The following is a 122,621-nucleotide window of genomic DNA, read 5'->3' as shown; positions in this document are numbered from 1 at the left end:
GCCAACCCCAGGCCCACCGAGGCTGCTGGCTACAGCCATCCCCTGTGGCTCGCTCTCCGTGTGTCTACACTGGACCTGGGCGGGAGCCTCACACCTGGGTCGGCAGAGCGGTGCTAGCAGGGCTCGCTCTGGCATGCTAAAAAGAGCCGTGTGGCTATTGCTTTGGCACTGGGGCTGGGGCTGCACTCAGGCCTCTGGGCCCTGGAGGGGAATGGGGTTAGAACAGGGGGCTGGGAGTCAGGACTCCTGGGTCCTTTTCTTGGCTCTGCCAGATTCCCTGCTTGGCCCTGAATTGGATTATTCTGGGTTTTGCTTTCTAGATTCTGTCTGCGGCCATTGCCCGTGGGGCTGGGCCTGGTTCCAGGGAACCTGTTACCACTTTTCAGAGTCTACCAAAACCTGGCATGAGGCCAAGCAGTTCTGTTCGGATTACGGGCACACCTGGTGATCATTAACACCAAAGAGGAGCAGGTAAAGCCGCCTGCCACCCTCCTGGTGCACCCCAACCAGGCCAGGGAATTGCACAGCTACCCAGCAACAGCAGCAGGTTTACCCCGGGAATTCCTAGCGGGTGGGACCCAGGTGACCAGGGAGCAGGTGAGACCGACTGGGCCTGGCTCTTAAAACACGGCTCTTTTAAGGGTCACCAGGTTTTTCAAAAACCACCAGCGGGCCTGGGTCTCAAAGGGGAGCCCGGCACTCTGCAAATGTGCTGCGTGTTAACCAACCCACCGTGAGCTCCGAGGCCACCCTGGGCTCATATTCCCAGCACAGGAATATTGACACCTGAGCACACCAGAAAACAAAACAAAAGCCTAGTGTGGCAAAAACCTGCGAGAACCGGAAAATATAAGCAGGGGGCAGGGTTTGAACTGGAGGTTTGTAAGAACAGGCTGGACAAACGTATCAGGGACAGGCTCGGTTTCCTTGGTACTGGGGGAGGGGCTAGGTGACCTCCCGGGGTCCCTTCCAGCCCCACAGTTTTAGGAATCTCCATGGAGTTTTTGCCAGTTCTGTGGGGAAGGGAACTGCAGGGGTATTTTCAAGCAATCACCCAGACAAACCTTAACTGGCTCCATCCTGAACCTTTCCCCCACACCAGGTTATGTTTCCTCCATGCAGCCATCCCCCCACAAGCTCAGGCTGAGATCTAGACTGAGACCACACCCACTCCTTTCACCCACCACCCAGGAACAGCCCTCAGTTCCTGCTGGATTTGAGGTGGTGACACATCTATGACATTTAAGCTCCTTCCCCCTGTCCCCCATCATGTCACACTCTTCAATCTTGTTATCCTGCTAGCACCCTCAGGGGCAGCGCTATTGTTCAGTTGGGGGAAACTGAGGCATAGAGAGATGCAGGGACTTGGCCAGGGCCACACAGGGAGTCAGTAGCAGAGCTTGGACTTGACCCTGGGTTTCCTGAGTCCCAGGTCAGCACCCTGCTCACCAGGCCATCCTTCCTGGCATTGGCAGAGTACGTGGCCTGTCCCCCATCCATTCACCCCCTTAGTCTGTTCTTGTCTATTGCAGGAGTTCTTGGTGAAGAACCGTACAAAGTCCCGGGTATACTGGCTGGGGCTGAGTGACAAGAAAGTGGAAAATCAATGGCTCTGGGTGGATGGCTCCCCTCTGAAACTCAGGTACGTGGAGTGAAAGGCTCCATGCCCCCCTGCTCCACCCCTTGCTCCCCGCTGTGGTCTCCATGGGGCTTTACTCTTCTTCACAGCTTCTGGAGCACCGGGGAGCCCAATGACTCCAGCGACGAGGACTGTGGCACCATGGCGATCGACGGGCGCTGGAACGACATAAACTGCTACTGGACCGACTACTGGATCTGCGAAAAGGCCTGGCTCTGCTAGAGCCTGGCTCAGCCGCCAGCCCACGCCCTTCCTGAGCCACGGGCTGACTGGTGGGACCAGGCCCTGCCTCCTCCAGATTGATAGTCTCCCCAAGCTGTGTTCTCTTGGTGATGCGCCCCATTGCACAACTCTTGCTGGAAGCTAGGGGTTGTTCTGTATCCCTAGGGGGATGGTATTTCTGCAGTGTGTCCTAGTGGGTAGGGCATCAGGCTGGAACACAGCACACATGGGTTCTCTTCCCTGCTTCATCCTGGGACCTTGGACAACTCCCTTCCCCATGCCTCAGTTTCCTCTTGTAAGGGCTCAGGCTGTATCACTTCTGAATTTTGGATGATTGTATGACACTATACCATGAAATGACTGGGTCATGGAATGCCTACGTGTGTGTGGATGCCCCAGGAGGTAGCAGGGTCGGCATGTCTCTGCCAGGCCAGACACAATGGGGACGGACCAGCATGCAACATTACGTTAAACACCGTGGGACAATGCGTTTCTTCTGCCTGGGAGATGCTGCTTTCTGCTCTTGTCCAAGGTGAGGGAGGCTTGGAAGTAATGGAAAGTTACCACAAGGCAGAACAAAAGAAGCAGGAGTTTGGAAAGGGACACCCAGGGAGGAGCTTTCTCAGGGACAGAGCCACCTTGCACCAGATTAAGGGCTGGGCTACACTAGTGTGGAGGGCTCAATCGGTGGAATAATTCTTCCATTGATTTAGCGCTACCTGTCTCGGGGAGGTGGATTTCCTCTAGTGATGGGATAACTCCTCCTGGTGCTGTATTATATGGCTGCCCAGAAACTGGTAATACTGTTCAACCTTTCTGCCTGTAGTATATGATTACTTAAAAAGAACAGGAGGACTTGTGGCACCTTAGAGACTAACACATTTATTTGAGCATGAGCTTTCGTGGGCTACAGCCCACTTCATGGGATGCATAGAATGGAACATCTAGTGAGGAGATATATATACGCATACAGAGAGCATGAAAAGGTGGGAGTTGTCTTACCAACTCTGAGAAGCCAATTAACTCCCACCTTTTCATGCTCTCTGTCTGCGTATATATATCTCCTCACTAGATGTTCCATTCTATGCATCCCATGAAGTGGGCTGTAGCCCACGAAAGCTTATGCTCAAATAAATTTGTTAGGCCTTGGCTACACTGGCGCTTTACAGCGCTGCAACTTTCTCACTCAGGGTGTGAAAAAAACACCCCCTGAGCACTGGAAGATACAGCGCTGTAAAGCACCAGTGTAAACAGTGCCGCAGCGCTGGGAGCGCGGCTCGCAGCGCTGCAAGCTAATCCCCACGGGGAGGTGGAGTACATGCGCTGCGACCACACTCACACTTCAAAGCGCTGCCACAGCAGCGCTCCCGCGGCAGCACTTTGAAATTCCGAGTGTAGCCAAGCTCTAAGTCTCTAAGGTGCCACAAGGACTCCTGTTCTTTTTGTGGATACAGACTAACACGGCTGCTACTCTGAAACCCGTGATTGATTACTGGCTTTTAGCAATAAACTTGACTGGTATTGATTGTTTGGTCTCTTGAATATATTTCATAACAAGCCAAAGCGCGGGCAAGCCATTGACTATACTATTTAGCATCTGCTTTTAGGCTGTTTTATGTGTGTATTGTTCATTTTCGCCAATGAACTCACACAGACAAATGATCAAAGGCAAAACCACTGTCTCACCCGTGCGGGAACGCTTTTCTCAAAGCGATCGCTCCCTAGCTGACCTTCCCATACTTGTCCTCAAAGGCAAACGGCACAACGCTTTCAAACGGCGAGGCTGCTAGACACCAAAAGCCACGCGCTTACCAGGGACGCTGGTTTTATGGCTCATTACAACCGTTTGGTAACACACCGTGCTGCCCACCTCAAACCCTTTATGCATAACACTCTACCCCCCCAATTGCCCCCTTCATTTCCAGTGACCGCCCCCACCGCGTATGACCCCTTCTGCTTAACGGTCTGTGCCAGCTTGGATTTTGCTCGCTCTGCTTCCTTAGCCAGAGCTGAAGAAGGGCTCAGAGTTGCACAAAAGCTTGTACCAGAAGTTGGTCCAGTCAAAGATATTAACCTCGTCCCCCCCCGCATTTCTCGTTGCTTTGTGTGAGTTGTGCTCTGCTGGGCTTTACATGATTAAATATAACGAACATAAAGCTGATAGACTGAACAAAGAGCGTGTGTGTGTGTGTCTGTGTGTCTGTGAGCGTGTGTGCGTGTGTGTAACTGCTTCTCAACCGAGGCATGTCCCTGAGAGGGTTAAACTGTAGGTCAGAAGCGTGGCACCTTTTGGGCTGAGTTCTGGGGGAGGCTGGTTTAAGTACAGGGGAGTCTGAAGGGTCAGTGCTGTGGGCAGAGGGGGGTGGACAGCTGGGTCCAACGCTCGGAAGGGGGAGCTACAGGGAACGTCTGTGCCCTGAGAGTGAGCCTGGGCACCCCAGGCTTGGGGCAGTGGCTGGTGTCTGTTCAGATTTCCGGAGCTTGAAACCCTTCGGAGATCCAGGTGCTGAGGCTTGGATTCCCCTCAGAGCAGTCCCAGTGGGTGGCCCTTTCCTCGCACGTGGGTGACTTCCTCTCGCCCAGCCCTCGGGCAAGGGTGGACCCGGCTCCAAACGGATCCACCCACTTAAAAAACTTTGCTGCCTTCCACCCCTGCACCGTACACCTGGCAACCCATCGTTCAAGCTGTGCTCCGGGGGTGTGGGGTGAATGGGGCAGGATGGGGGAGGGGGAGCTGCACTCCATGGGTGAGTGAGGGAGGGGGAGCCATGCTCTGGGGGCCTGGGGGGGTGAGTGAGGCAGTACAGGGGAGGGGGAGCTGCACTCTGGGAGTGGGGAGGTGAGTGGAGGAGGAGGAGCGGGGGAGGGGGAACCATGCTCCGGGGGTTGGGGGGTGTAGTGGGGCAGGACAGGGTAGGAAGAGCCATGCTCCAGGGCCATGGGGTGGGGGGGGGTCAGTGGGGCAGCACGGGGCAAAGAGAGCACTGCTCCAGGGGTGGGGGGTGATTGGGACAGGATGGGGGAGGAGGAGCCATGCTCCAGGGGTCAAGAGGTGAGTCGGGCAAGATGGGGGAGGGGGAGCCTTGCCCCATGGTTGGGGGTGAGACGGGCAGGATGGGGAAAGTGGAGCTGCACTCTGGGGTTGGGGGATGAGTGGGAAGGACAGGGCAGGGGAAGCCATGCTTTGGGGATTGGGGGGTGAATGGGGCAGGATGAGGGAGAGGGAGCCACGCTCTGGGGGTCGGGGGCTGAGTGGGGTAGGGCCAGGTAGGGGGAGTTGCACTCTGGGGTTGGGGGTGAGTGGGTGGGGCAGGATAAGGGAGGGGGAGCCATGCTCTGGGGATTGGGGGCTGAGTGGGGTGGGGCAGGGGAGGGGGATCTGTGCTCTGGGGTTGGGGTGAGTGGGGCAGGATGGGGCAGGACGAGGGAGGGGAACCCGAGCTCCGATGGTCGAGTGTGAGTGGGGCAGGATGGGGAAGTGGGAGCCACGCTCTGGGGGTTGGGGGCTGAGTGGGGTAAGGTGGGGGAGGGGGAGCTGCATTCTGGGGTTGGGGGTGAGTAGGGCAGGGCGGGGCGGGGAAGTTGCGGTCAGGGAGTGAATGGGGCAGGACAGAGGAGCTGCCAGTACCCCGCTCCCCCGTTCCCATGTGCTCCTCCAGGTACCAGCAGCTTCTGCTCGTCCTGCCCCCGGTGGCGGAGGCTCCTTATTGCGATTAACTGGAGTGTCAGGGGCTAGTCAGCACCGCTGGCCGGACACTGCCAGGTTCCCTTTTCGACTGGACTTTCCGGTTGAAAACCAGACACCTGGAAACCCTTACTCAGAAAAACACGGTGTGATAGAACTGTGCCCTTCTGCAAGCTGGAGTCGGCAGCCACCAGGGCTGGGTTTAATATCCACAGCCCCCACCCAGTAATCTGGGAAAATCAAACCCTACAAGGCGCCTGTAAGAGGCAACACTTCCCCTTTCACGAGCACTGAGTCTGTGCGTGGCAGAGAACATTTAATAAAAAGGGGGAAGGAACCTGGCATTAATTGGGAGAAACACCCACAACCATGATTCAAACACATCTGACCATGAGCAAAACTCCCACCCCCGAGGACATTGGGCCGTGTCCTTTGCCTCCGTTTTTCACCACGGTGTGAAAATCCAACAAACAAATGTCCTTTTAACACACACTCCCCTCTCCCTCTGCCACACCCCACTCACAGCTGCTGTCCTTGGTCTGTGGAGACCCAGAGCCCAGCGGTGCCTTCACGTGCGTTCACACGGGGGGGAATTGAGTAACACCTTCACTGCCTGCTGCTGCTGCTGCTGCTGCGTGTCATTCACTCTGCTGCTGTTGTTCGTGTCACCGTTCACCACACTGTGCCATCTGCTCCGTCGCCGCTGGCCCTGTGCCATCCCCTTCTGCTGCCTCCTGCCTCTCTACTGTGACCTCAGCGGGGGAACCTCACCACTAGTGCAGGCCGAGCCACCTATTCCGCAGAAATGCTGCCCCACAACAGATCTAAGCAGCCCGTGGACCTGATGGAGTCTAGGTATCTCTATCTTTAAACTGGCCTGGCCCAGCCCTGGCCCTTCTCCCTCAACACTGGGCTCTGGCATCCAACCCCCTGCTTTGTGAGCTCAGTTCGGCGGAGGGGGACCCCGTCAGCCAGGGCCGGCTAAGCACAGTTCTGCTGCCCGTTCCTCCCACAATCAGGATAAAAACATTTCAGTCCCCTGCATTGAAAAGTGATTTGTAACCCAGCACCAGCCAAAACGGATGATGTGGGCAATGCAGCTCTGTCTGCTGGATACCCAGGCCGAGCAGGTGTGTCTATGTAAAGACCGTCTGGCCCTGAAACCTCCTCCCCACCCCCTGCAGCTCATCACTAGCTGCTTCAGGTCTTGCTTCCATAATTATTAACCAATCTAAGTTATTAACTTACCAGGATGCTTTTACTATGTAATTAACCAATTGTAGTTGATAAAATAGTGATACTTGGTCAGTCATTGTGCTGTGACAAATATATATAAAACTGACATACTGTTTAAATATGATTATAGGGTCCTATAGCAAATGAAACAATGAATTCACTCTACTGTGGCTTTCTTGGGTAATGCTGAGCGCTAATTTGGCGTCTGAGTATCGCTGCTACAGGTCTAGGGTTTGATCCTGACAACCCACCCGGTTATGTTATCTGTAAAACTAGCCTGGGGAGAACAGTCCTGCTCTGGGACGATGGACCAGATGGGACCTAGCAAGGCTCTTCCCTTTTTGAAGGCGTGACTCACTCAGGGTCACCACCGCCCCACGCAGGAGGTAGGGTGATGGGCGGTGCTCTGACATTGCCACGCAGGCCGCACCATGGGAGTACTTGAGTCATGCGTGTATAAGCCACCGCCTTATGGGGCAGGAAGCCCAGTGGGAGATAACAGCAGAGCACACGGGGCACCCACCCAGTCCTCTACCCTTGGCCCCAGAGGGGAAGATGCCTGCACGACTGAGAGATCCGAGGGGACCCAGAGCAGATGCCCAACCCACCTGGAGAACCTCAGTGGGACCAGGAGGACCCAGGAACATGGGCTGGGGTCTGTCCCCTCTCTGTGGTGAGACAAACCAGCTCCTTTGCTGGCTGATGAGGAACCTGCTGCTTCATGTGTTGCTCATTTCCTGGGGGTGGCAGTTGGGTTCCTTCCCTTTTTGCTCCTTTGTGGTGCTGGAAGAAAGTTCAAAAAGCAGTTTGTTTTTTTCCTCTTTTCAAAACCAGATCAGAAATGGGGGTCTCACCTACCCTACCATCCCTGGAAGCCCCAAGGGTTAGTGAGGAGCTGGCAGGACTGACAGGGTCACACCTAGGGAAACTTCACTGCCTGGCAAGTGACATGATTATTTTCCTCCAAAGGTTTGGAAACTATTTGACCCAACGTCTGCTCCCATTCACACCAGTGTAAATCCTGAGTCACACTGTTGCCTTCAGGCTAGATTTACACTGGTGTAACTGGGAGCAGAGTTTGTCCCTTTGGCTTCATCCTTTTCATTTTTGTGGGTGCACATTTAACTCAAATGCCTGAGACACAGTGGGGAGAAAAGCTCTTTTAGCTAAAGATGCTACACACCGATCCCTGCCTCTTTAATTATTGTCAGGCTTGATTGAAAGTGTGTCCCATTCAGTGCTGGGGGTGGGGTAAAATCTAGGGTGTGGCCAGGACAGGATTATCAGAGCCATTTCCCCCCTTTCCAGATCCCCCCTTCTCACGAACTGGCAGCTGGTGATCCCTACCCTGATCATCGTGGCCATCAAACTGCTCCTGATGACCCTGGTCCTCCTCTACCTCCTCTACCGTGAGTAGCCACCATGACCTGGACCCCCTACCCCCACCAGAGCTGGTCTGGTGAGAGCTAGGCACCTTCTGAGACAGCATGGACTAGTAGAGACAGAATGGGACTAAGCCCTAGAAGACCAGGGTTCTATTCCACCTGTGTGACCTTAGGCAAGTCACAGCAATGCCCTGTGCCTCAGTTTCCCCATCTGTAAAATGGTGCTCATGAGCCTGACCCCCTTCACAAAGTGCTTTGCATGCTCTACTGATGAGAAGGGGGAGGCATTATTATTATTAGGGTTTGAGATTCTCCCCTCCCCAAATCCTGCTCATCCCTGCCCCAAGGAGGTGAGAGCCCCAATGGGCTGGGGGAGCCCCTCGCTGGGATTTGACAGAGTTGACAGACCGGCCTGAGAAGCTGCCAACCCACCCACTGGGAGAGGTGGGTGATGTCCCTGAGGCTCACACTGGGTCTCTGCTCAGTTTCTTAGATGGTCCCATCTTCAGACATGGCCAGGGACCCCAGCCCCACAACCAAGGGGGGCCCGGCAGGTAAGGTCAGGGGTAAATGGGAGGAGCTCTCTGGGCTCCTCTTGAATGTTCTTAGTTTTCCTTTCCTTAATGTCTCAGCCTGTGCACTGAGAACAGGGATGGCACCACATGGGGCGTAGGGAGGGGGATGAGCACCCAGCAGGGACAGGGGTCAGGGTACTGCAGTGTCTCCTTCCAGTTTAGGAATGTAGGGATCAGGGGTGGTTCAGCCTGCAGATGAGGTGGGGGAGAAAGATGCTGGAAAGTCTTGATCTGGTTTAGGGATGCAGGGAGATGGGGATCAGGCACTAGGCAGGGTTGGGGTGCTGCAGCATCATCCCTGGAGTGCAGGGAGGTGCGGTGATCAGCACCCTGCGGGGGTGGGGGGGGTGTATCCTATCAATAGCCCTGAGACTAACACAGGCCGTGCTCAAGCAGCAAAGAATCCTGTGGCACCTTATAGACTAACAGACGTTTTGGAGCATGAGCTTTCATGGGTGAATACCCACTTGGTCGGATGCAAGTCAGGCCATGCTCAGTTTCACAGGCCACCCCTTCTCCCACCAAGCCAGGAGACCCTGGCCCCACAACCCAGAGGAGCACAGCAGGTGAGAGCAGAGTGGGGAGAATCCAAATGCAGTGTCACATTCTAGCTGGGGTGGGGGGTCCCCCCTAGTTGGGTTGTGGGGCTGCAGAATCCCCCATTAGTGCCAGGGGTGGGGGCTCGGACCTGGGAATGGGGACCTGCCACTCGCCCTATGAGAGCAGAGCCCATAAGGATGGATGGAGGGGCTGCCTGTGCCCCATGTCTCCACCTGTAGCTTCTGCTTTCACTTGTGGCTTAGGTTTCCTGTGGAATACCCACACCTGCTGTGGTCTGGCCTGTGCTCTGTGTCTGCGGGGGGAAGGATTGGCCCCTCAGCAGTGCGTGTGGGGAGAGGGATCGGTTGCTGGCCGGCACGTGGGGAGGGTGGGATCGGGCCCTCGTCGGCACATGGTGGGGGTTAGTCCCTCATTGGCACGTTGGGTGGGGGGATTGGCCCGTCATCGCCATGTGGTGGGGAGGGATGAGCCCCTCGTCGTCACCTGGCGTGGCAGGGTTCGGCCCCCCCATCGGCACATGAGGAGGAGGGATCTGCCATTCGTCAGTACATGGGGTCGGGGGATCGGCCCCTTGTTGGCACGTGAGATGAGGTGGATAGGCTCCTGATCGGCGCGTGTGAGGGATTGATCGGCCCCTCATGGCACATGGGGCGGAGGGATCAGCCCCTCATCGGCGTGTGAGAGAGGGGATTGGCCCCTCATTGGCGAGTAATGGGGGAGGGGTTCACAGCTGTGTTCTCTGCGGCAGGTGTTCCCTGGTGCCAGTCGGGCTGGGACCAGGACCAAGGGAGGTGCTACCTTTTCTCCTGGGCTAACCAGACCTGGGAGGCAGCGAGAAACTCCTGCTTAGCCCAGAATGCTGATCTGGTGGTGATCAACGACCAAAGGGAGCAGGTACGAACACTCAGCCCAACCTCTCCCTGGGGTGTAATGACCCCTGGGCAGAGGGCCGGCATGAGGCTTTGGCGCTGTTTGGGCCTGACGGGAAGAAAGGAACGGTGGGAGTTCCTGGTGCAGGGCTGGAGCAGGACTCCAGGTCTCCAGCAGTGACAAGGGCTAGCCCTGCCCCACCCCTGGGGTGAATTTTGCCCAGCGGGGGCAGGAGGGACTTGGGGCAGCAGCACAGAGAAGGGATGATGCGGAGGAAACGGTGGGGAGGTTTGAGGAGGGCTCAGAAAGCAGAGCTGCTCGGCAGATAAGAGAGGAGGTTTCCGGGCAGGGTAGTCAGACTCCCTGGGGCGCTGGGAACACGAAACTATCTTGCCAGAGGTGGATTCCCACCAGACTGCAGAGCCCAGGGGTGTCTGCTGGGAGAGAAGAGCCAGGACTCGACTGTAGTGCCACAGGTGATGATTTTAATTTTTCCAGGTGGGTGCCCCACCTCGGCCCTGCCTCAACTCCACCCCTTCCCCCAAGGCCCTGCCTTTCCCCCCGCCTATTCTCGCCCCTGCCCCACCCCTTCCCCCAAGACCCCGCCCTTGCCCCGCCTCATCCCACCCCTGCTCCGCCCCCTCCCCTAACCACCTCCCACTGGCTGCCAAACAGTTGATCAGCAGCAGGGTGGCCAAACAACTGATGGATGGGTGGCTGGTGGGTGCTTAGCACCCACTGTTTTTTCCCCATGGATGCTTCAGCCCCAGAGCACCCACAGAGTCGGCACCTGTAGTAGTGAATGTATTTCTTTGGTCAGTGATTTCCAGCGCCAGGAATGGGCCAGCACCTTGGCTGGTGCACAGCAGCTGTTATCCATGTGATCCCGGTTGACATCAGCTGGGGATCCAGCCCAAAGATCCTGCAACAGGAACTTGGGTGACAATTCTGCTGAGGCTTGAACCAGACCAGGCCCTGGCTGGCTCTGCTGGGCGTATGGGAGGGAAAAGCAGGAATGGCTTAGGTTAGTCCCTGCACCTCTGATACCCACAGGGATGAGGGAGGTCATCCCTGAGCAGGTTTTTTGCAGTCACTTTCAAAGTGTAACGGCCCTTTGGAAAGGGGAACTCGGACGGTGCATTCGTAACGCTCACCCTTATCTCCTGCTGCACCTGGTCTTAATAACTGGCCTGACAAATTTACCCTCACTGTGAACGCAGCTGTAAAAGTTTGTGAGCGTTCCTGAGATGGTACAATGACCGAGAGTAACCAGGGTTGATGGGAAAAGGTCCCAAACGGGAGACAGACGGAGTTAGTCCAAACGAAAGAGCCTCCTGCTGTAACTCACCGACTGGGTTCAGATCACGCCTGGCAAACAAGAAATGTGTGGAACCAGAAAGGAGTGAATCCAGTGCTGGAGATTAAACCTACTTGGTGGTCAAAGGAATGAGGGGATGGGCTGTTCCACCCATCGCTCCCTTTTGGGGACCTGAAAGAGACTTTGGGGAGAAAATTAGGCTTCTAGAACGAGCTTCACCATCATGGTTCTCCCCTCCCCCACATCTTTTGGGACCTGAGACCTTTGTCATCCTGAGCCTGAGACATCCTGACCAGATGGGGCTGGAGAGAAGGACCCAGATGATGTCGCCTCTACCGGCTCCAGCTAATCCCAACCACCAGCTGGGATGAAACAGGTCGGACTGTAACAACAGCCACTCCAGCCTGTCTCAGCAGCAGGATGGTTGTTACCAGCTCTGAGACCATCTAAGAGACAGTGCCGGGTTTACAATGGCGCCGGGCCCACACTTAGAAGGGGCCGTGGCACCCGGACTGTGGCCCTGCTGTCACGGACTCACAGGTTGTGCCCTCTCTTGGCCCCGTGGAGTCCCTGGGGGGAATCCCCTTCAGTGTGACAGCCCTTCTCGGGGGTCCAGTCTCTCTCAGGGATTAAATCTCTCCAGCTCCTGGAACTGCACCTCTCTGAGCCTCAGCACACCTGTTTCTCACCGTGGGCCACCTCAGGGAGTCCACGTGCTCTGGATCCCCAGGGCCTCCACTCCCAGAGGGAATAATGCAACCCTGTTCTCTAGACCGGAGCGACTCTCAGCCAGCGTAAAACAGGAGGGTTTATTGAGTGTCTGAACATGGCATAGGAAACACTCAGGGCCCTCGGGCCTGGCCTCCCTCAGCACAGCACATCCCAGTCTCCCCTGCATCCAGGTGGGCTCTCCCTGCTCTCTCTCTCCAGCCCAGAGCCCCCCTGCTTCCCAGCTGAGCATCCGATATCACCTCCCCCAAGCCCCGGCTCTGTCCATTGTCTTCTCTCCAGGTAAGCAGGGTTGCCTGGGCCTCCTCTCATCTCCTGTCCTCTGGCTGGAACCAGCTGGTCAGGTCACGGGGTCCTCTCTTCATAGCCCATTGTCCTCCCACTGGCCAGAACTGGCTGCGACTTCTGAGCTGGGCCTCCCGGTGACCACAACCCCAGGTCACCAGTCGCTGGGGTGTCCATTCTCCAGGCCATTGGCCGGGGTCCCAAGTTCAGTCGCCGGTCCTCTGTAACAACAAACTCCCTCTCCCCTCACCTCGTTAAACCAGTAACACCCAGGGAAACTGAGTCCCACTCGCTCTGCATGCAAACCATTGGAAAAAACAAGAAACCTCCCACTTCATCACACCTGCCCCCTGTGTTCCGCCCACACTTTGCGCCAACGCCCCATCCCCACCCGGCCTCTCACCGAGGCCCTGCCTGCCGCTGACTCCGCTCCCTCCCAACCGTGCGAGCGGTGGGTGGGGCCTTGGAGAGGAAGAGGCTGAGCAGGGGTGGGGCCTTGCGGCCAAGCATGGGCGGAGCAGGGGGCAGGGCCACAGTCCGGGTGCCAGGGCTCACAAATGTTTAATCTGGGCCAGGGGGTAAGAGCCTGTCACACAAGGAGGGCGGGTTTCTTGTAAAAACTCTGCAGCTCAAGGGGATGGGCCCAAGGGAGGCTGGCGGACTGAAAGCCTGGCTCGGTGCTTTACCGTTCAAAGGCTTTCCCTGGTTTTTCCCTCTTCCCTTTGTCTTTGATCAAAGGTTAAAAGGGTTTTTAAGGGAAGCGAGCAGGCCGGGTTAGCGCTGTTTAATGTCGGCCAACGGCTGAGTTCTGCTAACACCTTAGGCCTGTATATTCCAGCTAAATGAATACAACAGGCCCTCCTGTGCATTACCCTCCCCTGCTGGGTTGTGCCCGAGTTTGACTGCAGGGTTGGGATCTGTTTGGTGCGGTGTGTGGGTGATCTATACCACAGCCCCCTCTGTCCCACTGCAGGACCCAATACCCTCCCCCCTGGTTCCAACACCATCCATCCCCCAGGCTCGGGGCCTCCTCTCCCCACAGCAGGCCGAGACCATCGCCAACCCCTGCTCCTCCACTGACGTCTCTCCACCCCCCACACCCTTCCCTGGAGGGAGAGGAGAATCGGGCTCCTTGCCTCCTCCTCTGGCATATGCAGCACTGAGTGCCCAGGTCATCCCTTGGGGTAAGTTCCTGCCATGGGAGATGCCTCAGGATCTGGCCTCAGTTCTAACCACCCAATTCTCTGTGTCATCCTCTCTAGGATTACTTGGATATTAAAGCTCGTTCCATTCGGCACTGGATCGGCTTCACTGACCAAGGGACTGAAGGCACCTGGCGCTGGGTGGACAACACTTCTGCGGTATTTACGTAAGCATGGGGCGATCCTCTGCTCTCCCATTCCTGCCCTGGCCTTCCCCAGCTGCCCCTGCAGGTGTTTTCTACCTCAGTAGCTCCAAGGCTGAGGCCAGGGATGGAGCCACTCAGGTTTGATTTCATGCCCTGAGGACTGAACGACTCGAGGCTTTATCAGTCCCCGCAGGTCACTGTTTGCAATCTGGCCCAGGTCTCTAGTGACCAAATGGCATTGCTGCTGGGTGCCCTCTGTATGAAATGAGCTTGGGTGCTTGTTGGCCATCACAGCCAATGTACGGAGGACGGAATGGGTCACAGGGACATAGCACCCCTCTCAGCCTACAGAGGGGTCTCTCCAAGGCTGGTCTGGTCTGAGACATTGTGGTGAGGGGAAGCTTGTGCTGCCATGGCGTGTGTGGGTAGCAGCCTCTACCCCTGCAGCAGGGCCTTCAACAGCGCAGCCCTCCCCCACTTATGCCATTAACTAGTAGTAGGTTGTTATCCTCTAGTGGTCCAATCATGATGCCTGCCCTGTGAGCAGGTAATGCTGTCTCTGTCCCCACATTCATTTGGATACTTCAGAATAAAAGATCTGTCTCCTCTAGGGGGAATGTCACAAACCCTTGAGACTGGGATGCAAATTTTTCAACCCCCCCACTCACCATGCAGAGAGTATTCAGCCTGGCATCATAGAATCATAGACTTTAAGGTCAGAAGGGACCATTATGATCATCTAGTCTGACCTCCTGCACAATGCAGGCCACAGAATCTCACCCCCCACTCCTGTAACAAACCCCTAACCTGTGTCTGAGCTATTGAAGTCCTCAAATCATGGTTTAAAGACCTCAAGGTGCAGAGAACCTTCCAGCAAGTGACCTGTGCCCCACGCTGCAGAGGAAGGTGAAAAACCTCTAGGGCCTCTGCCAATCTGCCCTGGAGGAAAATTCCTTCCCAACCCCAAATATGGCGATTAGTTAAACCCTGAGCATGTGGGCAAGACTCACCAGCCAGACACCCAGGAAAGAATTCTCTGTAGTAACTCAGATCCCACCCCATCTAACATCCCATCACTGGCCATTGGGCATATTTACCGCTAGTAGTCAAAGGACCATCATGGGCAGCCATATTGGTCCCTCTACTTGCTTTAATCCCCGCTAGCACTGGATTAAAGTAATGGAATGGGTGTGACAGGTTTGGTCACAGAAACCCCCTTGGGACTGTCACCTGATGTGCTGAGACTACCTCTGAGCCCATTTTCTCTGTAAGGCTGGGCCTCCAGAACCCTGCATTGTTCAGCCAGACATGCCAGTCTGCTCCAACACAGGCCCAGGGTCTGAACCACACGCCACAAAAATGAAGACTTAACTGAAAACAGTTTAAGAAGAGCCCCTGTCTCCAGCACCCAGACATCCAGCTCCCAATGGGATCCAAACCCCAGATGAATCCATTTTACTCTGTATAAAGTGTATACAGGGTAAACTCATAAATTGTCCACCTTTATAACTCTGATTGTGAGATATGCACAGCTGTTTGCTCCCTCAGGTATGAATTAATAAGCAAAAGTGATTTTCTTAAGTATAAAAAGTAGGATTTAAGTGGTTCCAAGTAATAACCGACAGAACAAAGGAAGTTACCAAGCAAAATAAAACAAAACACGCAAGTCTAAGCCTAAGACAAAAAGAAACCGAGTACAGATAAAATCTCACCCTCAGAGATGTTCCAATAAGTTTCTTTCACAGACTGGACTCCTTCCTAGTCTGGGCTAATCCTTACCCCTAGTACAGTTCTTGTTAGCTCCAGCTCAGGTGGTAACTAGGCGATTTCTCATGACTGGAAACTCCTTTGTTCCATTCCACTCCCTTATATAGCTTTGGCACATGGCAGGAATCTTTTGTCTCTCTGGGCTGGTCTACACTAGGGGGGGTATCGATCTAAGATACGCAACTTCAGCTACGTGAATAGCGTAGCTGAAGTCGAAGTATCTTAGATCAATTTACCTCGGGTCCTCACAGCGCAGGATCGACGTCCGCGGCTCCCCATGTTGACTCCGCTACCGCCGCTCGTTCCGGTGGAGTTCCGGAGTCGACGGGAGTGCGTTCGGGGATCGATATATTGTGTCTAGATAAGACGCAATATATCGATCCCTGAAAAATCAATCGCTACCTGCCGATACGGCGGGTAGTCTGGACGTACCCTCTGGGACCCTAGCCCTCCTTCCAAATGGAAAAGCCCCAGGGTTAAGATGGATGCCAGTACCAGGTGACATGGACACATGTCCTGTGAGACCCCAAGCCTTCATTCTGCCTGGCCTGACTCACAGGAAGGCTTGGAAGTAAACAGAGCCAATTGTCCTAGTCAATGGAAGCCATCAAGATTCCAAACCACCATTAATGGCCCACACTTTGCATAATTACAATAGGACCTCAGAGTTATATTTCATATTTCTAGTTTCAGGTACAAGAATGATACATTTATACAAATAGGATGACCACACTCAGTAGGTTATAAGCTTTGTAATGATACCTTACAAGAGACATTTTGCATGAAGCATATTCCAGTTACATTATATTCACGCTCATTAGCATATTTTCATTAAATCATATGGGTGCAATGTCACAATGGGCCCAATATTCCGTTGCTTTAGGGCCATTTACACTGCTCTGGCAGCATCAAGGGATTTTGAAGGAGCCTTAATCTCCTCCCTGACCCTCGCCCAGGATATAACCTTCATAAAGAGGCTGGAGAAGAGCTGGCAGAACAGCCCCTGGTGCAGGGGCTGGAGCCCTGCTGGGCTCTGGCTGTTCTAAGCTTCCCAGCTTCTAAGCTTCTAAGCTTGTTAAACTTGGGGAACATGGGTGGGTGTGTGGGGCAGCTGAAAGTGCTGCTCAACACAGCCCATTGACTACAGGAACACATGAGGGGATCAGCTGGAGAGTGCTGATTGACCTGGTCCTCTCAGACTTGCTCTGCTAGTGTGTGTGTGCACATGTTCATCTAGTTCTAGGGCTGGAGGAACCCAGCCCTGGGGAACCGAGGTCTTGCAGGAGAGCTCCATTGGGAGGGGACTTGCAGAAGGAAGGAGTAGAGCTCCAATATGAACACACAAGTGACTTTCACAGCACGTTAATAGAATTACAGAAGCCCCTCCCCCAGAAGAGTAACCCTGATGAATGAGCCTACCCCCAAAGTAATGGGCACATCTGGGAACAGCCTGCAAAAAGCCCTTTTCCTTCCTCAGGAAAGTTGGATCCCAGGCATGTTGGTTAATGCTGCTAGGAGATTGCTTTAGGTAAAAAACTGCTGTAATAATTGATTTTAGACTCTAAGGAGCATGTTATGATTTTCATTTTATATGTAACCAGTTCTGTTTCCATGATCTTGACTCAGTACCTCTTAAATCTTAATCTTTGATAATGAATTTAGGATTATTCCACTATACATATGTCTCAGTGGTGCGAGGTTATAAAGATCTGATCCTGAGCTGTACCAATCAAGCTGTTTAGATTCTGTTCCCTGGTAATTTCTGTGAGTGGCCTGTGACAGTAACCTGATGCTACTGGGGGACACTTTCAGAGGGACTTGGGGGCTATGGTGCAACTACTGTTACCGTGCAAGGCAGAGCAAGGGCTGGCAGAGCCCTGTGGAGATTGGTAGGCTGGCTAACAGACAGGTGGTGTTATGCTTGACTAGATATCAGCTCCCTGAGAAAATCTTCCTCTCGCCGGATGGGTAACAAGATGACTCAGAGCCGGGGCACCCCAAGAAAGCTGCACACATACCCCTGTAACCTGCTTTCCCTCCTCCAGGTGCCTCTTTATCTTAGCCAACCCTCAAATATGTTCAAACCGTGTTCAAATATGTTAAGGACTGTTATAAAGAGGACCCCGATCAACTGTTCTCCATGTGCACTGGATGTAGGAGAAGTAGGAATCAGCTTAATCTGCAGCAAGGGAGATTTAGGTTAGATATTAGGAAAAACTTTCTCACTATAAAGATAGTTAAAATTCTGGAATAGGCTTCAAATGGAGGTTGTGGAATCCCCATGATTGGAGGTTTTAAAGAACCCATTGGACAAAGAGCTGTCAGGGCCGGTCTAAGTATAGTGCTGGACGGGGTGATATTTCTAGGACCCTCCCAGCCCTACATTTCTAGGATTCTCTGAACTGTGGAGTTTAACTAGTGAGCCCCTCAGTGAACTGCCCCATCAGCCTTCACCCAGCTCTAGTCCAATGTGAATTATTAACAAAATGAGCTGCTCCCTGAGAAGCCACAAGACCAGTGAGCGCAGCAGGACATACCCTGTCAGAGATACCCAATGACAGTCGTTCCCTTGTAGTGCAATGGGGGAAGCTAGGGAATCCAATGGTTCCTCTCGGATAAAGTCTTGCAGTACACAAAAAGGGACTTGGCTTAGGAAAGCAGAGATGCCTTCCCTCACACACTATTAGAGGCACTGAGCCTAAGGGCTAGTCTACACTTACCGCGCGGGTCGACGCGGTGAGTTCGACTTTCCGGAGTTCGAACTATCGCGTCTGATCTAGACGCGATAGTTCGAACTCCGGAAGCGCTAGTTCGAACTCCGGTACTCCACCTCGGCAGCTGGAGTTAGCAGAGTCGACCTTGGAGCCGCGGAGTTCGGTTCCGCGGCGTCTGGACGGGTACGTAGTTCGAACTAGGGTAGTTCGAATTCAGCTACGCTATTCACGTAGCTGAATTTGCGTACCCTAGTTCGACCCCCATTCTTAGTGTAGACCAGGCCCCAGTCTGTAAGTAAACAGATGCTGTTCACAGATAGCCTTCTGACCCACAAATAGGCTAGACAGGAGGGAGGATAACTCACCAGAACACAGTCCATCCCACTTACAACCCAGAATTCATCAGCAACACTGAATTCCCAGAGAAACAAAGATGAGAATATGATTAAGAACCAGACCCCAGGTCACTAACTACAGGGATTAGATCTAGCTTTGTGGGGACTGCGGAAGAGTGGTTAGAGACCCTAGAGAGGCGCTGAGCTGAGGTCTTCGTCCAGCTCCATGGAGAAAGGGCAAGGGAGGAAGCCCCCACATCATGGTTACAGAGGACATTGAAGAAGCCCCAATTTCTCTGAAAGACGAAATCAGGCCTCTGAGCAATTGAAGCAGATACTTCAAACAGTTTAATAGGAAATGTGTGCACAGTATATACAAAATCCGGAGCTGGGTTATTTACATATGATCTTGTTTGTAAGATACATGGCCAGCACCTGAAAAAGAAATGTGAAGAGTCATCAGTATTTGTCCAGTGCCCCTTAATACACATAAACAGAGTGCAGAATACTAGGGAATAACAGTATGAAAACATGGACAGGGAATAAGCTGCTGGATACGGTATAGAAAACAATCACCAAAACAGGAAACACTACAAGATTAGGGGAACCCATATTACTTAATATAGTCACTTTTGAATTAGCAGAATGTGTCAATTCAACAGGGCTCTCTATTGATTTCCTTCCAATATTCAACTGTTACAGGAACATTGTCTCCCCATTGAGAAGTATAAGCAATAACATCCCAGACTCCCTCTGCCTTTCGCCCTCCTATGCTAACTGCTGCCTGGTGAATCCTCACAAGCCCTGCACCCAAGGGGACAGTAAACTGGGGAATGAGGTGGTGATGGAGACTAGAAACCTGACCATTCAGTGACCTTTTGATATGAGGTGAAGGATCATAGTAGCTAACTTTGGAGGATGAGTTATATCTGCTGAGCGCCTTCTCTGAAGGGCAGAGCATCCTTATCTCCCAATAACATCAGTGGGAGTTTGAGAACACTCAGCAACTCATAGGCTTGGGCAAGACAAATACAAAGGCCTTGGGTGACTAAAGTTAAGCACTAAAATCTGCAGGTAGAAGCCTAAATACCCATTATAGCCACCTGCAGAGGTGCTGATTAGGGCACTTAAATCTCTATCAGCTTTGTGGTGTTTCAAATAGATATTTGAAAAACAAGGGGACTGATGTTTAAAGGCATATTTGGCCTTTGGTTGCCATTAGACAACTTTATGCCAGGGGAGTGGGTTTTCCAAACCCGGATTCCTGAACTCAGACTCCTAACAACCACGGGTAGGTGCATCAATAGGGGTGGGGTTAGTTGTAAAGTCACCCTTTTGCTGCCCTATGTTGCAGTGGAGCAGGGCAAAGTAGCCATAAAGCTGCCCTAAGAGGCAGCTAGGAATTCCCCAGCATGTGCAAATCCCTAACACCCAGAGAACCAGCACAGAGAGTTCACAGCCCGTGTAGCTGGCTGTATGTCACCAACTCCTAGCTTCCTACCCAAGTATATGGGGTGTGAGCTGGGAACAGAAGATGGCACACACAGTGTGCGTTGTGCTACAGCTATCTCCAGTGTAGCAATGGCTGTTACAAGACAGCGTAATTTAGAACAGCCCAGAGTCTAGAGCTCAGGTGTATTTGAGGATCTGGGCCAGTACTTGGCTGTTACTATAGCAATGACCCCTGAGCAAGCAGTATAATGTACATGCTTATCAATGAGCTTGTCCAGAGGCTGCATGTCCATCAGAATGACTAGATGTCCTGATGTGTAATAAAAACGCTTTGAGTAATAAAAATCAACCCAGGCTACTTTACAGGGCCTGATCCTTCTCTCACTTACAGCATCTGAGCAGTAGGACAACGGCGAATACTGCCCAGGATTATAGTTGTCTCTGTCTTCTTCCAATTTTGGGTAGCGGGAGCGAGGAGTATAAGGGCCCTACTGTCAATCAAAACTTAACCCCACCTCTTGACCCAATAAGCCCTGCCCACTGGTCATCAGAAGCCTCACCGCATGGGGGTATTACTTCTGGGCGTCAAGGCGGACACATGACCGGAAGCAAGGTGTGTCATGTGACCCCTCTAAGAACTCCTTCCACTATACCAATCAGGATAGATTTTGCCCCGATAGGAACGCCCCGAGAGAAGATTTAACCAACCAGGGGGAGTTCCGGGGTTTGTGTGACCCCTCTAAGAACTTCTCCCACTGCCCTCTACCAATCAGGAGGGGCTTCAGCCACTAGAGAGCACCCTGAGAGGAGATTAGACCAATTGGGGGGAATTCTGGGGCTGGGTGACCATCCAGAAGTGGTTCGTGTGACCCCTCTAAGAACTCGTCCCACCACCCTCTACCAGTCGCGATGGGTTTCGGCTGCAGAGGACTGCCCTGAAAGGAGATTTGACCAAAACAGGGCAGGTTCTGGGATGGGGTGACCACCCAGAAGAGGGTTGTGTGACCCCTCTAAGAACTCCTCCCAATGCCCTCTGCCAATCAGAGTGCCGCACCATCACCGCACAAGTCCCAGAGCTGGACAGAGGAGGCTCTCTCTTACCAAGACGACATGTTTCAGAAATTGTGGAAAGGCTGAGAGGAAACGTGGACTCCTTTACCACCCCCCTGAGAACTTCAGACTTTGTTTTAGCCCCGCGAACCTTTGGACTTGTGTGGAGAAAGTGCTACAGCAGCAACAGTTCCGAAGAGGATGAGGGAACAGCCAAGGGGATTCCTTTGGCCCAGCCATTGATGGATACGCCAGAACCTGAACCCAAAGCCCAACCATTCATGAGACACACCAATGAGCATGGTGGCCTCTCGTTGTCCACCACCCTGGAGGAGGAAGGCGATCATTGCTTGGGGGAGTTACCGGCGGACAAGCTGAATGGAAAAGACATCGCTCAGGTAAATGAATGATTAAGAAGCGACAGTTGATGATGAGGTGTAATGAGGTTAGGAACCTGGGGTTGTGTAAATGTAAAAAACAAGCAGTGAGAACTTACACTTGTTTCTTGTCTGAGACAGCTCGATGATGCCTTTCTAGAGGACCCGGAGGCCCTGGACAACGTTGCATCAAGCAGCAAAGATGAACCGGGCCCGCCTTGTTTTTGCTGAACGCCGCTAAAAATTGTTGAAGAGGACTTCGAGGATGAAGGTTATAAGGAGTTTAAGAGAAGGTTTGGCATGGAACTCGCTGAGCCAGTGCCACATTGTGAGTGTAAAAATTTATGTGGACTATTGTATGCATTGCTATTTATGCTGTTCTTAATAACTGTCTTAGGGAAAAGCTTTTTGAAGATTATGAGGGCTATGTCATAGATGCCCCAGCCCAACGGCACCATGACTGTGTGATTTAGACTTCAACTTTATATGTAAATTTGTCAATTTAAATATGTAAATTTAAAAACCATCTATTGAAAAGGGCTTTGTGACTATCTGCATTTCTGTTAGAAGGTCTCTGGCCCTTAAGTGAGCTAAAAGTTTTAATGGAGCCTCTTGGTTTGTTTTCAAGGAGCTGTATGTCTTTTAAATAAAAAAAATGGTTTGTGAGAATCTAACTTTTGTGGTTTTGTGTAAAAAAGACCCATTTACAGCAAAAAGCTGAAATGTATGTTGTGGGAGGAGAAAAATCCTAAAAATGTGTTTATAGTGTAACCATTCTGCCCATCAGAGTTGGCAGCAACAAGAGCTGCGTTCAGTTGCTAGGAACTCCATTCCAATAACACAATGCAAAACTGGCTCAAGCCCTCAGCCAGTGGGGCACTGAGGCTCCCCTACTACAAGCTAAAATCACCACTTACTGTGTTAAGTAGTAGGGAGGACTCAGTGCTGGTTCACCATTAGCCCAAAGTGAATTCAGCTCTGCAGTCTGTAATCAGACTCTGCATGGAATCAAAATTAGCACTAACATTTCACAGTGGAGACAGGAAGAAGAGATAGAATTAGTGTCTGGGGCTCACCAGGTACAAATACCTCTCCCCAGCCTTTCTCAATTTGCTGAGTTTTGGAACCCACGTCCCCTGCCTAGCGAGTGCTACTTAGTTGATGGCGAGTCCCTCTGCCATAAAAGGCCAAGTACAGGTCCACTGTCCTTGATTCACATAATCAGGATAACAACACTTTATTCTTTCTGCCTCAGTAACAGAGAAACTGGGGTTCCCACAGCAGCCAAAGTGATCATTTGGGCTACTGTGGGCTCATGCTAGGCGGGGTGGGTGTGCCTGTGCAAACGAGATCAACCCCTGACGTTCTTTTCCACAACTCACCACCAAATGTCAGGATAGATCTCATCCTGACTCTGCTTACAACAGTAAAACAAACAGGGATGGTTCAGACATGTGTTTGAGTACAATAGAGTTGACTAATCCTGTTGACCTGAATGGTTTTAACCACACCCCCACTGAATAGCGAAGCTAACTGTGACTACTTATCGTTGTTGTCATAGGGATAAATTTGATTGGTGTGCACCCATGGTAAGGGAGGTGGGTGGGTGAGTTCTGATTAATATGAAATGAAATAAAACTTCAGGAATTTGCAGATGCTATTGGACAGTTTAAATATGACTCGGGAGTTGGTTGGATGCTATGGGTCAATTCAAAGCCATTAAAAGTTTAAATTAATATATTTACAACAAACAAACCAAAGCCCCCCCCCCCCAAGGGTCTAAACCAAAACTGAAATGTTTCAAGGGGTCACAAACCTTCAACATGCTTTAGAAGAAGCATTTGCTCTAAAGACAATCAAACATTTAAAAGCTCTGGAGGGCTTATTATGGTTGTGATACAACCATTTTATTTCAACCCCCACCCCAAATAATATGCATGAAAGAAATGTTTTAAAAAACAAGCCCCAAAGAGATGTATTGATATCTGCAAAAGGTCCCCACTTGGGACTGAGGGGGGGACAGTTACATTAAGGATTGGGGATTTACTGTTTAATACTGTACTGTAAGAAGGCCCTGCAGAAAAATGGATTTTAACTAAAAGAAAAAATGTAGCCAAAAGCAGCTGAGTTGTGCAGCCAGCTTAATTCCCCCACCCCAGCTCCCAAAAGGGAATGTTAGGAAGGGGCCTAAAGTCCTTAAGTCTCTAGTATTTCAGAGCTGTAGCCATCAAATCAACCTGCTCGCTACTGTTTTGAAGTCCTTTTGAAACAAAGGGTTAGGATGGTATGAACGTCTCCAAAATACCTGAGGTTGTTTTTTTCAACAGAATCTCTTGAATGGCTGCTGGGCTGCAAGAGGAGGTATGCTCCCTGTTTTCAACTCTGAAAATATATATTGTATAATATCACTCGTTGGCCGTGCTGTCTTAGTAAATAATGGTGACTATGTTTATTGCAGTGTGATCTGTTTAGCATGGAACTAGTAACTTTAAATTGCATTTCATCACCAGGCCAAGGTAAAAACCATTGTAACTGTAGTTTTGCTTAATAACGTCAGGTACTACACAGGTTGTATAGAGATTTGGGACTAATACTAACTAACAGTTTTTGCTTGTTCTTTAATTCAAAGGCCCAAACACACATTGAGGGGGACAGAACAAGCATGTTCCTGCAACACTTTATCCTGTAGTAGAAGGTAACTTTCTGCAATTGGCTATTAAATGCGTGTGGGATTATTGAAAACTATTTTGTTGCAAACTGTATTTTAAACTCTCTCTCTCTCTGTAAAACATAGGTGGGATTTTTTTTAAGTATATGGCTGCAAACTGATGGTAATGGTGTGTTTCAAACTAAGAGGGTGTTGGTTTTTTAGTGTGCAAAATGTGTTTTAACCTGGATTTTAAAAGTTGATTTTAAAAGCCGTTTGGTTTTTATTTTGCAAAATGAGGTGTATTTAAAAAAAAGTTTGTGGGTTTGTTGTTTTAAATGGTAGAAACAAACTCAAAACTCCTGTTCGTTATACAGACTGAAATGGATTATTTTGTTTTAAAGCTATGACTTTTTAAATAAAATATTCATTAGGGTATTTTTCTATTTTTAAGTTTACAAGACAGTTTCATGTGATTTATAATAAATAATAATAATGATAATATCATCTGCTCCACAAACCTACCCAATACCAGCAGTGTGAGAGACCCTGACGAACTCTCTCAGTACCTGTTTTCCCCCAACTATAAGGTTCCATCCTGCAAGTTTATCGACGATGAAACAGCATGAGTGTCTTGAAAGGACCCAAAAGACCAGTACTCTGTCTCTGGAAATACCAGTGTTTTCATAGCCTGTTTCACCACTGCTTATGCCCGCATAGAACTATACAAACTGCTAGACAGATTTCAAAAGCAGTGCCTGTACCATGACACTGACTTGGTGATATGTGTGAAAAGGGAGGGTGACTGGAATCCTCCTCTGCGGAATTATTTAGGCAAGACACCGCCAGATCAACACATCACCGAGTTTGTGTCAGCAGGACCGAAAACATACAGATAAAAGCTATCGGGAAGAAAGGCCTGCATGAAAGTCAAAAGGTATTACCCTGAACGTAGCAAATTGTGAAAAGATCAACTTGGACAGTTTGAAAGATCTAGTTCTGGACTATTGCATGGGCCTGTGAGAAAACACCTCCAAAAAGATAGAGGTTCAGCAGCCCTCTATCATAAGGAACAAAAATCAGTGGCAAATAAAGACAAAAACCCTTAAGAAAAACACAGAAAATTGTTTCCACCAAGAAGGTCCTAGGAGAAGGGTTTAAAACCCTGCCCTATGGCTTTAAAAATGGATCTGAGGTGGAAACACCCCTTTTCTGCAATTCTTGCGGGGCCTAGCAACTATGGGAAAATGTGTTGGATAATGCCAAACAAACATTGTCTGTTATGCCTGAGAGTATTGGATAACATAGCTATAAAAATCATTGCAAGATACACATGTCTGGGCTTGCCGAAACATGTTTTAAGCAAGGCTAGATATGCCCAAGAATTTAAATTAGGTTTTACAAAATTCATCACCATCCGGTCGTTTAGCACTAAGTCGTTAGAATACAATTTAAGATAAACCCTTGCTACGATGATGTAAGAAAAACATGCAGTGATAGCTGCAGGCGACAGAGTGGGGGTCTTATAATTGTCTATTGTGAAACACATTATCTGTGGCATTTTTGTTTAAAAATTTCATAATGCTTTTAGGAAACAACACGCTATTCGCTCTCCACAGTTACACTTCACCAGATACAAGGTGAGCCAATGTTCACCGGGTTGGTTATGTGGATGCGTGTTGACCACCAAACCTAAGGGTTTCTGAGACAACTTGCTGCCAGGGAGCCAATCATAAGGGAATTCTTTTTTGTGTAAGGGGCCATTGATGAGACACGTGAGAGCTGCACGGTGTCCATGTTCACATATAGTCAAGCAGAACATTTCTCCTCTGATTTATCACTATGATGTTGTCAAAAACCCCATACACGATCATATTGACGGTGATGGTTAGAGCCATCCCAAAATGTATTTCTGCTCTCAGGTTCCCGGTTTTAAACAGGGAACAGTGATTGGTGCATTCCTGGTTGGGAGACAGGTCAAAGGCAAACAAGGTGTAACCTCACGGTTGATTAACAGAGAACGATCTTTCACGTGTTTACCAGCTGTCTGTACCAGATTCATGTATCCTCTCATGCAGTGTTCTGCCTCGAAGTCTGGTTGCAGAGGCTTGGTTATGGAATATTCCACCTACGCCAGCCTCGTACATCCAGGAAGGGCATATCCCACCTGGGCTTTGTAATAGTTCCTGTAGATGGTGGGGTCGCTGTAATTTTTTAGGATCGCCAATGTTTTGCTTTTTAGAAACCTCGCTCTCTCCGGGGACACAGGTGCACCTTGATGATCACCTTGCCAAAGCAATACAAGACGTGTCTGTTCTGATCTGTCTTTATTTCAATGGTAATGGTATCGATGTGGTGTTTTCTGACAGGAACGTAATGAGGTTTATCGTAGGTGATGGTGACAAACTCATTGTTCCTTCCTCGGACAGAGAGACAATGTAACAGGGGAACAGAAAAGTCCCCCACAAACTCATGTTCTACAATATCTGTGAACAGACGCAAGAAATTAAAAGCCGTGTGATGTCTGCTGAGAAGGGGAATTTTTGGACTCTATGCTTCGGGCCCAAACCTAGAATGTTAGCTGATAGAAAACATACAAGTAAAATTGGCAGATTTAAGACTAACTTTTCTACCCCCAGGGTCGTAGTTCATGACCACCTCAGGCGGTGTGGGATGACGAACCACAGTACTGTTCATATGATCCAATAATTCAGGTATGGACGAGTAATAACCTCGTTGTAGGATAAACTCCATGCCACACCTGCAAAGGTGATTTCAAAAGGGGTGTCTTCATTGATAGTGTTCCGGCTGTGCGGGTATTGTATTTCCACTAACCCACCTCCCAGGCTCTCTGGATATCCCAGGGCTTAATTAGCCATATTATAAAGCTCAAGCTGGTGTTCTGAGGAAAAACTGCAGAGCTGGCATTGCTGGGCAACGTAATGTAGAACCCGCTGTCGCTCATTTTTCTCTCTCTCTGTCTTTGCAGGAGGAATCTTTTTGTTTGTTTGTTTTGTTCACGTCTAAATGTCACAGAGTTGAGAAGCTTCCACCCAGCTGTTAAACTTATCGCCTCCTCAAACCATTTCATCAGTAGCTGTTTTCTCCCTTTTCCTTTATCCGCTAGAACTTTTTCAATCCTGTAAATCCTGTCTTGTTTAGGATTTACTTTTTGTAATTCTTCAGGGCAAAAAGATCCAGTAACTGTCTCACCCTCGTAATCTTTTAATCAGTATACAGGTCTCTGGCTCCTGGTTAAGGCTTCATCCACTATAAATAGCTCATCAGTAAACGTCTGTTCATAACCTTTTTCAAAGGCTCCTTTGACTTTAGATAGTCTCACGTGGTCGCCTTTTCTAAAAGGGGCAACAACTGGTTTTATTTTAAAACCATCTCTATAAACTGTTTTCCATATCTTCAGAGAATGTGAAGGATTAACATCAGCAGGACTGGTACGTATAGTTCTGTGAAAGCTCCGGTTGTCACTCTTTATAAAGTCAGATAATACGTCTTAAAGCCTCTGTTGTGTTTGGAGAACCGGTGCACATCTACCAGATCTTCCTGCCATTGCGCGTCCACATCTGAAACAATGGTCTTGTTTCTTTTAAAATGTATTTGAGCCAGTTTGTGTAAAGTGTAAGCATCTGATCTGAAAGCTAAGCTGTTACCTGTCTTCTATTTAAAAAGTTTTACTGTGCTTTTTGGCCACTCAAAAAGAGGATTCCCCCACCAAAGCTCCCAGCATCCCTGGGGATGTAATCTATTTTCATTAACAGAGCTGTCTGTGGAGACAGGACTGTTCCTGGTACCGTCTTTTACTAACGCAAGTATGGAGGGGATACAGTCATAGGGACACATTTAAATAAGTTTAATTAATTGCCTGGTTTAACACAACCTTTGACAGCCACCTGTAAAAATGGACGCCATGACCCCTACAACGAAAGACTCTGAGCTGGTTCATTCTTCTATTTTGTCCTTTTCCGGATTTTCCTCTTGAGATCCGCATCTCAGACAGGAGCAAAAACAGCTGATGCACAACAGGGCTACCGATGTGTAAGTTCTCAAAGGCCTCTTGAAAGGCATCGTCGAACTGTTGAGAGATTTTCAGACAAAAAACAGTGTAAGCAACCCTCTGCTTGTTCTTAGATTTATGCAATGCCAAGTTGATTCCTAACCCCATTATACCCCCATGATCGACCATCGCTTCTTAATCATTCATTTACCTGAGCAACGTCTTTCCCGTTCACCTTGTCCACCAGTGACTCCCCCAAGCCATGATCATCTTCCCACTTTGGGGGGGGGGGTCGTCACACTCATCGGGGTTCTTCACGAGGGTTCGGGGTCGGGTCCTGAGGTATCTATCAATGGTCGAGTCAAAGGGCCCTCCTCGGAACTGTAACTGCTATAGCGCTTTATCCATACAAGCCCAAAGGTCCTCGGGGCTAAAACAAAGTCTGAAGTTCTCAGGGGAGTGGTAAAGGAGTCCATGTCTCCTCTCAGCCTTTCCACAATTCATAAAACACGTCTTCTTGGTAAGAGATGGCCTCCTCTGCCCAGCGCTGGGACTTATGAGGTGATGTGCTGCACTCTGATTGGCAGAGGGCATTGGAAGGAGTTCTTAGAGGGGTCACACAACCCTCTTCTGGGAGGTTCACCCCTTCCGAGAACCTACCTTGTTTTGGTCAACTCTCCTCTTGGGGCAGTCCTCTGTAGCTGAAACCCATCGCAACTGGTAAAGGGTGGTGAGAGGAGTTCCTAGAAGGGTCACATGAAGCACTTCCGGATGGGTCACCCCACCCCAGAATTCCCCCCAGTTGGTCAAATCTCCTCTTGGAGTGATCCCCAGTGGCTGAAACCCACCCTGATCGGTAGATGGCAGTGGGAGGAGTTCTTAGAGGGGTCACACAAAGGACAGGTCACCTGCCCCGGAACTCCCCTTGATTGGTCAAGTCTTCCCTCGGGGCATTCCTATTGGGGCGAAACCCACCCTGATCGGTAGATGGCAGTGGGAGGAGTCCTTAGAGGGGTCACATGACACATCTTGCTGCCGGGGTCAAGGGGTGGGATTAACATTTGATTGATGGTAGGGCCCTTATACCACTGGAGTGCCTTGTTCTGTTTGTCTCCGTTCTGCTTCATTCGCCAAGCGCTCGGCCAGGACAGATGTCACTTATGAGCTCAGTTGCCACCAGCTGGACAGTGGGACTTGGGTCTTTCTCTAGGACCCGGAGAGCTGAAATTACAGAGGACATCACGTTAGTGAACAGACTGTCAAATCACAGCTAAGCGTGATCACAGAACCTTGAAGTACCTGAGCAGAATGATCACATGGAAAAATGTGAAACTGGGCTCAGTCCTTCTATTGGGGTGGAAAATACATGAGAGATGAATAGGCCTCACTTTTCATATAGTCACCTGTGCCTGAAATAGCTGGAGACTTATTACTTCTGAATACCACAAGACAGCAGCTCTCCAATACAAACAAAGCTTTAGGGTCCCTCATTAGGTCCCTTCCATGCTCCCAACTGTGGGGAGACCCTGACTCTACCAGAAAGTCATCCACTCCGCTGCAAATGGAAGGAAGTCCATTGTTTCAATAGCTTCCACTTTTCAGTTATTTTCCAGCTCTATTCAGGAGCCACTGCCTGAGCTCAACTCAACGTGGAATTTAACACAGGCCAGGTCCAAGCTGGTTTGCGCATGATACAGGGCACCTACTGGAAGCAAAATTGCTGGTGGGAAATTTGGGGTAGCAGAAAGTGGCTACTTCTCACTTGGGGAGTCCACAGAAAGCCAATAAAGCCCAAAGTGTGGAGAGCACTGGCTGGGAAGGGGGCATTGCCAGGACAACCAGGAGATGCACTGACTCATATCACACCTTCTGCAGCTTCCTCCTTCAGGGGAAATTAAGGCTGACTTTCTACTGGGCAAGAGTGAATTTGTCCTTTGATGTGTGGCTGATGCACTTTGCACCAGTGGTATCGGTTACTGCTGCTTGTCAGCTAAATTCCTTTATAACTCATTAATGAGCAGGACTTCAGCTGTATTTATCACTTACACATCAGCAGATGTTCCAGGTCCAGCCATTTCATACGCTGAGTGTCTGTGTGTTCCAGGATGATGCCTAAATACACAATGTCAAATAAATAACAACAATAACAATAAAACCTTCCCTTGTTGAGTGCAAAGTGATATTAGCAGCCCTTAGACAGGTCTTTGGGGTCTCCTACTGTGGGCCTAAGGGTGAGCTGTGGGCAAGAGGATGCTAGAGCAGTTTAGAGTCCACACTGAAGAGAATGAGAGAGACATTTTTTAAAAAGAATGTTTACATAAAACCCATTTGCTTGATGAAACAGTCTGTGCTCCTCTTGCCACTGCAGTCAGTTATTGGAGACATACTACGATAGTGTTTGGTCTAGTGGTCTGAGCAAAGGACTGGGGCCAGGAATAAGCGAGTTCTAAGCAGGGATCTCACAAGGTGACTGATAGGTGAGCCCCAATGCCTGCCTGTCTCACATGGGTGTGCTAGGGAGAAGAGGCCACAGGGCCAAACAGGAGGAACCTAATGCTTCCTTGACAAGGTGCTGTGGCCAGGAAGGTGAAACAGCAGGCGCTATGGGGAGGTGGGCTGCTTGCCTCCCAGTGATGAAGTCACAGTGAGGAGCACTGAACAGCACTGGGTAGGTCTGCACTTTGAGCTAGAGGTATCACACCCAGTTCAATGGGACAGGCCCACACTAGCTCTGACAGCGCTAGCATTAGAATGTAGCTAAGGCAGCACAAGCCGTGGGAGGAGCAGCCACTGTGAGAATAGACTTTGGGGTTTGGATGGGATCATACTTGGGGTGGTTAAACCTCCTGCTGCTCCTGCCGCCGCAGCTACTCTCTATTTTTAGCACAAAGGGCTAGTGCGGGTGTGTCTCATCAAGATGGGAATTATACCCCCAGCTCAAAGTGTAACCATGCCCTACGTGACAGTGTCCCAGGCACTACTACGAAATGACTGCACCGTGCTTCCCCTGCAACAATCCCGAAGCACTTTATAGCAACTAATGAATTCCTCCGACCACCATCCTGGAGAGGTAGGGACATTAACATCTCCATCTATGGGTGGGAAGCTGAGGCACAGAGAGATTAATGGCAGCTCAGTGCTGCACAGTGGGATTTTTTCTGTCTCCCTCAATGGGAATATCAAAAGGGACACTGGGCATCATCTCTCACCAGCTAAGTTGGCGGCACCTGCCCGGATCCCTTCCCAGCTGCTACTGAAGGACGCGATGGTTGTGCTATACAAGTTCTCCAGCAGTTCTGCATTTTCTTTGGCCTAGAGGAAATCAGGGACACATGAGCTCTCTCTGGCTAGAAGTGCCCTTTGACTGCCAGCACATGCTTTTATGAACCACAGGTAAATAAGAGCAAGAACAGGTGGCTGGGTAGAAGTGGAAAAAATGGGAATCTGGGGCAGATTTACATTTCCCATCACCCTCCAGTCAATAATCTCCTACAGTTCAACAGCTCACTCACAAGGTGTCTGCAAATGTCCACCTGGAGCTCTTCAGGCTTCAGCTCGGCTCTGCCACCAAGGTGCTTATTGATCGCATGTTGGAGTCTCTTCAGTCCCAAAAACGGGAAACAGAGGTGAAATGTAGCTCTGCATGCCTGAAAAAGAGCGTCACACCATTGACTTGTTCCCTACCGAGTGCTGTGTTCAATCAAAGGGAACTCATCTGCGTGACTGCTCATCTATTCCAGGACAAAAAGGGATTCATCTGGATGTGACTGGCAGAAACATGCAGGAATGACTAATAGAGGGGAGAGCTTCCACTGAAACCTGGAGGTAGCATCAATGTCTTTTGGGAACAGATATACCGATGAAAGCTGCTTCACCAGGCACAGCTGTGGTCTCTCCTCTGTTCTGGGGAGGCAGGGGCCTGGGGTGAAGAGTCAGACAGGAACAGAGACCTGTAGGGGTCAGACCCATGACCTATCCTGGATTCTGGTGAGGCAGCCATGGACCAACCTGGCTGGAAGTGACTCAGCAGGAGGGCAATGAACTGAGGGGAGAATTTGGGCCTCCACAACAAGCAGGAATAGCAGTGCTCCCCTGGCACTGGGAGGAAGATTCCTTTGGCTTAGTAAATAAGTCACTGTTGGTCTTACCATTGAAACCTCGGGGCTTGGGTCTTGCAGGTGCAGCAGAAGTATGACCCAGCTCTTTCGAACCTGCTCAGCGAAATAGGCCTTCCATTTTTTCTTTGTCAACTGAGCCAGGATGCCAAATAGGACAAAGGCCACTGAGCGAAGACCATCATTCTCCTACAGCCAAGAAAGCCCCACAACTTGGTAAGTAAGGGACAATCCCATCACGCACCTCACACAGCCGTCTCTTCTACGCTAAAGTAGAGTGATTGCAACTACAGCTAGTCAGATAAACTTTAATTAACCAATTTTTTATTCAAATTTTCTGATTCATGAAAGTATTTTAGAGACAGTTCAATTTTGATGAAATTCCTCCAGAAGCCAGGCAGGGTCCTTAGAAACCTGCCTGGTGTCTTGCCAGTACAACCATCCAGCTCCTTGGCAGCCAATCTAGCAGGCTGACTGGGATCATAGGCTTCCAGGCTCCCAGCTTTGGGGGGGAAGGATAGCTCAGTGGTTTGAGCATTGGCCTGCTAAACCCAGGTTTGTAAGTTCAGTCCCTGGGGGGCCATTTTGGGAACTGGGATAAAAAGCTGAGGATTGGTCCTGCTTTGAGCAGAGGGTTGGACTAGATGACCTCCTGAGGTCCCTTCCAATTCTATGACCCTGGGGGTCCTAGCTCTCAAATTTGCAACTCCCTGGCACCTCTAGCTCCCAGAGTTTCCTGGGTTCCCAGCACCAGGATAGTCTGAGAGCAGACTGCCCCGGGCCAAGGCTTCCAACAGAGCTAGGTTGAGAATAGTAATTCTGTTTCACAAGGAGTTCTGAAGTTTGGGGGAGGGGTTCCCACAAATAGGAACAAAACCAAAATTTGAAATCTCAAAAATTCTCTGCAAAACAGAATTATCATTCCAACCCTCTCACATAAAAACGGTATAGAGCAGGCCCAACACTTTCTATTGCACTCTGTAACCCCCTTTTCATGGTTATCTAGCTACCTAATCTAGTATTCAGACTTTCTTTGAGGTTCTCAGTGGCAATCAAGAACAGAAGGGTGAGACTGTGGGAGCAGGGATGTCATCCCCATCCTCCTAATGTTCTCCTCCTCCGTAAAACACCTCCCTTCCCTGGGGCCTAAAATCTCTGCACTCTGACATGAGCAATGCCCAGGGAGTCCACATCACACATCGTAAATCGAGTCTAATCAAGATCGGTTGAACTGGGGTTGGAGAGTTCTGTTCACATACATCGTCAAAGTAGGCCCGGATCTGTTCGGTGAGGTTTTTGAAGGAAGAACCAATGTCCTTCTCTTTCAGCTCCTTCAGGACTTTGGCCAGTGCTTTCATGCTCTCACCAATCACTTCAGAACTGAAAACGTCATGTAAGGCCCCGATCAGTATGTCCAGAAGAAACTTCTTGTATTTTTTCACCTGTACAAACATACGACATTAAAGAAAACGTATCACTGATCACACTTCTAAGAACTTTTCTTTAGCAGTTATGAAGCTGTGGGAATTTCATCAACCCTCTCTCCCTCCTGAGATCTATAGCTATATTTCAGACCAGGTGCTAGCTACAATGAGCCAAACTCGGTAACATAATACACGTGCATAATCCTATTATTAGATTTCTAGTTACTTAGATTCCAAGGCCAAAAGGGTTCATTGTGATTATCCGGTCTGACCTCCTGCATAACATAGAACTTCTCCGAAATAGTCTCTGAACTAGAGTACATCTTTTAGAAAAACATCCAATCTTGATTTTAAAATTGCTAGTGACCGAAAATCCACCACAACAACTTTTGGTAAATTGTTCCAATGATTAATTAAAATTACTATTAAAAATGTACGCCTTATTACCAGTCTGAATTAATCTAGCTTCCTTTTTCTCCATTGAATCTTGTTATACCATTGTTTGCTAATGTGAAGAACCCATTATCAAAATTTGTTCCCCATGTGAGTAGTTATAGACTGTCCTCAAGTCACTCCTTAACCTTCTCTTTGTAAAGCTAAATAGATTGAGCTCCTTGAGTCTATCACTAAAGGTATATTTTCCAATCCTTTGATAGTTCTTGTGACTTTTCTCTGAATCCCCTCTAATTTATCAGCATCCTTCTTGAATTGTGGACATCTGATCTGGACACAGCATTCCAGCAGCACTCACATGAGTGCCATATTCAGAGGGAAAATAACTTCTTTACTCTTCTTCAAGATTCCTCTATTTATGCCTCCAAGGATCATTTCAGCCCTTTTGGCCACAACTTGGCATTGGGAGCTTATGTTCAACTGATTATCTGCCATGGCTCAAGTTTTTTCTCAGCATCATTGTTCCCTGGGATAGAGTCTCCCGTCCTGTAAGTATGGCCTGCATTTTTTGTTCCTAGATGTATACATTTACATATGGTTACATTAAAGTGCACATTGTTTGCTTATGCCCAGTTTACCAAAGGATCCAGCTTGCTCTGTATTGACTGCAAAAAGGTGACTAGGGTATGGGAGAGAGCAGAATTTGGCCTAGTGCATTGTGTGCAGCCTCTGTAAACTCTGAGCAATTATTTCCCTTGGATTCTCTACTTATGTTGCATCCTATTCAGTATTCTCTCATACCTTCACAGGCGCCCCATCGACTATATTTCCCAGGCCTCTTACAGCCATCTGACGGACAATGCTGTTCCTATCCTGTGACCTTTCTTCCAAGATGCGCAAGACACTCTTAAGCAACTTCTTCTCCCTGAGCATGGGATCAGTCATTAGCTGAAATAAAATCAACATGTCCATTAGCACCAATATGATCCTTAAGATTGGGAATAGAATTTGAGCCGGCATAGAATACACTAAAAACAACAAGGAGTCCTCCTATAGCCACAGTCTTGTGGATACAGACTAATATGGCTACCCCTCTGATACGTGGCACATAACACACTAACTTTATCATTCCACACAAATGAGAAATGTCTTAAAAACATGCAGCTTTCCTTTTGGGCACTATAATAGGGATCCACTCACCTCTTGAGAGCCCCTTAGTGGCCAGGTCTGGTACCACAGTCCTTTTCTCACCCCTGGTGCACCCTGCCAGCTGACCTCAGTGAGTCTTCTGTGGCTCAGGCCTCTGGCTAAGTCCCAAAGTCCAAATGAACCCCTTCTGGGCTAGTCAAGAACAGTCCCATTGCCCTCACTAGGGTCTCCAGCCCCAACTCTGGGTCCTTGAAATTCTGCTCTTTGTTCAAGCTCTCCGTAAGCATTGTCCCCTTCCTGGGGCTTATGCCACTGTAAGTGGTAGGGGATCCAAGGCCTGCCCATAACTCTGGGTTCCAAACCATGGACCCTGTAAACAGTAGTTAGGCACCGCTTGATTTCAGTTCATTGTTGCTTTTTCCTACCAGCCACTTTTAGCTTCACCCTCACCTCAAGGTTCAAGTTCTTAAGGACTCTCTTCCTGCAAACCCAACTTAAGCAAATGCTGCCAGAATCAAACTCTGGCAATCCCTGGAATTTCTGTGGCCAGAGAGCAGCATCGTTTCTTGCCCCTCCAGTTCCTGGCAGGAACTGACCTGCTAAGGCCCTGCAGCTCCTTTTAGCTGAGCCTGATGGGCTCCGATTGGCTGCTCTCATGAGGCCTCTCTAGACAGACCCAGATTTGTGGCTCTTTTCCTGGGGCAGGGTGCAGTAGGACCATGGGGCCTCTTGTAAGGAGCCTCAAAGCCCAGGAACAGCCCATCCCAGGCACAGATCGATTGTTTTCCTTAGAACCAGATGAGCCCCTAAGATAGTTACTTAGCATAAGTGGAAATATGATGCAGATGTTAGAGGAGGGCTGTAGAAAGGGAGGATGGTCCAGCAGTTAACACACTTGTCTAGGACTTAGGAGACCCAGGTTCAAATTCCTGCTCCCTCAAAGACTTCCTGGGTGACCTTGGCAAATCACTTAGCCCTTCTGTGCATCAGCTCCCTGCCTGTAAAATAGGAATAATAGTGCTTCCCTACCTCCCAGGAGTGTTGTGGGGATACATACATACATTACAGAGTTTTGAGGTACTCAGATACAATCGTCATGAGAACCTAAGACAGATGTGAATGTATTTGTATGTTGCTTGTTTTATAGTATTAGGACACTAGGTTCATTCCGAAGATCTGCTGAGTGAAACCAAAACCAGGAGCTGTTGGTTAGTATCAGCACTGGGACTTGGCAGAAGAGGTCCAGTACTTCAAACTCTGTCTGTATCTCTCTCAGCCAGCACCTGTGGTTGTGTAGCTAGTATAGGCAATGGCAGCAATACAAATATCAGCGAGAGAATGACTCCGAAAGGTAGAATGAAGTTCCTTGTCAGGTTTCCATATAAAGGGGGACCCAGTCTACTATCTAAAATGACAGTTACTCCTATGAACTGAACTGTACAACTCCTTAAAAGAAAGGCAAACAGACAATGGTCTAATGGTGAAACTGCTCTTCGGAGCCCTGTGTCTTACCTGGGCAAGGAAAGCTGTGCCGGTGATTCGGAAGTTTTCCATTGGGGAATTCACCCAGGGGAGGAGGCTCTGGATGATCTCAAGTGTTATTAGTCCAAATCTTAGCAGACCACTGGAAGGCAAAAAACCACTAATGGGGTCGATTGCACACTTCAAAAACTCAGCTGCTCTGAGCAGACAGCTCTGATATCTACGGGTGGGAGCTGTGTGTTTCCACCCAGGGCACCCCCCACAAAGCTATAAACTGGAGGTTCCCTCTCAGCCACTCTATTTGCTACTGATTCCCAAGGATAAAATCATGCCTCTTAGATCTCTTACCTCACCAGCAGACACACTCCCTCATGGTGAGTCTGGGGGTTTTCAAGCAGAATCCATGTTTTCTGCGTCCTGAGCACTCTCACCAGTCTCTCATTCCCAACTTTGAAAAGCACAGATTCTAATGCTTGGACAGAAAACCTGGGGAAAGAGAGGCACAGAACTGCAGCAATCAGTAGGAAGGTGCAGCCTGAACAGAGTCAGGAAGCCCAGATTACTTGTCAGGTCTGCTGTTCATCGACAGTTCATCCACTGGCAATATCCTGGACACCAGTGTCCCTGGAAGGACTTGATGCCAGGAGGTATGTTTCTGTCTCATACATCTCGTATAACTAGTTTTGCTAGGGACAAAATTTTGCAGTCATTTTTCACTTTCTGCAAGGATTATGGATACTAGCAGAGTACAAGGATATAAAAAAGATACACGATCAGGACCCAAAAACTGGGGGGCATAGAGTGTGGTGATCACTAGTGGATATTTTGGGGTTGTATCTCCAGATATGATGTGACAGAGTGCTGAGGGTATGCACTTGAGTCAGCACTCTGGTCACTTTTAGTACTAATTCAGTTCCTTACAGAAAGCCTAATTGGACAGAGGTGTAGCTGATTACGAGGTCAGATTGGGGCTAGTGAGTCATGGAACCAATCATTCCATTAACAGGGAAACTGTATAAAAGGACATGGGCAGGAGCCCTTTGAGGGGAACAGACAGAGAAAGAAACTTGGGTGACCAGATATCCCGATATTTGGGGCTTTTTCTTATACAGGTGCCTATTACCACCCACCCCCTGTCCTGATTTTTCACACTTGCTGTCTGGTCACCCAAAGAGAAACAGAAAGACAAAAAGCTGGGAGAGCCTGACAAAGTGAGCTCTCTGAGTGGAAACACCTTCCCCCCATTTTGGAGAAGAGTTTAGAAAGTTGAGATACAAGATAAAGGTGCTATGTATTGGTAGGGGGATTAAATAGACTTCACGTTGGTGTTTACAAGCAAGAAAGTCTCAACGTGGTCTGTGTTTGTAGAAGATGTGGGGGTGCAACACCCCTCTCTGTCACAGCTGGGGGCTCATCAGGGATTTCCCTGTTATCTATGCAAATAGAGAGCCTGCTGGAGAAGCCGGGGTAGAGGTTTGGCAGTCCAGGTGATGGAGGGAACACACTGAAATGGGTGGTGAAGAAGCAAGGAGAAGTCTAGAACAGGGGTTCTCAACCTTTCTGTTTCTGAGCCTCCTCTCACCTCAACAAGCTATAAATACTCCATGGCCCACTCCCAGGCCTCTGCCCTGCCAGGCATCAGAGTTTGGGGCTCCTGGCTCTAGATTTTAACTCCACAGGGTGCAGGGGCTGGGGCTTTAGTGCAGGTGCTGGGCCTCAGGGCTCCAGCCTGGCTGGGCTCAGAGATTCAGCTTTCTGCCCTAAGCCCCAGCTAGTCTACTGCCAGCCCTGCTTGGCGGACCCCCTAAAACCAGCCCAGTTGAGAACTGCTGGTGTAGAAGACCCCACAGACCTTCTAACAATCCCACCAGGCAGAAAAACAGCCTTTGCTTTCCTGGTAGGTTTAACAGCAAAAGAGCCTTCAGGAATTTATACAGGAACAAGCCCAGGTCTGGCAACAACTCCTCCAAAGTCTGGCAAGTCCCGTGACAGGAAATGGAAACCAGGCACAGGAGATCAGACTCTGTAAAATGGGACCTGCGAACAACCCTGATCTGGTTTTGGTTACTCTTAAAGGAGCAGCGGTGAGACCTCACAAGGACAGAACAATGTGGGCCTTTCGACTGACACCCCATTTAACCGGGGAAGCACATATATGGCTCTTAGTGATTAGCGGGCAAGAGATTAGGACGTGATTAAGGCAGCCATGCTGGACGAGGTGGGGCCTGTCCACAGAAAAGTACTGCCAGAAATGGAGAGTTGAAAGATGGATTGAGGGATTAGGCCTCTGTGCATTTGCATAGAAATTGAAAGATTGGACCACTTACTGGTAAGGCCACATACTCAAACTGTGGGGGAGATCATGGACTGCATGATTCTGGAAGTTTCTTCAGAGTCACCCTGAGCATATCTGAGTATAGGTTACGTGGCACCAGCCAGTTAATCTGGACCCCGCAGTTAAAATTACAGAGGAATTTGCAGAGGCGGACATTCCCAGAGTGAGTCAGTGGTTTAAGGGGCTAAAAGATCACTAAAAGATTGCCATATGAGTCTCAAATAAAAGCTCATGTCACCAATATCATTGTGAAACACATCTACAGATGCTGTGTAAAGAGCCATGTCTATGCATTGAAAATTACATTCTTATGATCTGTGTCTAGGGACTAGTCACCAGGAAAGGTGAAAAAATGGTTTTCTTTAAGGCAAGAAATGTTTCTCCATCTGTTTGTTTACATGTAAATTAAGCATGTAGGGTTCACATTCAGTTCAGGACTGTGAGAACTTCAAAGAAAGAAAAGTAACAGGAAGGAGACAGGGAGTGGGGACCCAATTTTGGGGTACACCTCAAAGGTTTGCTCTAGTATATTTGGGGGACAAAGAAGACACCCTGGCATCTTTCACTTAGGAAGTAGATGGACAGCGAGACGGACAGCGGGGTCACTATCAGGCTTGGTTGAGAACGTTGGGTGAGAAACATCTTTAGACAGGAGGTTAACCTGTTGGGTAAGTTTAGTCTCTAGGACCATGTTATGATTTCATTTGACATGTAACCATTTTTTGCTTGCATTCTTTCTCACTGTCACTGGAAATTCTGTTCTTTGACCATCTCTGTTCTTGTTTGCCCTATAAATATATCTAAGTGCTGTGTGTTTTGCACTATAGAGTATAAGTAATAAAGTATAAAGTATAGAGTCTAAAGTATAAGAAGTAAACTGGTGTGTACTGTTCCATAGGGAACAGCACGCCCGGTAATTCTGTGGGTGTTCAGTGGATAAAGGTCTGGACACTATACGGAACGGTCAGAAGACTCGGGGGTTGGTGTGTGCCTATCACTAACCTGTACAAAGAGACTGGGGTCTGAGGCGGCCTGGATGGTAGTGCTTGTTTTGCCAGAGCCTGGTCATTTTAGGGAACTGACCCACAGCAGACACAGACAAGACTTCCTCACTCTAAGGGCAGGCAATGGTAAGGTGCCTCATAACCCTGGAAATTCCTGGGGAGTGTCACACAACTCTATTGGAATTCTTTGTTTCTCTCCCTTCCTTCTAATTACCGGCAAGGGTTGCCCTCAGTATGTTGTTGGTCTTTTTGGAATAGGCTCCAGCTGCTTATCCTTGGCAAAGGCATCTTTTGTCCTGAGGTTCGGCTGACCTGCTGCAGGAGAACAGGAAACAACTCTGGGAGCAGCTCCTGCACAGCTTTGCTCGACTGCTGTGCTGACACCACCTCAAAGATGGCACATGTTGCCTGAAAGGAGAGCATGGTAAAAAATGAGATCTCCTCCCAACACCATCACATCCTCTTCTCCCCTTCTGATATCAGCTGTACTGAATTTTCACTTCTGCCGGTAACTTGAATGACTGCAAGCAACTCCCTTAACTCATGGCTCAGTTTCCCACATCTGTAAAAATGTGTATGACCTACCAAGGCATGTTGTGAGTCCTAAAGAATATTTGCAAAGCACTGTGAGCAACCTGGTTCAAAGACTCTCTAATTGCCAGATGTTATTAAGTAAATCAGCCACATACTCTAAAACTGCGTATTTGTTCCACAGACAGCAGAGCTGGACTCAGGGAAACAGTACATCAGAGGAGAAGTGCCCACACAGCAATATTCTACCACACTTCTAGCTTTCCAGCAGCAGGATTGTCACAGGGCAGAGGAAAGCCTGAAAGGCGTGTCTGTCATCTAACTTACTGAGAGAGGTTCAGCAGCTGCCAAATGCCTGTCAGTTTCAGTCTCTGAGGTGATGCTTTCTTCTTGGCTTGTTGACGTCTTTATTTTTTCTATTAGGACCTGTAGGACCTGAGTGGCAAGCAAGGGGTCTCCCCCCAGAGATCTCCACAGCTCACTGGTGTAACTGCAATTTAACAGAAGGTACATGTGACCCCTGGACACTTTTGTGGCTCAGACTGAATGCGTCCTATTTAAGTAAAGACCAACTTTTCTCCTTGCCTGTGAGGAGAAAGTTAGGAGCACTGTCCTCCTTTAACGCTCCTCCTGTTTAAATATTGAGTTTCCAGTTACAGAACTAGGTTAAGTGACCTAGTCTTACTGCAGCCTAACCATTAATACTAGACTTCCGAGGACAGGACACAGAGCGCCAATCTCAGTTCCTGTTTTCCCACTTCCCAGTAAATATGGAATCCTGAGCATGTGGCTCCCAAAGATCCAGGGTTTGGAAGGCAAGTGGATGAAAGAAAAGCCACATTTCTACTAACTGGACATACAATTATGAGAACGAATATTCATGGCCATCCTAGTTCCCCTTCACAAAGGGTGTCCCTACCCTCTGTTTGCCAGAAGCTGGGACTGGGCAACAGGGGATGGATCATTTGACAGTTACCTGTTCTGTTCATTCCCTCTAGGACATGTGGCACTGGCCACTGTTGGAAGACAGGACACTGGGCTAGATGGACCTTTGGTCTGACCCAGTATGGCCGTTCTTATGGTCTTAGATTCCAGCACTGATAACTGATAACCCAGTTGGGGACCTTTAAATGAAATGATGGATCTGCTTCCAGTCCAGTTTTAAATCCCAAGGACAGCAACTCTATTCTAGCAGCCACACCCTGACCGATACCAAGCGGCGGTCTGATGACAATATTGGCCCTATTCTTTGTCATCAGCCAGGGATTGGACTTGAAGCTGTCATGCTGCCAGGAAATCAACAGCAATTGCTAATTTCCAAAGTGAGGTCAATTCAGGTGTCTAGAGAGCCAGGCCGGTTCCAGGCACCAGCCCAGCAAGCAGCTGCTTGGGGCAGGCAATGGTGAGGGGCAGCACATCTGGGTCTTCGGTGGCAATTCGGCGGCTGGTCCCTCACTCCTTCTCAGAGCGAAGGAGTAGAGCTGCACATCGCGATCGCAGGGTTTTTTTATTCCCCGCCCTTTTTTTGCTGCTTGGGGCAGCAAAAGCCCTCTAGCAGGGCTGGCTCCAGAAGTAGATGTTTCCAACAATACACTCCAGTTATACCAGTAAAGTTAGGTCTTTAGGATGTCAAAGCAGTTATGAATTAATGGAAACAGAATGACACTTAATTTCTCTCCACACCCCACCTTACCATGCTCTTGGACCTTCCTGGAGAAAGACCCAGGCTATTAACCATCAGGAATTATCCCAAAATGTCTGCTGCTTAAATAAAGCCCTACATCTCCCAGCAAAGCTGTGGGATCCATGTTTTACCAAGATGAATGCAATAGGTAGCGGTATATACCTGTCCATTGGCAGATGGTTGCTGAGTAGGCTGGAGATCACTGCCTCTAGGTGATGGTGAGCTAAAATAGACACTGCCTCCAGCAGGAATTGCCTCAAGCTGCCCTCCTGGATAGTAGCCATGTGGCTATATATTATATCCACAATAGCTGGCACCTGGAAGGAACAAAACCAGAAAGAAATGTCCCTTTTTCTTTCTCTCCATTCATTCTACAGAATCAAAACCTTTATTTAGACATTTGCTGATTTTTTAGAAATTCCTCAAGAAACAAACGTTCAAATATGTCTGTGTAACTTTAACCCACAACAATTGCCCACACTTGGCTGTAAAAATTAACACTGACACACACACATACAGCGAAACCCCGCTATAACACGATGATCAGGGTCCAAAAAATTGGATCGCGCTAAATGTGGGGTCGCGGTATAGCAGGGTTTACCATTTCAAGCTGGTCAGTTTCAAGCCGGTCGATTTCTCTTGGGCAGAAAACTACTTGCATTTGCGAACTGCCCACCACAGTAACTGAAAGGGTGGAGCTCCAGCAGCGGGGGCTCTCAGCCATGCGGTGAGAGAGGGAAACACTTGGGGAGAGCAGGGGAGATGTGCAACGGGCAGAGGAAGAGAGAGGAGCAGCTGGGGAGAGAGTGGCTCTTCTCACCAAAAGGGTAAGCGGGGGCAGGTGGGAAGAGGCAGTGGGGAAGGCACATTCCATTTTTTGCTTTTTTTTCCCCTTTGGGGGCACTCCAGCCCCTCTCCCTTCACAAAGCCTCTCTCTCTCTCTCTCTTTTTTCTCTCTCTCTTTTGCGCTTCCGCAGCGCTCCAGCTGCTTTTTTTTTTTTGGCCTGGGGCGGCCGGAGCCACCTTACAATCGTGTTATAGCCGAATTCGCATTATTACGGGGCGCATTATAGCAGGGTCAGGGGCGGCTCTAGCCATTTCGCCATACCAAGCACGGTGGCACCCGTGGCTCCGGTGGACCTCCCGCAGGCGACCGGCAGAGCACCCCCGCGGCGTGCCGCCCCAAGCACGCGCTTTGCGTGCTGGGGCCTGGAGCCGCCCCTGAGCGGGGTTTCCCTGTACATACCAGGTAATTTAATGTGGTGGTGCCCAGCTATGCATTAAATAAACCAGCTGGCATGCACAAAAGAAGGCTTTGCTTGCCCAGATTTTGCAGGTGTGATTTAAGCAGCCAAATGCAACCATTTGCCTCGAAGGATGCACAGTTCATAAACAACCACAAGCACAAAATATGCAAGTGCTTTAAACACAGTGTGCAAATGCCTGGGACTATGAACAGGTGACGACCTCTCATTCATTCCTAGCCCTTCACATCTTCGAAACACTGTGCAAACGTGGCAGTTCTGCTGCGAGGGTTCCCTGTCCTGAGGCCTTTCACCAGCCTTGATAGAAGATTTGTGGAGTGCTCCTTTCATCTAGCCCTAACGCACTGGGCTCCAGAATAAGGCATATAAATAGTGGATCCCAAAGACACTATAGTTTTCTCCCTCCCTCCTTCTATTCTTAAAGGGTACGTCTACACACCAAAAAAATCCCACAGCAGTGAGTTTCAGAGCTCAGGTCAACCTGGGCCTGAGGGGCTTGCACTATGTGGCTAAAAGTGTAGCTGTTCCTGCTCGGGCTGCAGCCCAGGCTCTGAAACCTGGCAAGAGCTCAGGCTCCAGACTCACTGGGAATGACTACAGGACTATTTTTATCCAGGTAGCCCTTAGCCATAGGCCTCCTAAGAACTGGATGCCTCCAAGTGCCAGTCATTCTGTCTTCTTGTCTTTTCCCCAGAGTCTGTTTTTTCAAGCCTTTCTTGGCTGAATACTGTGGCAACAAGCCAGACAAATAAATAACCAACCATCTTCCTTTTCCCTTGGATTCTCTCTGTCTATTGCTATTGATTCTGCCGTTGCCTAGTTTAGGGTGAGAACAGAGATGGAATCGACTCTACGTCCGAGGGGGAGAAACAGCAAGATTTTTGTTCATTACACATGAGGGCAAAGATCTAAAAGCCTCGAGTTTAGGCAGAAAACCTCTCCAGTTTCCCGTTTTACCTTATCGAGCATGGCATCTCCACACTCCTTCAGTATAACCTTCATCCACAGTCCAGCTGCCGTGGCACAGGTGGGGCTGGCAGACAGCATACTTTCCACTGTGGCCTCAATAAAGGCTGTGGCCTGTTCTGGGGGAAAGTACTCACTAACAACCTGGGAATAAATCAAAAACAGGAGAGACTGCAATGATGTTTGGCTCCAGCACTTGTAAAAATGGAGGCCTAATTTCTCTATGGAAAAAGATCTATGCATCAGCAAATTGCATCTGACGAAGTGGGTATTCACCCACGAAAGCTCATGCTCCAATACGTCTGTTAGTCTATAAGGTGCCACAGGACTCTTTGCTGCTTTTACAGATCCAGACTAACACAGCTACCCCTCTGATTAATTAACAATTTGTTAATTAGCCTCATGTCCAGCTAGCCATTTGGGATTAAAATTCTCTCCATAGTCTATATACTACATTTTTGTATTCTACACTAATGAGATCAGGTTCGAGGCAAAGCTTCCGTTGCGCAGTTAGCACAACATTGTACCGGCTATGCAGGAGGTAAATTTCCAGTTTGTATTCTCTTAGATACACTGCATCTTTTTACAACATATACAATGAAGTCAAGAGAGGCATGCTCACAAATATAGGCAAAGGCAAACCCACAAGGTGACAGAATGAAGACTGGATGGGTTCTCAGCTTGATGTTCCACTAATACAGTTTTTTCTCATGGATAGCTGGATAGGTACATGTGTGTGCATCTGCGTGTGCATTTTCATGGGCGTGCAACATTCTGTGGAATCTGGATTTTACATGGCATTCATAGCACACATCTATGAAAAGCATCTTGCTGGTTACTAGCAACGAATGCCCCACACCCACAGCTCGCTCCAAGTACAGAAAGGCATCATGAAAGTGTAAATGTAAAATGAAGGGTGCCTGGTCACTAGAACATCCGCACAAGTTTTTTGAGTCAGTTACCCTGGCCATTTTGGAAGATGCCTGAAACAGAGCCTCGGGGTCCGGAGCTGCTGTTAGTTCGTCACGGAGACATCTCAGCTCCTCCTCCGCTGACCCCAGGTTCATGGGCTGGCCTGGAGTGGAGAAAAGGAAAAAAAGTACTGTAACGACTAATGAAACTGAACCTCTACTGCATGGATATTCATACAGGAGGATCCATGTGCTAGGCTGTTATCAGCATAGTGTAAAATCTTGGCCCCATCAAAGTCAATGGCAAAACTCCTGTTGACTATAATGGAGTCGGGATTACACCCTAAATGTCTGAAAGTTAACAGTAGTGGTATGTTATTGTGACTGATACAGGATTGAACAAGCACCGTATTCAGCTTGGAGCAGCTTTCTGGGGGTGTCTGGTTTCAGTAGTGTCTCTGCTCTCACTATTTACATCTAATCTCATATTCAAGTACAACTCATGCAGGTAGCTGTGAGGTTCCAATGTAGAGGTGAATCCCTCCACCAAACTCTCAAGATGGGGCTGGACAAAACCTTCGGCAGGAAACCCATGCTCATCCGTCACTTCTAAACAATGCTGGGATTTCTATGTTGTACACTCAAAGACTGGAGTCCCTTATTCTGTTTCTGAATCACCAACACTGTTTTTAGGACTGATTAATAATAATTAGAAATAGGGTCACCAGATGTCCCAATTTTATAGGGACAGTCCCAATTTTGGGGTCTTTTTCTTATATAGACTCATATTATCCCCCACCCCCGTCCTGCATGAGTTTCACATTTGCTGTCTGGTCACCCTAATTGGAAATGGCCTTAAATAATAACCAAGATCTATCCCATTAGGTGAAAAGAACATCCTACTCCAGGGGTCGGCAACCTTTCAGAAGTGTTGTGCCGAGTCTTCATTTATTCACTCAAATTTAAGGTTTCGCGTGCCAGTAAGACATTTTAACGTTTTGAGAAGGTCTCTTTCTATAAGTCTATAATATATAACTAAATTGTGGTTGTATGTAAAGTAAATAAGGCTTTTAAAATGTTTCAGAAGCTTCATTTAAAATTAAATTAAAATGCGGAGCCCCCCGGACTGGTGGCCAGAACCTGGGCAGTGTGAGTGCCACTGAAAATCAGCTTGAGTGCCGCCTTCGGCACCCGTGCCATAGATTGCCTACCCCTGTCCCACTCTTTCACAAAGGGGAAAATGGCCTACACTTACTCCAATAGCTTTGAATGCTCATGACAGAGGGCTGCTGCAAGAACTTTTTGTTTAAACAATTATTCCAGGAAACCCCTCCAATACAGCCAGTGGCAGGGTAAAGAGAATGAAAATGTTTAGTACCAAGGGCTTGTTTACATGGAGATAGTCAAGAAAGCTAATCCAAATTCATTTTCAAACTGCATTAGTTAAACTTCATTAAACACCTCTGGGGACACACTTATTTAGAATTAAAGGGGCCTTTTTTCAGGATAGTTTAATTCATGTAATTCACTTAAATTAAGAAGGGCCATTTTCATTCAGAATCAGAGCATCCACACGTGTTTAATGACACTTTAAAATTTACACCTTTAGTTCATTTGGATTAACTCTCCTTAGTGTCCCTGTGTAGAGAAGCCCTAAGGAACTGAGCAGTTATCTACCTGGTGCAGACCATTTATTATTTGTACAGTTCCCAGAAGTGTGCCACACTCTTTACACATCATAATCATCTCTTCTAATGAGCTATTTACAAGATGCCCACCACTCTGTTATTTAAGTGCCAACAGACAGGACAGAAAGAACTAGACAGGCAGAAAAATGGACATTACAACAGTGAAAGAAGCTGAAGAATTACTTATACCTGCTAATGGTCTCCTCACCTTGTATACAGAGAAGGCAGCCGATACAGTCAACCACCCACTGACGAGACGTGGCCAGTGAATCACAGCTGTATGGTGCTATTGCTCCAATCAGAGATCCAAACTGATGAAAAGTTTCCTGAGTCTAATTAAAAAAGAATGAAGAATGAACGTTCTCCAGCTGTACTAGACGTCACTTGCCATCTTTATTGTTGATACCAGTCAGCTCTGTGTTTTTGGGGAACCAGGGCACAGTATCTAGCTTGTGTGACTCCTGAAGGACACCCCCAATTCCCATCTCTGTTTGAACCAAAACCGATCAGAGAAAAGGCTTGCAGAGAACAATGAAGGGTTTGGGGAGACACACCTAGACGCCTCCTGACAAGGGTGACAAGATTAAGACATCTCCATTTGCATACAGAATGAAGAACAGAGACAACTCTCTAGCCTCAACTGCATGAAAGATGGAATAGGGATTAGCATAAAGAATGAAGAACAGAGAACCGCACTGAACTCTGGGACCAGAAAAGCAGGGACGCATTGAATCATGGGAATCCCTGCTCCAGATGCTAATGAACCTACGCCTGCACACACTCAGCTCAGCAATTATCAGACCAATTCTAGTAATAAATCTTTGACTCATATCCCAAAATACTGAAGCAGCCTAGTTGCCTTGTGAGCTCCCCGGAAGAAAACAACACCCATAGCCAAGAATGATCAGCTCCTATTGACTAGCCTAAAGAAAACCCTTGAGCCATCAGTTTACCCATAAACAAATCTAGTGTTCTCCCTTGAACCATTGTATTTTCTCTACAAAACCCCTATCTATGCCCAGGTAAGGGTTCTGATGTATAGGCCCAAACTCTGCATCAGTTCCACTGGGATTCCATCTCCTGACTGATCGTGCTGGGGGCTCTGCCTGTCTCCAGCACTCAGGACCCTGAGCTACCACCATCACCTGGGAACCCCGACCAGTTCAAGCCTCATGGAGTGGGTGGGATCCATCTCTCTCTCTCTCTCTCTGTTTTCTTTCCTACCTCAGGTATTAACCTTTAAAATGTAGCTGTTATGTTTGTTTAGCCCTCCTGGTGTGGTTATCACTATGATTCAATCAATAACTGTTATGGGTCAGCTGGTTGCTTCTCTCTCTCTCTCAATTTTACTCTTTTGTGTTTTTAGCTTCCCCCATTTACTCTGCAGCGACGCTTCTTGTACCTAAGCTAAAGATCCCTGTAGTGCCCCAAAATACTGTGGGGTTTGTTCATCAAGTGGGTTACTACCAGTACAATTGTAATGTGAAAGTGTGATAGGAATGTGTTAAACTTGGGGCACATAAGTGGGTGCGGGGAGCAGTGGAAAGTGCTGCTGAACCCAGCCTGTTGAGACCAGGGACTCATGAGGGTACCAGCTTGAAAGTGCTGCTCAGCCCAGCCCACTGAACACAGGGACATATGAGGGGATCAGCTGGGGAGTGCTGATTGACTTGCTCTGCTAGTGTGTGTGCGCATGTTCGTCTAGTTCTACTTATTAGCCCTGGGGAACCTAGTCCTGCAGGAGAGCTCCATTGGGAGGGGACTTGTAGAAGGAAGGAGTAGAACACACAAGTGACATAAGCAACACAGTAATAGAATTACAAAACCGCCCCACCCCTCCCTTCCCCCACAGAAGAGTAACCCTAATTAATGAGCCTCCCCAAAGTAACGGGCACATCTGGTAACATTGTGCCTCTGATTCCTGTACTGAACTGGGTAACGCACATTGGAAAATATAATCCCAATTGTACATACAAACGGATGGGGTCTAAATTAGCTGTTATCACTCAAAGAAGAGACCTCAGAGTCATTGTGTACAGTTCTCTGAAAGCATCTGCTCCACATGCAGTCAAAAACGCTAACAACATGTTAGGAACCATTAGGAAGCGGATCGATAAGGCAGTAAATATCATTATGCCGCTATAGAAATCTACAGTACCCCCACACCTTGAATACTGCGTGCAGTTTTGCTCATCTCACCTCAAAAAAGATATGTTAGAACTGGAAGAAATACAGAGAAGAGTAACAAAAATTATTGGGCGTATGGGACAACTTCTCATATAAGGAGAGATTAAAAAGACAGGGACTTTTCAGCTAGGAAAAGAGACGACTAAGAGGGACTATGATAGAGATCTATAGACTCATGACTGGTGTAGAGAAAGTCAATAAGGAAGTGTTATTTAGCCCTTCGCATATCACAGGAACAAGGGGTCACCCAATGAAATTAATAGGCAGCAGGTTTAAAACAAAAAAAGGAAGCATTTCTTCACACAATGCAGTCAACCTGTGGAACTCATCGCCAGGGAGATGTTGTGAAGCCCAAAAGTATAACTGGGTTCAAAAAAGAATGAGATGAGTTCATGGAGGATAGGTCCATCTCTGGCTATTAGCTAACATGGTCAGGGATGCAACCCTATGATCTGGATGTATCTAAACCTCTGACTGCCAGACGCTGGGGCTGGGACTGTCCAACAGGGGATGGTTCACTTGACAATTGCCTTGTTCTGTTCATTCCCTCTGATGCATCTGGCACCCACCACTGTCAGAAGACAGGATACTGGGTAGATGAACCATTCTTCTGGGGGATCCAGGATAGCCACTCTTATGTTTTATGTTCTTAGCGGATTACATAGAAATTCAGCTTTAGCATCCTGGGAGCATAAGAACCAAGAATGCATTTGTGACACTGGCAGACCAGTCAACCTGTGTATGACCCATAATAACTTAACAAGAGACACTTCTACTGTATCAAGACAGTTCACGTGCATGTGAATTTCAAAGAGACGCATTAGACTAGCAATCATCAACTCATTCAAAAATGAACAATAGATGCTAAGTGTATTTGTCTGTGGTTATCTATACCGGGTTAGAAGTTTCACAATGTAAATAAATTAGCTTGTAGATGCTAATTCCCTTTCATGGCTTAATTGCCTTAATTATGTGTGCAAGGTGTTCAGTTAGCCTTAAAATCAAAGATGTAAGACACTTCAGGAAACCAATCATTTCTACATTATCTTCAGCTTAACTATCTGTGTTATAATGGAAGAACGGCTAATTACCTTATGTGAATGAATGTAACTAGTTTACTGTGTATGCACAGGAAATAGAAGATTATCTTCAAAGCAAAGTACAACAGGCCATCTGCATTGGGGGAAGGTCCTTCTGTGACAATTTCTGTGAGGTAGGCTTGTCAGCCTGGTAGAATAGCTATAAAAGAGAAGGCTCGGGCCTGATCCTATCATCTCTAGACCGTTTAAATGTTGAACAGGGACAGTGTAAGCCATAGGACAGAGATCTTCCAAATAATCATTTGGAAGAACCTGGAAAATGCCTGGAAAAACTAACAGACATTACATCTAAGCTGTCTTTGGATTCTGATCTGTTGGGATGATTCCAGAGAGACTTTTACAAACCAGCAGTTTATTCCATCACTGTTGTGATCCTGAACTATGAACATGGAAAGTCACTTGTCTGGATATTGATCTTTTAACCATTTGTAACTCTTCTTTCTTTTAACAATAAATCTTAGATTTAGTTAAGGATTGGCTGACAGCGTGATATTTGGGGAAGCCCTGAGATTCACATTGACCTGGGGATAAGCATCTGGGACTTTATGATCAGTGAACCCCACATATGGTGAATCAGGTTTCCAGTAACCCCTCACTATATTAGACATAGAATATCAGGGTTGGAAAGGACCTCAGGAGGTCATCTAGTCCAACCCCTGGCTCAAAGCAGGACCAATCCCCAGACAGATTTTTACCCCAGTTCCCTAAATGGTACCCTCAAGTATTGAACTCACAACCTGGGGTTTAGCAGACCAGTGCTCAAACCACTGAGCTATCCCTCCCCTCTCTTCCAAGACAGGGATGTTTAGATGGGAGCCAAAGTCTGGAATGCCAAAAGGGGACCGTGTTTGGCATCTTGTTAACTAGGGTGGAAGCTCTTTTGTTGTTGACTTGGTGAATCTAATGATAGAATAAGCCATCAGTTTGGCGGTTGTCTCCCTCTACTTCTTGCAGTCTGCCTGCAGTGTGGTCACTGCATTGTTGTGTAAACCTCTCTCTCACGGAAGCAGAGGGATGTTAGTCACCTTGAGATCCCAACTGCTGTCCTGGAAGAGTTTTTCATGCATTTGCGTTGAGTGTCAGATCTGATGTAAGCAGGGAAGTCAGCTCAAGGAAGAGTAAGGCTATACTCACTGTGCTATGAACTACCTCTTGATAGGCAGTCAGCAGCTGGGTGCTGGCCTGCAAGGCCCGTTCTCTCTCCCACTCCTTCCCCGAACTGAACCATGTCCTTAGGAGCTGTTGGTAGAGCAGGGGAATGGACAGAGTTAGTACCAGAAAATCCCTCCCAAAAGTTCCTCTGAAAACAGGTTTAATTGTCACTAAAATCCCTCTCCAAAGCATCTGACCTCCATGTAGCAAAGGAATTACATGTCTAATGGAAGAGCCCCTTAGATATACAAGTCCCAGGGACCAGATTCACCTCTGGTGATTGAAGCCAAAGGAGTTACATGAGAGATGAATCTGGAGTTACATGAGAGATGAATCTGGGCCCGTGTATGTGATGTCTGCTTATTAATTTGAATAAGAGCAGAGAAGTCCCCCCAGCCCAGCTCCTTTTATAACTTCATTTTTATACTGAACGTGCATCAAACTCCCCACCCCTCAGCCCTTCACAATATTCTGTTCATGTCTGAGGAACAGGAAGTTTCCTCTGAATGAGTTTCCATACACAGGGCTTAACTCAATATTCATGAATTCCTCTTAGAAGAAGTGATCAGTTTCAACTGGTTCTCTTGGATTTGGCTACTGCAGTGGTGATTTTCTTGCCGCTCCAAGTAGTGTCAATGACACTGTAAGAACTTGGTCCCAATCCAGCCCTGGCATAAAATGGCATAGCTTCTGTGGATTTCAGTGGGGCACATGCCCGCTTATCCCAGGAAGAATTGGGTGCTTTCTCCCTAAAATTCACTCCATTGTGGAAAATTCCTCCACAACTGAAGCTTGACCCCCTAAATCTCTGACTCTTCCCTGCTGTAACACAAGAAACAATCTCCACCACGGTTCAATGGTCTACTCACATCAAACATTTCCTGGAACCAGTCTGCGGTTGGTTCTTCCTCCAGCAAAGTCTCCACTAGCTTGCCAAGGGCTTCCAAGGACCTCACATAGAGTGACTGAAACCAGAAAAGGAGGAGTGAGGCTCAGCACAGATCATTTGTGTGTGTGGGCTGGGGAAAACTAACTATAACCTTGCAGGGGGGCCATGTGTGACTGCCATCACCCAGTGCCTGCTGGGCAGAAATACAGTGGATGGTGCCGGAGGAGAATTGTTGTCACGTACTTGTATATGTAGAGCATCCTTTGCTGTCCCGTCTTCCTCTTTCATCTTCTCCAAGGGAGGAAGGGGAAATAAACTTTTGAAGCACTGACCAAGGAGCTCACGGTTTTCCTCCAGGGTCAGAGATGGTTTGAGCTTGCTGGCAGAAGAAAGATAGAGAGAAAAGTCATGCATTAGACTCTGTACCACCTCCAAGTAAAAGAAATGGGTCCAATGACTAGAGATTGTCCCAATCTAGAACCCCAAGTGCAAACAACCCTTCACTTTGCACCTCTCTTAAGTATTGGCTCCTCTAGAAGTAAAGCTAAAACTTCAAATCTCCTTTTAGAGAAACCCACAAGCTTCCTCCCCCCTGCCAGCTAGCCAGACACCTCCCTCCCCATCTGAACTCTGCTCCATTGTACTGCATGCCCCACAACCTCCAATCTTGTGTCTTTCGAGCACAAACCCCCAAATGGACACATTCAAATCCTTAAGAACTAAAGTCCTGCTGGTGAGCAGCATGTGAGCCACAGGGCCACCCAGAGGATTCAGGGGGTCTGGGGTCTTTGGCGATGGGGAATTGCCGCCGAAGGCCCAGCACTTTGGCGGTGGGTCCCGGGGCGGAAGTTCCCCCCGTGGCCGAATTGCTGCTGAAGACCTGGGCCCCCGTGAGAGAGTTTTCCAGGGCCCCCGGAGTGAAGGACCCCACTCCAGGGGCCCTGAAAATTGCCCCATTTGCTCCCCCCGGGCGGCCCTGGTGAGCCAAACCCTGCAGGCTTTAGACTGCTCCCAACCTGACACTCATGAATTAACAAATAAGAAGGCATCACAGTGCCAAGAAATATGGCAGAAAATAGCCTACCTCAGATGTCCAATGGCAAGAACTGCCTGGTAGCGAACTGGAGATGCCAGGGAATCCAGTGGTTCCTGTTTAATGAAGTCCTGAAATGCATGAATGGGGACATCAAAAATGGGAAATGGATTTGAAAGGCAGAGAGGCCTTCCTCTCACACCCTGAAACAGGGCTATATGCCAGACCTGGAATAAACAGACACCGTGCCCAGCAGGCTCTCTGCCTCAGAAATGGGCTGTAGGGCCATCTGCAGGCTATACAGAGGACAGAAAGAGAACTCACAAGACACAAGCCATTCCTTCCAGTTACAGCCCACAATATATGTTAGCATCCCTGCCAAGCTCAGAGTGGACCCAGCATTCTGGGTGCCATGCAGGTAGCTCATGAGACTGCAGTAGTACAGTCACAGCCAATGGATAAAATATCATCTCCCCAGAAAACCAGTCTCATTACATTACAACAAACTCTCTTGTACTTCAGTCCTCAAAGCTCCTAATCACTCACCAACATGTAGCCAAGGAGCTCCAGTTTGTATGAGAATTCGAACTCTTGGGAGTCTCTGGTCTCCAAGATGGCACAGCTAATCTCCATGACATTCTGGATGAGGGTTAATTTTAGGTTCATGTCCTACATAATCCAGAAGGAGAAACAAGAGGATGTGGATGAGAAACTGAGAGAAGAACCAGAGTCCAGAAGATAAAGATCAGGAATTAAATCTAGCCTCGGGAGAGGAGAGAGGTGTCCCCAGACCCCAGAAGGTAGAGGACCCTGGCTCTGCACCCACCTCAGAAGAAGAGAAAACCCAGGTTCATCAAATAAATCCAGGCCTACTTACACCAGAGCAGCCAGGAGTCCTGCTTGATGTAGCAAGGAAACCAAACTATGTGCAATTTAAACAAGCAACTTGTGTACAGAAAATGCAAGAGCTGAGGGCAGATTATTTAGAATGTACCTTGTTCGCAACAGTGATGCCCAGCACCTGAAAAACGAAATGCAAAACAGCTATTAGCAATGTTGATAGTCCCACATAACACATCCTCAAAATGTCGTGGCTGGTGAATATGGAGCAGAGAGAAATCACTATTGTTAAATCTTCCAAAAGGCAGGAAAGGTATCCAGAGGGGGTGTTTTGCAGAGGTCATTATCAGGGGCCATCCTCTGTAGTATTTGCATTTGTGAACTACTGGAAGATCTCAGTTTGGTTCAACTGTTTTTGGCAATGCCTAAGTGAGAGTCTCAGTTAGACAAGGCAGTACTGAATGGCAAAGTGATGTGGAGAGGTTGCATTGAGATGAGAGTCAGGACCAGCAGTCAGGCACCTGGGGAACAGAAATAACGGAGCACACAGACAAACAAGACGACAGATAAGAGGTAAGGGAAGTAGTGAGCAAATCAACTAAATACAGGCTAGCACTAGACTCTCTTGGGTAGCAAAAGATAGAGCTAGATACACATCCATATGAGGGGAGTTAGATTGTTATTCTGAATAGCCTGAGTGTCACTGCATCTGAATTGCTGTGTAGCTGGGGTCTACAGAATTTCAGAAGAATATAGAAAAACTAGAGAAAATACAAAGAAGAGCAACAAAAATGATACAACATGTGACAGGTTTAAATTTGAGTTATGTGACACTTATCACGCAAAAGCTCTTACCTGACAACTGGCTCTGTAATGGAGAAGGATGTTCCTTGTGATGTCTGCCTCTACTCGGGAGAGAAGCTGCTCTTTTGGAGCATGGACAGCCACGCTGCTGTAGGTCAGCATCAGGGTGCTGCGAGTCTGGCCTCTTCTCCCATGGTGGTAGTCCTAGACAATCAGAAAGTTCTTCTGATGCCTTTTGCTTTGGAATTCTGATCTGCTGCTGACCGAGGAATTCCTCACAGCAGCAATAGCAGCTTGCACTTGCAAAGCTCTTTTCAGCCAAAGATCTCAAACCACTTGCAAAAAGTATTTAAGCAATATAATAACTGTGAGGCGTGGAGATATTAGTATCTCCATCATTCCCACTAGGTAACTCTGACACAGAGAGCCTAAAATGCTGAACCTACAGCAGTGAAGTACACGGGAGCTTAGTCATTGACACTGGTGGGTACAAGATCAGGCGCTAAATGTCTTGCCTAAGGCTGCACAGTGAGTAAATGGCAGAGCCAGCAGTGGAAGCCCAGAGGCCTAGTCTCCTGCTCTAGCCTTTAGATCAGTGGTTTTCAACCAGAGCTACTTGTGTACCCCTGTGGGTCTGCAGAGGTCTTCCAGGGGGTTTATCAACTCATCTAGCTATTTGCCTAGTTTTACAGCAGACTACTAAGAATGCAAGTACAATATTTATATTCCAGTTGATTTATTTTATAATTATATGGTAAAATGAGAAAATAAGTAATTTTCAGTAATAATGTGCTATGACACTTTTTAATAATTTTATGCCTGATTTTGTAAGCAAGTAGTTTTTAAGGGAGGTGAAATTTGGGGTACACAAGACAAATCAGACTCCTGAAAGGGGTACACTAATCTGGACAAGTTGAGAACCACTGCTCTAAATCACAGGTTCCATAATTGTCATCCGTAGCCCACTGGTGGTCTACCTAAAGCAGGTTGGTTGGCCACATGTTGCTTGCAACCCCTCTTCATTTCCAGCTAATAACTGGGATTAAAAAAAATGCTAAAAATCCCTAAAGCTTTTCCATGCAAGCGACTGAGGTAGTTCCCACACATTGTGCATGGGAGGGGCGCTCAAGCCATGAGACATCAGATGATAAAAATCATTTGAGAGAACCCCAGCTCCAGAGTGTGCTCCTCTCTGCTTAACTGCAGGCGTCACGTAGAACGCATACACTGGGGGCACAATGCGAGCTGAGCAGAGCAGACACTACCCCGGGGCTGCTGCCCCTGTTTTAGAGGGAGAGGAAGTTGGAGAGAAGCCCCTGGCTCCTTTACCTTCAGGCGGCTGATGAACCCAGGAATCGTAACCTTGCTCATTGCAGCCCCAAACTCCTGAAGTGCGTTGAGGGTGAGGTCCAAGTGGCTCTCAGCAGAGAGTGCAAGGATGGAAATGATTCCCTGTCACCCAAGAAAAATACTGGTTAGGATCTAACCCACGAGTCCCTTCCTTTCAGCTGAAGTGGTGTAAAGCGCAAGTCAGGCGTCAGACACATGGGCAGCGGGGGCTGAGTGAAACAGCAATGAAGAGGATATGAAGCGAAATGGCATCTGTCCCAGGCCAGCTCAGAGCTGAGCCCCACAGGGAGCATTCAGGGGTTACTTGGTAAAGTGGGGAGAGGGACAGAGTCCTCACCTGTCTCTCAGGGGCTTCCATATAATCTGTTGCTTTCAAAAATTGATGAAGCTGGGATTTAACGTGGCCCAGGTCCTGACAAACTGCTAAGGACGTTCCTAGCGCCTTATACAGGAAACTCTGAAAGAAAGAGACCGGCACTGAGATACCAGTAACAGAACGTGCCAGTCAGTACAGACCCAGCTCAGCAACACTCAGGAAAGAACAAGATAGCCAAGTCCAAGCACCCATACTGCAGAAACATCCCATCATCTAGCCCAGCCAGAGAACCAACAATGCAGCACAGACAAGCAGCCTGTCCAAGCAAATATTGGAAGGGCAGGGGGGCAAGAGAGCAGGGAACAAGTAAAAACAAATTTTATATGCAGAATAAAATATAAAGTAATGAAGCCTTGAGAGAAGCCTTATGCAGCCCCCCAATCAGAATTTCAAGGGAAATTAACTAGAAACTAAGCCTTAACAGAGAACAAACCTTCTCACGGGAGGGGCTGGTATAGCTGGCCATCTGCTGGTTCAACTCAAGGCTTATCTGGCTGCTCCAGGCACTGTCGTCTATCATCGCCAGAGATGTTCTTAGGAACTGAGTGTAAAAGAAGAGTTATAGCAGATAGTTAATTGCAAGAATTTGGGGGTTGTTGTGGGGGTTGTTTGTTTATTTGTTTGGTGTTTTTTTTCTTCCTTGTTCTCTCTTGTAAACTTTCCAATATTCAGGTGTCATGGGAAGGTTATTTCCCTATTGAGAACTATAAACATCGACAACCCAGACTTCCTCTGCTGTTGTTCTTTAACCTTTGTGTGATGATTCCTCTCAGTCCCCAAACCCAGATGGACAGTGAATTGGAGAATGAGATGGAGCCAAGAAATCTGACCGTTGAGGAGTGATTTTATAGTGGATGGAGGATGGGTCTAGTAAACTTTGAACAAAGGGCCCTGGACTACGAAGGACCAGGCACCTTCTCTGAAGTGCTATGAACCTATTATGCCACCTTCTGAGGGTCCCCCAGGGTTGTGAGGTACCTCACTACCCCTGCCCTTAGCATGAGGAAGCCTTCTCTGTGCCTGCCAGGTGTCAGCTCCTGACTCTGCCAGCCACAGGAAACACAAGCATGCCCTTCTCACCCCATTCAGGCTCCATTCTCCTTCTACAGATAAGCAATCGGTACAGTCCAACCGCCGAGCCCTCTCTGCAGCCCCACAATGTCCAGCCCCTGTTCCACTGGACACTCACAGAATTCATAGGTTTGCTACACATCACCTTACCAGTTTCACCTCAGCATCACCGCTCCATTTCACACACTTAGATACATTTATAGTGAAAACAAGCAGAGTTCAATTGACAAAGATCAGAGAGTTGAAAAGCAGCAAGTAAAATTAATGTAAACAAATGGTTACGTAAAAATAAAATCCTAACACACTTCTAGAGCTTGAACTTAGATAACCAAACATTCCCCTGTCTCACAAAGGATAGCTCCCCCAAATCTCTCTCCCAGCATGAAACACCCAGACCAAAGGTGATCCTCCATTCATAAGACAAGCCAGCTGGCAGTTCGTCCAATAGGTGAAGGATACCTGGGGCCAGATACCTCTGGACCTCCAGATACAGTTCCATGCATCCATTGTCTTTATTTGAAAACAGGGTACCCCCTATTGTTTGCTTGTTTTTCTTGTATCAAATCTCCTCTGGAGACTTCACAATCACTTGATTAGAATTTTCCTCTGTTGATTAGCATCCACGGTGAATAATTACTCACAGGCAGATAAGCGTCTCCTGCCTGAAAGAAACTTGTTTATCACTTTCTGGTGAGCAGCCCCAACTCACAGACCTTAAAAGCATCAATTTCAGTATAGAACCATAACACCTTATATATTATCCATCCAATCACTGTGCAATGATTATGATGAGCCGTGTGGCACAGGTATCCAGTAAAGGCTTTACATGACACCCTTTGATTATATAGAGATCAGATCCAGGGAATCCTGGGAATAAAAGGTAATAATTGGAGATACACCAATCTCCTAGAACTGGAAGGGACCTTGAAAGGTCATTGAGACCAGCCCCCTGCCTTCACTAGCAGGACCAATTTTTGCCCCAGACCCCTAAGTGGCCCCCTCAAGGATTGAACTCACAACCCTGTGTTTAGCAGGCCAGTGCTCAAACCACTGAGCTATCCCTCCCCAATCCTGTGGCCTAAGTCAGTGCGCACCCAAAGGACCCAGGGTCACACCCTCAACTCCCATTGAAGTCAGCCAGAGGTTAGTAACTCTCAGCACTTTGCTGTTTCAGGCCCGAATTTTGAACAGCAGCCAGGAAATCTCAGAAACCTCACAAGAAAACCTAATCTTAGTTGATTTTTTAGCCCAAAGAATTTCAAAGGAGGCTGGATCTGGAATGGGGAACTCTAGAGTGTAATCCAACCCCAAATGGAACTGCAAACCTTCTGGGGCGTATTTGTCACTAGGTCCCTTCCTTTCATTTTCAGCACTCGCCATCAAAGTGTTCCTTGTCTGGATTTACACGAGGCTGCAAAGAGCTCTTTCTGAGCAGAAAGGCTTCTCCCTGAGATACAGTCACCAAACCCTGTCTTGTCTCTTTTCCTTTTGGGGTTTCTCACAGCAAATTTTCCTTTGAGTGGCAAAGAGAAAAAAAGAATCCTTTCTATGTCCCCCAGTGGTGCATTAGCACCATGAGCATGCTAGTTTTCTGGTTATGTTGTGTGTTGTTCCCAGTGGTAACGCAGAGTTATTTATAACTAGCGCTGGTTGAACAATGGTAAGTCCATTTCACAAAATAAGTGGGATTTTTTTGTTTTCTTGATTTTTCAACACACATGAAAAGTGAAAGAAACAAAAATATTTTGCTTTTCAAAATAAAAAATGACCATTATTCATTCTTTGTTTTCCCCCTTTCCTTCTCTTTATCCCTCGTCCCCAGGCCTTTCCTCCTCTCTTCCACTTTGTGACTGAAAAAGCCGGGGGAGGAGGGGGAGGGAGGGCAGAGGGAAGGAGACAAACAGGAAAGTAAATGAAAAAAAACCCCCAAAAAACCAACTTCAGTTACAAAAAACTGAACATTTTCCGGTTGGGTTGTTTTGTTTTGTGAAAAAAAAAATTGAAAATGTCCCATGAAAATAAAAAAGGCCAGTTTTCACTGAACAAAATGAAATGGTTTGACCAGCTCTGCTTATAATGAATAGTTTATCATTAATATTTTCCCCAGCTGATACATTTGGAGGGGGAAGGGAGGGCTGTGACAATACAGCTGAAAACCATCTTGTACCTGAAGCAGCATGTGCTCCCACCGCGCGTGGTCCAGGGAATTCTCTGTGTTTCCTATGAAGCAGGAGGCAAAACAATAATGTCAGCTAGGTTAGCAAGAAGAGTCGTCCCAGGAATCTCCTTTGCAATCAGTCCTTCGAAAACCCCTGCTCTGCCAAGCTGTAACATACCTGGGCTTTCAAGGCTAAATGGGACCTATGCCAACTTTCTTTGTTGGACCAACAGAAAGTATCATATTATGTACCCTGCTGGCATTTTTATTCAGGGTCAGTCAACCCACCAGGAGTGAGATGCTGAGCACTCCCAATTCCTTTTGACTTTAATGGGAGCTGAGGGTACTTAGCATCTCAGAAAACTGTTCAGCACATCAGAAGACTGGGTTTAATGTGAATACAAACTTTTCCTGCATAATAAGAGATTCTGGACTTGATCCTAACTTGATGTAAATCGGTGTAGCTTCACTGAAGTCAATGGAATGATACTGATTTACATCAGCTGAGAATCTGGCCCTGTTTCTGAATGTCCAGCTCTAACCTACCCTTCTTTAATGTCGGCACAAGGCAGTACTGGGGACTCTGTACAGCAACAACAACTAGGGAAGATACAGCTCATTTTTAAAATCTTTTTTTGACTATCAAACCCACTTGAACATTGTGGGGTCCGACCTTCACCAGAAACATATCGGGTTTGGGCTCCATGTAGGGTCTGTCATACTCCACAGAGACTACAATGGCACAGCCATGGCATTGGCGCTCTGCTGGCATAACCCCATAGTGTAGACGCAGCCTACACTGACTGAGGAGGTCAATAGATTCATACCACTGTAAAATTGCTGAAAGACATTATTAGGCCCACAATACCTAGAGTCTACATGGGCACCCACTTGGCCAACCTAGCTTTTATGGCTCAGGTTTCCTTACAGAAAGGAAAACTCTGGGTTTTTAATTGAATCACCCTTGAAAGTAAACATGGGGTTTAATTTTCAGAAACATTCAGTTTGCAAAATCAGACTATATATGGAACCCCAAAATATTTCACTAACCTCCAGCTTCACGCGTAATTCACCTTCCCAAACATTAACCTAGCAAAGGTGTGGGGGGAACTGCTGTAAAATTTCCATTCAGCTGAAACCTTCCTGGCCTGATTCTGCCCGGACTGAATTGGCTTCAGTGGTTTAACTCTAGATTTACCCCAGTGGTTCACAGTTATCCAGATGAAGGAAAAGTGAGGGCCTAGAAGCCCAATTCCAATTCCCCACTGTTTCCACATACTGCAACAGGAACGGCACAACACGTGTCGATACGAAGCTGCATTTTCTGGCTTCCCTTCTATTCTCCATAGACAGCACTCCTCCTAACTAGCACTTTACCTTCAATGTACTGCAGCAGAGATGGGATCTTTACTACCCACATCTCACCCACTGCTACATGGATATTTTGGTGCAGGGCCTGTAGTAACTTCAAGGCAGCACATCCGTGTCCTTCTCCTGCATAAGGGGATGAGGCCACTACCTGTCAGTGAGAGAGAAAGAACAGGCTCAGTTTGGTCAGCACAATACCAGTGTGTTCCTGAAGGAGGGAATAGTTCAGACTCTCTCATTGTGGAGACCATACAATAGAGTTGTTGATTCTACTGCAGTGCCTTCCTGAAGAAGAAAGCATTCTAGCTAGTACGAGGATGCAGAACAGTGCGTCTCAGGAGAGGGCAGAGACAGAGAGATCCAATCATACACATTCCTCAGCCTGTCTACAAGCATCTAGCTAGAAAACCCATTTTTATAGTTAACTGTCCCACTTCACATTCTGCAGAAAACCTGTTCTCATGGTCTACTCACCAGGAGTCGTGCCAGCAGCCCCTGGGGTGTAGGGAGTTTCACTAGGGAAAGAAAGAGAATATCATTAATTCTGCCAGACTTTCAGAGAGTCCTGCTGATGTTATTCACCTAGCCGTTTCCAACGTGCCCACCAATGTTGAATGCAGCTGATCATAATTTGCATTTCCATAGTGCTTTCAGTCTGAGCTTCTCAAAATGCTTTACAGACATGAATGAATTCCGCCTCACAGCACCTCTATGAGGTTGCCATTAATTACTCCTTCATTTCACAAGTGGGGAAGCTGAGAGAGAAAGATCAAGTGATTTCCCCAAGGTTACATCAGAATTTTGGTGGCAAGCTGGGAACAGAACCCACATTTCCTAGCTCCCTCCCATGGCCATGTTGTAATCACAAGACCATCCCTCATTTTAGCCTTCTCATTGCAGATGAAAGAACTGGAGCAGCCTGAACCTGTTCATTGCGTAGTGTGCCTGGAGAGCATAAATGAAAGAGTTTCTGTTATAAACCTGGTCCACCGTAGTCGAGGCAAGCAGCTTCTTCTCCTTCCTGCTGCTTTTTCTCAGCCAGCTCCCTAAGGCATCTGCAGAGAGGCTTCAAAGTACCAGTGTACTGAGCTGGCACCACATATTCGAGAAGCCTTGGCCATAACACCTGCAGAGAAGAGCGAGACTGTTCAGTACGCAGCTATTTCCATTCCCCCACCTCCAGTATCCTGCTGTCGGAATCCCTCCCTCTCATGTAGCTTCTCCTTTTATTCATCACTGACCCTTCCCTTACCTATCACCTCATCTCTCTCTCCCCCCATCATCTCACTCCACCTGTCCAATGCCCCCTCACTCTGTCTTTTAAATACACGGCCTTGTTTGGTGAGCAATTTCGCTTTCACCAAGAGATGAATCCTCTTTCCCTGCATTAGAGCATTATGGAGCTATTTAGATGGCACCATCAACTCACCCAGAACTTTACAGGCCTATATAAGGCACAGTCCCAGCCCCAGCATTTGTTCAAATCCAGGATCACCAAATCTAAATGTCAGAAGTATTCATGGGGGACCTAAGGGGCAGTTGCACTCAGACAGTGGAAAGAATTAAGAGAAGATCTCTGCAACATGATTCCTTCCAGTTCAGTTGCTTTCTATCTTTTCTCTAATGTGAACCACTTACTCCATGATGAAGGGGTCACATCCCTGACATGAATTTGACATGCTGGTCCTCCATTATGCTGACTGCGCAAAAAGCTTCCTTGTGGGGAGGTACAAGGAAAGTAAGGAAGAACGTCCCTATTTCAAGAAGCAGTAGCAACAGGTCACTTACTTGGGTCATTCCAGTGACCGAGGTGTCCAGACATTGCAGGATGTCAGTGCACAGGGTTTGGATCGTGTTTTCTTCCAGAATAGCCTGGGTGAGAAGTGTTGTACCCTGCTGTGAGACAGTTCTATAGAACTTATTAGCTAGTAGCAAGACACTGGCTAGAGAATCAGTGTCCTTCTCTTACAAAGCCATCTTGAACATTGACCTATGCCTGCTTTTATATTGCACTGGAAGTGCACAGCCATCTGAAGGGAAGAGAATAATGGAAACTCCGAACTGGTGGGTCAGATCCCAGGCTTAGGAAAACCCTAAAGTGAAGGGAATGATTCACTGAACACAAAAAAGAGTTTCCCCAACAGAGTTAATTTTCTTTAAATTTGAAAAACTGTTTCATCTTTTTATCTCTGAGGAAAAACATTCAGACTCTGCCCAGTGGAAATCAATATGCAGAACCAGGGGGGTCCACTCTGTTTTTTCTGATGCCCCAACCAGCTTGGTCATTTCGGGTGTAGTGAGTGTGATTCTATCAACGGGCCTAATTCTGCTCTTACTTACACCGGACTAAATATTGATTGACTCTACTGATTTCAGTGTAAAGGAGAGCAAAACTGGCCCGAGAAGAAAAAGCAGCCTTCCTTAAGATGGGGGTGTGTGTGCGTGTATGTGAAAAAAAGGCCCTTGGAAAGTATTGCCACAAGCTCCAACTTTGTAGAAAAGGGGCCAGGCAGAGCTAAGATCTTCAACAACTTACTGTAAAGTTGAACTGTTTATGTTAATACAGATCATGGATCCACTCATGGAGCACAAAGTGTCTGGAGCCCCTGGCTGTGTCCATGGATAGAAATACAGATTGAAGATATTTTTAAACTAGTACATGTAGATTAGAGCATGTAGTGAGGGAAATATGCAGCAAGCTTTTCCAGTCTCTTGACAGTCTGTGATGCAACCTGCATAACCTCGGTGTTTTGCTGATAGTTTATGTTTGCTTCAACAGTCACAGAATTGGGCATCATTATGTTCTCTGGAGAGTCTATTGAAAACAAAGAGATGTGCTTCCTTGTGCAAGAACATTTCACTGAAAAATGGTGTTTTCAGAATTTTCAATGACTCATCAGAGGGTTGAGGAACCTAGATGACTCTGTTAGATGTAAATACCCAGTGTGAGAGTCTGATCTGTTACACTAGTATAAATCCAGAGTGACGCCACTAAAGTCAGTGGAGTTACCTTGACTTTACACCAATATAACTGATCAGATTCTGGCTCTAATCCTTCAGTCCAGTTGTCCTTGAGTCAAAACTCCCACTGAAGGCAAGGGGAGCAGTCAGCATGCAAGAATGGTAGGACTGAGTCTTAAGTGTTAAGAAGTCTCCTTACCAGTTTGCTGGTGGACACACTGAACTCCGTGAAAACATGTGCTACCATATCCCAAGCTGCACAGTTCTCCACACTTTGTAAGCTGAGCAGCCTCTGGATGAAATGAAGAACTTCCTTCCTCACCTGCAAGGGTAGAGATGACACACATGAGTTATTGTTATCCCTTCTGCCTGAGATAGGAGATAGGATATGAGAGTCCTTATGCTTTTGATTTGATCTCCTTGGCTTATAAACATGGATCCATTTAAACACAGGCAGGAGAATGACATGCCTTCTCTAGTCTGCAGTCTCTCCTCTGGATCTGAATGAAAGCTCCACCCAGATGTCCATTCATCCCATATCATTGAAAAAAAAATTGAAATATTTCACTGCTCCACACACAATCTTACCGTAGCATTCTGATCACTGAAAGTGGATTTCACTGCCTTCACAATCAGACACTTTTTCGGTCTTGTCTCGGGCACTGAAAGATAAGGAGAGGTGTACAGTACTTCTTTGTTCCACACACTCACTTTCCACATTGGAATGAATCCTGGATTTCAAAAGGCCCTATTTAAGAATAGTCCCAAGCTTCTCTCATACACACAATCAATGGGGAAAACATAGGACCAGACTCTGGTCTCAGTTACACTAGTGTAAATCTAAAGTAATTCCAGTTCTATAAATAGTGCCATCATACTGCCATGATGGAAATAGTATAAAAGAATTAGATAGACTGAGGTCAATCTGTGTTTACACAGTATAACAGAACTCAGAATCTAGTCTATAGTGTCTAATACTGACGATTATCGAGTCAGGGGTATTATTTTATTTTTGATTATTGTTAATGTGCATTAGCCCCAAGTCAACTTCTGTATCTGAAGTTGAAAAATATCTTGGGCTATATTCAGCACTTAGTTGAACCTGTTGATTTCTGTGTGGCCATAGGGGGGTAACTTAGGGCAGCATTTTGCCCCTTAGTGGATATCCAGACCACTGGTGACTGTGTGTTATAGAGATTCTGTGCCCCATTTGCAGAGGTGATGAGTCTGTTACAGCCCTGCCGGGCCTACAAAGCCTTGGTTCTTTAGCTCAATCTATAGTAGCTCATGCTTTTAGCTTTGGATCAGGACTGGCTTTAGGCCGATTCCCCTGATTCTCCTGAATCGGGCCCCGTGCCTGACAGGGCCCCGCACATAACAGGACCCCGCGCCCAGTGGCCTTTTAAATTTTTATTCACCCAGCAGCGCTATGGGTCTTCGGCCGCACTTCACCGGTGGGTCCTTCACTCGCTCCGGGTCTTCGGCAGCACGTGAAGGACCCACTGCTGAAGTTCCACAGAAGACTCAGAGCGAGTGAAGGACCCGCCGCCGAAGTGCAGCCGAAGTCTCAGGGCACCGCCCGGTGAGTACAAGCCCCACAAATCAGGCCCCGCACTTCCTAAAGCCGGCCCTGCCCTGGACATCCCCAACTCAACCCTCAGCATGTCGGCCAAGAGGGCAGCTGGCACAGTTGCTCCTGTGTTACTTACAGTCAGCATCAACAATAGCTCTGAGCAGCTTCAAAGAGGTCACACGAACAGCCTCATTCTTAATCTTCAGCTGCGAGTTCAGAAATGCTATCAGATCCTCCGGAGAAGAACGGGCTGCAAGGGAAGAAATCACGTCCTCACTGATGACAGAACTCTTATTCTTACCAGACCTTACAAAGGTAAGGAAGTTACAAGGAAACTACTGTGTAACTCAAGAGTCTCTTCTCCTTACCTAGTTGAACTATACAATGGACCAGCTCTGTGTGATTTTCCATGCTGAGCGGCCTAGCTTGAGAACAGATCTGTGGGAAGAAGGGAAATGGTCAAATTAAAACTAATCAGAAGCAATTGAAAAGAAAACATTCAATTAATTTCTAAGCTTCCACTTCCTACTTGTCCAACTAGAGGTCTGAACCCCAGGTGGATGGTACTGAACGCACAGCAAGAATCAAACACAATGTCCAAGACATTAGATGAGAGAAGCTAAAGTGTTTTGAACAGCAGAGCTCATCGAATCAAGACACAGCCACAGTGTTTACTGTACAACTCTGACTCCCCCTGATAATCGGCTTATGGTAAAATTGCTTTACAAACTGATCTGGATATTAGCCAAGAAAATGAGACCTCTACCTGCTTACTCTTGAGCCTGCAGAAATCAGTAAGACATGAGGCGGTCCCCAGGCTCTGCACTATCATTCCATAGATTTTGATTGTTAATATGCTTCAGATCTGCTGTGCCTAAGCTCAAGGGATCCAAGCAAAACCACCCCTCACCTGGTTGTGCAGAGCACTGCAGATGGCTTGAAACTTCCCATTAGGGAGAGGGATCTTATATTCACCAGAGACCTCCAAGAGCTGGCTCAGACTCTGCAACAGAGGGTGAAAGTCAGATGGTGGCACACACAGGAGCAATATGTAGTGACTGAAGCAGATTCAGGGGATTCGTGGATTCCAAGGCCGGAACAGATTATTGCCATCATCTAGTCTGACCACCGGTATAACACAGGCCACAGACCTTGCCCAGAATAATTCCCAGAGCAGAGTTTTTAGAAAAACATCCCAATCTTGATTTTAAAACGGTCAGTGAGGGAGAATCTGCCTCGGCCCTTGGTAAATGGTTCTAATGGTTAATTATCTCACCATTAAAAATGGATGCCCAATTTCCAGTCTGAATATGTCTTGCTTCAGTTTCTAGCCATTGGATCAAGTTACACCTTTCTCTGCTAGACTGAAGAGCCCGTTATAAAACATGACTCCCTCATGTAAGATATTATAGACTGTCATGAAGTCACCCTGTCACAGGATAGGTCCACCCTGTCAGGTGGTACCAGGTTGTGGAGGAACTGAAGTAGATCTAGGGCGGCCCAGCTGGCCTAGTCTCCCTAGCCACCGCAGCAGTCCTGACTCCTAGGGCAGCATAGCCTAATGGTTGGGATCAGCGCAGCAGCCCTTCAGTGAGGGTCCACGGCCCAAAAGCCTGAGTCTGTAGGGCTCCCCTTCTAGGTATGGCAGTGCGGCCTAGTGGCCAAAGTCAATGGAACCACCCTTGGCAGCAGAGCAATGCGGCCTAGTGGCCAGAGTCATTAGAACCACCTTTTGCAGCAGGGAAGTGTTGCCTAGTGGCCAGCCCTTCTCCATTGGGTCCTATGTATTCCACAGGTCCCAGCCCAGGGCCCAGTCTTGCCGCAGAGGTATCTGCCACCAAATCAGCGGGGATCCTTCCAAAGTCAAAGCCCGGTGCCTCAACTGGATCAGTGCTTAGTCTACCTAGGCTACTTCCCACTCAGGGATTCTGTGGTCTCTCCTCCATCTCTGGCATTGGGCGGTTGGGGGTCGGTTGCAGCCACAGTCTGGCTGGCCTCTGAATCCTGGAGCACTGGCAGTTTCTCTGCAGGAGCCTGCAATGTACCCAGGGCCGGCGCTTCCATTTAGGCGAGCTAGGCAGTCGCCTAGGGCGCCAGGATTTGGGGTGGGGGGGCAGCATTTCGCCGGGAGGGCGGCAGGTGGCTCTGGTGGACCTCCCGTAGGCGTGCTGCGGAGGGTCCGCTGGTCCCGCGGCTCCAGTGGAGCATCTGCAGGCACACCTGCGGGAGGTCCACCGGAGCCGCGGGACCGGCGGCGAAATGGGTAGAGCCGGCCCTGCGCCTAGGGCACCAAAAACCCTGGCACCGCTCCTGAATGCACCTCTGCTCTCTTCGGCAGCCAGCCCAGACTGAGCTGAGTGGCTCTCTTTTATATCCTGGTTCCAGCTGAAGCATGCCCAGCAGAGATGAGGGGCCATGGCCTCCTTGACCCATAAAGTATGATTAACCCATGTTGAACCAATGTAGGGTAGGTAAACCCAATCACGCACCCTTTTACTTTCTGTTTGTTAAACTAAATAGATTGAGTTCCTTGATTCTACCACTGTAAGGCATGTTTTCTAATCCTTTAATCACTGTGGCTCTTCTCTCAATATCCTCTCCAATTTATCCACACCCTTTTTGAGTTGTGGGCACTAGAACTGGACACTGTATTCCAACAGTAGTCACACAAGTGCCAGATTTAGAGGTAAAATAACCACTGTACTCCTCCTTGAGATTCCCCTTTTTATGCTTTTCAGCTTTTTTGGCCACAGCATGAGCTCGTGTTCAGCTGATTATTCATCATGATCCCCACAATCTTTTTCAGAGTCACTGCTTCCCAGACAGCATCCCCCATCATGTATGTATGGCCTAAATTCTTTGTGCCTAGATGCTCACATTTACATTCAGCCATATTTAAATGCACTTTTGTTTGCACCCAGTTTACCAAGTGATCTAGATCTCTGTGAATCTGTCCTCTCCATTTTTTACCACTTCCCAATTTTTATCTCATCTCCCAACTTTATCAGAGATGTTTTTATGTCCTCTGCCAGGTTATTGATAAAAAAGGTGACAATCGAATTCCTTCCTGCATCTAAACACTTTTCTCCTTTGCTGCTTCAAGCTTCCAGAATGTCTCTGATGCCATCTACAGATTTTACTATATTGAAGCAGTTCTGTAGTGCTCTGATGCTATCAAACAAGTCCATCATGCGTTGGTTCCCTCCAAATCATGGGTATTTCAACCCCAAAAGTGACCACATACTCTGTACCAGAAAGCTTCAACCAACAGAGATGGTGAGTAAATATCACTACCAAGAAGTTATAGCTGTCTCGTGAGTTCATTTACAACAGTGTAGCCGCACTGAAGACAGAATATGGCCCCTTACTTCTTGCTCATGTGGTACTTCAGGGTAGATGAAATAGAGAGAGAAGGGGAGTGAGACAATATCTTTAATTAGATTATCTCACCCACCTTGGCGCTGTTGGGACCAACATGGCTACAACAGCACTGCATAGAACGGGAGGTGAAATAGACAGGCAATGCTTTTAGATCCATCTAGTTACATAATCCAAAGCAATCACCCTCAAGCCTCCTTAGTATTAATTTTCAGCCATTGACCATTGGCTTGGTACTGACCAGAGACAACATATGGCAGCCCCTGCTCTGGGGAGCTTATGAACTAAAAGAGAGACGCAGAGTTGACAGGATGTACTGGGAAATCATGAGGGAGGATCTTGTTGGGGAGGGGGGCAGGTGTTTTGTTTTTTATCTCCTTATTATCCTCCCCAGGAAACAGAGGATGCTTTTCATAAGAGGCATTTACCTACAAATCTTCTTGCCTGGCTCACCATGTGTATAAACCCAGAACTCGTGTGGATATTTATTTTCTAACAAGCCACTGTCTCAACCAGGAAACCCCACTGGCAGCAAATTCCTTGTGCAGTTCATACATGCACACACATAGACAGTTACCTTAAGGAGTGGTACCTCACCTTGGTGACGTGAAAAACATCAGTGTTTTCGTTATATTGCTCAAGGAGCCATGAGAGGTGTTCAAATATCTGATCTTGATACTCCTCTTTGTGTAGCAGGAGGCTCATCATGGAACCAAGGGCTTTGATGATAGCCTGCTTGAGCTGCATAGATGAGACACAGAATTTATGTTCCTACTAATTCATTCAGTATCATCCAATGGGCACACCTTTTCTACTTCCAATGCCTGCAACTTCCCTTGTTCCACTGTAGGAATGGGCCTATCTCAATATTTCCTGGTAAAGAACCGGGACTCGTAGGGTTGGTTTCAGGATTATATCCTAATGCACCTCACAACTATACCAGGTAAAATATTCCCCAGATTAGTATGCATTCTAGGCCAACTCATCCCTGCTGGAACTCCACTGGGGCTGAATGGAGGAATTAATTTAAGCCACTATCCCGTGTTTATCTGCACGTTAGGTGCATAAAACTAGAATCCATGTACACTGTGTACTGACAGAATTTCCATGATGTGGTGACATTATAAATGTTTGGGTTTTAGATGTTTTACATGACACTCTGTTCCATCCAAAAGGACCTACCACTAAATGCCATAATCACAATGAGTGTCAGACACACAGAATTTAACGTTACAATTTCTGCTAAAGGTTTAGAGAACCAGCAATTCTCACCTCCGGCTCCTCACAGGTCAGCCAGTTGCTGGTCACATGAGTGTAGACGGGAAGAAAATGATTGCAGAGTCGCAATTGGCCCACTTTGGGGAATGAGCACTTTTCCCAGTTAGCCAAAAAGTGACGTACTGCCCTTGACCATTGTTCCAGAACTGCATGGACGGAGAGAAGACAGGCAATGTGAAAAGGACACATTAGTAACGAGGAGAAGTTGCTTTATCCATGAAGACACCCAGGCCAAAAGTTTACTACAATTCCATGGCAGCTACTGCTCTGTTCAGGACTAGACGCTGAAATCCAACATCAATTTTGAGCTATTTCTCTTCCCCCCATTCCGTGTCTTGTTTCTCAAAAGGCTTTTTAATTTGCAGATCTCTCAATCTTTTTTCAATTACCAGCATCTGAAGACAATTTTTTCTCCCTTCCTTGTTACCTCTTAATTAGAGCTGCTTGAAAAAACAGTTTAAATTAAATTACAAATCTTTACTGATGGTGATTTTTTCTTTCAAAATTGCAAAGTTTAAAAATCATTTCTATTTTTCAAAAATCAAAAAAATCCAGCCACCTCTTTAGATACTCAGAAACACTGGATGCACATTTCCTGATCAGACTTGTCACTGACATTTTTCACATTTGTTTTTCATCAAATTTGGGGAAAAAATTATGGAAAATATAATTAAAAATCAAAATATTTCAGCAAGCTCTCCTCTGAACGACTCGTGTCCTCTGCAGTTATTGTTTATTTAACTCTAACACTGGATGATTTTATCTCGAGTTACAGTTTGTCTGAAAGATGTTCAGTGCCCCTAACTGCCATTGGCTTTACTGGGATTTGAAGGTAGTGGGGAGCACTTTGCCCTAAAGGTAGGTGTATCTAGTGTCCTTGCTAAGAAGAATTAGGGCCCAATCCTGTTGTCTATGAAGTCGATGGCAAAATTCCCATTTACCTCAAAGGCACAGGATTAACCCCTTACTGAGCATCACCTGAAAAGCAAAGGAAGAGAGAAGTGGAGAGGAAGAGAAGACAGAGAAAGAGGGTGAAAGGAGATGATGATAAAGAAACTAAGAGGAGAGAATGGGTGAAGGAGTGGGAAATGGGATTTTTAAATGTACAGTATTGAAATCTGTTCCCTTCACCTCCTCCCCCAGGAGACTGCCGGCAGATGGGCAGCTTCAGCCTTTGTGTCTGTTTATTTTAAATTATATCCATGAGTCATAAAGGGCTTGAACTTACAAATGCTCAGTGCCTCCTGCAAAGTGAGGAGCACTCCCAACTTCACTGAGTGCTGTGGGAGCCAAGGAACGCACCACCTGGTGCAATCCAGGGCAGGGAGCACAGTTCAGGGCGTGTTTGCAAACTTGGTCAGTCACTTCAATCTGTACCAAGACCCCCTAAATATCCATTTGGGGCACCTGCAGTAAGTGTTGGCACTTACCACCGCAAAATGCTTGTCTCAGCCTGCCGTCCTTGACGAACTCCAGCATGGAGAACATGGTGTTCAGGGTCACTCTCACAAAAGGGATACACTTACGTGCTGCAGAGAAAGGCAGAAGAGAAGGAAGATAGATAATCGGCTGCTCTCCGCCTTCTTAGAACACACTTAGAAACACTGAGGGGCAGGATACTATGGGCTCCTGGGTCATTTTGCGCTGCGTAAGCAGAGCAGACTGGCTTTAAAGGAGCCATTGAAAGCCAGTGGGGGATTCACCCTGAAGAGAGGAATCCTGCACCAGTGCACAGCTGTGCCCGATGCTCAACTCACTCCCAGCATAAGGGGAGAGAGCACTGGGGCCGGATGGGAAGTGGGGTGGAGAAGAGCTCCACTAGACCTGATCTTCCACTCATTCCCATCCTTAAGGAACTTCAGTTGGGGGCAGAAGTTAGAGCTTTCACTGCCGTCTGGACAGCTCATGATCTGGAAGCCAGAACTAGCAAGAGCAGTGAATCCTGTGTCTCTCCACACACACACGCACACACTCAAGCAGAGCTCTGTTTAGCTGCAACATTTTTAGGTAGAGAGAGTAATCCCCTGTCCTTAAATGAAAGACGATAACTTTGAAACAAAAGATGGAAGTTACCATACCATAGGCTGATGACAGGTTGCCCAGCGTAACTAAAATAAACTCTTCAGGCAGCTTCGATGGTTTCAGATGACAGCGCAGCTCATACATGACATGATCAAAATAGCAGCTTGCCAGAGTCACTAACGTGTTGCTAGCTGCCACTTTTACTTCATTTGTTGCTTCCTACAAAAAAAACAAAACAAAAAAACAAAAAAGAGAAAGACTGAAGTAACTGAAGCCGGTTGCACTAGCCAGAGTTGTTTATATGAGTCAAGATCTTATTTCTGTGCATAAGTTCCGAATGAACTCACCCAACTTTCTGCGGATACAGTCATTAGTCATAAATATTCATTGAGTCGTTTGGCTAAACAATTTTCAGCCTTCGAGTTGCTTGCAAGCTGCTTAGTTAGACTATTCATTATTAGCTCCTTGTGGGTGGATGACTGGTCACCTTAGTCACGTGATATTTTGCCCTGCCCTTCCCTGAGGAGGTAGTGAGACACAGACAGCTTCAAGATATTCAGAGAGCTTTCCTGGAATAAACTGTCCCCCAAAAGGAGGCTGACTTCCTTTGGAACAAGAGAGGGATTTTTCCATGGGTTTTCCTGCTGCCAAACTAGATTCTAAATCCAATGCTGCTGCTTTTGGAGATAGCTCAGATTCTGTCTGTCTTAGAGCTTTATACTGCCACTTATCCCTATAGTATCAGAGCGCCTCCCACATAACATCAGTATAAAAAATGAAATCCCTAGTAGACTTTGGGAAAGACGTGCTCATTAAGAAACCACAGGCCTGTCTCTGTGTCTGAGATCATGTGTCTCGGGTCCTGATCCTGCAAAGCACTTAAGCACATGTGTAACTTTCACATGTGAGTTTTCCCATCTTATGCATGTGCACAAGTGCTGTCTAGGACCTGGGCTTTGGTCTGGAGGAAGGTGTGGGCCTCTAACAGAAGAATACATTTTCATTTCAGTATATAGTTTACCTCCCCACCCCCCCAAAAAAAGAGAGTTTTAATTAGTTAAAGCTTTGGATCCTTTGATTAGTAGCTCAGGAGAACTAACTTACCTGAGTCTCTCTCATCTGGTCTGAGGCTAGGCTTACAATGTTTTTCACTAGCCTTATCTCTAGGCCCCCAGTGTCCTGCTGTAATACCTCCTCCAGGATATAGTAAATGGCTACTCTCTTTTGCTGGGGACAAACCAGAAAAGAGAAAAAAAAATTCGGAAAAGTTTTTCTTGATGACCACACAGTAATTTGACAAATAAGCCCCTGCCCTAAAGAGCTTCCAATCCAAACATGAAATGATTAGCCCAAGTCTTATCATAACAGAGCAGGTCTGTGGCCAGGAAGAGAATCCATATCTCCTGAGTCATTATCCAGAGTCCTATCCCCTAGGCCACACTGACTCCTCAGCCAGCATGCTCACACAACTACTCCATTGACTTAATTGGTGTAAAACATGCCATGCCCTCCATAATCACCATATTAGCAGCACTTCAGAAGCAGCCGAACAATTGACATATTTTAATCTTCCTGCAGAGAAAAAAGCCAGAAGAAGCCTCCTTCACTGCCCCCTTCTCGAGTTTCATTTATTGAAAACAAACAATAAAAAGGAGCCCCTTGCCCTTGCTCTAGTCACTCCAGACAGAATTGGTAAATGTGTAATTACAAAATACCCAACTCCCGCAGTAAGTCCTCAACAGCTCCTAGCAGAAATTAGCTCAGCAGTTAGATCTACATTGACAGTCGCACAGTTAAAGGTGTCTTTTATGAGGCGCATCAGTGTAGAAATTCACAGATGATACTAAATATGGGGGAGTTTAGTATCAGCTGGGACAGAAAAAAAATAAAGAAGGACACAAAGAAATTAAAAACCTGAGCAGAGAACAAGATTCCTTTCAGAAAACTGCAAACTAGCACATCTGGAAAGGAGGTAACTGACATAATGGGAGGGAGAAAAGTGGGAAGCAACAAGTGCCCTGGGGGTGACAGTGAAAAACCAAGCCAACGTGTATATGCAAGGGGTGACGGCTACCACAAAGAGCCATGTGGGTTGGGTCTTTTCCACACAGGGATCATGGCACAAAGCAGGAAGATGACAGTTCCTCTCTGTTCATCTAAGGTGTGACTGCATCTGGATTATTGCATTTTCTAGCACCACATTCCCAGAGAGAGCAACAAACTGGAAGTAATTCGTGGGAGAGCAAAAAAAGAATGCAGGGGGGTGGCAGAACTGACTTCTGAATAGAGCCCTGCAACCTGACCCAAATCCTATGGGACCTGACTACAGGCATCAGGGTCAGGTTGGATGAAAAAACAACTGGCTCTTGGGCTCAGGTCAGGTCGGCTCTCCTCCTTTAGCTCATGGGATCAGCACAACAGGGGGCAGTGTCTGAGGATGAAGCCATCGATGCACATCGTTGCTGCTGCGCTGGCTCCATGAGCAGGATGCAGTGGCAATATCTGGTTTGGGGGGAAGGGTTGGGACCAGGATGGAAAATGATTCAACCCTCTCAAGGTGAGGTGAGTGGGCTTGGGGCCAGTTCAGGTTGGGCTTCAAAACTGGGCCTGAGCAGACCTCTACTTCTGAAGACTGAAAGAACTGCCAAAGGCAGATGCGGCAAAAGGAGAACTATGAGGGAGACATGATAATACCATACAACTATATGTAGCCTGTGAACATCAAGGAGGAAGAGGAATTTTTTAGGCAGTGATGAGCTCCAGCTGGTTCGCACCGGTTCCCAAGAACCGGTTGTAAAATTTAGAAGCCTTTTTAGAACCGGTTGTTCCAGGACAAACGATTCTAAAAAGCTTTTAAATTTAACAAAGGCTAGGGCAGCTGTCCACCCGGCCCGGCCCCAACTCACCTCACCCTCTCCCCTGAATGCTCCACCCTCCTTCTCCTCCCCTTCCCCTGCTTCCCGCGAATCAAATGTTCGCGGGAAGCCTGAAAAATGCAGCAGGCAGGTAAGCTGGGCGCACGGGGGACGGTGTGTGCATGGCCCAGTCCGGCTCCCCCTGGCCCTGGCCGAGCGCCCCAGCCAAGCACCACCGGCTGGGGCTGGTCCCGGCTGAGCGGCTCGGACCCGGCCCAGCTGGGGACCCGCAGCTCCGGCTTGGCCCGGGGAGTCGGGCCCCGCGGCCCCGGCCTCCCCAGCCCCCCGGCGCTGGCCGAGCAGCCCCCCGGCGCCGGCTGAGCAGCCCCAGCCCCGCGGCCCCCCGGCGCCAGCCGAGCGGCCCCGGCCCGGGGAGTCGGGCCCCGCGGCTCCGGCGCCAGCCAAGCGGCCCCGGCCCAGGGAGTCAGGCCCCGCAGCTCCGGCCCTGGTGCCGGCTGAGCGACTCCGGCCCGGCCCGGGGAGTCGGGCCCCGCGGCTCCGGCCCGGCCCGGGGAGTCGGGCCCCGCGGCTCGGGCCCCGGTGCCGGCCGAGCGGCTCCGGCCCGGCCCGGGGAGTCGGGCCCCGCGGCTCCGGCCCCGGTGCCGGCCGAGCGGCTCCGACCCGGCCAGTCGGGCCCCGCGGCTCCGGCCCCGGTGCCGGCCGAGCGGCTCCGACCCGGCCCGGGGAGTCGGGCCCTACGGCACTGGTCGAGGTCCTGGCAGAGCGGACCCGGACCCAGGCAGTGTGGTAAGAGGGCAGGGAGCAGGGAGGCAGTGTTCGGTGTGTTGTGGGGGGGTCAGGGTGGTCAGAGGGCAGAAAACAGGGGGATTGAATGGGGACAAGGGTCCCGGGGGGCAGTCAAGGAACATGGGGGGTTGGATGGGGCATGACCCCCAGGGGGGGCACGACCCCCTGATGAGGTGAGGAGGAGGGAACCGGTTGTTAATATTTTGGCAGCTCATCACTGCATTTAGGTAAAAGTAGGAGTAATGGGATTAAACTAAAAAAAGACATACAATTTAGACTTTAATAACAGGAAAAATGCCTCACCTGTGAGACGGGTCTATAAGGTTATGACATAGTCTTCCTAGGAAAATAGCGGAAGTTCAGTCATTAGGGGCTTTTAAAATTAGTTTGGCCAAACCAGTGGGAAATGGCCATTTGGAATAGTTCTGCATTCACAGGGACATGGACTGGATGATCCAATAGATCTTTTCCATCTCTGTCTCCTGGGAGTCTCTATATCTAGGTGACCTGCATGCCAAGGTCATAAAGCCCTTTGGAATGTTCAGAGCCAATCAGATCTCTCGATTGGCTAAACATTCCATTGGTGCTGCCTGAAAAGGAGGCTTCTGCAAACTGCAATCAGAACACACAGCTCCACTGGGGAGAAGCTCCTTCCATTCATTTTTAAATGTCAGGAGGATTTGTTTAATTGAAAATTGTCACTGATAATTTATGAATACATAAGCACTATGTAATACAAGTAGCTCTGGATTAGGCAATAATTTTATTCTTTAAAACCAAAAGAGATTCATCATTAATCAAGTAATTCAAATAATTAAAGTACTAGGAGGCCAAGACAAGCAGTTTGGTTCTGCTCATAAGGGCTAGTGGGGGAGGACAGACTGGGGTAGGGGCTGAATGGGAGTGGAGACCCAGTGTTACAGGGGGGAGGGAGGTTCAGAACCACATAGTGATGGGGGAGGAGGTGCAGAGCTACACAGGGACAGGGGATGGTTGGGTGGGGCATAGAGCCACATTGGGATGGGGGGAGTGGGTATCTGAGTGGGGGTGGAGGAACACATGTGGACAAGGGGTGCAAGGACCCATGAGGGTGCAGGAACACATGGAGGCAGGGGCAGATGCCTTACTGAATGGGAGAGGTTAGGAGTCAGCCAGGGTCTGCATGGGGAGAGCTCCCTAACAATTCCTCCCCGCCCCTCCCAAAAAAAAACTGTTCCATACCTTTCCCATCCATACCCAGCAACCCTCCAAGTTCACACCCAGGCTCCTTCCCAGCAATTCACCTCCCTCTCCCTCAGCTCCTCCATTACCCCTGACTCCACCAAGCCATGAGGGGTGCAAGAAATATGGCTCTGTAGTGAGTTGAAGTGAATTGTTACTCAGAGTTCTGTATTAATATGCATAGTAAGGAATCTATTTGTCAAAAAAGATTTCCTCAATCCTTTTTGTTGTCTATTGATACAGACATACTTGCTGACAGGGATTTTGAAATAAATAATTTGAACTGGTGCAATTATATTGTATATTTGCAGAAATGTTAAAATACTGTGCGCATCACTTTTATTTTTTTGTTGCAGAATCCGCCCCCCCAGAAAATATATAGATAAGGTCCCTTCAGTGCTATAATCTCAATAATCTTTCTTATGATGGCATGAGTGTTGGTTAGGAATAAGAGCAGGGAGTCAGTTCACTTGGGTTTTATTCACATTCTTTTACTAACTTGCTAAGTGGTGTTGAGCAAGTAACTGAATTCCCTGTGACACAAATCATCTGTAAATGGGGATCATGCTTACCATTCTCACAAGGGCTGTGAGTCTTAATTCACTAGTGTTAGGTAAGTGCTTTGAGATTTTTGGATGAAGATGCTAAAGAAGGGCAAAGTATTATTGGAAGAGATTACTGCAGGTCCTATAGTGTACTTTTACTATATACAACCCATGTACTCCACTGTGTGAAAACGGACAATGCTCTTTTTATAGAGCATTATATCAGCCTGATCTGTAATAACAGCATTTTGCATGATGGAGGATAGAAGGGTGAATACAGATTATGCTGCTGGTGCACCAGGCCAAGTTCTATACTGAATTACCCCCATGCATTCCCCCAGGAAGTCAGGCAGAATTTGGTGTGGACACATGGAAAGCAGATTTAATTTCATGAAACTGCCCTACCTTATCCTGTTGCAATTTCTCCAGCAGAACTCTCACAACACTAGCCAGCTTGGTCTTAGCTATAGAGGCAATCCTGAGGGCAATTCTGTCCTTATCTTGGTCATCCATGTGTGCCAGGAGGGAAACAACCTCATTATAAACACCTGAAATTTAATAAAAGGATTTGGCTGGTTACCACTGATAGTAGAATTGGTGCTGGCCTCTTTAATTCACTATCCAGTAAAGATTCTGCAGGTGCCCAAACACTGTGAGGAGAAGACGACCTGGGAATCATGTAAATTCTCTTCCTTCCTCCTGATGACCAGGTTTGTGTGCTGAAGGACCCAGTGTGTTTGGGAGGAAATCATAATGAAGAAAATTTGTTCCTTTCAAGTAGATCCCCATGTAAAATAATCTTCCTTTCCCTCTTTACTATCAATGGATGAGGTTTGATAGCATACAGAATAATAATTTATGGCCCAAATTTTCAAAACTGGGTGCCTAAACTTAAGTACCTAAATCCATATTAAGGCACCTACACCCTGATTCAGCATCCTAATCACATGCTTAACTCTAAGCCAACAAAGAGACCTAAAGTTAAGCACATGCTTTAAGAGTTTTGCTTAGTCAGACCTCCCCCATAACATTCAATAGAAACTGAGATTCTCAGGAAAGTTTCCAGGTCCACAGGCTGTAGGCCAAGTCCTCAACTGGTGTAAATCAACACAGCTACAAGGAAGACAACAGAGCAACACTGATTTACAGCAGCTGAGGTTCTGCTCATACAAATGGAGAACATTACAACTAATCTATCTGTATGTCTAGGCTTTCTGAATGTGTGTGTGAATATAGACTGGATCTAGAAAATACAATGCTGACCCTTACCTCTCTCAGTTACCTCCTGTTCACTCACAAGATTATTCATGTTTTAGTCTTTTCTCACCACTTCCTCCAGTCCTTTCTCCAAAGAGCTCCTGATAGGCAGCTGGCCTCTCAGTCTGTCATGGCCAGGATAGCCAGTTCAGATTTTGCAAGCACTATTATGACATCGATGTGACTGTAGCATACCACACAATCTGCTGCTGACCAGGTATGTGCTGTAATTACATGGACAAGATCCTCAAAGGTATTTAGGCTCCTAACTCACACTGAAATCAGTAGCTTTTAGGAACCTAAATACATTTCAATATCTGGGCCCATACATGTAAGCAGTTCAATAGGTGGCTACATTTGCTCCAGTGTAGAATTCTCATTCTCTCAAGATCATTTTGAATTTTGGTTTGGTCCCTCTCTCAGTTTACCACACTTTCCAGTATTGGTTTTACCTGAAAATCTGCTCCTGGTTGAATTTATATAAAATAAAAGCACCGAACAAAGAGAAGAAACTGCCTTGAAGAATGCACAGTGACCCTTGAGTGTGGTTGGTTGGTTTCCTTTGCTTTTTAATTTGGTTGATCAAAAAGCCTGATGAAACCTTATTGAACTGTATTACAAATATTTTCATTATGGGTGGCTACCTACCAATTCTCTGAGTATGTGAAAGTCTGCTTTTTCTAGTCCTTCTTCTATCATTCTCACTCCTTTGTTTCCTTAGAATCATGAAATCTATCATTCATGATCACTTTCACCCAAATCACCTTTCACCCTCACATTCACAACCAGCTCCTCCCTGTTGGTCAGAATCAAGTCTAAAATGGTTGTCCCTCGGATTACTACCTCCATTTTCTGAAAGGAAGCATTGTTGCCAGTACATTCCAGGAAATTACTGGATAATTTTGTGTTTTGCCATATTCCTTTTTCAACAGATGTCTGGGTAGGGAAAGTCCCCCATTATGATCAGGATTTGTGTTTTGGATATTTCTGTTATTTGTTCTAGAAATGCCTCATCTCCCTCCCCTTCCTGATTTGGTGGTCTGTAATAGACCCCTACCAGGACATCACTGCTGTTTTTCCCTCTTTTATCTTTACTCAGAGACTTTCAACTGGTCTGCTTCTCACCTCCTTCTGGACCTCAGAACAAGTGTACAATGCAATACTTCCTCTCTTTTTTTCCTGTTTGTCCTTCCTGACCAAGCTATAGTCCTCTATACCAATATTCCTGTCATGAGATTTAGCCCATGAAGTATCTGTGATGCCAGTTAAGCTCAGTTATGACTTATGTACTAAAACTCCCAGTTCTTACTGTTTATTCCCCATTATTATTACTCCTCATAGAATCATAGAATATCAGGGTTGGGAGGGACCTCAGGAGGTCATCTAGTCCAACCCCCTGCTCAAAGCAGGACCAATTCCCAACTAAATCATCGCAGCCAGGGCTTTGTCAAGCCTGACCTTAAAAACCTCTAAGGAAGGAGATTCCACCACCTCCCTAGGTAACCCATTCCAGTGCTTCACCACTCTCTGAGTGAAAAAGTTTTTCCTAATATCCAACCTATAGACATCTAAGATTTTAAGCAGGTGCCCCCATGGATTTCCCTCTTGTTTCTCCTATAATTCTACTGCAATTTTCCACATCTACTTCTCCCCAAACATCTAGTCCTCTATTAAAGTCACTTTTTTTTACCTGGTGGCTCTTTTCACCTGCCCCCTCTGAACTTAATTTTAAGCTCTTCTCATAAGGTTGGTGAGTCAGCGCATGAAGATGTTCTTCTCCTTCTTGGTCAGACGGACCCCATCTCTTCCCAGCAAACTTCCTTCCTGCAATAGCAGCCCGTGGTAGAGGAAGTCAAACCCTCCCATAGACCCATCTTCATAACCCTATTATGTGGATATGCTACCGTTGAGTGTGTATTGAGCAGAAAGAACACTCAGTGCAGGAGACAAGGGGACTGAGTTAAACTGCAGATGTCAAGTTCACATACTTCCATTTTCAGTGACTAATCTCTTAAGCCAGTGGGGATGGCCATGGTACAAAAGTATTTCTGTAGATCAGCATGTGATTATTTGTATTGCAGCACTGCCTCATAGTCCCACTCACAGACCAGGATCCCATTGTTCTAGGACCTGTACAGACATAGAACAAGATGGTCCTTAACTGTAATTAATTGACGCATATTAACAGCACAACAAACGGACAAGAGGATAATAAAGCAAGCAAAAAAGCCCCCTTTGACCAGGTACCAGCGTATAACTAATACAATGCTACATATTTAGGGAATGTGAGGGCAGTTGACAGTCTGTGCCTCACCCTCCCAGGTCTCCTGCCCAATCCCTGGCTGTGCTGCAGGGATGCTGTGGATCGGACACTTGCTCTGGCAGTGGCCACATGCCCTCTGGCTCTAGGTGGCAGGATCCTTCTTCCCAGAGTCAGTCCCCCCCGTCAGGGTTATGATCCCCCTCCAAGTCTGGCCTGCAAGGCCTCTTGGCTGGGGGCATCTCCCTGCGCTGTGCCCACTGCCCAGGTCCCCCCTCGCTCCCCACAGTGCTCACTGCTCCAGCTCCAGCCCCAGCACTGATGCTTCTCTGCCTCCAGCTCCTTGGGCTGCTTTTCTGGCCCCTCTGGCTCTGGTTGCTGCAGCTCTGCTCCCAGCACAGGTCTGCTCCTTGGACTGCTTCTGTGGCCCTGCTCCCAGCACGGATCTGCTCCCTGGGCTGCTTCTCTGGTTCTCTCTGGCTCTGGCTGGTGCAGCTCTGGCTGGTGCAGCTCTGCTCCCCAGCTCAGCTCAGGCTCCTGCTTTCTCCTTAGCTCAGCCCCACTCTGTTCCAGGCAATTTCAGCTCACATGGAAAGGACCCCCCTGGCCTCCTGACACCCACATTAGCCTGCCCTGCCTTGTCAATCAGGCTGACCTGGAGCACTGGCCTCTCCCCATTGCCCCTGGAGACTGTCAGTCTCGGGGTCCTGATTTCCCATCGACCCTTCCCCTTTCTTTTGGGACTGGGAGCTAGCCAAGCAACAAGGGCACACTGCTGACTCATATCCAGCTTCTCATCCACTGTAACCCCTAGGTCCTTTTCTGCAGAACTGCTGCTTAGCCAGTCAGTCCCCAGCCTGTAGCAGTGCATGGGATTCTTCCGTCCTAAGTGCAGGACTCCTAAGTGATTTCCTAGGCACCGAGTGTGAGGCTGACAAGCCAAGAGCCAGCTCTTGTCCAGGCTGCAGGCATTAGCTAAGAGCAAATGGCCTCAGAGCTGGAGACCAGACCAGGTTAGTTTTGCCCAAAATAAGGATTCATCTTACCAGAATGTGTTCAGTGTTTAGACTCTGTGCTTGTTTGTTGCTGCTGCATCAATCTTACTGGTAATGTCTGTATCCCAATTCATAAGGTAAGTTTCAGTGTTTGCTCTGAAACTGGAAGCCCTCAAAGAGAGGAGAGAAACATCACCAGGTGTGAAATACTAGTTTGCCGCAGGAGCTGTCATCGTCTGGCCAACACAAGAAGGCCCATAGACACCAGACAAACCCTTGTGGAACATCAGAAGACAAAAGACTTTTTTGATTGCTCTCCCCCCACTCCAGAGGAGGGATGTGCACATGGACTCCTCCCATCACCTTGAACTGTGGGGAAAGGGAATAAAAATCCCCGACAAGAAGAAACGGCACCTTTGTGGCTGTTTGAACTCTGAAGGGCCAAAGACTTGAAACTGAAGCCAGAGATCCCCAGGGGCTGCCTCCTGGGGTGCCCTGAAAGACGCTTTGAATTGACAGATCAGGACAATTCTGTCACTCTCAGGAGTCAGATGGTAACTCATTGGTTGTACATGTTCGCTTGCTTTGACCTGTAAATGACGCTCTTAGTCCTTTCCCCTAATTAATAAACCTTTCGCAAGTTTCTTACAGGATTGGCTACAGGCATCACTTTGATGCAGGATTGAAAGTACCAAGTGATCTGGGATAGGTGACTGGTCTCTTGGGACTGGAAGCAACCTGAATGTGGTGTCATTTTTGGTATTAGTGACCATTTAACACTAAGCCAAGTTTGTCTCGATGGCAGGATAGAATGGAGAGTCTAAAGGGACTGCGTGTGACTCCATGGTAAGGCTCATATAGTGATCCAGGAGTTCACAGTTGTTACTGGCTTGGTGAAATCTGATTGTAGAACACACCACCAGCTTGGGGGTCTGCCCTGATATTGGCAGTCTGCTCTGAGTTAGGCACTCACGGTCGTGAGCCACTCCAGACATGCACTGCACTCTGAATTGACACAAGCGCTCATAGTGAGGACGCACAGGGGTGACTGGGAACATGTGTTCAACTTCCTATAATGCAGTGTTCTGCATCCCATAATATTTCACACCTCTTTTCAAAATACCCCAAAACCTGCACGTCCCTTCTCAGTGTCTGCTATCTCTGGCAGAAGCATGGAGCATGCACAGCTCTGCGCTACTCTCCTGAGTATTGTGAGCACAGGGCGCCTGAGCCTGCAGGATTTGTGCAGCGTGACACGTTTCAGCCTCGTGAGGCATTTCAAAAACTTCTCTAATCACTCTGGGCTGGAATGGCAGTGAGTTGCACAGTGGGATAGCTACTCATGGTGCACTCTGCATTGATACAAGCACTCCTGGTGAGACCACGCACCACTGACTCAAGGAGTGCAGTGTGCACACGCACAAGCAATGTAATAACTGTGATGGTTGTATGCTAACATAATTTAGGTTGACACAAATTTGTAGTGCTGTGTAGCACAGAGGTGTGGCCTCCCTGGGGTTACCATTGGTGGTGTATCCCAAGGAGACACCGGACTCTCACCGCACCGAGGTACCAAACAGGGCCGGCTCTAGGCACCAGCAGAGGAAGCACGTGCTTGGGGCGGCACATTTTAAGGGGTGGCACGTTCCAGCCAATCTTGGGGCGGCACATTCCGGCCGCCCTTTTGCTTTTTGCTTGGTGTGGCAAAAAAGCTACAGCCGGCCCTGACTCTAAGGCTTTTGGGCCTTACACCCTAATTAATTTAGCTAAGCTATTATCTTCCAGGCCTTGGGAAGCGTAGGCTCATTGCATTTCTGCCTTCCCGTATGCCTATGCCTTACCAGCCTAACACCTATGGCTGCCAATGGCGGAAATGAGACAAAGTCAGATTGGAAATATGGTGACAATGGTTAACAGGGAGGGGACTTAACCCTAGGAACAGCTGACTCAGAGGGGAGGGCAGATTCTCCATCACCCGGAGTTCTTAAATAAAGCTTGAGGGTCTCTGGCTAACAGATCTCTCTGCAGGAGGGCAGACTGGCTGATCACAGTGGTTCCTTCTGGCCTTGAAATCTCTGACACTATAATCCATTAAATCCCACTCCCCTCCTAGAGACAGAAAGAGACTCCGGGAGTCCTGCCCCCCAGCTACGGGCTGTGACTCCTGTCTCTCCTCCGCAAGACAGATGCAAAACCCAAGACTCCTGAGCCCCAATATCCTGCTGCCATCTAGTAAACAGCTGTGTAACCCACTGTCAAAGTGAGTGCCCCCCCACCCCAGCAGTCTCAAAGGACAGGTTCGGGGGGGGGGGTTAACCCCTGGCCCTTTTGCCCAGGCAGCACAGCTGGGGTTGGGCTCCTGCCTACGTGGTGTAGAAGCAGCTACCTACAGGATTTCTGTTATTCTGGTTTTATTTTTCAGCCGCTGGGTTGTTTGAACATCAGCCTTTGTTCCAGGTTCAAACACCTGGAGCTGCTGGGCCTGGTGTGCTGGGGAACCCGGCCCAAGGTTCCCTGCTGCAGGTGGCGTTACCCATGTGGGTGTTGCTGTCACACCCCGCAGGCAGAGAAGATGGGGGTGGGGGAGTATAACACAAACAACTGGGCAATGAGACCTGGGTCTTTGCTGCCCCTCGCCCCCCTCAGCTGCCCAGAGTCTCCCTGCCAGTGACGGGGCGCCAGCCTCTGGGTCACAGCAGGCAGAGCTGGTTCAAATGTATTGAGGGCCTGGGCACAAAGAACATTGGGCCCCCACCCCGTTCAGACACAAATGTGCGAATACAAAGACTCCAGTCACTGGTTACATGACACATTAGTAATGAAGCAAACCAGTTCATGGTGTGTAATAACCTGCTCCATTTTTCCACGTAGCAAATGAATCCGGCTCGATAGCACCACACAACGGTGTTCACTGCGACTCTGCACAACCCTGGAGTTCCAAGAACCAGTCGCTCACAGGTCAACACTCAGTTCTTTCATCTCCCCCAATTTCCTTAACCCCGACCATTCCGCAGGGGCCCCGCACCAGCGGCGGTGACTCTTGCTGGTGGTCGCTCTGACCCTTGTTCCTAAAATACTTAACTAATGTTAGGAAAAACAAACAAATATGTACATACCCATGTCCAAAGCAGTGTCATTTATTTATGGAGGATTTGGGGTTTTTTTGCAGACTGAACAGTAAAAATAAAGTCCAGTTGTCTTTATTCTTCACTGGCCCTGAGCAGAATAGAAACACAAACAAGGGGCTCTGCACGTTCTTGTCTTTTTCATTGTAGTTTCTTTTGCTTTTTTGGTTGCGTTGGTTATTTTTAGCCTTGCGAGCTACTAAATCTGCTGCTGTGAAAAGTGACACTTGTATGTTAATGTCGCTTTTCACAGCCTCCCAGCTCGCTTCTCGGTCTGCTGTGAAAAGTGACATTACCAAACAGACAAATTAAGCCCTGGATGGGGAGGTGGGTATGGAGGCAGCGGAGCCCCAGGGCAGTGGGGGGAACAGACAGGGAGCTGGAGGAGGCAGTGGGTCCCATGGACAATGGGAGGAGTGGGAGTGGCAGCAGGGGCCAAAGTTAATGGAGGTGGGGGGGTGAACTAGGGGCCTGCACCTGCCAGTGCATGGCCAAGAGCCAGAGCCAGAGAGCCGAACACCCTGCAGCCGGATCCCGTGGCCTGAGCTTGAAGCCCCGCAGCTGGGGATTGAGCATGTGGACAAAACCCAGGGCTGGATGAGGCAGAGTGGGCCGGGGCAATGGTGGTGGGGGGGAGCCTGGGACCGGCACCTGCTGCCTCACAGCTGGGGACCAGAGTCAGAAGACTCTTGGCCAGATCCTGGGCCCTGGAGCCCTGCGGCCAAGGAATGGAGCATGCGGTTGAAGTCTGAGGCCTGAGGAGGCAGCGGGGACCAGAGAGATGGGAGGGAGAGGATAAGCCCAGGGCTGGAGCCTGCCACCATGTGAACGAGGGACAGAACCCAAAGCTCAGTAACCGGATTCGAGGGCCAGATCCTGAAACCCCCAGGCCGGATCCCAAAGCCCCATGGCCTCGTCCCTGCAGCAGGGCCCCTGGACTTCACCATGCTCGGGAACGAACTTAGAAATATCATGAAACCAACTGTCCCCCAGTTCCAGGTCCAGCTGCCCCAGGGGCCACACCCGGCCCCCTCCTCCCTGCCCTCAACCACTGTTTGTCCCATTAAACCATAAGTTCCCTGTGGCAGAGAGTGGGTCCCTGCTGGGTCTGCAGCCAGCCCCCCTGGACACTACAGAGAGAAACACACACACTTACAGGTTCCCTGCCCCAACTCCTCTGGGTGACTGCAGCCAGCAGGTTGCCATTGCTAGGCAGCTGCCCCCTGGATTGCTGCCCCACCTCAAAGCCATCCACAGCAGCACAAGGCAGAAGCTCTCACCCAGGCCCCTGGGGGCCCCTCAGGAAGATCGTCCAGAGCACTGAGCCACCTGTCCGCAGGCCCCTCAGCGTTCCTGTCCCAGACCAGGCGGGTGGATTGCTGAGTGCAGAAGTGGGGGGAGCAGGACAGAGGGGGAGCGGGCGGGAGGGAAAATTCCTACCCTCCAGGGAAAGGGAGTGAGAGAGAGAGACCAGACCCTCAGCTCCAGGCAGCAGCATCAGGACACGGGGGAGGGGCTGGCGGGAACACAGGGGCTGATCCACTAACGAGCCCATAGCATTGAGGGTTATTGACCACGTGGTCTTAGATGCCCAACATAATTATGTGGCACTTCACCCCCCGACTGCATTTACCCTCAGCCCCCATGGGCAGGGCCATTAGCCCCATTGCATTGATGGGAGTTGAGGGCCAGAGGCAGAGTGACTTGCCCAAGGCCGTAGGCTCCCTGTGTGGCCGAGCAGGGAAGTGAACACGGGTCTCCCACATCCTAGGCTAGCGGTCGAACTGCCGGGCACCCTGACTCTGGCCAGTGGGGGCAGGGAACGCAGGCCACGGGGGTCGCCTAGGCTGTGAGTGGGCCGAGCCGGGAGCCAGGCTGCTGGGCTCCATTTCTAGCTCTGACATTGAGTCACCAGGTGGCCGTGGACATCCAGCGGGGCTGGGGAAAGGCATTTGTCACCCTGGCTCCCAGGGGCAGGTGGGAGAGGGCTAAGCAGCTGGTGTCTTCTGCAGAAAAGGACCTAGAGGTTACGGTGGACGAAAAGCTGAATATGAGTCAACAGTGTGCCCTTGTTGCCAAGAAGGCTAATGGCATTTTGGGTTGTATAAGTAGGGGCATTTCCAGCAGATCAAGGGATGTGATCATTCCCCTCTACTCAGCACTGGTGAGGCCTCATTTGGAGTACTGTGTCCAGTTTTGGGCCCCACACTACAAGAAGGATGTGGATAAATTGGAGAGAGTCCAGCGGAGGGCAACAAAAATGATTAGGGGGCTGGAGCACATGACTTATGAGGAGAGGCTGAGGGAACTGGGATTGTTTAGTCTGCAGAAGAGAAGAATGAGGGGGGATTTGATAGCTGCTTTCAACTACCTGAAAGGGGGTTCCAAAGAGTATGGATCTAGACTGTTCTCAGTGGTAGAAGATGACAGAACAAGGAGTAATGGTCTCAAGTTGCAGAGGGGGAGGTTTAGGTTGGATATTAGGAAAAACTTTTTCACTAGTAGGGTGGTGAAACACTGGAATGGGTTACCTAGGGAGGTAGTGGAATCTCCTTCCTTAGAGGTTTTTAAGGTCAGGCTTGACAAAGCCCTGGCTGGGATGATTTAGTTGGGTTTGGTCCTGCTTTGAGCAGGGGGTTGGACTAGATGACCTCCTGAGGTCCCTTCCAACCCTGAGATTCTATGATTCTATGATTCTATGTGTCTGAAAGGAGCCTGCAGCACCTTCGGGGCCCCATGCCTGGACCCCACAGCGCCTGCTTTGGTACAGAGGGCTGGTCTAGATTAGAGGAGAGAGCTGACTGCCAGGTGTCTGCTAACCTCTGGCCCCACCATGATCCCCACCTGGTCTGCCACTCGGCAGGCCCCTGAGCAGTGTGGAGCAGGCTGGATCCCCCGCAGCGGGTGGCAGTGGATGGCCCTAGGAGCGCAGTGCAGGGGGCCGGCTCTCATGGCTGGGCCCCAGCGGCTCCAGGTGCAGCCACAGCCCGTTCTCGCTGCGCAGGATCAGCTCAGGCTTGCGCCGCACAGGCCGGCTCTCATCCAGCCGCACGGCGAAGCGCAGCAGCGTCAGCGCCAGCACCACCTTCATCTCTGCCATGGCGAAGTTCTGCCCGATGCAGTTCCTGTGAGAGAGCCAGGTGTGTCAGCCGGTGCTCTTCACCCAGAAACCACACGCCATGTGAGAGCAGGGATGGGGGAGCAGGGACAGACACCCCAGAACCCACTGCCCGCAGGGACAGACAGACACTGGGGGGAGCCCAACCTCCTCTGGGAGAAGGGGCAGATCCTCAGCAATAACAGCTGACCCCAGCACTGATCAGAGGCCAACTCCTGTGTATCCCACAATGCTTCACTGCAGCCAGGGCACCAACAGGAAGCCGCTCGCTGGTGGGCAGCCGGGGGGGGAGGGGAGGAGAAAGGAGGAGGGGGCAGTTCGTGCGGCGAGGGGCTCTGAGCCCGGCAGGCAGGTTACCTGGGTCCAGCAGAGAAGGGCATGAAGGCCAGTGGGGGCTTGTTCTTGGAGTTCTCTGGGTCAAAGCGGTGCGGGTTATAGACCTGGAGACAGCAAGCACAGGGCATGGTGAGGGGAGCTGGGGGGGGGAGCTGGGGTCCCTGAGCCAAGGAGGGAGCAAAGGCAGCCCCCGCCCCCAGTACAGCATGGACACCAGGCTCCCCAAGACTGAGCTGCCCACTGGGACCGTGCACTGGCAGCGGGGATGGTTCTGCCTCCACCCAGCACTCAGAGCCGGGCCGAGCCCAGTGACCCAGCCCTGCCCAGTGTGAATGGGGGTGCGACCCTCACTCCCCTCTAGGCGAGCTCGGGGGCGGGGGGAAGCTTCCTCTCTGGGGAGGGTCGCTGGGAATAGGTAGCTGCTAGACTGCTGGTGTTTCAGCACCCCCTAGTGCCATGCCGGAGCACTGAGTCAGCAGTGACTGTGAGGGGACAGCTCCCCCTACCGAGCTCCCCAATCCCACCCCTTGCAGCACAGCGCCCCCTAGTGCCATGCCGGAGCACTGAGTCAGCAGTGACTGTGAGGGGACAGCTCCCCCTACCGAGCTCCCCAATCCCACCCCATGCAGCACAGCGCCCCCTAGTGCTATGTTAGGCACTGGCTCAGCAGTGACTGTGAGGGGACAGCTCCCCCTACCGAGCTCCCCAATCCCACCCCTTGCAGCACAGCGCCCCCTAGTGCCATGCTGGAAGTGGCCGTGGGGTGGAGTAGAGCCAAAGGGTAGAACAGAGTGACCAGCGATACCTGGGGCTCCGGCCAGACAGCAGGATTGTGATGTGTCCCGTAGATACTGATCAGACAGACGTTCCCTGCCAGAGAGGAAACTGCCTCGTTAGAGAGGAAAGGGAGAAGGAGGGGAGGGGTTGAGCACCTCAGGGGTTATGGGCCCAGCTCTGGTGCCATGACCCTGGCTGGGGGGCAGGGAAGGAGGCTGGTACCTTTGGGTAGGACACGTCCGTCAGGCAGTTTGATGTCCTCGGTGCAGCGCCGGAACACGGCCGTGACGGGTGGGTGCAGGCGCAGACTCTCCTTGATGCACATGGTGGAGAAAGGCATCTGGGACAGGTCCTCCCTGCAGAGAGCAGAGCTTAGCGCTGGCCCCAGAGGTGGATGCATGAGAGGCCCAGTGTGAGCTCATGAGTCAGGCACCAGGGTTGGGACAGATTCACATATGCATGGAGCTGGCACTGAGGGGACGTATGACACCGTGAGTGGCGGGGGAGGGGCACGTACACCTGAGTGGCAGGGCCCTCGGGCACTGGGGAGCAGCCTAGGCCCATTTTGCAGGGGAAGCCCTGTAGCTTGCGGGGCTGGCAGAGGTGAAGGGACCCCAGCGGGGAGGGGAGGGCAGCAGCTGTGCTAACCCTCACAGGTGGGGCGGGGGCTGTGCTGGGACTAAAGGGTAGGGGAGGCCCCACAGGCCCTGGAAGTGGTGGTGCTGGGGGTCCGCACTGCACTGGACAGAGCCAGCACTGCAGCCGGAGCAGCCATCTCACCATTCAATCTCCTCTGACTCCTTGTCCTGCAATAAGTCCTTGATCTCCTCGCGGCAGCGCTCCTGGTACTCGGGGTGACAGGCCAGGTTATACAGCACCCAGGAGAGGCCACTGGCTATGGTGTCGTGGCCTGCAGAGAGAGGCCAGCGCAGCATGAGAGCCGCCACGCCAGGGGGCAGAGAGGGACCATGGAGAGTCCGGGGCTGGAGGGACCCTGCCCGGCTCAGCTCCTGCCAGCACCTCTACTGAGGCCTCGCTCCCTGTGACTTTCTGGCAGTGCCAGCTGGGAACTCCAGGCCCTTGTGCATGGGAGGCGAGTGGGGTGACTGAGCATCTGCTCCCTCTAGCACCTCGCCTCCATTGCTGGGACTGTCTGGCAGTGCCCAGGGGCAGATCTGTCTTAGCCCCATTTCATGAAAAGGCACACTCAGGTCACTCAGAGCCAGGGACTGAACCCAGCTCTCCTGGCCTCCCCACCAGAGCCATGTCATCTGCCGAGACCCCATTGTGACTGCAGTAGGGAGCAGGGTGGATTGACCTGGTAATGTCCTTTAGTTTTACTGGGGCTGTCTGCATGGGGGATGGGAGAGCAGGGGATGACTTTAGGTAAGGGACGGTACCTGAACCTGTAACCTGAGCCAGGAAGGGGGTGGGGAGTCGACACCTTTGCCCAGGGAGAGAGCCTGCTGGAGGGGTTTTTGGTTTCAGTTTTGGGCTGGCTGGGAAGAGGCAGGGAACCCCAAGTCTGGGGTCTAACATCCTTGCCCCAAAGGGGGACCTGGTTGAGAGGCCCTGGTTCTACCCACAAGCCCTGCTTGAGACTGTGTTCCTGTGGTCTAATAAACCTTCTGTTTTACTGGCTGGCTGAGAGTCACGGTGAATCACAGGAAGTGGGGGGTGCAGGGCCCTGACTCCCCCACACTCCGTGACACCCATCCCCCCACATGAAGCTGTGAGGTCAGCAGGAGGGCCCCCCATCCCCTCCCCAGGATGGCTTCTCACCCTCAAACATGAAGGTGTCAGCCTCGGCTGCGATGTCCTCCTCTGACAGGTCCCGGCCGTCCTCATCCTGCACAGAGCACACACTGATGGACGGGTAACCTGGCTCCCCACGGGGCCCAGCCCACGCCTGCCCCATCTCAGAGCCTGGGAGGATGGGACATCTTGGGGTGGAGTGAACTAGGCCATCTCCCCTCCACCCCAGCCCAAGGAAAGAGGCAGCCCCTGCCCTGCCCCACAGCCCCAGGCCCCAAGGTGGGCTCCCCTCCCCGCATGCCCAGCCTGGCTCTGGTGTTCGAGCTCCCCAGAGGTGCTGGTCCCATGGCGCCAAGTGCAGTTTATATTGCTCCACGCTGAGCATGCTGGGAAGGCAGCTCTGGCTGGGCCGCTCCAGAGAGCTGGGCTGGAGGGCGAGTCCTGTTGTGACAGACATCACACAGCACCTTCCACCTGGCAATGCCCTGCCCGGACGTCAACGAACCCCCAGCTCCCTAGGGCACGGCCTCCCACTGTGCTACCTTGGCCAACAGCAAGACATCAGTGACCTCCCCCCCACCACCATGGGGCAGGCCCCCACCATGTTACCTTGGCCAGGAGCAGGATGTCTATGAAGTCCACCGTCTTGCCCTGCTTGGATTTGAGCCAGGCCTCCCTGCCCAGGCGGTTCAGGGCCTGGTGGCGCCGCTGCACCACGTCGGCTGTGAAGCGGTGCACAGTGTCGCAGGCGCGCCGGAAGCGCCACCCGTCGGGCGTCAGGTGGTACAGGAAGTCCCAGTACAGGAGCAGGCGGTGCTGGCGTCGCACCACCAGGGAGCTGAGCTCCAGGATGGCCGCGATGTAGTCACTGGGCGTCCTGCAACACAACAGGCCAGCATGTAACTGACAGGCTGGGGCCGGGGGGTGCGCCCTGATCAGAGATGGGGGATCCCGGGGGCCTGGGCCTTGCAACAGAGCGATTGTGTGATCTCCCAGTCACGGGATCTCCAGGCTGGCCACAGGATCTCTTGGGTGCCTCTGGCTGCTGCTGTGGCTCAGCCAGTGTGGGACTGTGACGTACCACTGGAAAGGGTTAAGCATCCTGCAGGATAAACGACTCAAATTCAGCCCTTAAAAATGTTTTTTTCTATTTACAGATATATTGGTAGAGGTCAAAAATGTAATCAAACAGTCCCTGTCTAGGCTGTATCCTGTTAATTCAGAGATCAAAGGAACATCTTAGCATTTAAATGAATTGTAAATGCAGGATATCGCTGTATTCCTCTCTCTTTGAAATGTACAGCCAATCATCTGCGAATGGTGGAAAAACAGGCAACTGCCTTATGTTAATTCGTGTAGCTAATTACTAGTGATAGACCTACTTCAAAGTCACCCTGATTGCCTACTGTTGGCCTAGGGACTCCAAGCTATCCAAGAAGGCCTGGAGTTGTATAATAGACCCTTGGGTTCTGAGCCTGTTTATCTCAGATCTGCTTGAGGCTTCATGCAGGGGAAACCTAAGTCACAAGGACTGAGATCCTAGTTCTGACAGGACCTCCCTGAATATAAACATTGGACTATAACCTATGGACTATTTCTGAAAGAACTCTCTGCATCTACAAAGCTATAAATCTGAACCTCAAGAATTATACTCATCTCTGTATGTATACTGTTCTTTTAACCAATTCTCTCTCTCTTTTCTATTTTAATAAATTTTAATTTAGTTAATAAGAATCAGCTGTAAACGTGGATTTGGGTAAGATCTGGAATATTCATTAACCTGGGAGGTAACGTGTTCGATTCTTTGGGATTGGTAGAACCTTTTCTTTTATATGATAAATAAGATTTTCATTGATCCTCATCATATTTGACTTGGGTGTCTAGGTGGAGGCTTGAGGCTGGGCTGCTTTAAGGGAACTGTGTTGTTGACTTCTGAGTAACCAGTGAGGTATAACAGAAGCTGATTTGTGCTGACTTGGTAAATCTAAGTATTGGAATATCCACCAGCTGGGGGTTTGCCTGCCCATTCGTTGCAGGTCACCCTAATTGAGTGACCTCAGTTGGCTTCCCTGGGACCCCAGTCACAGGGACCATAAACCCAGACACGGTGAGTGTGGGGGCTGCATGGCCCAGGCAGGCTCCAAGGAGCCCCCAGGCTAACGCAGCCTGTTCCCTGGGTGCACCACGGACTCTGGGGTGTCAGGGGGCCCCATCCCCATAGGGCAGCGATGGCAGCAGGGCATGGGGGAGCGGTCGGTCAGCGGGTGCCTGTGGGGGACGGGTGGGGTTCAGGGCACAGCTGGGCCTGGCAGGGATGGAAAAGTGCCCCTCCCCATCAGCTGGACAGAACGGACATGGGTTTGGCAGGAGCCGATCTCGGACTCCTCCCCAGAGCAGGCTGATGGGTTGGGGCATCCTGGTGTGAGCAAGTCCAGCCCGGGCTCCCCAGGGTCATGGGTCACCTCACTGCGGTAGAGGTGGGAACTGACTCCCTGCCTGCCAGGAAACCAGCCACTTCCCCATCGCTGCCAGGTGGCTCCAGCCCAGCCCTCAGTCCTGTTTCTGGCAATGGGGTCCGCTCTGAACTCGCACACTGTGGGCAGAAATGCTGGGCTCCCAGCACATCCCTCCGCCAGCCCGGGGCCCCCCTGCACCGGCAGGTCCCGCAGCCAGCTGGTAGTGTCCTATGACAGGGAGCCAACGTGCATCGGTGCAGTAAAACAGGTACAAGCTGCAGAAGAGGGCCCTGCAGTACATGTATAAACTGGGGGCAGGAGGGTTCTGAGGTGACAAGACTGAGGTGAGGAGCTTCCTGGCAGCGAGATGTGACAGCAGGATCATCCCCCAGGAGAAGCACAGCACAGCCAGGGCCGGCTCCAGGCAGCAGCATCCCAAGCAGGTGCTTGGGGCGGCAATCTGCAAGGGGCAGCAGTCCATGTGTTTTTGCCCCCAAGCAGCGCGCCAAATTGCCGCCGCGGACGGCGGGGGCAGTCTGTGTGCCCTTAGGGTGGCACGCGCGTTTCCCCGGCAGCCGCAATTGGGCAGCAGCTTCTATGTTCAGCTGTCCGCAGCGGCGCAGCTTTTGTCTTCCAGCTGAAGACAGAAGCTGCCGCCGAATTGCCGCCGCCGCAGAAACACGTGTGCTGCCCTAACGGCACGCGGACGGCCCACGCCATCCGTGGCGGCAATTCGGCGCGCTGCTTGGGGGCAAAAACAATAGAGCCGGCCCTGAGCACAGCCAGGCCGACCCCACAGGCATTCGCAGACAGACCAGCGAGTGGAAGCACCAAGCACCAGCCTCTGCCCAGTGAGCTGAGGAGCTCCACCCCCAGTGCTGACCAAAGCCTGGTGCAGCCACTACAGAAACCCCCCAACACCTCCAGACTCACCTTCCCCGGAAGGCCCCCTGCTCCTGCCCAGGCCGGCAGTAACACCCTCCAGTTCAGGGACCCATTCCATGAATCCGGACGGGCTCGCTGGGGCCAGGCCAGGAAGGGAGGGACCCTGCAGCCCATTCTCCCAACTCTGACCTCCCGCAATGAGGGGGCTCCCACCCTCGGGTCAGTGCAGGGCCCTGCTGGGACAGCTGCCCCCGTGTCACTCACTCCTGGCAGTTGCTGTTGTAGCTGAAGACGCATTTCTGCAGACTGTCCAGGGTCATGAGGCTGACCTGTTCAAACATGTCCAGGGAGGTGGAGCCTGACGCCACCAGCCTGCGCCACTTGGCCTGTGGGAGAACAGTGCCCGTGAGAGCCGTACCCGAGCAGCTGCCCGCAGGGACAGCACTGCAGTGCGGGTGGGCCAGCGTCAGAGACAGGCAAGCAGACAGGGGAGTAGGTTAGTGGACTGGTGCAGTGACAGGGCTGGGCATACGCTTGGGACAGGTGCAAGAGCAGTGGGCAGGCGGGCGGGTGGGCAGGGTATCGGTGCAGTATATGCCCTGGAGTGAGGGGGGGGGTGCGGGGCCAGGGGCACAGCGTAGTGATGGTGCAGCATATGCCACGGGAGGAGGGCAGGGTCACGGGCAGGCTGGGGATAGCAGGGTGCCAGGGCAGCATGTGCCGTGGGAGGGGCCAGAGGCACAGGCCTGGATTTGGTGGCGGGGGGGGAGGGGAGGTACTCACATGCATGATGTCAGTGCTCTGGTTGAAGATCTTCACGTAGGGCTTCAGGATGTCGAAGTGGAAGGCTGGCGTCAGCATGCGTCGGTGCCGCACCCATTTTGCACCGTTGCTCAGCAGCAAACCGTCCCCTGAGATGACAGGCACTCAGCTCAGAGCCTGGTAGCCATGGCAGACATCCCATAGCCCAGGCCCCCAGCAGCCCCCAGGTCACAGCCAGCTGGGGTGCTCAACGAGAACCAACCTCACTGGTGCATGTTGGGCAGGCACGAGAGTGTGCACGTGTGTGCAATGCGTGCATGGAGCGTGGGAGGGGTGTGAGTGAAATAGGTGTGTTTGTGGGGACACGTGGGCATGAACATGCAGGTGCATGCGTGTGTATGTGCAGATGCGTGGTGGTATGTGCAGAGAGGTGTGTGCACATGTCAAGGTCTATGCGTGATCCTGTGCACACCCATGTGCTGGTGCTCACGGCTACGGCATGAGTAGCTCCAGCTCCACACTGACATAAGGACAGACAGGCTGGGTCAGCCCAATGCTCCATCCAGCCCCGTGTCCTGTCTGCCGACAGTGGCCATACCCCCTTAGTCATCTCTTTTCCAAGCTGAAAACTCCCAGTCTTTTTAATCTTTTCTCATACGGAAACTGTTCCAAACCTCAATTCCAATATATCTTTTCTGAGATGGGGCGACACACCTTCCCGCAGGATTCAGGATGTGGGTGTACCATGGATTTATACAGAGACAATAGGTTATTTTCTGTCTTATTATTTATCCCTTTTCTAACGGTTCCCAACATTCTGTTCGCTTCTTTGGCAGACGCTGCACATTGAGTGGATGTTTTCAGAGAACTATCCACAATGAAGCCAAGATCTTTCTTGTGTGGTAACAGCTAATTTAGGCCCCAGCCATTTGTATGTGTAGTTGGGATTATGTTTCCCAATGTGCGTTACTTGGCATTTATCAGCATTGAATTTCATCTGCCATTTTGTTGCCCAGTCACCCAGTTTGGAGAGATCCTTTGGAAACTCTTTGCAGTCTGCTTTGGGTTTATCTTGGGCAGTTTTGGATCATCTGCAAATTTTGTCACCTGTGTACCCCCTTTTCCAGATCATTTATGAATATGTTGAATAGCCAGACCCCTGGGTGGCACCACTATTTACCTCTCTCCATTATTCCTACCCTTTGTTTCCTGTCTTTTAACCAGTTAATGATCCAGAAAGGACCTTCCCTCTTATCCCATGACAGCTGACTTTGCTCAAGAGACGTTGGTGAGGGAACTTTGGTGAGTCACCCCCCTTCCCTTGGTTAGTCAGGGACCACAATGAGGTAATGCTCACCTGACCCCGAAGGCAGGGGAAGCATAGCCAAGAGGGAAGAAAGAACATGATAAAAGGGAGAGATGTTTGCCAGGCTCTTCCTCTCTCGTCCACTTCCATCTACAAATACCACCACCAAGTGACTGAAGCGCTGATCAAAGGGGAGAGCCTGGCTGAAAAGCAACCAGCCAGCCTGTGGTAAGGAGCATCTAAGTTTGTAAGGGCATTGAAAGTGCTAAGATCAGCTTAGAATGTGTTTTGCTTTTATTTCATTGGATCAAATCCAACTTGTTATGCTTAGATTTTAAGTGTTTATAATCTGTTTGTTTATTCTACCTGAAGCAGTGTGTTTGGTAATAATAATAGGAGATATACCTATCTCCTAGAACTGGAAGGGACCTTGAAAAGTCATTGAGTCCAGCCCCCTGCCTTCACTAGCAGGATCAAGTACTGTTTTTTGCCCCAGATTCCTACATGGTCCCCTCAAGGATTGAACTCACAACCCTGGGTTTAGCAGGCCAAAGCTCAAACCACTGAGCTATCCCTCCCCCCTGCAACTTTGTTTGAAGTATGTTAGAGACTCTCCTTGGGATAACAAGCCTGGTACATATCAATTTCTTTTTTATACTGACAAACTTATATAAACTTGCAGCCTCCAGCGGGCATAACTGGACACTGCAAGATTGAGGTTCCTGGGGTTGTGTCTGGGACCAGAGATATTGGCTAGTGTCATTCAGTTGCACTGTCCAAGGAGCAGTTACATGCCAGAGGCTGTGCGTGAACAGCCCAGGAGTGGGGGTTGTCACAGCAGAGCAGGCTAAGGCTGGCTCCCAGAGTCAAGGATTGGAGTGACCTAGCAGATCACCGGTTTAGATAACACCAGAGGGGAACATCACACCCTCCTTTCCCCACAAGCCCGTCCCCTGGGGTCTGGGCCCCATGACACCAAGCACAAGATCCAAGCCCAGAAGAAAGCGCACTCACCCAGCCAGGGCTTCAGGAAGCCGTAGAACATGTAGTCCTTGGGCGCGATGGCAGCTGTGGGAGAGACCAGAGACGGGGCAGGCCTGGGAGTTAGTGCTGAGACACACACACGGCACGGGGGGCAGTAATGGGTGCACCCCAGCGCTAGCGCTCAGACACACAGCATGGGGGGCTGTAATGGGGCACACCCCGGCGTTACCGCTCAGACACACACGGCACAGCATGGGGGGCTGTAATGGGGCACACCCCGGCACTAGCGCTCAGACACACACGGCAAGGAGAGTGGTAATGGGGCAGACCCTGGCACTAGCGCTCAGACACACACAGCACAGCATGGGGGACGGTAATGGGGCAGACCCCGGCGCTAGCGCTCAGATACACACGACATGGGGGGCTGTAATGGGGCACACCCTGGCGTTACCGCTCAGACACACAGAATGGGGGGCGGTATTGGGATGCACCCCGGTGCCAGCGCTCACACACACATACACGGACCAGGACACAGGGAAGGAGTGCAGGGCTACTGGTATTGGAGCCCCAGCTGGAGCTGCAGGACCTATTAGTCTGGAAAGGGGCAGCCACAGGAACGTGGGTCTGTCCAGCACCCGCCTGCTCCACTGGCTGCTTCCTAAGGAGCGTTGGAGCATCCCTCTGTGAAAGGAGCCCCCATCAGACAAGGCAGAGCCCTGCTGGACACCCTGCTGCAGGCTCCTCCCTAGCAGCCAGGAGGGCAGCTGCTGGGGCAGCAGGACAGGCTCAGTGAACAGGGTGAAGGAGCCACACGACAGGGACCAGGTGCTGAGCCACCAGGCCCCTCACGCAGAGCAGGCTCTGCTCCGAGCAAGTCACCGGACAGGCAAGACACAGGGCGCAAGCAGCATCTGCAGCCTGGGCCGGACCTGCAGAGCGACAGACACGCCACCTGGGCAGTCATGGACCGCGGGAGCTTGGCAGTCACATGGGGCCTTCACAGTACAGAGCTTGGCATCTTCAAAGCTCCCTATTTATTAGTTGTAATCCCCAGCTCTGGGAGCAGGGTGGGGATCCTGTGGCTACAGCAGGGCCTGAAGAGGGTTAGGCACCAGGACTCCTGGGTTCTACTCCCATCTCTTCCACCCCCTCTCTGCACCATCCTCCAGATTTCCCCTGATGTCTCACAGTCATGCACCCCCCACAATGGTATCTGCCCCCCAAGAACATTGGGCATTTAGTCCTTATGAGACCCCCTGACCTGTTTCTCCCCTGCACCACCTCCCTGATTGTCCCCTTCACCCCACAGCCCTGCTGCACCCCCTTCAGGACCATGGACTGAGCTGATGAAGGGCAGGGGGTGGGTGTGTGTGTGTCCCTGAGCTGGCTAGATGCTATCAGACCCACTGGGCTGCCCCCACTCGCCTATCACCAGCCAGGGACGCCGGCAGGGCTGCAAGGAACCTTTGTTCCCATGAGTCACTGGTGCAGAGGCTAATGGCTGCAGCCAGGGGGACGTGCTCCGCTAAGGGCTAGCTACAGCCTCTGCCCCAACCCCTCTAGGGCCAGGGGATCTCACTAAGGGCCCTGGGTTGGCAGCAGCCATGTGCTGAGCTCAGCCAGAGACCTGAGCCCTTCCCCAGCTCCAAGAGCCAGGCAGCTTCCTCCTCAGCCTGTGGAGGAGGGCTGGTCTCAGCAGCCACTCCTCCTGGCCAGGGGATTTTCTAGGGAGCAGCACACACAACAGATAGTTCCAGGCGCCTGCTGACACACAAACTCCTGGCGCTGGGGCCAACCTCACTACCTGACTCCAGCAGCAGGGGTTTAACTGCCTCTGGGTGGAAGAGCGGCAGAATGGGAAGCCAGGGGCCAAACCACCAAAGGCAGGAGTGGCCATAGCGGCCAACGAGCTAGTCCACACACTGCATCCCCTCCTCTGTGTTCTGACCCTACAACGAGGAGCCACAGGCCAGCTCCTGACTCAGCCCACTGCAGGAGCAGCAGCTCCCCAGGCAGATGCACTGTGGGCTGTTCTCAGAGTGTCCCCAGCTTCATTTCTAATGGGGGAGGGGAGACTGCCCTCACTGGCAGTAGGTTGGACGGGGCCACTTGGGGCTCCCTGTGTTATCGCAAACACAGGCTCCCAGCTGTTCTCTGTGCAGAGCTGAACCAGGGGGCATGAGCCCTCAGCCCTGGCATGAACTAGCTACATGCATTCACACAGCCCCTGCCCTGCGCTTCTCTGCCATCCAGCTGAGCTGAGCAGGAGATTGAGTGCTGAGCCGCCCCACTGGACTGGGGGCTCCTGAGCCCCAAAACACCCCTGTCCTGGCACAGTGACATACAGCTCTGCTCCAGGGAGCAACTCTCTCCGCTCAGACCCAGCCATTGGCTTGGAGCACTAAAGCCAGACCTCCCCCGTCTGTGTCCTGCCAAGCCAGCCTGGCACTGGGGGAGGGAGCAGGACTCTGTTCCTGCTACTGCATCAGCAACAGGGATTGTTTACAAAGTTTCAGCAGATGGAACTGGGTCCCTGGGCACAGCCCCTAGCTGCTGGAATGGGCAGCAGTTCAGGGATGAGCAAACAGGCCCCGCTTAGCTCCACGTGCCCTTGGCCCTGCGAGCCCAGGCGCCACTTGGAACAGGGCTAATTGGAAAGAGTGGCAGCAGTACGTTAACGGGAACAGAGATGTCGCCTCCACAAGGGGGTAGCAGAGGATGGAGCAGGAGCCCCCAGGCCAGGGAGCACCAACCAGGCCGGGGACTGGACTCCTTCGGAGTCTGGCTTCTGCTCATTGCACATCCCCCTGCAGCGCACAGCCCCAGCAACTCGCTCACCAGGGCGGTGCTAGGGGGGCAGAGATGCAGAGAACCCTCACCCTCTGCTACACCCGCTGACTCCTCTCAGCACCCGGGTGATTGGCACTATGAGAGACACCAGAGCACTGGGCAACCAGCCCTAGCAGGGGCCACTCTCCGTGGGTGGCAGGGAGGGGACAGGGCCAGCACAGGCTCCCCATGTCACTGATCATTGCTGACCATCACTATCCTGCCTCTGGAGTGTTTCCGTGTCCTCCTCATGGGGCCCAGCTGCTCCTGCAAGACCAATGATGACACAGGTCCCCCATGGGGAGGTGGCTCTGCTTACTGCCCCCAAGCTGTTGAGCCAGGCAGTGCCCTTGGCCCTGCTGCTCAGCGTGTCTGAGCCATCACCCTGCCAGGCTGGAGGGGTCTTTGTGGTGTAGCAGCTCCTGCTGGGTGCTGCCTTAGGTCTGCCCTGCATGGCCGGGTCCCTCCTCCTGCTGTTCCCAGGAGCCCAGGCACAGCGCTGGTGGAGCTGAGAGCCTCAGTCCCGGCTATGGACCATTGGCTCTCCATGCAGGAGACAGCCAGGCTGTGCTCCCTGTGCCCAGGAGAGGAGCTGCTAGTGCTCAGTAGCTCTGGTGGGGTGAGGGCTTGTCCATGGCTCCGTGGCAGCACCAGCTGCAGCGCGGGGGGAGGTTTGCCCAGAGCTCTGCCTGCTCCTTCACACCTTCTCCACCCCCCCCTGGGGCCCAGGGGCATTGCTGGACTCGGGCCCATCCCCATATGGCAGCAGGCAGCTTCCAGGTGCCCCTACATCCAGAGGGTAGCAGGGGTTGGCTGGGCTGGACTCCCCAAAGCAGCAAATGACACAATCTCTCAAGAGTCAAACAGGAATCAGCCCACACCAGGGCCCAAGGAAGACCCCCATGAACACCTGGCCCCCACAGCTACTTAGCCCCATTTTATTCCCCTGCCTCCCTGCACAGAGCACGTTGACGGCCTTCGCCCAGGGTGAGCTGGTGCAGACACTGGCCTGCAGCAAGAGCAGTAACATCAAGGGAGCTGGAGAAGCTGGACTAAGGCAGCCCATCCTCTGAGGGGATCCAGAACTGCCTCGGAGGAAGGAGATTCTGCAGAGCCCAGCCCAGGTCCAATGGGGTTTCCAATGCAGCACGGCCCCCGAGACAGACTAAAGCTTCCTGGGGCTGCCTGGGCAGAGCTGTCCCACAATGAAGCAGGGAGGCAATAGCCCTTCCCTTCACTGTGCCCCACCTCCAATAGCACAGTGACAGCAGGGGAGGGTCCAGGAGGAGCCACCAGAACTACTCAAGCTCTGGAAAACCTGCCTCTTTGGGGAAGGCTATAGGAGCCCAATGGATTTAATTTCCTCAAGAGCAGGAAAATAGGTGCCTAGATCCCAGCTACCAGCCCCTACCTGGGCAGGGACGCCTGGCAGCAGAGGGCTCTGCCATCCAGCAGGAACAAACTCAGACTGGCAGCGCCATGCAAGTCTTTGACAGGGAGGGGAATGAGCCCTGAGAACAACTGGCCCAGGGACGCAGGGGCTTTGCCATCCCTGGGAGTCTTTACTCGAGATGGGCTGTCCCTTTGTAACGCTCCCTCCAGCACAGCCAGGAGCTCGGGGCCGGCTGCAGGGAGCTCTGGGGAGGGTCTCTGGCTTGTGACACGGGCAGTCAGATTAGAGGAGCAGAACGGTCCCTCCTGGCCTGACCCACCCTGCATTCAGCTCTGGGCCCCCTGGACCCCTCTCTACAGTAACCCAATCCCAGCTGTCAAGGCCAGAAGAGGCTGCTGGGCCCACAGTGCAGAACCCAGAGGAGAGCAGCCAAGGTGGCAGGGAAGGATTGGTTCACCCGGGCAGGAGCGAGTCAGTTGAGCCAAGAGGCCTGCACTGATTATGTACGAGAACGTGGGGGTTACGACCCACTGGGGGGGGGGGGTCAGGGGGTTGACCTGGAGCAGAGCGAGATCCAGGCTAGACAGTGCAGTCTGAGGAGCTATTGCTGGGAGAGGCTCATTAGCTCCCCAGGCAGATTGTCCCCTCTGGTGCCTTCCCCAGGGCTCTGGTTGGGCTGCTCTGCAGGGCCCCAGGTGACAGGATCCCAGCCCCACCCTGGGGAAGATCAGGAAAACCTTCATACCAGCATGATGTCACACTGGGGGTGAGGGACTGGCTGGGAGCCCTGTCCCTTGGGATGGTCACAGCAGCCTGGCCAGGGCCCTGGAGAACACACTGCTGAGGCCAGTCCTGCATAGGTTCCCCGGGGACAGGCTAGAGGGGCCCAGGTAGTGTCTCATCTCTGGCCCCACAGGTTGCGTCTACACTGCAATTAGACACCGGTGACCTGCCCATGTCAGCTGACTCGGGCTCCAGCCTGATCCCAAATGTCTATACTGCAGTTTTACAGCCCTGAGCCTAAGTTCTGGGACCCCATGGGGGGGACGACCCAGAGGCCAGGCTCCAGCCCCAACCAAAATATCTACACTGCAGTGTAATGGCCTGTCATAACTATAAAGGGAAGGGTAACAACCCTCCTGTGTACAATTCTACAAAATCCCTAATGGCCAGAGGCACCAAAATCCTTTTACATGTAAAGGGTTAAGAGGCTCAGCTAACCTGGCTGACATCTGACCTAAAGGACCAATAAGGGGACATGATACTTTCAAATCTTGGGGGGCAGGAGGGGGGAGGCTTTTGTTTGTCCTCTTTGTTTTGGTGGTGTTCACTCTTGGGACTAAGAGGGACCGGACTCCAGTCTCTCATATTTCAAACTTGTCAGTAACAGCCAGGCAAGGCGTGTTAGTTTTCATCTTTGTTTTCTCAACCCGTAAATGTTCCTTTTGCTAGAGGGTTTCTCTCTGTTTGCTGTAACTTTAAACCTAAGGCTAGAGGGGGTTCCTCTGGGCTCTCTGAATCCGATTACCCTGTAAAGTTATTTCCATCCCGATTTTACAGAGATGAACTTTACCTTTTCTTTTTAATAAAATTCTTTTAAGAACCTAAATGATTTTTCATTGTTTTAAGATCCAAGGGTTTTGGATCCATGTTCACCAGGACTAATTGGTGAGGGTATACTGTCAAGCCTACCCAGGAACAGGGGTGTAAGGACTTGGGGGGGGGGGGGAGGAATTAGTCTCACATCTGCCCAGGAAAGGGGTGGGGGCGCTCGGGACTTGGAACTCTGCCTTTCCCCAACTATTTCCCAAGTGGCTCTTCCCTAAGATTTGAAACATGCTTGGTAGTGGCAGCTTACTATTAACCTAAGCTGGTAAATAAGCTTAGGGGGTCTTTCATATGGGTCCCCACATCTGTACCCTAAAGTTCAGAGTGGAGAAGGAAGCCTGACACAGCCCAAGCCAGCTGACATGGGCCAGCCACGGGTGTCTAGATGCAGTGCAGACATACCCTCACTCTCAGCACCACCCCCAGGAGCCAGCGTACCTGAGGCTGTTGTGATCGGCTTGAGATAATCAGGGTGCACCAGGGCCAGGACTGGTAGGAAGGGCCCCATCCATGTTACACAGGCCTGGGAGAATGTAGCAACTGTTTGGGACACCAAGCTCAGCCCCTCCTCATCAGATATGAACTGCAGGAGGGACGGGGCAGAGTTAATACAGGGTAGGATTAGGTCCCTCCTAGAGTCCAGATAAAGTCAGTGCACACCAGACAGGGTAGAATCAGATCCTCTGATCAGAGGCAGGGATCTGCCCACTGCCGCGTGCCGTGCCGCACCAAGTGTATCTGTCAAGACCCTCACTCCTGAGCATGGCCCATGCCTGATATCACGGCACATGGTGCTTGGCTATGCCCTTGCCACAGCTACACCAGGTGGGGCCATGCCGCCAAGGGCTTTATAACCCTTCCTGCTCCACAGCAAAGGCGACCGAACAGGCCCAGGGGCCACTCACCACCAATGCAGGTAGAGCCATTGGGGTGCAGCGGGCTGGCAGGGGTGGCACAGGGCTGGGCCAGGGAGCATGGCAGGGGCAGGGGTGAGCAGAGAGGCATCTATGGATTGGTTCCCTTACAGCCCCCTGCCACTAGGCAAGTGTCTGGGCACCGGAGCCCAGAGTCACCCACCAGGGCACATCCCACACTCAGCCTTGGGCACTGCCTGGAGAATGCGGCATTTGAGTGCAGGGCAGTAGGTGGGTAGGGGCCATTCACACACACACACCCCGCCACTCTGCATGTGGGCCAGAGCCCCAGCTGCCCCACCACTCCCGCCCCATCCAGTGCCAGAGATGGAGCCCAGGGCCCTGCTGTATCAGGGGTGCATCAGAGCCAGCAACCATAGGAAGGGCCCGATCCACAGCAGGATGGGAACAGCAGTGTGACCGATGCCTCTGACTCCAGCTTCCTCGTTGGGTCAGGATGTCTGACTGAGTTCAGATGCTGCCCACTATGGTGCCAGACAGGGCGTGTGCTGAGAACCTGGTGGAGCTGTCCCAGGACCCTTGTCTCCTACCCCATTCCCACGTGTCTGACCGATGGGCACGACTCCCTGAGTGACCTTCCAGGCCATGCACCGGCTGGGACCAAAATCCTTCACCTGGGATGGAGGGAGAGGCCTGAACCAGCAGAGTCACCTGCCCCCAGCCCTCTCAGGGGCTATTCCACCAGCCCCTCCCATGGGATGGGCAAGGGTGGCTCCTCCCAGCAGGAATCAAACCATGTCTCAGTGGCAGCAAGGAGTAAGAGGGAAGAGAAGACACTCACCCCCTCCCCACCCCCACATGACATGACACCTACCATTCCCAAGTGTCCCAGCAGCCAGTTGCGACGCGGGGGCTCTGGGAAGCAGCGCAGCCGCTGGCAGTTCACATAGTAGCGGTGCCAGGAGTTCCCGAGCTGCAGGAGGGTGCGGAAGAGCAGGGCCAGCAGGGCAAGGAGCAGGGCGGAGATGGTGTAAGCATGGAGGGGGGTCTGCTCCATGCTCAGCAGCTCCAGCACCCAGTCCATGAACGGCAGCATCCTGTGGGGAGAGACAGGGCGTTACCAGGGCTGAACTGCCACTGGGTCCCTTTGTGACAAGCTGTAGGTTACTGAGCTACTGAGAGGCAGATACGATGGAGGGTAGGGATAGGGTCCAGAGTGACCTAGACAAATTGGAGGATTGGGCCAAAAGAAATCTGATGAGGTTCAACCAGGACAAGTGCAGAGTCCTGCACTTAGGAAGGAAGAATCCCTGCACCGCTACAGACTGGGGACTGACTGGCTAAGCAGCAGTTCTGCAGAAAAGGACCTAGGGGTTACAGTGGACGAGAAGCTGGATACAAGTCAGCAGTGTGCCCTTGTTGCCAAGAAGGCTAACAGCATATTGGGCTGCATTAGCAGGAGCATTGACAGCAAATCAAGGGAAGTGATTATTCCCCCTCTATTTGGCACTGGTGAGGTCTCATCTGGAGTATTGTGTCCAGTTTTGCACCCTCCACTACAGAAAGGACGTGGACAAATTGGAGATAATCCAGCAGAGGGCAATAAAAATGATCAGGGGGCTGGGGCACATGACTTACGAGGAGAGGCTGAGGGAACTTGTTTAGTCTGCAGAATAGAAGAGTGAGGGGGAATTTGATAGCAGCCTTCAACTACCTGAATGGGGGTTCCAAAGAGGCTGGAACTAGGCTGTTCTCAGTGGTGGCAGATGACAGAACAAGGAGCAATGATCTCAAGTTGCAGTGGGAGAGGGGTAGGTTGGATCCCCCACACAGCCAACAGCCCTTCCTGCTCCCCAGAAGCAATGTGTGTGTGTGGGGGGGGGTCTCATATCCCACTCTCTCCCCCCCCAGATTTCTGCCAGGGTTTATATCCACTGCAGCCACCTGACTCTTCCCCAGGGCACAGGCCTGGGGTCTGTAAAACTGCCACGGAGCTTCCCTGGGTGGGCAGGGCACTTGGCAGCAGGGCACCAGCTCCCTCGACCCTCGCCATGCTGCAGAGCTGCCAGTGCTCGCACCTGCCCTCCGCAGCGCCCACAGCCCCTCTTCCCAGCTCACCTCCTCTGCACAGCTGGCTCCTGCTCCCTCCCTCCCCCCTGCACACAGCTGGCTCTAGCCCTCAGGGCCCAGCACCTGTCCCACACCTCCCGGGCACAGCTGGCTCCTTTCCTGCCCTTCCCCCCTGCACACTCCAGCTCTGGGCTGCTGCACAGAGCTGGACATTGCCTCAGATGCCTGGAGGCTCAGTGCGGTTCCCTCACAGCCAGAGCCTCTCCGGGACCCTCCTGCATGCAGCTGGCTCTAAGCTTTTACTCCCAGCGCCTCCAGCTCCTGCCCTCCTCCCCCCATAACAGCTAGTGCTGGGCTCCCCGGGGGGCACAACAGCCACTCCCTGCCTGCCTTCCCCAAAGCAACTCAGGTGCAGCAACTGGTCTTTCCCAGGCCCTGGCTTCCTTACCTGCCTGGAGCTCCCTGGACACCAGCTGCAGCAGCCTTTCCCTTTGGTCCAGGGCCGGCTCTAGGGTTTTTGCAGACCCAAGCTCAGGCGATGCTGGGGCTCGCAGGCAGCGCTGGAAGCGGAGAGAGTGATGTCACCTTCTCCCAGCACCCACAGGGGCTTTACCCCCTCCCCCACCCAGCCACACAGAGAAGCCCCGATATAAGGGGTGGCACAAGGCAAAGCAGCAGCCAGTGCACAGCTGAGGCGGCGCAGCCCCGGCTCGACTCGCTCTCTCCTCCCCAGCTAGTGGCTGGGCCCTGGCAGCTCAGCATCCTGGGGCTGGGGCTTCCCCTTCCAGCTGGGGCCGAGGGCACAGCGCCCTCACCCAGGGGCGGCTCCAGGCCCCAGCACGCCAAGCGCGTGCTTGGGGCAGCATGCCGCGGGGGGCGCTCTGCCGGTCGCCAGGAGGGCGGCAGGCGTCTCCGGTGGACCTCCCGCAGGTGTGCCTGCGGAGGGTCCGCTGGTCCCGCGGCTTTGGTGGAGCATCAGCAGGCACTTCTCTGGGAGGTCCACCGGAACCGCGGGACCGGCGACCGGCAGAGCCCCCCCCGCGGCATGCCGCTGTGCTTGGGGTGGTGAAATGGCTAGAGCTGCCCCTGCCCTCACCCCATCTAAGTGGCACAGCTCTGAGAGTGCAAGTGCCCCAAAGAAAAAGGCTGGCCAGAATGATGCCCCTGGAAATGTGCCACCCCAGGCAGTTGCTTGCTTTGCGGGTGCCTAGAGCCCGTCCTGCTTGGGTGCTAAAGCCTGACAAGTCTGGCGCTGCCAAGGAGGGACTTCCCAAGCTTGCATCCCAGTGGGCTGTCACCTGAGGAGCAGCTCCCTGCTAGAGCCAGTCTCCTGCTGCCAGGACAGAGACTCCTCAACCTGGCCTCCAGAGTCGCGCTACAAACCAAAACTCCTTTGTCTCTGGAGCACCCGCCCTGAACCCCGCTGCATATCACTAGAGCGCTTACATTGGGCCCCCCACCACCAACAGCCACGGGGCCCTCCCCGCTCCCCCCTCCGCCAACAGCCCTCCCCGCCCTCCCTGTTACCCCTCCCCCAGCCAACAGCCCTCCCCGCTCCATCTCCCGCCCAGCCAAGAGCCCGCCCGGCCGTGCAGGGAGACCGGGACATTCGCTTCCGCCAGGATCCCTGCTCAGGGGAAGCCCCGGTGACACCCCCAGGCTGGGCCATGCGGAGCCCTGCCCGGGGAGGGGACGAACCAGAAGCTCCACTTACCCAGACCAGACCCGGACCCCGAAACTCACCGCCGCAGCTCGGGGAGCGGCCTTTATAGCCAGGTGGGGAGGCGGGGCCAGGCCCTGGGCCAGGGAAGGGGCTCGGCTCGGCGGGTGATGGGCTCCAGGCTGGGACACGATCGCCCCGCCCTGGGGCTCCGCGCGGGTCGGGGTGTGGCTCGGAGCGGCCGCAGCCCGGGGCCATCGCTTGGCTCCAGCACCGGCAGAGCCCGGCCACCAGCTCCAGAGAGCAGGGGCCGCAGCTTACCCCAGGGCCGCCCAGAGGATTCCGGGGGCCTGGGGTCTTCGGCGGCGGGGGGCCCTTCCGTTCCGGGACCCGCCGCCGAAGTGCCCCGAAGACCCGCGGCAGGGGCCCCCTGCCGCCGAAGTGGGACCCGCCGCCGAAGTGCAGCCGGGTCTTCGGCGGTAATTCAGCGGCGGGGGGGGCCCCCGCCCTTCCGAATTACCGCCGAAGACCTGGATGCATTTCGGCGGCGGGTCCCACTTCGGCAGTAATTCCCCCCGGAGCGGAAGGACCCCCCGCCGGCGAAGACCGGGAGCGGAAGAAGCTCCGGGGGCCCGGGCCCCGCAAGAGTTTTCCGGCCCCCCCAGAGCGAGTGAATGACCCCGCTCCAGGGGCCCCAAAAAACTCTCCTGGGGGCCCCGGGGGGACCCGGGGCCTGGGGCAAATTGCCCCTCTTACGCCCCCCTCTGGGCGGCCCTGGCTCACCCTCCAGCCCGCAGGGCCCTGGGAGCCGCCTCTGCTCTTGCAGCAGCAGCTGACGTGTCTGCCCGGTTCCATCCGGGGGCACCTATGCAGCTGCTCCCACCCCGGCTCTGCCCATAGCGACTCCGGAGGCTGCAGCCAGCGCTGTGCTGGTGCCACCCAGGGGCCCTTGTGCCTCTGGCGAGGGGGCAGGGAGCCCAGCCTGATGTCAGGGCCTCTGCAGCTGCCAGGGAGTGGGAGGGAAAAGCCCAGCCTCCCCCCACCGCCAGCACGAATTGGCTCTGCACTGGATGAACCTGGGCCCATCACAGGGAGTCACTGCACAGACCCAAACACACACCCCGGGGGGGACGGGGACCCCATCCAGAACATTGTCATTTTCAGAAAAAAGCTGCTAACCAGCTAACCCCCTACTTTACACCCCATGAACATCTGACACCCACAGCCTGGGATTGCTCTGTTGTGTGTGTGTCTGAAAGCAAAGTGAGGGTGTGTAACAAACAGTAATCCAGGTTGCTCTGAGACCTAATTCAAAGTTAAACAGGCAGGAAGTTAACACACTGTAAATCTTTCACTAATTTATCTCTACTAGCAAACTGACACCAATTACAGTACAGAATAAAAAACTAGCTTGGAACGCAGTCATAGCTCCATATTAATAATGGTGCTGCTGGTCACTGGCGGTGAGTGACCCTGGGCCTCAGCACATACAAGTGTGAGCCTCTTTGGGAGCCAAAGGAGCAGCTCTGGAGCATCAGGGGCAGCAGTCGACACAGCAACCTCTAGGGGTTATGGCTTCACTGCAAGACCAGGTGTGTTTTTACAGGGGCAGAGCACTGACCAAGTACAACCCTAGAGGAGACATGTAGCTAGGTGAGCTCAACCTGAACTGTGTGTATGGGGGGGTCTAGTGCTCACCTCAGCAAGTTACATGAAGATAAAAACTACCTGTGCCTCATCTCCACCAGGGCTGTAGAGTGAGAGTCAGAATATAAGGCCAGAAGGGACCATTACACCATCCAGTCTGACCTCCACAGGCCCTTACATGTCACTCGGCTGCCCCTGCATTGAGCCCAGTAACTTGTGTTGGACTAAAGCATCTCCCAGAAAGGCCTCCAGCCTGGATCTGTAAACATCAAGAAATGGAGAATCCCCCTGGGAGTTTGTTCCAATGGCCAATCCCCCATTACAGAGCTATCACCCCTGTAGAAACAACTGTTTTGGCAGTGAAGATGGAGCCTATGTGTTTCAAAGCTCATGTCCTTGTTCACTTACTCCTGGTCTCGTAGGGTTCCGAGGATGTCTGAAAGCAACCTTAACTTCCAGCAAGCTACATGTGGGGCTAGATTTGCTTCCAGGACTTTTACAGAAAATAACTGAAAACAGCGCACAGTAGCTGAAGGCAATTGTGAAATGAGGCACTTTTCTGAGAGGGGAAGCTCCCCAGAAAGGTCGTTTTTAAACTTATTTCTTGTCTTCATGGTTTTGAGCCATATAACAACACCACCTAGCTCTTATATAGCACTTTCCACCAGCAGGTCTCAAAGCGCTTTACAAAGGAGGTCAGTCAGTATCATTATTGCCATTTTACAGATGGGAAAACCGAGGCACAGGGCAAGGAAGGGCCTTGCCCAACATCACCCAGCAGGCCGGAGCTGGGAATAGAATCCATATCTCCTCTGAGTTCTTCCCTCCAAGTTCATTTCCTCCAAACCAAGACCCCATCCTGCAGCAGCTACAGCCCCAGGGGATGCACAATCTGGTGCAGGATCGGGGCCAACAGTTTTTCTCTGGATAATATTATTCTATAGAGTCCTGTGGAAAAGAAAACCCTGCCCCCAACTGAACTCTGGGTCGCTCCAGCCTCACCAAACCAATATGGGATAAGTTCCCTTTGTCCTTCAGGGTACTGGTGACTGAATCCTGGCCTCTCCTATGCAATGTAGATGTGAGCTAGAAGAGTGAGTCAGGTTTCCTTTCAGTCACACGACTCTATGTTTAAATGTTTGTTCTATTGAGGTAAAAGGTTGGCAAAATATACATAGAAGTACACAGGCCCCACATTATTCCTACCGCAACAAAACAAACATTACCTTGCTTTTCATTATTAAGGATACAATGTTTATGAGAGGATTATAAATACTGTTCTATTAACCTCACATGTTTCATGACCCTGTCTAGTGATAAAGCAGCATATACTTACCTTGGGGCATGCCACCTTTCCCCCATTTCATACGCCATCCTTGGGATATAAACACCTATGAGCCATCACTGGCTTTTTTTCTCTCCCTGAGAAATTCAAGCACTTTGCAAACTAATTAAATCAGATCTATATTTAATTAAGAGATGTTAAGGTCAGATTTAAAGACTCCAAGTGATGGAGACCCCACTATGTCCCTAGATCAGTTGTTCTGATGGTTCCTCACTGATAAAAATGTCTAGTCTGATTTTTGTCTCCATTCAGCATGTTTGTTAGATTAAAGAGCCCTGTCGCATCAGCAATCTCCTCCATAGAGACAGGATAACAGCGAGCATCTAAAGGCCTAGTTTTCATGGGAGTTTGTAAGAGAGATTTTGAAGGCTTTGCTCTATCGGTACATTACAAGAGTGGACAGCTATTGTGACCTGCACTGGATGTGCCACACTTGCTTCCTGCCTGAAGAGAGAGGAGACTCCATCTGCATGAGGTGTGAGGCTGGTAGCTTGATGGAGGAGAAGGTTTGTGGTCCAGAGGAACAGCTGACCACTTTGCAAAACAGCAGGGGTATGGCGAATTTCCTGGATATTCAGATCCAGCCTGCACCACGGCAGATACCACACTGGGAGGCTGTGGAGTCCAGTGACCAAGGGAGACAAGAAAACAGAAAAGATGACTGGAAATTTGTCATCTCCAGAGGTAGGAGAACCCAAAGGATCTGCTCACAGCCGGAAGTATCAGATTGCTGCCGGGTGCTGAGTAAGACATCTGAAGAGAGCAACCTCCAAGAACCAACCAGAGGGAAGGACCTACAGACATCAGAGGGAAGACCTGAGAACTGCTGCCAGCTCAGACTACACAGACCCAGACAAGCCCAAGAGAACATTCACAACTGGCCAAAGAAGACAGACAGTCCTTGCTGGGGACTCTATGCTAAGAAGAATGGACAGGACATTCTGCAATGGGAAGAAGCATGGCAGGACAGCTTGCTGCCTTCTGTGAGCGAAGATGAAAGGCACCACCACCAGAATAAACTAGATTCTGAGGTCAGCAGGAGAGACCCCTTCTGCAGTGATCCACAAAGATGCCACCTCAGACATGTTTCCACAGATCCTGGAACACTCCTGCAAAGGTTGGAGGCAGGGCTTAAAAGGGGAAGCAGAACACCTCAGAAGGGGGCAGGCAGTGGAAGGCAGCAGACCTGTGCTATGAACTCTTGGGAAGGGGCATCCCAGGAGCTATAGCAACCTGAGGGAGGGTGGTACTGGTGGGCGTCTGTTACAGATCACCTAATCCCACTAGGGAACCGAACAAACTGCTTCTTAAGCATCTGTCTATAATGTGTAGGAAGAAACACTGAGTTATCATGGGTGACTTTAACCTGGGAAACATTTGGTGCACATTTCCTTTGGCGGGTAACAAAACTTCCTTGGGGTGAATAAAAATAATAGACGCTAATTTTTGAACACAGAGAATCCTGCACCCAACACGAAGGAACTCAGTATTGAACCTCGTTCTGAGGGATAAAAATGGTTAATCACTGAGCTGAACATTGGCAGTTGCCAAGGTACCAGTGATCATGGTCCGGTTGCATTTACTTTGTGCAAACAGAATACAGCACCAACTAGGACGAACTTCTTTTCTGCAGATTAAACAATCCCAATTCCCTCAGCCTCTCCTCAGAAGTTATGTGCTCCAGCCCCCTTATAATGTTTGTTGCCCTCCGCTGGACTCTCTCCAGTTTTCCCACATCCTTCTTGTAGCGTGGGGCCCAAACCTGGACACAGTACTCCAGATGAGGCCTCACCAATGTCGAATAGAAGGGAATGATCACGTCCCTCGATCTGCTGGCAATGCCCCTACTTACACAGCCCAAAATGCCATTAGCCTTCTTGGTAACAAGGGCACACTGTTGACTCATATCCAGCTTCTCATCCACTGTAACCCCTAGGTCCTTTTCTGCAGAACTGCTGCCTAGCTACTCAGACCCTAGTCTGTAGCAGTGCATGGGATTCTTCCCTCCTAAGTGCAGGACTCTGCATACCTCCTCACAGACAGATTCCAGGCAAACTCCCTCTATTAGCTACTCCGCTGTTCCCCGCTCAGTTGGGTCGCAGCTGACTGCCTTTTTATAACAGTCAGGCCCACTCAAGGCCCACCTGGAACACAGCTCTCCCAATTCACACTTTTCAAACAATCAAGCACACAGTCAAACTGACAGACTGTCCCCACAACGGACACTCAGATACTCACCAACACAGGGAGTCCCTTCCCCCAACCCACTCAGATTCAGATTCACGCGTGGGAAGGTGTCATAAATAGCCTTTCCCTTGTGTTACAGGTAGGGGTAAAAAGCCCCTCCCCACACTTTTCCCCTTCAGCCACTCCATGTGCCTTTTGTCTGACACCTTCATTCACATTCACACAGACAAAGGGCTTGTGTACATACAGCGCTGCAGCAGCCCAGCTGTACCAGTGACGTGTGTCTGGTGAAGACACTCTCTGCCGAAAGGAAGTTCTAACTGTCTGTCTAACTGATGACTTAGCCAAACTGTCAGCACCAGATCCAGGCCCTTGGTTTTTACAGAAGGACTGGATTTGTCTTAGGCTATGTAACACCACAGTTTATGTCGGCATAATTTATGTTGCTCAGGAGTTTGAATAAAGCACCCCCCCCGAGTGACATAAGTTACCCCGACAGAAGCACCAGTGTAGACAGCGCTGTGTCGGTGGGAGACGCTTGCCTGCTGACTTAGCTATTGCCACTCACAGAGGTGGTTTTATTACACTGACAGGAGAGCTCTCTCCTGTGGGCACAGAGTGCCTTCACCAGCCTCTTCACTAGGCATGTATAGAAGCCCTTAAAGTTACAGAGCCATTTCTAAATAACAGATTGAGCTCTGTGTGGCTTGAAAATGTGTCTTGCTCACCAATAGAAATTGGTCCAATAAAATATATTATCTCACCCACCACGTCTCTCTAATCTCCTGGGACCCACACGGCTACACTGCATAGCTCAAAGGTGTATCATTTAACTGATGCCCACCACTAGCACTCCTGATTCGCCCTGAGCCTGCCTGTGCTACCGCCAATGCAAAGGGTTTCACACTTAGAACTTTCACCCAGCTGTTTCACCCTGTCAAACGTAAGCAGCAAGGCCTGCCTGAACTGTCCATGTGACTATAGGCCTTGAAGGCTCTGGGCCCCCAGAAGGGAGTGAGACAATGGAGCTGATCCACAGGGGGAACCAGATTCAAATCACAAGCCTTTTCCAAGGCCTCCCTCCTTATACTGGGGCAGTTACTTAGCATCTCTGCTCCCTGGGGAGCTGGGATCCCATTCCTGCAGTCTCTTCCTGCAGTCTCTGGTTCCTCCACTCCTTGATTCCCAATCAATGATTTCCCTACACCCACCCGTGAATTTCCTCAACACCCGCCCCCCAGTTTTGTGAACTAGTTACATGCCAATTTAGTGACTGTTTGGAAATCTGAATTGAAATTGAAACATTAATACACACTTTAAAAGCATATACAGTATATGATAAAATACGTGTATCTGAAAAGTATAATAGATTTGAAAAGTATGAACATAGACTAGCTTCCTTATACAGCTGTATTTTATGACAATGTCAGTACATTCAGTTTGGTGATGTTGGCCAACCTAATAATTTCAAATGATGATTTGTAAGCAAAGTCAAAATGAGCTCTCCCTGACAGCTAGTGATGAGCTGGGGCTGGGGGGAAAGGCTTCAGGGCCAGACTGTATTTCCATTTACACCTAATCTACCTAGGTATCCAGCACACAGAGTTGTGTTGCCCAAATGATAGATTTTGGCTGGGGTTGGGTTACAAATCACTTGAATGCGGGATGGGGTGGGGGGGTGCAGAATGAAATGTTGTCGTTCTTATTGTATGAGTAAAGGGCAGTAGAACTGTACTTAGCCTGTGCTGATTGAGGGCATCAAGGTTGGGGACCTGTCCCTCTCCACTGTTTAAAGACAGAGCTGATTAGGCTCCATAGATAGTCTTTTGTTCTGTTAAGTGACCACTGCAGCTGAAATCACTGATAATCAGGTCTAAGTGCTTAGTCCTGCTGTGGGGACAGTCAGGGCCGGCTCCAGGGGTTTTGCTGCCCCAAGCAGCCAAAAAAAAGCCGCGATCGTGATTGCGATCTGCGGCAATTCAGCGGGAGGTCCTTCGCTCCGAGCGGGATTGAGGGACCCTCCGCCGAATTGCCGCCGAATAGCTGGACCTGCCGCCCCTCTCCGGAGTGGCTGCCCCAAGCACCTGCTTGCTAAGCTGATGCCTGGAGCCGGCCCTGCAGGTGAGAAGAGGCCCTGTCACCTGAATCGGGCTGACAGCCAGGCCGGCTGGTGAGTCTGGTGCTGTGGATCCTTCCTCAAGGTTGATGCAAGCGAAGGCCTGTTTGTCCTGGCTGCGGTAACTCCTCTGTTCTCCTCATCTTACCCTGCCTGCCTTCCAGGCAGCTTAACCAGCCTTGTCCCATGGCTCCTCTAGGTACCACCCTCGTCCCCGATTCACTCAGGGGTGAGCTGAGGGTGGCTGGGGAGTGACTGACCCCAGGAAAGGATCCAGGAGTCCTGCCCAGCTCTGAGCTAATAGTGGAAGCCTGTCTAGGCAGCGAGTATTCCTGATCCCCAGCCCTGTGGCAAAAGCGCTGTCCGCCCACACGTTTCCCCTGCCCCCAAGACTGGTCCTTTGTTAAGGGAGCCAGGCCCTGTGCAGGGCAAAGGTTAAAGGGCGCCCTGGGCCATCTGTGCCAGCAGCCTGGGCCGTGGGCCGAGCAGACGCATTACCCACCCCAGAGAGTGAGGCACAGGGGCTGGGCCAACTGCGGATCTCACTGCTAGCCCTGGAGGGGGAAGTCCCAGGCACCCAGAACCAAGGACACTTGACCAGTCTGCTGCTGTAACCCCTAGCCCCCACTCCCCTCCCAGAGCTCAGAATAGAACCCAGGAGTCCTGGCTCGCAGCCCCCCCTTCACTCTAACCAGTAGACCCCACTCCCCTCCCTGAGCTGGGGTAGAACCCAGGCATCCTGGCTGTCCTTCCCTGAGCACGGTACCGCTCATCTCTGCATTGACCTGAGCTCTGGGTCCTAGCACATTGAGGGCTCTGGGGATCATGCCTAAAGCCGTGGCATGGGCCTGGATGACACTGCCCACGGTGCCCCCTGTTTGGGGGCAGGCACACTGGTGGGTGTAATAGAACAGGCTATTGCCCCCCCCCCCCCACAGCCTCAGGGTACTGTACCCACCGGGCTCCTCTCGCCTGGTATCCAGCTCAGTTCTCCACCCTTCAGGGGCTGGCAGGTGGGGCAGGGTCTCTCCAGCCCCTCTTGGGAGCGGGGGTTGAAAAGCAGGCCCCTTTGGGGAGGCCTGGAGGATGGGGCAGCTCCATCTCCTCCCTCCTCCCACTACCAGGCCGGGAAGCATGCGCCACACTGCACTGGGGGTGAGGATGCCAAGGGAAGTTCTTTGGTTGGGGAAGGAGCTAAGAGAGAGGGGGAGGGGAGCAGGCCCAAGGCGTGTGCCAGGCACTGGTGCTGAGTGGGGCAGTGGGGGGGGGGTCTGCACTGCCCAGAAAGAGCGAGCGGGGAAAGAGAGACACCAGGTGGCTCTTGGTGCTGCCCACTCAACATGCTGCTGCCCTGGCTAAGTCGCTCAGCTCTGCACTAGGCAGAAAGAGGAGACAGCAGGGACTAGTAGTTAGAGCAGGATACTGGGAGGCAGGACTCCTGATTCTTGTACTGGCTAGTGGGGTCTAGTGCTCAGAGCTGGGTTGGGGGTGGGAGCTGGGTGTCAGAACCCTGGGCAAGTTTATTTTGTGTCTCGGTGCCTCAGTTTCCCCATTGATGAAGGAGAGAGAGTGACACGTGCTCACCTTTGCAGAGTGATTTCTGACAGTGCCATGTTGACAAGAGTGAAATGTAGTGATCCAGGTATTGCTGCCATTTACCATAGACCGGGGGCGGGGGGGATAATATCTGTGGGGAGAATGTATGGACACACTCTGAAGAAATCTGCTCTAGGGAGAGAGGTTGGTCCTAGGATCCGAGAGAGACCAGGCGGGCGAGGGAAACCTTTTACTGCCCCAACTTCTGGTGAGGAAAGAAATAAGCTTTCCAGCTACACAGAGCTCATCTTCAGATCTCATGTGATAGATGCACAAATCTCTCCGTCTGTGTGGATCTGATTTAGAAATAGAACATTTTATAAACTCAGAGGGAAAGAAGATATTGATTTGTGACATTAACTAGAAAGAAAACCTTGCCTGATACATACTAGGATGCAGATTTCTATACATTCACAGGGCTATTTCTCAGGTAATTTTTTCTAATCTGGTCAAAATAATCAACATTTTCTTTCCCTTTAAGTTTTTTAAAGGACTCAGCGGATAGTTTTATGCAGTTTTGGCTTGTTTTACATGTCCAGACCCCACAAAACGCCCTTCTGTCTTAGCTCATAGATCTATAACTCGGTATATTGTTTCTCCTCATTGTCTAATAAATCAGATTCATTTGCTGCTTCTTATTTCGATTTTTTTCATGTAAAATGCTACAAAAATGTTGGCAAGCTGGGAATAAAAATTCCTCCGAGGGGAGAATGTAAACACTTCGATCCACTTAGAGAAAATATACCCGTTATGTCAGCCAGAAACATATAGGTTCAAATGTAGCAGTGTAAGCGCAAACCCCTCTTTGATCATTGTAAAATCCAATTGTTCTCTTCTAGAGAAAAATCGAAGCTAGTTTCCTCTTCTTTTCTCTGACATGTTTACGATGCAAACTGCAATTTTTGTTTTGAGAAATTGTCTGTCAAAATATTATCCAAATCCACTGCTCAAAATCCAATCCAATTTGTAGCTTGATGCAGAAATGTTTCCAAATAAATAAAACGATTGCCATCCAAATCTCCCCTTTTGTTTAGTTTGTAGATTATAGATTTGTTTTTAAAAAATTGCACCCTCTAGGGGAAAAATGCAATTTCGTTTCTAAAATCAACCAAAATGTCAAGATCTAATTCAGGTCATGAAATATAATACCTGCATTATTAGTAAATCTCCTTCAGATATAACGTGCAACATTCGCCCCTTTTTTAGGGCTGAAAGACATTTTTTCTAGATGCACAGAGAAATCTCTGAATCAGCAAATGAAGAAAATTAATATCTCTCTCTCTCCTCTCTTTCTCTCTCTCTCCCTGTTATTTAGAAACAAGTTGATTTTAGTGGTGCAAAAAAAAAACAGGAAAGTTTGGAGTGTGAAAAGATCTACCAAAGCTTTCCTGGGCAGGAAAAAAAATGCAATGACTTGTATTTGAATGGCTGAGATTCGTTAGCTTCTCGGTTTCAAACTTGTTAGGAGGATCAATTTATAGTTTTCCATCTATTAAACCAAACTGATTTCTTTCTGTTGAGGCATTTTCAGTAAAACTGAAGATCCATCACGTACATAACACGCGTCAGTTTCAGGTCTTTTTGGTTTGTAATCTTTAGAAAAAACAACTAAAGCCTACCCCGCAGAATGAAGTTGATTGTGTATTGGTTTGTGTTGATATTAAAGGAATCAATCTATGAGGACTAGGGGCAGCTTTTCCCCCATCTCGTGGGGTTTTGTTATGCTGCTGACTTTTGTTTATTGGGTCTGATTGCAAAACCAACAAACACTTCTTAGTTATATACCACGTTTAAGATTGAAACCACAGCGCTCCAGGATTACAGTGCTGGTTCGAGCTGGATTTGCGATCTGCGCTTCCGCAGCTGTTAATTTTCGAAGTTCTCCAATGCCCGCAATTGTGCGGGTCAAACACTTTTTAGCTAAAGGGGAGTGAAACTTCCATGTGACTTTAGTGCAACTCGAACAGCTCGAGCATCGGAGCTCCGAGGTACAGACATCTCCGCAGCGTTTAGATTCACCGCAGGCAGACGGGGATCACCACGAATTGCGAGCAGTTAGGATCCCGAGCTAGGAAGGCTTTTCCCTGACGCAAGCTTCCAAAATAGCTCGCTCTGTCCCGTCCAGGGAGTAACCTCTTTCGATTCTCTTGCTTTAGCTTTGCGCCTATTCAGAAAAAAACCAGGCAAACCGATTTTCAGACCAAAGGAGTGCGAGGTTTGGAGGGACAGTTTTCAGGTTTTTGAATTCTTCTTTTTGCGCCCCTTCAAAGCTGCCCACGCCCCAAAACTGTGGAAAGAGGCAAAACCCATTTCTAGTCATTTACCTCCCCCCTCAAAAATAGGGAACATCGAGTTTGTGGGGGGGTGGAGTTTGGAGGGGGTGGACACGTGAACAATATATTGTCAAATTTTGCAAAAGTGTTTTTCTCATCAGAAAAATCTACAAAAAGAACTACTTTGTATTTTTCCAACTGATCAAAGAAACATACAGATCTGCAGGCATGCATGAGGCAAGCCTGCATCCAGGGGCGGCTCTAGGAATTGCGCCGCCCCAAGCAGGGCGGCACGCCGCGGGGGGTGCTCTGGCAGTTGCCGGTCCCGCGGCTCCAGTGGACCTCCTGCAGACGTGCCTGCGGAGGGTCCGCTGGTCCCGCGGCTCTGGTGGACCTCCCGCAGGCATGCCTGTGGATGCTCCACCGAAGCCACGGGACCAGCGGACCCTCTGCAGACACGTCTGCGGGAGGTCCACTGGAGCCGCCTGCCGCCCTCACGCGGCACGCCGCCCCAAGCGTGCGCTTGGCGCGCTGAGGTCTGGAGCCGGCCCTGGGGACAGTGTTCCTGTGGAAGACACAGCCCAGACTGCACTAGCAGAAAGGTTCCCCCACTGAGAGCTCAGCTGAAATCACTGAGAGCTAGTGAAACCGCAAGAGACCAACTCGCAGAAGTCACAGTGGAAGGTGGCAGCAGAAGGTGACTGCGCAGGGCCATTGGCAACAGAGTGGTGGAGTGAACGGTGGCACAACGAACAGCCGTGGCCAGAGCAAACTGTGAGCAGCTGGAGGAACGAGCAAGGTGCCTTCTTGCCCCCCACCTGGGAGGTGAACTCATGTGAAAGCACCTCTGAACTCTTGAGTCTCCTCTGACCAAGGACAACACCGATGAGTGGGGTGCGGTGGAGGGAAAAGTGAGGGGCACATTAAATAAACATTTGTTTGTTGGACTATATTTTAGTCACTTTGCTCCAGAATGCTAGATTTGTGACTGGGAATGGAAACTTCTATAAATATGTTTCCTAGTAGGCCAAGATTTTTAAAATGCAGTATTTGCCAAGGTTGTTGTCTCACATCGTTGCTATCTTGAGAGGTCATTATGTTGGGGAGTTTCTGTACTAAACGTTTTTATTATTATAATCAATTTTTACATAAGAATGGTCATACTGGGTTAGACCAATGATCCATATAGCCCACTATCCTGTCTTCCGACAGTGGTCAAGGCCAGGTGCTTCAGAGGGAATGAACAGAATACGTAATCATCAAGTGATCCATCCCCTGTTGCCCACTCCCAGCTTCTGGCAAACAGGCTAGGGACATTCAGAGCATGGTGTTGCATCCCTCCCCATCCTGGCTAATAGCCACTGATGGACCTATTCTCCAGGAATTTATCTGGTTATTTTTTTAATCCTGTTATAGTTTTGGTCATCACAGTATCCCTTGGCAAAGAGTTCCACAGATTAACTTTATGTTATGTGAAGAAGTACTTCCTTATGTTTTTTTAAAACCTGCTGCCTATTAATTTCATTGGGTGACTGCTAATCCTTGTGTTATGTGAAGGATTAAATAACGTTTCCTTATTCACTTTCGTCACACCAGTCAAGATTTTATAGACCTCTATCATATCCCCCCATCATCTCTTTTCTAAGCTGAAAATTCCCAGTCATTTTAATCTCTCCTCCTGTTTCATGCCCCTAATCATTTTAGTTGCCCATCTCTGTACCTTTCCCAATTCCAATATATTTTTTGGCATGGGGTGACCAGATCTGCACACAGTATTCAAGGTGTGCATGTACCATGGATTTATATAGAGGCAATATGGTATTTTCTGTCTTATTATCTATCCCATTCTTAATGATTCCCAACATTCTGTTCGCTTTTTTGACTGCTGCTGCACATTGAGTGGATATTTTCAGAGAACCATCCACAATGACGCCAAGATCTCTTTCTTGAGTGTTAACAGCTAATTCAGACTCCATCATTTTGTATGTATAGTTCAGATTGTTTTCCAATGTACATTAATTTGCATTTATCAACATTGAATTTCATCTGCCATTTTGTTGCCCAGTTACCCAGTTTTGTAAGATCCCTTTGTAACTCTTCGCAATCTGTCTGGGACTTAACTATCTTGAATAGTTTTGTATCATCTGCAAATTTTGCCACCTCACTGTTTACCCATTTTCCAGATCATTTATGAATATGTTGAACAGTACCCACCCCTTGGGGATACCATTATTTATCTCTCTCCATTCTGAAAACTGATCATTTATTCCTACCCTTTGTTTCCCATCTTTTAACCAGTTACTGATCCATGAGAGGACTTGCCTCTTATTCCATGATGGCTTACTTTTCAAAAGTCAATTTAAATTAAATACATTTTTTAAAAATATATACATATTTTTATAAATCTAGACCTGTTATGTGTTTTGGTGTAACTTGCATTATCCTTACACTAAATTTGCATTATCCTAACAAAACATTTAATTTATTAATATCTCTTTTATATGTTGCAGGTCAAAGTGAAGATGAAAAGACAAAAAACAATACAACAATTTTTCCACTCAAAGGCCTTGAAAACTAATCAAGGTGAAGAACACATCAAGAACCAAGAATATATCAACATGTCATCTGAAGGGTCAAGTGGTATATCTACATCCCACCAGCCCAGAGCACAAATACAGCTACCTACTGAAGAAACAGTGTCTCCGAAACCTAAAGGCGGTTCCCGATGTTTGTCTGTCTAAGTGTTCCCATTCACTGAAGTTACAAAAGATGGCTACTGGTGCACCTCTTGCAAAAAAGCTTACGAAGAAGGAAAGCTTCCTAATGCTATAATTGATAAAAGTGGAGGAGCTTGGTTTCTCTAACCAATCAGCAAAGCCAATGC

General features: G+C 50.1%; 3 protein-coding genes and 1 long non-coding RNA gene across 7 annotated transcripts; 1 reads left to right on the top strand and 3 right to left on the bottom strand.

Moving 5' to 3' along the window:
• The first annotated feature begins 6,351 nt into the window (after positions 1 to 6,351).
• Positions 6,352 to 13,878, top strand: LOC123353803 (hepatic lectin-like). The gene is made up of 4 exons (XM_044995217.1): positions 6,352 to 6,401; positions 8,091 to 8,191; positions 10,052 to 10,197; positions 13,768 to 13,878. Exons 1-4 carry the CDS (start codon positions 6,352 to 6,354, stop codon positions 13,876 to 13,878), a joined length of 408 nt encoding a protein of 135 aa, XP_044851152.1.
• A 5,232-nt stretch (positions 13,879 to 19,110) lies between these two features.
• LOC123353802 (maestro heat-like repeat-containing protein family member 2B) lies at positions 19,111 to 66,848 on the bottom strand. Its single transcript, XM_044995216.1, has 34 exons — positions 66,791 to 66,848; positions 66,153 to 66,266; positions 65,032 to 65,105; positions 64,643 to 64,765; positions 63,271 to 63,354; positions 62,464 to 62,608; positions 61,957 to 61,997; positions 61,492 to 61,633; positions 60,124 to 60,176; positions 57,319 to 57,426; positions 56,847 to 56,966; positions 56,489 to 56,611; positions 55,211 to 55,363; positions 54,510 to 54,536; positions 54,062 to 54,184; positions 53,567 to 53,646; positions 52,726 to 52,861; positions 52,463 to 52,558; positions 51,576 to 51,680; positions 47,363 to 47,486; positions 45,518 to 45,630; positions 44,547 to 44,699; positions 42,487 to 42,641; positions 40,968 to 41,130; positions 40,324 to 40,517; positions 37,119 to 37,256; positions 36,801 to 36,912; positions 34,941 to 35,087; positions 33,582 to 33,764; positions 32,356 to 32,511; positions 31,720 to 31,854; positions 31,417 to 31,519; positions 30,254 to 30,319; positions 19,111 to 29,428 (listed from the first exon to the last, which is right to left on the bottom strand). Exons 1-34 carry the CDS (start codon positions 66,846 to 66,848, stop codon positions 29,331 to 29,333), a joined length of 3,945 nt encoding a protein of 1,314 aa, XP_044851151.1. The 3' UTR covers positions 19,111 to 29,330.
• A 3,922-nt stretch (positions 66,849 to 70,770) lies between these two features.
• Positions 70,771 to 72,795, bottom strand: LOC123353514. The gene is made up of 3 exons (XR_006574520.1): positions 72,751 to 72,795; positions 72,103 to 72,201; positions 70,771 to 70,818 (listed from the first exon to the last, which is right to left on the bottom strand). It is a non-coding gene; the product is annotated as an uncharacterized LOC123353514 (long non-coding RNA).
• A 15,566-nt stretch (positions 72,796 to 88,361) lies between these two features.
• Positions 88,362 to 108,708, bottom strand: LOC123353866 (cytochrome P450 4F22-like). Of its 4 annotated transcripts, none has more exons than XM_044995294.1 (14): positions 108,628 to 108,708; positions 107,362 to 107,473; positions 105,718 to 105,940; positions 104,407 to 104,551; positions 98,169 to 98,222; positions 95,870 to 95,997; positions 95,351 to 95,472; positions 92,355 to 92,622; positions 91,773 to 91,839; positions 90,771 to 90,900; positions 90,213 to 90,346; positions 90,019 to 90,083; positions 89,235 to 89,317; positions 88,362 to 88,884 (listed from the first exon to the last, which is right to left on the bottom strand). In XM_044995294.1, exons 3-14 carry the CDS (start codon positions 105,937 to 105,939, stop codon positions 88,680 to 88,682), a joined length of 1,623 nt encoding a protein of 540 aa, XP_044851229.1. In that variant the 5' UTR covers position 105,940; positions 107,362 to 107,473; positions 108,628 to 108,708; the 3' UTR covers positions 88,362 to 88,679. The 4 variants fall into 4 exon arrangements, with proteins under 4 accessions (XP_044851229.1, XP_044851230.1, XP_044851231.1 ...); XM_044995295.1 differs by having other exon boundaries at positions 108,657 to 108,679; XM_044995296.1 differs by lacking the exons at positions 104,407 to 104,551; positions 107,362 to 107,473; positions 108,628 to 108,708 and having other exon boundaries at positions 105,718 to 105,794.
• Positions 108,709 to 122,621: the final 13,913 nt, after the last annotated feature.

This window comes from Mauremys mutica, chromosome 20, assembly GCF_020497125.1.
Source record: "Mauremys mutica isolate MM-2020 ecotype Southern chromosome 20, ASM2049712v1, whole genome shotgun sequence".
Taxonomy (NCBI): Eukaryota; Metazoa; Chordata; order Testudines; family Geoemydidae; genus Mauremys; species Mauremys mutica.
Note: the sequence above shows the minus strand (reverse complement) of the source record. Positions and strands in the feature narration are given on the sequence as shown.

What these genes read in the sequence shown, in the direction of transcription:
- LOC123353803 (XM_044995217.1), top strand. Translation starts at nt 6,352, where the DNA reads ATGCTGCCCCACAACAGATCTAAGCAGCCCGTGGACCTGATGGAGTCT. An exon ending in GTGGACCTGATGGAGTCTAG is followed by an intron (nt 6,402 to 8,090) that starts GTATCTCTATCT and finishes CCCCCTTTCCAG; the next exon opens with ATCCCCCCTTCTCACGAACT. An exon ending in TCAACGACCAAAGGGAGCAG is followed by an intron (nt 10,198 to 13,767) that starts GTACGAACACTC and finishes CATCCTCTCTAG; the next exon opens with GATTACTTGGATATTAAAGC.
- LOC123353802 (XM_044995216.1), bottom strand. Translation starts at nt 66,848, where the DNA reads ATGATAGTGCAGAGCCTGGGGACCGCCTCATGTCTTACTGATTTCTGC. An exon ending in GAGATGCCATGCTCGATAAG is followed by an intron (nt 42,642 to 44,546) that starts GTAAAACGGGAA and finishes TGTTCCTTCCAG; the next exon opens with GTGCCAGCTATTGTGGATAT. An exon ending in CAAGCCCCGAGGTTTCAATG is followed by an intron (nt 31,855 to 32,355) that starts GTAAGACCAACA and finishes GCTCTTTTTCAG; the next exon opens with GCATGCAGAGCTACATTTCA.
- LOC123353866 (XM_044995294.1), bottom strand. Translation starts at nt 105,939, where the DNA reads ATGCTGCCGTTCATGGACTGGGTGCTGGAGCTGCTGAGCATGGAGCAG. An exon ending in TACAACAGCAACTGCCAGGA is followed by an intron (nt 92,623 to 95,350) that starts GTGAGTGACACG and finishes GTTGTGTTGCAG; the next exon opens with GACGCCCAGTGACTACATCG. An exon ending in TGACACCTTCATGTTTGAGG is followed by an intron (nt 90,901 to 91,772) that starts GTGAGAAGCCAT and finishes CTCTCTCTGCAG; the next exon opens with GCCACGACACCATAGCCAGT.